The 141,183-nt window shown below is 48.7% G+C and overlaps 4 protein-coding genes and 2 pseudogenes across 21 annotated transcripts in view; 3 read left to right on the forward strand and 3 right to left on the reverse strand.

The window, feature by feature from the left end:
• Positions 1–6,996: 6,996 nt before the first annotated feature.
• On the forward strand, positions 6,997–33,477 carry SPG21 (SPG21 abhydrolase domain containing, maspardin). Of its 6 annotated transcripts, none has more exons than XM_080667425.1 (9): positions 6,997–7,267; positions 11,228–11,314; positions 14,583–14,744; positions 17,477–17,557; positions 18,692–18,837; positions 26,053–26,161; positions 28,675–28,782; positions 31,696–31,836; positions 32,756–33,477. In XM_080667425.1, exons 2-9 carry the CDS (start codon positions 11,252–11,254, stop codon positions 32,870–32,872), a joined length of 927 nt encoding a protein of 308 aa, XP_080523551.1. In that variant the 5' UTR covers positions 6,997–7,267; positions 11,228–11,251; the 3' UTR covers positions 32,873–33,477. The 6 variants fall into 6 exon arrangements, with proteins under 6 accessions (XP_080523551.1, XP_080523550.1, XP_080523554.1 ...); XM_080667424.1 differs by having other exon boundaries at positions 6,999–7,206; XM_080667428.1 differs by lacking the exon at positions 14,583–14,744 and having other exon boundaries at positions 7,005–7,267.
• Positions 33,478–36,382: 2,905 nt separating this feature from the next.
• ANKDD1A (ankyrin repeat and death domain containing 1A) lies at positions 36,383–69,807 on the reverse strand. Of its 11 annotated transcripts, XR_013961045.1 has the most exons (16): positions 68,044–68,216; positions 67,470–67,573; positions 66,485–66,583; positions 65,333–65,431; positions 61,089–61,193; positions 60,319–60,417; positions 55,380–55,478; positions 54,730–54,828; positions 53,336–53,434; positions 47,585–47,683; positions 46,168–46,266; positions 45,136–45,231; positions 42,550–42,754; positions 42,223–42,381; positions 39,663–39,794; positions 37,577–38,308 (listed from the first exon to the last, which is right to left on the reverse strand). XR_013961045.1 is itself a non-coding variant. In XM_080677442.1 (15 exons), exons 1-15 carry the CDS (start codon positions 69,774–69,776, stop codon positions 38,247–38,249), a joined length of 1,482 nt encoding a protein of 493 aa, XP_080533568.1. In that variant the 5' UTR covers positions 69,777–69,807; the 3' UTR covers positions 36,383–38,246. The 11 variants fall into 11 exon arrangements, 10 of the variants coding, with proteins under 10 accessions (XP_080533568.1, XP_080533559.1, XP_080533567.1 ...); XM_080677442.1 differs by lacking the exons at positions 42,223–42,381; positions 68,044–68,216 and adding an exon at positions 69,743–69,807 and having other exon boundaries at positions 36,383–38,308; positions 65,333–65,383; XM_080677433.1 differs by lacking the exons at positions 42,223–42,381; positions 68,044–68,216 and adding an exon at positions 69,743–69,807 and having other exon boundaries at positions 36,383–38,308.
• On the forward strand, positions 49,087–49,905 carry LOC308253998 (nascent polypeptide-associated complex subunit alpha-like; annotated as a pseudogene). The gene is made up of 2 exons: positions 49,087–49,117; positions 49,345–49,905. The product of its transcript is annotated as a nascent polypeptide-associated complex subunit alpha-like (transcript).
• A 2,626-nt stretch (positions 69,808–72,433) lies between the features above and the next one.
• LOC308239073 (transmembrane protein 230-like) lies at positions 72,434–73,030 on the reverse strand (annotated as a pseudogene). The gene is made up of 2 exons: positions 72,881–73,030; positions 72,434–72,649 (listed from the first exon to the last, which is right to left on the reverse strand). The product of its transcript is annotated as a transmembrane protein 230-like (transcript).
• A 34,400-nt stretch (positions 73,031–107,430) lies between these two features.
• Positions 107,431–130,039, reverse strand: PLEKHO2 (pleckstrin homology domain containing O2). The gene is made up of 6 exons (XM_080663841.1): positions 129,910–130,039; positions 124,048–124,197; positions 118,491–118,607; positions 114,127–114,231; positions 112,620–112,718; positions 107,431–110,370 (listed from the first exon to the last, which is right to left on the reverse strand). Exons 1-6 carry the CDS (start codon positions 129,919–129,921, stop codon positions 109,369–109,371), a joined length of 1,485 nt encoding a protein of 494 aa, XP_080519967.1. The 5' UTR covers positions 129,922–130,039; the 3' UTR covers positions 107,431–109,368.
• Positions 130,040–139,292: 9,253 nt separating this feature from the next.
• PIF1 (PIF1 5'-to-3' DNA helicase) overlaps positions 139,293–141,183 on the forward strand; it is a gene marked incomplete at its 3' end in the record, with an annotated part of 6,550 nt that continues 4,659 nt past the window's right edge. Inside the window, exons 1-3 of the mRNA XM_080679599.1 lie at positions 139,293–139,880; positions 140,726–140,858; positions 140,938–141,063. Coding sequence (XP_080535725.1) covers positions 139,323–139,880; positions 140,726–140,858; positions 140,938–141,063 — 817 coding nt within the window. The 5' untranslated portion in view covers positions 139,293–139,322. The remainder of the gene's footprint in view (positions 139,881–140,725; positions 140,859–140,937; positions 141,064–141,183) is intronic.

Below are 141,183 nucleotides of genomic sequence, written 5' to 3' on the forward strand. Positions count from 1 at the left end.
ACCGGGAGTTACTAATGTTCTTAAACTGGGTGGTGGGAGCATGACTGGCTTTTATCACTCTTTAAGCCATAAATTTGCTAGGCATTCTCTTCAATTATCTACTTACATATAAAGCTGGCTGGGAAAAAGCTAACAAATCATGGAAGATAAACAAATGGCATGTTAAACATGAGAAAGAACATAGTGTTTGGAAGAAACCAGAATTGATATGAACTATGATGATGGAGATGAGACTGAAAGAGCAAGACTAGAAGACCATGTTATGGAGGACTTTGAAAACAATTTGGACCTTTGTCTTGAATGCAAGAGACTTGATCAGGGAAGTCACATAACCAGATCTACATTTTGGGTAGGTAACTTTGGTCGTGGGGTGAAAGGCAGATTGGAAGTAAAAGATCTGTTGGGAAGTTGGAAATGTGAAGGTTTGGGCAACAGCTCCAATTATGGGGAAGGGGGGAAGGATTTAAAAGATTTCACTGTGGAAGTGAAAGAACTTGGTTATCACTTGGGAATTATATTCTTACGGAGAGTTTTGACTCCACCACTGATAGCTCTGTGATCTCTAACAGACACTGAACATTACTGAACTTTACTTTCCTCATTTGTGAAATGGGGCTGAAGATAACAAAACAAAAAACACTCCCAAAGTAGTTTTGAGAGTAATAGACTCTGTGAAAGTGCTTTTTTTTTTTTTTTTCAGTTAGTATGATTACTTACTTCCTGCTCCAGACATTAAGCACATACAATGAAATCCAGAGAGAATGAGCAGCAGTGCCCTCTGGGAGCTTATAGGTGTGTGGTAGTGGTGATTTCTGCAGAGGCTCTAAGGAAGTGCCCATTTGGACACTGCTAAGGGAGTGGGAAAGCCTTCCTGAGGACACAGCTCTGTTGATCACTTCTGATCTCTTACTACCTACTGGTTAATGGTCTCAGGTCTGCCACCCCACATTCTGAGTGGATCCCATCTGGTTGTTTAGCCAATTACCATTGCCCTTACCAGTCAGAATCTCTTAGGCAGACCACCTCTAATCCTTGGCTGTCTGAGTCAAGGCCCACCGCAGTCCAGTAATTTCACCTGCTCAGAAAATAGCCTAATGCTGAGTAGAGGACTGTGGGTGAGGCATGTGAGCTGGAAAGGAAGTTGGTCGGCATGGTTGGCATACTTTGGAGTATACGAAATACCTTTCATACATAAGGAATCTTGAGGCAAGAGTGCAAAGCTCATCCCATAGGGGACAGTTTCCCATTCAGGGAGCCTAGAGCCCATCCTGGGACTGGAGGATAAACACCAGGTTTAGAAATGCCATCTTCAAATTGGCAACACATTCTTTGAAAAAGTAAATGGTGCACATCCCAGATAGGCCTCAGGAAACTACATGACTCACTCTGTTCAAGCTCCTATAGACACCACAATCCAGTGTGACTGAGCAGGACTTCCATCTGAACAAAACACCTGGGGTACCTGTTTAATTTTTTTTAATATTTTAAAATTTTTATTGATGAGAGAAAAGAGAGAGAGAGAGAGAGAGAGAGAGAGAGAGAGAGAGAGAGGAGAGATCAATTTGTTGTTCCACTTATTTATGCATTCACTGGTTGACTTTTGTATGTGCCCTGACTGGGGATCAAACCCACAGCGTTGGCATATTGGGGTAATGCTCTAACCAACTGAGTTACCTGGCCAGGGTTGGGGTACCTGTTTAAAATGTAGATTCCTGGGTTCTACTCCAGGCCATGAATCAGAATCTCTGGATATGAGACTCTGCACTTTGTCACATTCAACAAATGATTTTTATGCCAGAGCAGCAACAGCTTTAAGTAGCTTGAGAGGTGCGCGTGGATCTGAGCCATATACCGGCCCCTAGGTCCAGGGTACGCTCAGGGAAGGTGGGACACAGTCCATTCTGTACTCTGGCTAAAAGGATGTATTTGCAAATACATTTCCTCTTTTGCAAGAAGCTTCTATTTTGGCTCTTGTCACTGAAAAAAAACATCAGGCTCAAAACAGAATTCAGTTACTCATTATTAGTGGGGTGACTCAGGACAAGTTACTTAAAATTTTTAAACTATGATTTCTCAGTTTAAAAACATGGGTAATACCTGACTTGAAGAATAGAAATTCATATGAAATATGCCCATGAAAGTGCCTGGCACATGGTAGACACTCATTAAGTGGAAGCTAATTTTGTCCCCACAGTCTAAACCTGCCATAATTCCTTCTCTGGGCCTGCAACATATTTCTCCTCTGGGTGGCAGCAGCTGCTTACTGAGGTACCTTTAGACCAACAGGAGGGAAAGAATTTTAGAGTGGGAAAGGATCTATGATTTAGTAACTCAAAATTTCATTTTAGAGGTGATGAAACAGGGATCCAGCAACAGTTGGCTAGTGATAATATTAAGATTAACACTAGGAGATTATAGATTTTGTTTAAAAGGATTTTACTCTTGGTTTGGTTTGGGAGACAAAAGAAATGTTTCTGAGCATAAAAAGTAGCTCTCAGAATGGCTGCCAAAAAGGATGCTTGTTGTTTTTATATTTTATATTTTAGGCAGTAAAACTTATTTTCACTCTTTTCCTTTATATTAATCAAACAATTTCAAGATAAAAATACATTATTTTGAGAGGCAGAGTCTTTGATTCAACAAATACGGTGTGAGCCCAGGCCCTGCCACTGAACAAGCCCAGGCTCGTTACCCCCTCTCTGAATCTGTTTCCTTTTCTATGAAATGAAAATTGTACCTACTTCGCAAGGGCTGCCATGAGGATTAGAAATAACATATGTAAATGCATCTAGCCAGGTCCGAGCACACAGTAAGTTCTCAATACCATTATTATTAGCTAACATTTTATGCGTTCTGGCTATGTTTGTGAGTACTCAACCTGAACTATCTCATTTTATCCCTACAATAACCCTCTGAGCCAGGTACTGTTATTTATCCTTGTTTTTCCAGAACATTACATTGCTCATAAGTGGTGGAGTTGACACCAGTCTATGGTCCTAATCCTGGACTAGCCTGCCTCTGTTAGCAAGTGTTTTTATCCGTGACCAGGGGATTTAATGTGTTAGGCTTTAGTGCTCAGAAACAAAGAAATGGGAGCACATTTTAATTTATACACAGGCCTTGTGCTAGACTATTTCAAAACAATTGTTGCGTTTTAGTTACTGTTCAACCACTGTCTTTATTACCTCTAAGGATTCATAGTTTTCTAGAACTCTACATATTTATTTTGCAGTATATTGGTTCAGCTCTTACATTGCAGGGTTCTATATCGCCGCTCTTCTTTAAAGGTAAGTGATCTCATGCTAGGTCGATGAGATGCTAGGTCGACAGATGGAACCTTTGCTTAGGAATTTTCATTTTGAAAAGTTAATAATGGACAAACATTAACTTATTCAATAAGTTAAAATACTTTTTTCATTGAAGAGGCTTTAAAAAAAATCCTGGCCGAAACCGGTTTGGCTCAGTGGATAGAGCATCGGCCTGCGGGCTGAGGGGTTCCGGGTTCGGTTCCGGTCAAGGGCATGTACCTTGGTTGCGGGCACGTCCCCGGTGGGGGGTGTGCAGGAGGCAGCTGATCGATGTTTCTCTCTCATGGATGTTTCTAGCTCTCTATCCCTCTCCCTTCCTCTCCGTAAAATATCAATAAAATATATTTAAAAAAAAAATCCTCACCAGAGGATATGTATGTTGATTTTAGAGGTAGAAGGGGAGGGGGCAAAGAGAGACAGAGAGAAAAATGTCGATCAGTCGCTACCCATATGCGCCTGACGGGGATTGAACCTGAAACCTAGGTATGTGCCCTGACCAGGAATCAAACCTGTAACCTTTTGATGTACCGGAAGCCTTCCAACCGACGGAGCCACCCAGCCTGGGCAAGAGGCATTTTTGTGATACTTTTTAAAAGTTTATTGGAAAGGGGGAGGCAGTAGTGGAGGATTACCAGAGAGAAGCAACTTTGAGGGAAGGCTATTGTAAAGAGTATATATCTCTCATAAATATATAAAATCTAAAATCTTAGAATTGGAAAGAACTTAGAGATCATTTAAATCTAACCTTTGACTCATTTACTCATTTTATAGAGAAGGAAATCACCCCCAGAGAGGGGAAGTGTCTTGTACAAGGATAGAACTCAGATTTCCTAACTCTCAAATGATAATAAATTATTAATTATAAATAACTATATATAACTTGTTTGATAGGATCTTTCAGTAGCAAGCTGCAGAAGAGTCATATTTGTGTCTGTCCTGGGCAGTTCCAGAATCCCCACTCCATGTCTGATCCCTATAATTTAGTGTGGTATGTATTTGACACAGACTTGGTCTGGCAGTGAGGAAACAACATTCATTTTCAGTCTTGGGGGTCAGCATAATTTGGTATATAACACTACAGTCAATTGTACCCTGAGAAGCTTTAAAAGGATGGTATTCCAAGAACTGGAATTAGTGTGAAAAATAAGTGTTTTGTTCCTCTTTCACTTTTTCACACATCCACAATTCTTGGGGGTAAAATAAGGGTAAAACACTCTGATGGGCCAAGGGAGGGAGGCATTTTAATGGTGGGAAGAGCATATATAAACGCCTAGAGGTTTGAGACTTCATAGAGTGTTCAGGACCCTTTGAGAGAGCCAGACCTACTCTAACCTGTGCACCTTGGACTTTAGCTTCAAAAGAGTGGGGGGCCTGGCTGGTGTGGCTCAGTGGTTGAGCATTGACCCATGAACCAGGAGGTCACGGTCCAATTCCCTGATCAGGGCACATGCCCAGGTTTCAGGCTTGATCCCCAGGATGGGGATTGTAGGGGGCGGCTCATAGATGATTCTCTTTCATCAATGTTTCTATCTCTCTCTCTCCCTCTCCCTTCCTCTCTGAAATCAATAAAAACTATTTTAAAAAAAGATAGTGGTGAACTATTGAAGGATTTAGAACAGGGTTTAGGGCAGAATTTAAAGCATGAATATAGTTGTTTTTAAGTATTTTTATCACACAATAACATCTGAATACCTTATATAAATTCAAATACCAAATCTAAAAGCCAAAGTTCTCCTTTACTACTCCTTACATCCCCAGTTTCTCCTCAGAGGTAACCACTGTTCCGTTTGTTGTGTATACATGCATTCAAGATATATCTAGGATTATTTTGCATGTGTGTTTTAAAACAAATATCCTGTCAAGAGATCAATTTGAGGGCTAGAGCATGGGTTTAGGCAATTCTGACAGCCAGCTGGCCATCTGTTTACTTTATTTGGTATTTGCAGGGTATTTTGTGAACATTCCAGTTTTTAAGTGAAATTCTCACATAGGGATTGGTGCTGTGGGAACCACCTGGCAGACCCCAGCCACGACAGCTGCAAACCCTCTCAGCCTTAAACACCAGGTCTGTCTGTACTGTGGCCTGCCCTGGATGAAAAGTTTGTGCTCTGCAGTTGTGCAACTGCAGGACAGCTGGGACTCACAGATATTAAATGTTCCTCATTCGGATTAGGGAACGGAAAATGCGCTTGCCATGCACTCTGAAGTAACTGAGGGTCCAAACATGACTGTGGGGTCCTTTTGTAAGGGAAACAAAACATTCTGAGTTTGACCTTTTACATCTTAAAAGAAGTATATATATAACAAAACATAACTACATAGTGAAGTGGTTTTTCATTATCAAGACAAGTTAAAAATTTTTATTACCAAAACTAACAGAATAAGGATTTCTAATATATTTGGGCATATATATTAAGGCTGTTACTAAAGTGAGGTCTGGGTATGGGATCTAAGGACTACAGTTTTGGAAATACATATGGATAGATGTATTTATTCTCTCTTTAATTCATTCAATATCCTTTTGGTACGTATTGTGAGCCTGATCATTTGCTAAGGTACTGGTTGAATCACTCTGTTTCTCCCCCCCCCCCGACCCCCCAGCTATTCCCTAAATTAAAGCTCCCCACACAGTTGGACAAATAATGTGATGAGCACCCATAATGGGTTTACATACAACCAATGATTTGCCAGTCCATTCAACTAATCCAAAGTTTAAAAATCTTCAGTGGGAACAATGCCCTGTACACCTATGTGGTGCTTATAATAAAAGACTCCTTCCTATGACTGACTTGAAATTCCCAAAGAGGGGATAGGGGCAGGAGTGTTGCGAATGTGTTACTATGCTCTTGGGCAATGTTTTTGGGATTCGTCCAAGTTCTACACTGGGACCCAAAGCTCCTGAGAAGGGCAGAGGTCATAACTGAGGATGCAATTTACTAGGATTCTCCCCTAACCTAAATCCCATAAACAGTTGCCTGGGATAAAGGTAAAATCAAAGGCGTTTACACAGAGTACAAGCTTTCCCTAAAGCAGATTAGGGAGAAGCACAGGACCTTGTGATAGGACCACTAAAAACTTCCAACAAAAAGACTTGAACGTTATTCAATCTTATTCTTTCAGCAAATATTTTACTCAAAAAGTCATGGCACCTGCAACATCTTGCTTAAGAAAAATGATTATACATATATCAATATTCTCTATTTAAGGGAAAGTGACGAAGGAGAAAGCCTTCAGAACATCAGCACAAACCTGGAAAGGGAAATGGGGAAGTTCCAGTGGAGGGCGTTTGTAGCTGTGCCAACGGAAAAAAAAAAAAAAAACAACAAAAAACTTGCCAAGAAAAGAAGGGATGCAAAGCCCTGCCCACCCAAACTCAAAGGGGTCCCCTCTAAGCGTTACTCGAGGAAGGGGAAACTGCTTCCTCCAAGAGGGCGCGAATTGAAGACAGAGGCAGGTCCCAGGGGGCTCGGCGACCCCTCCTTCCATTCCCATAACCTCTCCCACGTTAGACAGGTGACCCAGAGCCGACCCTGAGGCAACTGGGGCCTCCTCCCCGCGCCCGCCACCACAGCGGAGGTGGACGCTGGCTCCCACCCCTGGGGAAGAAGCCTGAGCGCGAGACTCTCTCACTGGGCCCGTCGCCATGGTGACCACCGGAGCCCCGCCCCTTCCTCACTACGTGGCCCCACCCCCTTCGAACCCGGAAGCGGGAGAGAGGCTGCCGATGCGCGGACGTTTCGGGAGGAGGGAGCGGGGCGGCCCAGGTTCGCTCGGCCGCGCGCCCCGCCCCTCGGAGGCCGGCGGTCCTGTGCGTCCCCACAGCCTGCTGCGCCTGCGGGTCCTGAGCGCTCCGGCCGCCGGCCCCGCGCGGGCCAAGGCACCTCCCCGGCCCGCTCCGGTACTGGAGGGAAGAGCCGCCTTGGGGAGGAGGGAAGAGGACGTGGGGGCGGCCACGGCTGGTGAGGGATGAGCAAGGCCCTGGGAAGCGGGGGTGTGGTGTGTGATGTGTATGGGGTTGCAGGTGAGTGTGTATGTATGTGTGTGAGCTGCTGTCCCAGTCGGTGTGACTTTGTGAGTGGGCCGATCCTTGTGACCATGCACGTGATCACATGTCCGTGTGTGTGTGTGTGTGTGTGTGTGTGTGTGTGTGTGTGTGTGTGTGTGAGAGAGAGAGAGAGAGACCGAGAGACAGGGAGACAGAGACTGAGCTCACGTCTGGGTTCATGGGGGTGGTCGATGTGCCTGTGACCCTGCCTTTGTGTGGCTGTCACCGGTGGGACTGGGAGAAGATGGGGGTCCGTGTGGAGGTCGTCTAGGGTGAGGGTGGGGCGCCTGATCAGGGCATACTCCTGTAATCCCCTCCTGGGGCTACGCTGCTGCAGCCCAGGAACATGTTTTCCAGTAAACTTTTAAGAACTCTGAGCGGAGACCAGTTATTTTGGAGATTGGGCCTCAGCCTGAAAGTGACAAATGACTTTGTCATTGCTGAGTAGGGCCAGGTGTGAGACTTGTCTAGAGTCTCTCACTTTTCCTCTTCTCGTTTTCCTGGGGAGTTGTGAGTTCTTGCTTCTCCACCTACAATGTTGCAGCTCCTGTTAGCACAAAGGAGTAACTTAATAGCTGTGTGCAATATTCCAAAAGCTTTTATACCAAGACAGAACAAGGTGAGGTGTCACAGAAGAAATGTCAAGTAGGCAACTTTTCCTCCCATGAGGTTTAGAAGATAATGAAAGAGATAAGTCTTCCCCTGAAGATATCTAAAAAAAAAAGATAGCTATTTTCTGATGTGGTAAGGCACGGGCAACTTGCTTTAAAAAGCCAATTGCTTCTCCTGGAGACTCTCAGGTTCAATATTTTGTTATTGTGGTGTTAATAATAATCATAGATTGTGCATATGTAGCTCAACTACAGATTGAGATAAAGGTTCAGAAAACCTCTGAGTAGTTAAGCTAGTTATGTGACAAACATTGGTAAAGGTGATTTCATTGACTGTAAACTGGCAGGTTCTGCAGAAACTGAGACATAAATGTTGGTAATTCTTGGTGCACACTCACAACTGGCAGTTTTATTGACAAGCAGCTCTAGGGAGGACCAGGTGGCCAAAGCATTCCTGGAGGAGGGGCTTCCTTGGGCAAGATCAAGGCTAATCTCTGCAGCCCTTTCCCTACCAGCATGACAGGTGCTTTCGTTTTTGTGAAGAATTGAATTGTGAGAGATCAGATCAGTGTTGAGCTCATGGTCTACATTCTTTCTTTTTTTAATACCAACCAGTTTGGTCACAATCTCGGTTAACCTTTTTTGCCATATACAGAATGTTCTTCTTGTGACTTGGAAAAGTATACCCCTTCAGTGAATGAAAGAGAGTTGGGAGAACAAACTTCCCTTTCATACTGCTCACAGCTGCTTTCCCTTTGCAGCAGTGAGCTTTTTTTCACTTAGATGTCAGTTGGTCATATGCAGCATTTGCTATCTGTCTTACCTTTCATGTACTGCCAAACTAGCACAAGTGTTAAAATCACTTGCCTCTACAAAAATTTAGTCACAGGACTCTCTCCAGCAAGATTAGTTATAAAATGTTATGATGCTGGGTGGTTGTGAATAATATTGAGGACTGTGGTAAGGAATATTTTTCTATTTATTGCTATGGGAAGAAGTGGATGACAGTCAATGTATGTGCCTGTGTAGAGTAGTTTGGTTAGTCCATTGCAGTTGATTGCAAACTATGAATAATTGTTTTATGTCAAGTTTGGTAAATCTAGAAGGAAGCTTTCTGCTTTTAATTAGCTAAGGTGTTTTATAAATGTATTGGGTAGATTTTTTAGTTTTTTATTTTTTGCTAAACATGTTTTTGATGTTTTCTTCTGTAAAATGGTAATTGTTTATAGTAATGCAATAATAAAAAAAGTCTCTGTTAGGAACTATTTAGGCGATATAGGAATATTTCAAGTCTGTCCAGGTTGAAAATATTCCAGAATTAACTATGTATGGTAGCTGCTTTCAATTAAAAGTGGTAAGCAGCTCAGAGAAAGGCTATAGTTCAAATGGCTAAGATTTTTAACATGTTAATATTTAAGAGAAAGTGGATATGCAAAGAATGATTTTCTTTATTTCAGTATGAATTAAAACTATATGTGTGTGCACAGTGATTTTCAGGATAGGACTGGCTAATGATTTTCTTGGTACTTTAGAGCAATTTATGATTTTAACAAATTTTTCTAAAAGTACCATCTTAGCATTGAGAGAAGAGACCATTATTATAATGTCAAGGTTGTAAATCAAATTTAATATTGGATCTCTACATTCACCATTTCCTTGGGGTTCAATTTAGTAATCCCTCAAGGTTAGAGATTAGCAGTTGAGACTGCTGAGTGCCCTGTGTGACTGAGGGAGATGTGGAGGTCCAAGGAGGAAGAGCTCCATTGGTTTTATTTATTTATTTTTAATATATTTTTTATTGATTTTAGAGAGGAAGGGAGAGGGGGAGAGAGATAAAAGCATCAATAATGAGAGAAAATCATTGATCAGCTGCCTCCTGCAAGCCCCACACTGGGGATCGAGCCAGCGACCCAGACATGTGCCCTGACCAGGAATTGAACTGTGACCTCCTGGTTCATAGGTCGACGCTGAACCACTGAGTCATGCCCACTGGGCGAGCTCCTTTGGTTTTAGAATCCCCTGCCCCTGCTCAGTCCAGAGAAGCCCCTCTAAAATGACAGCTCAGAGTCAGCCCAGAAATTAAATCCTAAGATCCCAAACTCATCCTAGCCCTCCTAGGAAATCTAGGCTTGCCCTGGGGTAGAACACAGGGTACATTGTAGGTATCTGAATCCTTCGAAACTAATGGGTGGAAGTTCCTTGTTTGGCAATAAGAATCTACAACAGGGAACTATAATTTCAGGTTTCTGTTATGACAACACACATGCCTGAGCAAAGAGACCAGCCTTTAAATGGAAGATGCTCAGCCAGTTCAACCCCCATAGTTGCCCAAGTTAGAAGGGACTCTAGGATTGCCTAGTTCAGTCTCCTTAGACATAGTCATTCATTTAGTCAACAGATAATGCCTGCTGTGTGCCAAGCACTGCTCTAGGTGTTGGAGATACCATGGTGAAACAGTCATAGGTGAGAAAACTAGCCCAAAGAGGGTCCGTGACTGTTCTGAGGTCACAGAACTATAAGAGCTAGAAATCACTAATCTCACTACAAAAGACCACACATTTTCTTGTAAAGGCACATGTTTTGTTTGGTTGCTAGTTCTAGTGCCTTCAAACCTACCCTCATGTATTATCATAGATCTTTGGAGGATATTAGATCATTTTTAATCACACTAATATGAATAGCAATTTTCCTGTATTTTGCATTAAGAACTACATGTGAGGTTCTGAAGTTATGTTCCACTACAGTTAGATTTATGGTATTTGGTGAATTGATCAGGAAGCAGGCTTACATTACCTCCTTTCTTTAGTGTGGACTGTCCCCTATAATTCTATCAGACAGGAATATCTTTATTTAGATGGATTAATAAGATATTGTCAAAAGATAGGGGATGGCACTGCACTTTGGAATCATTTAACTAGGACAGCAATCTGGTGTCAGAAAAGACTGTCCTGCATCTGGTCCTGACTCTGAATTAGCCATGGCATCTCTGTTTAGTCGTTTAAATTTTCTAGACCAGATTCCTCTTTTGAAAGAACCAGAGGTGTGAATAATTATCTCTCAAGGCCTCTTCCTGCTCTATGATTCTAGCATGTCACCAAATTGTTTTTTGTGCTTTAAGTATATATCAGCAAGTTAAAAATAGCTCATTTCCTCAGTTTTACCCTTTAAAGTATGCATTGTTGGTATAGCTAGACCAGACTGTACATTTAGTTCTCTTGTGAACATGAATTCTTGACATGAAACATCACATTCTTTTATTTCAGGGTTAACCTCCATTTCAGCTAATCATGGGAGAGATTAAGGTCTCTCCTGATTATAACTGGTTTAGAAGTACAGTTCCCCTTAAAAAGGTATGTATGGTTTTACTACACTTATTTCCAAAATCTTATATTGTTTTTGTATGTGATTTAGATGTTATGTCTTACAGTGTTTGAGAGTAAAGGTTATTGCCAAGTATCATGACTTTGGGTTTCAGAGCATAAAGTTTGCCCCTTCTCTGTCAAGTACAGTCAACTTTTGAGGCTCATTCAAGAGTAAAAGTGAATATAAATATACTCGTTATTTTATAATTACTTCTACATATTCAAGCAAGCAAGAATACGTGTACTTCTTAGTGTAGTTTAGTGGAAAGCTTACAGCAATAGCAACTATACAGTAAGGGCAATCAGATTCTATTATAAAGCATTTTTCTGTTCCAAAGATTTAAGATTTACATGGGTTACATTAGAGATCCTCTGTTAGCAATGATTTATTCACTCTGCCACGGTCATCTTCTGGAAACTTTATTTCCTGGGATGTCCAAAAGCACCAAACACTTATTTTGAAATTTTACTAATCACTCTGAGTCCCAGATTAATTCTAGATGTTTTGGGATCATATTAGACAAGGGCTGTTCACATCACAGAATAAAATCTTTGCTTATCTCCTTGCAAAAGTATTAAGAATACTATGACCTGACGATCATCTATGTCTCTGTTATTTTGTCAAGGTAGACAGCTGTGGAAGTATCATGCAAATTTGAATTAATAACAAAATTACTCTCCATATAAAAATTTGAGATACAGTTTTCCAAGTATAGACAGAATACCTGCTATATACCTGGCACTGTTGTAGGAAGTCCCTAGATATCTTATTTAATTTTTTTCAATAGTTTAACAAAGTGGGTAGTGGTGTGCCCATTTTATAGATGAGAAAACTGAGACTCACAGTGATTAGCTTGTTAAAGGTTGCCCACGTTAGAAGGGATTCTAGGATTGCCTAGTTCAGTGGTCGGCAAACTGCGGCTCACGAGCCACATGCAGCTCGCGAGCCGTGGTTTGCCGCTCTGTTGACTAATGAGTTTGCCGACCACTGGCCTAGTTCATTCTCCTTAGGACATAGTCACTCATTTAGTCAACAGATCATGCCTGCTATGTGCCAAGCACTGTTCTAGGCTAGTAGGGTTGGGATTAAAATCAAATTAGTCTGACTTCAGCCCTAACCGGTTTGGCTCAGTGGATAGAGCGTCGGCCTGCGGACTCAAGGGTCCCAGGTTCGATTCCGGTCAAGGGCATGTACCTGGGTTGCGGGCACATCCCCAGTAGGGAGTGTGCAAGAGGCAGCTGAATTGATGTTTCTCTCTCATCGATGTTTCTAACTCTCTATACCTCTCCTTTCCTCTCTGTAAAAAATCAATAAAATATATTAAAAAAAAAAAATTAGTCTGACTTCAGAGCTGGAAGTACTTGACTGATTACCAAAGGGAGCTCCCTTTCTTTTGCTCCCTGGGAAACCACTGCCCATGCCAAAAGGAGAAATGGCCTCTGGAGTCCCTCTACTTTGTCCCATCCCTCAGCTTAACTCATATGAGCTCCTCTTGATGGACTCACTTAACAAGCCGATCACCAGACCCAGAACAACCCAAACCTATCTAAATAGTCTAAGAAGCAGTTATAGGAAGTTGTTTTATTGATGTGATTTTCTGCAGTTGTCAGGTCAATTTGGCCCACAAAAGTCATGATAAATTTGCTTGATAAATTTTGTGGTGCTAGATTTTAAATTATCAAGCAGATATTGTGACTTCTAAAGGAATTCTGACAAAATTGCCATTCAAAGAACTCTGAGGAAGTTGAAGTGATAACCTTTGTATTTATGGCTTATAGTTAGAACATACTATGTCAATTATATCTCTGTAAAACTGGAGATGGGGCGGGGGAGAGAAATAAAAAAGAACATGCTATTTTTTGTTATTTGTCTTCCAAATTGGATTATTGAAATAATTTTCTAGAAAACTTTAGAGATCTTTTCTCATATGAATTTTATTACTACAAGATTGAGATTTACTGTGTGCACTGTCAAAGCCATTGATAGATTTTTATCACAATTTCAGCAAAAAGGCATGAAAAGCAAAAATGTGAGCAATAAAATACATAGGACATAAACATGCATGTGAGATACTGTTGTGACCACCTGTGGCCTGGGCACGTCCTAAAGGGGATTGTCAGGGCTCTCTGGACTTTGCCTTGTGCTGTTGTCTGCTCCCGGTAACGTCAGTGACCATGGTCAGTGTGCTGCCACCCAGAGTGACACCATGGGGTTCACAGCGCTGCCAGCTGGGAGATCTCCGAAAATTGGACCTGGAGGCTTTGAACTTTTTAATGTGAAAGTAGGGTGAATATTGATTTGCATTGGCAAAAGTTCAAACCATTAATGTGCTTTTCCAAATACCACCAAAAGTCAAAGAAAACAAAAACTAACACGCAGTGAATGATACTAATAGCTAACACTGATTGAACTCTGAGCATCTGCCAAACTCTGTGCTGAGCGCTTGAATAATCTCAGCTCATTTAAAGCTCATTGTTTTCCCCTGTTGGGTCAAGAACCATTAAATCAGGAGGGTTTCTGAAGACCTTCCTCCTTCCCACCCACTTTTTCCCCCCAAAAGCCAGTTTTTCCTGTACCCACTCCTCACACCCAACAGAATGATTTGAAACATTCTCCTGGGACAGTGACATCCACCCTGCCTATCCCTCCTCTCTGGCAGAAGTCTCGCCTTTGGAAGACTGTTCTAGATCAGGTTCCTGAAGCATCTCCTGAATGGTACCATCTCTATCTAGTTTCTCCCTAGAGCCTGAAGTCTTTCTCTCCCTTGCCTCCCCGGTTCACACTCTGACCCTGTGGATCCCAGTCAGTCCTCTGGGCCAGCACTGGAGAATGATTCTGCAAACTGCCCTCCTACACACACACACACACATACACACGCACACGCACATACACACGCACACGCACACATAAGGGGAAGAAACAAGATGCCATGTACAGAGTTTACTGTTTAGTGGTAAACAAAATAGACTTCATATAATCATAAATGGAAAGGAAAATTAAAAAGCTGGTAGAAAAAGCAGCTCTTTGGAGGAGTATAGAGCAGTTTTGTGGAATATTTCCTTAGCACCAAAGAAGGAAAAGGAGACCAAAGCAGTTTATTTTACGTACTACTCTGGCGTGACCCCTCCCCCCAGGTTACCTTTTAACAAACAAGGCAGTGGTATTAAAATTGTCAGCAAAATTATAGTGTGAAGTTAACAATACAAAAACCAAATCTGTAAGACTTTCCTTTATTTTTTATAACTTTCCCTCTAGATCATCGTGGATGATGATGACAGTAAGATATGGTCGCTGTATGATGCAGGTCCCAGAAATATTAGGTGTCCTCTCATATTTCTCCCCCCAGTCAGCGGAACTGCAGATGTATTTTTCCAGCAGATTTTGGCTCTGAGTGGATGGGGTTACCGGGTGATAGCTGTAAGTATTATTGATTCCGTATTCCAGTTCAGGTCCACATTTTGTGGGGGGTTTTGTGCTTCTATTTCTGATCAACTATAGTGAAGGGCACATTTTTTATTGAGGTAAGGTACTGTTTTCCTTTTTTAAAATGTGAGATGAAGCCTTTCGAAGGAAGGTGGTATAATACACAGACATACAGAGATGCAAAGGGGACAAACCTCCGTCGGAAGCTTTCTGCACTCCCAGCTTCTCTGTGCATTCTCTCCTGTCCCTCTTCTCACAAGTCTGATCAGTAGGAAGCATTGTTGTTGTTTGTAGATGAAGAAACTGAGATCCAGGCTATTTTAGTGATTACACAGCCAACAGGTGGTGGAGGGAGAACCAAGCTCAGTCTTCTGACTCCATTTCCCCTCCTCGTTTATTACACCACTGCTTTCAGGGGAGGTGAGCATGGAATACTAGGCAGCAAAGAGATCTAACATTGGGTGACTGGAAGCTTCTTGAGTCTTCTCTGTGAAAGGTTGGTGGGGAAGACATTTCTTGGCGTGCCTCAACTGTAGGGACAATGGAGGGTGGTCTCTAACTTCCAAGGAAGGGAGGCTCTTTTGCTTTGGAGCTGGCAGTTGTTTCTGGGACCTGGGATAGTAACATGTAAATGGTACTTCCCATGGGACGACAGTTGCTGTTATACATTTTATTTACTGTCTTAACGGAAAGAAAACGTGGGCCAGATCTCTTCTCTTGGAAGGCAACCAAAAATTCTACTGAGGGCACCACCAACTGGGGCCACACAAAACAAATGAATTCCTCTTCCTGCTGACAGCCCTTGTCTTTCCTGAGAAAACTAGTTATTATCAGCAGGCACTGCCTGCTGCCTTCCTCCCAGGTCTTTTCTTCCCTGGTCAACTCCTCCAGATTCCTGAACCATTCCTCATATGGCACGTTGGAGTCTCTGCAACATAACCTCTCTTGTTCTGGGATTTCAGTAATCCCTCTTTGGGGACAGCCGTCCATGAGAGCAGGGTGGTAACCGCCCTCATCCCAGCCCTCTGCAGCTTCACACAGGACAGCCTTCCTGTGGCCACTGTGGGTCAGCCAGGGAGGAGACTGAGCACCCCAAGCTCTGTCCCTCCAAAGAGCGCTGTCGACAGCTGGCTTTGTTTATCCCTCTAAACTGGCATTTTTGATATTTTGCCTTCTGGCTGGATGTTCCTTCTTGCCCTGAAGCTGCTTGATGTGGGGTTTCCCTATTTCATTAGCTAGGTAATCAATCAAGAAAAGGCCAGCAGTGTTTCAAAATTACTTTGTTCTTTGAACAGAATGCCTAATCCCATGAGGTTTTGAAACTTATTAGGTGTTTGTTAGTATCTAGCAGTTAAAATGCACAGATACCTTTTTCATTTAAATTTTTAAGTGAAATCTACAATTCACATGCAGTTGTAAGAAATAATACACAAGATATCCCTTTTACACTTTGCCCAGTATCTTCCAATGGTCACATTTCCCAAAACATCGTACAATATCACAGCCAGGGTATTGATATTAATATAATCCATCCATCTTATTTAGATTTTTCCAGTCTTACTTGTACTAAGTTATGTGTGCAGTAAGTTGTATACAATCTTTTCACCTGTCCAGAGCACAGATCTTTTTAAATTAAAGGTTTTAGCCCTGGCCAGGTGGCTCAGTTGGTTGGAGTGTCGTCCCATAGCTTTCGGGTTCAATCCTGTATGGGAGGCAGCCGATCAATGTCTCTCTTTCTCCTTTCCTCTTGTCCTCTCCCCCCGCGCCCCCCCCCCCCCGCAATGGTTCTCTCTCTCATTGATTTCTCTCTCTCTCTCCCTTCCTCCTCCCCCTTCCTCTCTCTCTCATCTCTCTTTTAGGGTATCATCTTACTCAAATTCTCAATTTTCTGCTAGGAAGAATCTGTTCTCCATGCTGTCTCGAAATAGCAGAATCTTATCCACAAATGGAATTTTAATAGTAAAAGTAACACAAATTTTTAAAGTACATCAAATCTGAAATGATCCCATAATTTACATGGCAGTATTTATTCTAATGATTTATTAATGACAAAATGCATGTAAGTACTTAAAACAACAAGCCTGTCCGATGGGTTTTACATATTATTAAAGAGAGGGAATTATTAGGTGACAAGCCTGAGTTCCCTAGAAAAGAGTTAGTGACTTGTATTTCTTTTTGTCCTCTCATCATCAGCATTAATAGATGGGTGACTTAGGGTCAAGCACCATACTTTTTTGGTCACAAAATAAAAAGTTCAAGAAATCATACAGACTAAGTCAATTTAAAAAAAGGAACAATTTTATTGAATGCTCCCTTAAAGAAATACTACACAAAAGAGAGGGAGCTCTCCTTAGATTTTGTTTCTAGTTCTCCTGAGCCATAACTCAGAATGAATTTAGATTTAAGGAGAAACAGTATTTCTTTACATGATGGATTCTGCTCTGTGCACCTTTGAACCTCAGAGTTTCTCAGCTATTTGGAAAGGAAATTGATGTGAGTTGAAATTGTTATTCACATAATATCACTAGAATGTGCTTACTTTTTATTCTTCTTAAAATTGGTCTGTTAGATAAAATGTGAATTTTGAAGTTTAGGAAAAGGTGAGAAACATTTTCACATATTTTGAATAAGGAGCAAAACTTGAGCAACTGAGAAATGCTATGAGAGTCCTAAATTTTTCAGATATATATGAGTTATAAAAATAATAAATTGTTTTATTATTTCAGTTGCAATATCCAGTTTATTGGGACCACCTTGAATTCTGTGATGGATTCAGAAAGCTTTTAGACCATTTACAATTGGATAAAGTGAGTACCATGAAACTAATTACTTACGTGTGACTTTAATGCAACATTTGCATTATAAAGCCTGGTGTTGTTTTTCTCTGATTTTTTAAATAAAAGCTCTTTTGAGATAAAAGTCACATATCATACAGTGTACCCCTTTTCAAGTCTATAATTCAAAGATTTTTAGCATATGTACAGATATCTGCAGTCATCATCACAGTCAATTTTAGAACACTTTTTTCACTCCAAAAAGAAACCCCATACTCAGCAGTCACTCCTCACCGACCCTCCCCCTAACCCTGGCAAGCTACTCTATTTTCTGTCTCTATGGATTTGCTGTTCTGGATGTTTTGTATAAGTGAAATCATACTATATGTGGTCTTTTCTGACTGGCTTCTTTAGGTTCATCCGTGTTGTAGCACGTATCACTACTTCATTTCTTTTTATTGTCAAATAATATCCCATTTATGAATATAGCACTTTTTGTTTATCCATTCGTTAGTTGGTGTACATTTGGATTGTTTCCAGAATATTTGGCTATTATAAATAATGCTGTACAACTTTTGGTGTGGACATGTTTTCAGAGTGGAATTACTGAATCATAGTGTTTGGGAGTTTTTTAAATATGTTTTAATTGATATTTAGAGAGAGGAAGAGAGAGGGATAGAAAGATAGAAACACTGATTAGAGAGAAACATCATCGATCAGCTGCCTCCTGCACACCCTCTGCAGACCCCCTACTGGGGATCGAGCCTGCAACCCTGGCATGTACTCTGACTGGAAATCGATCTGGTGAACTCTTGGTCCGTGGGTCTATGCCTAACCACTGAGAAACAACAGTTTGGGCCTGAATCATAGTTTTCTTAAACAGAAACTGCCAAGTGGTTTCATTTTCTAATGTAATCTGTGAAGAGTATTTCTTTAACTTGTATGATTTGTACGCACAGTTGTATTGTTTTTCGAGGGGTGCATAAATTGCATTTAAGTACAATATTTCCTAAAATTCTAACTGCAATAGATAGTTTAGTCTGTTGGCCAGTAGTGACATTCTCTTCTGCGGTTGGTGACAGTTAAAACAATGGGGTGTTGTTTTTTATATTTATGTTCAGGATTAATCATTGTTATAAGATCCTCCTTGTGCTTGTTTACAATTAGGTTCATCTTTTTGGGGCTTCCTTGGGAGGCTTTTTGGCTCAGAAATTTGCTGAATACACTCACAAATCTCCCAGAGTCCATTCCCTCATCCTCTGCAATTCCTTCAGTGACACCTCTATCTTTAATCAAACTTGGACTGCAAACAGGTAAGGACGTAAACATTTGGCCAAAATTGTTACTATTTTTGTTTAATAGAATTTTGGAAATGTTGGCTTTTGTGGATGTTCTTGGTGCACCAGGGAGGGAAGTCATTTCTACTTCTGTCTTCTGAAACTGCCCTGGCTTTTAAAATTAGAAATAGTCATCTTTGCAAAAGAAAAGAATTGAATGAACTCTGAATTCAACTATTTCATTTACTCTAAATTATTGTGTAGCTTTGTGTAATATGCATTCATAAGCTCTTACAGTTTCTCTTTGGTGCAAATGCAGCTATTTTTGTGTTCTACATGTTGCACTTATTATTTTATGTAAACACTAGAGGCCCGGTGCACGAAATTTGTGCATTTGAGAGGGAGGGTCCTTCAGCCCAGCCTGCGCCCTCTTGCAGTCTGGGAGCCCTTGGGGGATGTCTGACTGACAGTTGGTTGGACATCCTTAGCGCTGCTGAGGAGGCGGAAGAGGCTCAGGCCACCGCCGCTGCGCTCGCCAGCTGTGAGCCCAGCTTAGGGTTTCTGGCTGAGCAGCACTCCCCCTGTGGGAGTGCACTGACCACCAGGGGGCAGCTCCTGTGTTGAGTGTCTGCCCGCTGGTGGTCAGTGCGCATCATAGCGACTGATTGTTCCACCGTTCAGTCGATTTGCATATTAGCCTTTTATTATATATGATTCTATGTATTGACTGAAATGGTTTCTTTAGGCATTTGGCTTCTCCTAGTTTTTCATCGTATTCTATCGTAAATCTTTGTACAAATTACTTTTTTCCTTCCCTTTCTGGGTTACTTCCTTTAGATATGTTCCCCAAAATGGATAGAGTAGAGCAGGGGTGGGGAATGTCATTTGGTCTGGCCCTGCCAAGGCATTAGGGGTGAGTTAATTAAATATTTGACCAAACATAGCAGGCTAATTTTTAAGTTGATAATTTGTATGGCCTGCGAATGATGTTATAAATATACAAATGGCCCTCGGCAGAAAAAAGGTTCCCATTCCTGGAGTAGAGCATTTAGTCTGTCACCAGATGATCTGCAGGTCATGACACTTAATGTTCATCTGCTTTTCAGAAAGATGGGGATGGTGGACTGCTTTGTGGGGCAACCAGGGGTGTACCTGCTCCCTCTGAGCTATCCTCTCATTGATTTTGTCATTTTAATTATTCTGATAGGGATCTAATGGTACCTTAATACTAGCTTAATATGCATTTCTTTCATTGCTAACAAGGCTAAGCTCTACCCTAAAACATAGCCCAGTGACTGAACATGCCTGTCTAATCAGGTTGGTTTTCACATAATGTTATAGGTAAACGATGTTTTCATGGCTTTCACATCTACTTAAGATTGCACTCTGTTATTTTCCTGAAGTCATCTCAGTAGTTTACTCAGCCTTCATGCAACGATTTCTTGTATACATTAGCTACAGGTACTTCATATCCAGGTGATGTACTAAAAAGTTCATTGATTTTTTTAAAAAAATAAATCTTTATTCAGATTATTACAATTGTTTCTCCTTTTTCCCCCCATAGCTCCCCTCCACCCGGTTCCCACCCCACCTTCTGCCCTTACCACCCCCCACTGTCCTCATCCATAGGTGTATGATTTTTGTCCAGTCTCTTCCTGAACCCCCCATACCCCTTTCCCCCTGAGAATTATCAGTCCACTCCCTTTCCATGCCCCTGATTCTATTATATTCACCAGATTATTCTGTTCCTCAGGTTTTTAATTCACTTGATTTTTAGGTTCACTTGTTGATATGTATTTGTTGTTCATAATTTTTTTTTTAAATATATTTTATTGATTTTTTACAGAGGGGAAGGGAGAGGGATAGAGAGTTAGAAACATCGATGAGAGAGAAACATCGATCAGCTGTCTCCTGCACACCCCCTACTGGGGATGTGCCCACAACCAAGGTACATGCCCTTGACCGGAATCGAACCTGGGACCTTTCAGTCCGCAGGCTGACGCTCTATCCACTGAGCCAAACCGGTTTCGGCTGTTGTTCATAATTTTTATCTTTACTTTTTTCTTCTTCCTCTTCTTTAAGAATACCTTTCAGCATTTCATATAATTCTGGTTTGGTGGTGATGAACTCCTTTAGCTTTTTCTTATCTGTGAAGCTCTTTATCTGCCCTTCAATTCTGAATGATAGCTTTGCTGGGTAGAGTAATCTTGGTTGTAGGTTCTTGCTATTCATCACTTTGAAAATTTCTTGCCACTCCCATCTGGCCTGCATAGTTTCTGTTGAGAAATCAGCTGACAATCGTATGGATGCTCCCTTGTAGGTAATTAACTGTTTTTCTCTTGCTGCTTTTAAGATTCTCTCTTTGTCTTTTGCTCTTGGCATTTTAATTATGATGTGTCTTGGTGTGGTCCTCTTTGGATTCCTTTTGTTTGGGGTTCTGTGAGCTTCCTGGACTTGTAAGTCTATTTCTTTCACCAGGTGGGGGAAGTTTTCGGTCATTATTTCTTCAAATAGGTTTTCAGTATCTTGCTCTCTCTCTTCTTCTGGCACCCCCGTAATTCTGATGTTGGTACGCTTGAAGTTGTCCCAGAGGCTTCTTACACTATCTTCAACTGTTTGGATTTTTTTTCTTTTTGCTTTTTCGGTTGAGTGATTTTTGCTTCTTTGTATTTCAATTCTTTGACTTGATTCTTGTGTTCCTCTAGTCTGTTGTTGAAATAAAAAATATTGTTGTATAATATTTTTTATTTCAGTCAGTGTATGTTTAATTTCTAGTTGGTCCTTTTTCATATCCTCGAGGGTCTTGTTATATTTATCGGCCTTTTCTAGGATATTCTTGAAAAGCCTTATAACCGTGGTTTTGAATTCTATATCCAGTCGTTTGTTTTCCTTCATTTCTTTCGTTTGTGATCTGTTTCTTTGACGCCACATTTTCACTGCTTCCCTGGGTTGGTAGGGTAGATTTGTGTGCTAGGTTTCCTATATGGCCCAGTGGGTCGGCCTCCCCAGTTAACCTGAGGTGGACACTCTTGGTGCACCCCTTTGTGGACTGTGTGTACAGCCTTGTTGTAGTTAAGTCCTGATTGTTGTTGGTATCACTGGGAGGAATTGACCTCCAGGCCAGTTGGCTGTAAGGATCAGCTGTGTCTATGCTGGGAGAAGTTCGGTGCTGGAGACAGCCTTATAGGATTAGACTTGCCAAATTACAATAGCCTCTGTGCTCAGCTTGGATGGGGTGGAGTCTCAGGGCGGAGCAGACAGTCTTGGCTTCCAGTCAGCCTTGCCCTTGCGCGTGCGCGCGCCTGCAGACCTCTGCCTTCCCCGGCTCCCGAGTCTCCGCCCGAGAGTCCAGATTCCCCCCACAAGAGCGTGGGTCCCCAGGGGCTCGCCTGGAACTGGAGTTCAGTGCAGTCAGAACTGGGGCTCAGTGCAGTCAGGAGCTTCTGACTCCCTTCCACTAGGGAAAGCCTGTGGCAACCTCCGCAGCCTTTGTGCACACTGCTGCGCGCGCCTCCAGACCCCTGCCCGCCGGGGCTCCCCCGGGTCTCCCCCGGGTCTCCGAGTCTCCAGGTGCCTTTCTCTCTACCTGACAGTCCAGACTCCCCCTGTATGAGCCTGGGTCCACGGGGTTTCGCCCGGGACTGGGGTTCAGTGCAGTCAGAACTGGGGTTCAGTGCGGTCGGGGGCTTCCTTCCCCCTTCCGCCAGAGAAAGTCAGCCAAGCTCTGAGCCGCCCTTCCTCTCTGCGCGCACAAAGACCCTTTGCCGTACCTCCAATTCTCTGTGAGCTTTTCTCTTTCCTTCTAGTTGTAGAATTTTCACTCAGCCAGCTTTCCTGTGGTTCTGGATGGTGTCCGTTCTGTCTTTTAGTTGTAGTTTTGAAATCATTGTGCGAGGCAGCAGTTTAGGTGCTTACCTATACTGCCATCTTGGTTTCTCTCTCATTGATTATTTTTGATGATTTTTTAAAATCTTCATCTGAGTACAGTTTTTTTTTCTTTTTAAATTTTTATTTATTGATTTTTTTTCAGAGAGGAAGAGAGAGAGAAATAACGATGTGTTGTTCCACTTATTTATGCATTCATTGGTTGATTCTTGTATGTGCCCTGACCAGGATTGAACCTTGCCAGGGGTCTTTCCCTGCATCTAGAAGCGTTCAGGAATCTGGAGAAGGGGCTGCAGTAAATTAATAAAGAGACTGGACATGAAATATAAATTTGGAAGGTATTCTTGCCAGGAGCCAGAGGAGACTTAGCTATAGTAACCAAGTTCTCCAAATCTCTGGACCCCTCGCTTTTTATTAACACAAATTGCCCTAAAGCAAAGCAAATATACATATCAAAAGTAAGGCCTGTTAAACAATAAAGTATTGTCAGGTTTGGGGAACTGCTTTTGGCTGTTCAGCAGCAGGTAATAATATATGCAGATTTTCAGGTTTGAGGAAATGCCTTCAGCTATTTCAGCAGCAGGTAATATGATTCAGCCCTGCTGAATATAGAAGCCCATCAACCTTTTGAAGACTTCTTGCATTTATTATGACATGCTGGAATTAGCCTCCAGCAGAACCTGCAATCTTGGTGTACTGGGATGATGCTCTAAGCAACTGAGATACCCAGCCAGGGCCTGAGGACATACTTTTATTGATGAGAGAGAGAGAGAGAGAGAGAGAGAGAGAGAGAGAAACATTTGTGAGAGAGTAAAACCAATTGGTTGCCTCCTGCACGTGCCCACACCAGGGATCAAATACATAACCTGGGTGTGTACCCTGACTGGAATTTGAACCCAAGACCTTTCCATGCACAGGAGGAAACTCCAACCAACTGAGCCAACCGACCAGGGCTGGATAATTTTTAATGTTTCAATTGTCAGAAGCCATTTTGTATTTTTTGCATATTAGCTACTTAAAAAAAAAATATATATATATATATATATATAGATCTCAGAGAGAGGAAGGGAGGGAGAGAAAGATAGAAACATTAATAATGACAGAGAGCCTTAGCTGGCTTGGTTCAGTGGGTAGAGCATCGGCCTGAGGACTGAAGAGTGCTGGGTTCAATTCTGGTCAAGAGCACATGCCTGGGTAGTAGGCTCAATCCCCAAATCAATGATGTCTCTCTCTCTCCCTCTCCCTTCCTCTCTGAAATCAATAAAAATATATTTAAAAATAATAATAATGACAGAGAATTATCAATCGGCTGCTTCCTGCACTCCCTCTACTGAGGATCGAGCCTACAACCCTGGCAATTGACCCGATTAGGAGTTGAACCATGACCTCCTGCTTCATGGCTCGACACTCAACCATTGAACCACACTGGCTGGGCATATTAGCTACTTTTTAACAAATATCTGAGCATTTCCTATGTGCCATACACTGAGGTCAAAGAGGTGAGCATAGACAACAGGGTCTACTCCCCTTAATGCATACCTAGGCATCAGGCCTTTTTAGAAAATAAGAAAGCTTTGGGGGTGAGGTGGAGAACTTAGATAAGTAAAAGACAGCCGACTATCCTTGTGAGGGAAGCTCAGCTTCCAACAAGGCCAATCTACTGAGAATATGCATCAGAAGGTGATCTGCACCTTTTACAAGTCATTTTCACTGTAGGCTTAGAGAAATTAGTGTTTTACCCTATATAATAGCTCTTAGCATTTGTAATTAATAGAATATCATTAATATAATTAATATCAACCAATTATTATTAATAGCAACCAAAAACCACATAGAAATTCATAAAGATGGAATTGCCTTGAATTAGACCAGTGGAATCTACTAGTAGCAAACTTTGGGAGGAACAATAACTCTCATTTTGCTAATTTGAAATCTGTTTTGAAATATCCGTCAATCCAAAGATGATGTAAATGTGAAAGTTGATGTCTTAGGTTTTCCGTCTTCTATAAGACATAGGTTAGCACTGGAAATATGGTTTAGCAATTAGGAAAAAAAAAGTCTTGGAATCATTAGAATGTCAACCTTGGTAAAGTTATTTTGAAATATCTATATGTATAAAAGGCTAATATGCTAAGTATACGACCGATCAGCCAGTCGCTATGATGCACACTGGCCACCAGGGGGCAGACACTCAATGCAGGAGCTGCCATGATGCGCACTGGCACCGCGGACCTGGCACCTACAAAGCAACACTCAGCTTCCCCCAAGTGGGACACAGGCCCCACCACCACCCCAGAGCGACAGCCCACAAAATCGCAGCCGACACTGCTGAGACCCCATGGAACAAAATGTGGCCCACAGCCCAGCCCAGCCTGGAAACAGTCACTGTGGGCGCTGGGTAATGATGTCACATAGCAACGCCTGGCTTCTTCCCCCTAGCAATGGCTAGCCTCCTTGCAGTTTCTCCAGCCCAGGAACATGACTTGCTTTATAGCCAGGGGCCAACATTTCACACTTTAACCAAATGCCTGTGAAGCATTTTCCCATGCCTCATCTCATTTGATCCTCACAGAAGTCCTGGAATAGGTAGATAGGAGACTTTGTGGGATCCTATTTTCTTTTCATTAGCCAGAAAACAGAGATTTAGAAAGTTTAGAAACTTGACCCGACTGAAAAGAATTAAGAAATGGTGCACCTTGAAGATGACTTCAGGTTTTCTCACTGCACATAATATAGTCAAACACTGCTACAGTTAAATATTTTACCCTTTGTTCTCCCTGCGTGATCTACAATAATAATCTGCTTTGCGTTGATATTTACTGCTGTATTGCTAACAATTACCTGAAAGAGAAGTTGGGGTGCTTCACTAGGCTGGAAAAAGGTTAGCTAAATCAGAAAGCTGGTCTAATTAAGCAAGTTTATTCTATAGTTATAAAAGGCTAAGTTGACTCACGCATGCACGATACATATAAAGCTCTCCCTGGCGCCAATTGTACGTGTGTGTTTTGATCTGTCATTGTCGATTGTGAATTTGGTTGACACTTCTATTATAGAGAAAGGGCGAATAGCGATATTAAAATATTTCTTCTAATTTATTTCCTTTCAATGTGCACAGATCTATGCACCCGGCCTCTAGTCACTTACAATTATTTAAATCCTCAAAAGTTTAGTCATATTAAGCATAATTCTTTGGGAGCTTGGGAAAGTGTATATAGAAACAAGATGCTGAGCACTTTGAAAGAAGGGACTAGGTCTTTTTAGCTCTAGATCCTAAGTAGCTAATATAGCAACACTTCAGGGTTGAATAAATATTTGCTATTTATGTATAGTCTTGGAAGTTTAAATTATCAGGTCTTTGTTTTACAGCTTTTGGCTGATGCCATCATTTATGCTAAAAAAAATAGTTCTTGGAAACTTTTCATCTGGCCCAGTGGACCCTGTGATGGCTGATGCCATTGATTTCATGGTGGACAGGGTAAGGATTGTAGTATTGGGGTGGTGACAACTTATACTGGGAGTTTTCATGTTTCCTTGGTTCCTAAAGAAACATCTGTCTCATTGAGGATGTATTAGAGGTGCTTATTGAGTAGCCTTCCGTACTAAATTAATATATCCAAAAGATATTACTGCTGGTAATTCCTCAGAATCATTGTGGGGATCTTTTCAAAATACAGATTCCAGACCATCAAACTGAAATTCCTGGGCATGGGATCTGGGATTTCTGTATTTTTATTCCATTACCCACTCCTACCTTCTCAAGGTGAATCTGATGTAGCAGCTCTATAGGCTTGCATTTATTTATTTACTAGAGGCCTGATGCATGAAATTCATGCAAGGGGTTTGGCCCTCACAGCCCCGGCTTCCTCCTGAAGGTCCTCTGGAAGATCATCTGGAAGGTCATTCAGCTGTCCGGTCTAATTAGCATATTACACTTTTATTATAGACTAGAGGCCCAGTACACAAAATTCATGCATGGGGGGTGTATTCCTCAGCCTAGCCTGCACCCTCTCCAATCTGGGACCCCTCGAGGGATGTTCGGCTGCCTGTTTAGGCCCGATCCTGGAGGGCAGTTGGACATCCCTCTCACAATCCAGGACTGCTGGCTCCCACTCGCCTGCCTGCCTGCCTGATTGACCCTAACCGCTTCTGCCTGCCAGCCTGATCAGCCCCTAACCACTCCCCTGCCAGCCTGATCGATACCTAACTTCTCCCCTGCCAGCCCAATTGCCCGTAACTGCCCTCTCCTGCCGACCTGGTCACCCCTTACTTCCCTCCCCTGCTGACCTGGTTGCCCCTAACTGCCCTCCCTTGCTAACCTGGCCCCCCCCACCTGCCCTCCCCTGCAGGCCTGGTCCCCCCCACCTGCCCTCCCCTGCAGGCCTGGTTGCCCCCAACTGCCCTCCTCTGCCAGCCTGGTCACCCCTAACTGTCCTCCCCTCAGGCCTGATCGCCCCTAACTGCCCTCCCTTGCTGGCCTGGTCCCTCCCAACTGCCCTTCCCTGCTGGCCTGATCGCCCACAACTGCCCTCCCCTGCTGGCCATCTTGTGGCGGCCATCTTGTGTCCACATAGGGGCAGACATCTTTGACCACATGGGGGCAGCCATCTTGTGTGTTGGAGTGACGGTCAGTTTGCATATTACTCTTTTATTAGATAGGACTAGAGGCCCGGAGCACGAAATTCGTGCACTGTGCGGGGGGGGGGGGGTGACCCTCAACCCAGCCTGCACCCTCTCCAATCTGGGACATCTTCTCACAATCAGGGACTGCTGGCTCCCAACCGCTCACCTGCCTTCCAGCCTGATCACCCCCTAACCACTCCCCTGCCTGCCTGATCGATGCCTAACTGCTCCCCTGCTGGCCCGATTGCCCCCAACTGCCCTCCCCTGCTGGCCTGATTGCCCCCAACTGCCTTCCCCTGCTGGCTCTGTAACCCCCAACTGCCCTCCCCTGCCAGCCCGGTCACCCCCAACTGCCCTCCCCTGCTGGCCTGGTTGCCCCCAACTTCCCTCCCCTGCTGGCCTGGTTGCCCAAAACCACCCTCCCCTGCTGGCCATTTTGTGGCGGCCATCTTTGACCACATGGGGGTGGCCATCTTGTGTGAGGGTGTGGGAGTCAATTTGCATATTATCTCTTTATTATATAGGATTTTTAAATTTTTATTTATTGATTCTTTTAGAGAGAGAGAAGAAGGGAGAGAAACATCAATTTGTTGTTCTACTTATTTATGTATTCATTGGTTGATTCCTGTATGTGCCCTAACTGGGGATCAAACCTGCAACTTTGGCATATCCAGACGACGCTCTAACCAACTGAGCTACCCAGCCAGGACTAGTCTTGCATTTAGAAACTACTGGGCTAGTTAATATTTCTGAGGTCTTATCCAGCTCTAAGATCTCCTAAATGTTTATCTGTTGTCTTTTTTGTTGTTGTTAAACCTCATCTAAGGATATTTTTTCCATTGATTTTTTTAAAGAGTGGAAAGTAGCAGGGGAGGGAGGAGAGAGAGGAGAGAGAGAAACGTCGATGAGAGAGAAATGTCGATGTGAGATAGATATTGATAGGTTGCCTCCCATACGCACCCTGACCTGGGCCAGGGATCGAGCCTGCAACTGAGGTACATGCCCTGGACTGGAATCGAACCTAAAGCCCTTTAATCCGTGGGCCGCCATTTATCCACTGAGCCAAACTGGCTAGGGCTATCTGTTGTCTTTGAGCTACGGGAATTGGCTTGCTGCCCATGGGCATGGAGTTGAAAAAGCAGTTCAGGTGGAAGACTAGGAAAGGCCAGGTTCCCAGAACAGAAAAATGCCACCACTGGAGAGGCCTCGTTGATGGCTCTCAAATACATGTGTTTCCTTGTCAGTGACCTTCCTGGCCCCCTGACACATGATCCCTCTTTTATAAGCACAAATATTATCTGTGGATTTAATGGAAATGTGAAAAACAAAATTAATTCAAAAACTCTTTACCTGTGTTTCTTTCTGTAGCTGGAAAGTTTGGGTCAGAGTGAACTGGCTTCAAGACTTACCCTGAATTGTCAAAATTCTTATGTGGAACCTCATAAAATTCGGGACATCCCTGTAACCATCATGGATGTAAGCTTTCTTTTAAGTGAAATAGATGCTTTATCTTTTTAAATGTGTATGTCAAGATCCTCCTCATAATTATTTTATAATTTTCTCAATGTTCTTCAAAGGCAGCTTGGATTTTTTAAAAAATCTCTTCAGCTTCCTTAATTCCAAAACAATCTGTTTATTCTTTATCCTCTATTTTTCCTGGCAGGGATAACACAATCGAAATCAGAATAAATTTAAACAAACGTGGTAATTCTTACCCATTTTGGTATATTTATTTTTATTCTTATTAACAGATATTACACTTTAGCTATTATACATCTGGGCGTAAAGAGAAGGTGCCTCAGGAGGGCAGCAAATCAAGAATCCCATAAAGTCTAATTAGTGCAAAAATTTCTTATATTTTGCCGAAACCGGTTTGGCTCAGTGGATAGAGCGTCGGCCTGCAGACTGAAGGGTCCCGGGTTCGATTCCGGTCAAGGGCATATACCTTGGTTGCGGGCACATCCCCAGTGGAAGGTGTGCAGGAGGCAGCTGATCGATGGTTCTCTCCCATCGATGTTTCTAGCTCTCTATCCCTCTCCCTTCCTCTCTGTAAAAAATCAATAAAATATATTTAAAAAAAAAAAAAAAAAAAAAAAAAAAATTTCTTATATTTTTGAGTTATGGTAAATTATACATAATAAAATTGACCACTTTAACCATTTTTGAGTGTACAGTTCAGTGGCATTAAGTGTATTTACAGTGTTGTACAGCCATCACCATTATCTAGTTCTAGAACTTTTCATCATCCCAAACTGAAACTCAGTACCCAGTAAACAGTAATTCCCCATTGCTCCCTCCTCCTCGTCCCTGTAGCCAGGTTGTAGCATGTATTAGCATGTCATTCCTTTTTAAGGCTGAATAATATTCCATTGTAAGTGTATACCTCATTTTATTTATCCATTCACCTGTAGATGAACATTTGGGTTGTTTCCACCTTTTGGTTATTGTGAATAATGCTACTCTGAACATGGGTGTGCAAATGTCTGAGTCTGTACTTAAATTCTTTTGGGTATATACCTAGAAGTGGAATTGCTGAGGTCATATGGTAACTCTGTGTTTAGCTTTTTTTTTTTTTTCTTTTTTTTTTAAAATATATTTTATTGATTTTTTACAGAGAGGAAGGAAGAGGGATAGATAGTCAGAAACATCGATGAGAGAGAAACATCGATCAGCTGCCTCTTGCACACCTCCTACTGGGGATGTGCCCGCAACCAAGTTACATGCCCTTGACCGGAATCGAACCCGGGACCTTTCAGTCCGCAGGCTGACGCTCTATCCACTGAGCCAAACCGGTTTTGGCTGTGTTTAGCTTTTTGAGACACCACGATATCGTTGTCCACAGTGACTATACCATTTTACATTTCCACCAGCAATGCACCAAGGTTCCAGTTGTTCCATATCCTCACCGACACTTGTTATTTTCTGTTGTTTTGATATTGGCCATCCCTGTGGATATAAAGTGGTATTTTATTGTGGTTTTGGCTTATACTTTTTTTATATATATATTTTATTGATTTTTTACAGAGAGAAAGGGAGAGGGAGAGGGATAGAGAGTTAGAAACATTGATGAGAGAGAAACTGCCTCCTGCACACTCCCCACTGGGGATGTGCCCGCAACCAAGGTACATGCCCTTGACCGGAATTGAACCTGGGACCTTTCAGTCCGCAGGTTAACACTATCCACTGGGCCAAACTGGTTAGGGCTTGGCTTATTCTTTTTAAAAAATATCATATAACTATCTTGCCTCAAAAATAGATTTATTCTTAAATTCAAATAACAGGGTATTTTAAAAAGTTGATTTTTGTCAGAAAATTATTCATGATAAGCATGATAACTTGTTTTCATTTTCCACTGTAATCTCTACATTCTGACCTTCACCATGACACTGAGCAACCTTTAAGTACTCTCGGTGGAATGTCTGCTCCTCGCGGTGCATTTGATCTACTTGCTCATCTTTTAAAACTGCCCGCCACTTGGGTACATGGTCACTGAAAACTGTCTCTAAGCTTTAGCAACATGAGATGCATTTTTTTGTTTCTTTTAAATTACTTTTGAAAAACATTTTTGCATATGTGTATCAACATCGGTTTGTGTCGGCATTGAAAAATGTTTAGAATCATATGCCCCAAACTGCTAGCAATGGCCCCCCCTCCCCCCCCCCCAAGGACTTTTCCTCATACTTGTAAAATTTTTTTGGATTTTTTTTTTTTTTTTTTTTTTTTACTGAGCATATACTACTTATATAGTTGTTATTAACTAATAGTAAAATTTTAAAGTTCTTTGGGGTTTTACGATTTTTTAAAAATTAAACTGGCGCTGAAACCGGTTTGGCTCAGTGGATAGAGCGTCGGCCTGCGGACTGAAGGGTCCCGGGTTCAATTCCGGTCAAGGGCATGTACCTTGGCTGCGGGCACATCCCCAGTGGGGGGTATGCAGGAGGCAGCTGATCGATGTTTCTCTCTCATCAATGTTTCTAGCTTTCTATCCCTCTCCCTTCCTCTCTGTAAAAATATCAATAAAATATATAAAAAAAAAATTAAACTGGCATTTTTCAATAATGCCTGTTCACTATTAATATTCTATTAATTTAGTTAGCTATGTTTAAGGAAAAAGGAAATCATAGAAGAATTTCCTCCCCCTCCCTAACCCCCCCCCCCCCAAAAAAAATAAAGAGATTGCAGGAGACATTTGGCATCAAAATCTGTGGCTAATGTCTTACGTTGCATTGGAGTCGCTGGGGATCAGCAAGCAGAAGGAAGTGGCCCCTACTGCACCGGGGTTCAGCAGTGTCTCTTCATGGGGAAGAAATGCCTAGGGTGGCACTTTCCATGATGTGAAAAGAACATATTAAATTACCAGTAGGTTACAACCTTGTCTTTTTTCAAAAGGTATTTGACCAGAGTGCACTTTCAACCGAAGCTAAAGAAGAAATGTACAAACTGTATCCTAACGCCCGGAGGGCTCACCTTAAAACGGGAGGCAATTTCCCGTACCTGTGCAGAAGTGCAGAGGTGAATCTCTATGTACAGGTGCGTCCCAGCTTGGAACCCAGAGCACTTTGAACCCGACGTGTATGGTTTGAAACATAAAGCCTTTTTCTTTTTAATGTGGAGTAAGAGAACTATAGAATTCTCTGTAGGACTGAGGCATTGATTCAATAAAGCAAGTTTACATTAATAATTTATAGGATAATTTGAGCAGATATATTAGAGATCCCCAGGTGACTCTGCCCACCATCCCTCTTCTAAGAACAACAGGCCCACCCACCTCCACACACTGAAGCACCTTCTGGTAGGATGTGACCTTGCCGCCTGGACACGATGACGTCAGTCAGAGCAGGACACCAGAACTCCATGGGGTCAATCTGAGTTCCATGAAGTGACTTCTTCATCTATTTTTAATGCATTTTTAAAAAATTAACAAATTTCATCTATAAATACAGCACCTCTTCATCCTTTACCTAAATGGGTATTAGAATATCGGTGAGAAATGATTGTTTTTGACAATTTGGCAGAAAGTATTAAGAGTCTTTAAAAACAGCAACAGTCACGTCCTTTGATCTTGTCATCCCCTTGTGGAAATGGGTCCTAAGGAGAGGATCCTAAATACAGAAAAGCTTGATGCCCAGAGACATTCAGCATGGTGCTAGGCAGCACAGCCGAGACTGGGAAGGCCCTGCCTTGCAGCCGCAGAGGGAAGGGTGAACCCCTGCTCATGGAGCAGCATGCGCCACTTCAGATGTTTGTCAAGAGTTTGTAGGAACTTAGAGAGACTGGCTACATATTAAATGAGGAACAAAGATCCCAAACTGTGGTTTTTAAACATACTTTTTTGACATTTATGTCTTTTCCAATTTTTCTCTAATTAGTAGGTATTACTCTAATTTTAGAGGTACAAGACATTTACATACTATGGTGACGTTTAAATAATGTTTCTGCATTTCTACAGATACATTTGCTGCAATTCCATGGAACCAAATATGCGGCCATCGACCCATCGATGGTCAGTGCCGAGGAGCTCGAGGTGCAGAAAGGCAACCTCGGCCTCAGTCAGGAGGAGCAATAGCTGGCGCTTTTGCTGGTGATGACGAGTGACCCAGCATGTTCTTGTACCATCAGTGACATCAGTGCCCGCCAGTCAGCCTCTGCTCAGTTCATCAGGCTCACCGGTTATCACTGTTCGGAAGTAGGACTGATGGTCACCTTTGTGACAGGCGGCAGCTCTTCTAAGCCAGTGTAACTGTTCCCTCTTTGGTTTTTTAGCTTTTGAATTTGAAGAAGTACTTTTGAAGACTCCCATTTTAAGAATTGTGACAATTTTGCTACCAAAAGTCTTCACCATTGTGTACTTACGTGAATGTTTCTTTCAGAGGTTTGGATTTTGTGGGAGTTTTTCCTTGTCTTTATTTTTTCTTCTTTCCTTTCTTCCTTTTTATATCATTTGCTATAGATACTGCACATCCAGATTGTGTATCAGAAGGACATTGGTTGTTTCTGTGCTGTCTTGTTATAACTGTTACCAAAGTGCCAAGGTTGTCACCATACCGATTACTCTCCTGCAGAGCAACAACTTCCAATTCCAGTTATGCAAGTTGTTTTGAGGTTTAGCTGTTGTCTTTCTAGCTATTACAGTCATTTGGAATAAAAAATAAATTTCAGTGAGTGGCTTTTATGATTATTTTATCGGGCTACACAAACATAGGACTTTCTGAGAAGCAAGACCATGGTGTTTGCCAATTCAGGGTGACTTTAGGTAACTTACTTAATCTCTCTTAAGCACAGTTTGCTCATTGTAAAATAACAGTAGCTATCATTTATTGAGCTGCTACTCTGTACCAGGTACTTTTCAGACCTTCTTTTTCCCTCCTTAATGAAAAATTTTAAACACACATACAGTAGAGAAAATAATATAATGAACCATATCCCACTCACCTTGCTTCAAAAATTATCAAGTCATGGACAGTGCTGTCATCTCTTATCCCACCAGCCCTTCTTCCACACCTACTCCCGTCAGTGGATTACTTTAAAGCAATTTCTGATACCATATGATTTTATCTATAAGTATTTCCATAATGCCATTAACACATTTAACTGTTCACCAGAAATTCCTTCATATCATTAGTCAGTATTCCCATTCATGACTACCTCATAAACATCCTTTTATGGTTGACTTGTTCTAATTGGCTTCCATACAAAGTTCACACTTTGTATTTGATTGAAATGTCTCTTAAATCTCTTTTAAACTATAAGTCCCTCTGCCCTGTATTTTTTTCTTGCTATTTACTTGTTGAAGAAACAGGCTTGTTTGCCCTATAGAATTCACCACAGTCTGGATTTGGCTGATGGCAACTTCTTTAACTTCTCTGTCCCTGGTATTTCCCATAAACTGATAATTGCAGAGGCTTGAGCAAGTTTGAGCTCATTCTTTTTAGCAGGAATGCTTCACAGGTGGTGTGTGCTTCCTGTTGGGAACTTTAGGAGGTACATAATGTCTCTCTGTGTCTAAGTTCGTAAGATTGCTCCTTGTCAGCCTGATCCAGTCACTGGGAAATCCCCCCGATGGTTTAGCTGCCACTGCTGATCATCGCACACAAGCATCATTTCTTCAGGGGCTGCAGGACAGTGACAGTACTCCAATGTTGATGATTCCTTCTGAATTTGTTAACTGGAGTTCACTGATTAAACAAAAAACAACTATAACTTTGCCTCATTAACTATTTGGTTTCTCTGAGGTACAATTTAAACCAAAAAAAATCAGCATTCATGTTTCTTTCCCTTTAAGTTTTCAGAATACTGAGTTGGCCATAACTTTTCAGATTTTAAACTGATTTTACAGGCGCAGTCAGAGAGACTGGGAGAGGTGGAGAGACTTGCTGGGCGTCACACAGGAAGGAGGACTAGAATGCCACGTTGGGTCATACCTAAAGCCAGTGATCTGTCCACAGAGGTGCAGTGTCTTCTCTGAGTGCCATATGATTTGACAGCGGTCGTGAATCAGGGAAGCAGTTGGTAAGCCATAGAGGCAGAGCTTGCCATTTCTAACTTAGCATTGAGTCTTCCTTGAGGCTGCCGTAGTTTCACCGGGTGTGTCTTGACTTCCCAACAAACAGGGAGGGCCTGCGGGCAGGGCCAGTCTACACGTGGTCAGCAGCAGCCCCTCACCTGGTGCAGTAATGAACCAGGCTGCCCTCCACGCTCTTCAAGTTCTCTCTTGTAAGCCATGCCTCCCTGGCTCTCCCCGCTGACGATTGCCATTTCCAGCCCTGACTGATTTTGAGTGCTGGCCTTGAATGCTTATCCAGGCCTATCTATTAGGCCAGTCTTCTACAGGCACCCCCGACTCTCCTGGCTAAAGCTACACCCGTGTCCCCACTGCCCAAACCTGCCCCTTCTCTCCCAAACCCCATCATCCCAGTTCCCAACATCACTGCTCCTCAGATTTCCCAGCTAGAAACTCAGCCATCTCGGACCCCATCGCCACACCTCCATGCCTCAGGCCAAAGCAGATGCTGAGATGAAACATCGAGAGCAAGATGCTTATTAAAGATCAAAAGAAGGAAGATTGTGGAAGGAAGAGGGATTGGGCATCGTGACACAGGCTGACAGACGAGGGAGCTCCGGGGATACCAGTGCCCCCTGGAGTCTCTCAACGAGGGCTGAAAAGCCCACCCTCTGCACACCTGGCCCGTGGGCCTCCTGCCCCTCCCGCACATCTCCTCCCCTCCCATGCTTCCTGTGTTCCAGCCACACCGTTCCGCAGATAGACACGCCTCCACTCCTCCGTGCCATTGCATAGACTGCTCTTTGCTTGGAATGTGCTTTGCCCACTTCTATCTGTGAGCCTCTCACCTTCCTCCCTTTACCTTCTCCAAGGAGGAATAAATCCCATAGTTCCCTGCATAAACCCATTCAAGCACCAACCGCACTATATTACGTTATTGGTATCTGAGCCCCTCCGCCCGCCGCCCAGATCACAAGCTTCCAGAGGGCAGGAACGGGGCTCAGTGCAGCTCCCCGGCTCCCAGCCGACTGCCCAGCACGGAAGACACTCAGTCAATACTGACTGCTGATGGTGAGCTGAATGGTTGTGGTTACACAGAACCAATCCACAACAGCTTGTCTCATCTGAAATTTTGCCATAGATCTCCCAAACAAAAGAAATGAGTACTGAATTTGAGAGATGTTTCAACATTTTAATTTTATTTTAAGAACTTGCTATTTTTGTCTCAAAAAAATACAAAATTCATTGTGCAAAATCCATTCAGATAAATGACCTAAGTCCCATGTGGTACAAAATACCTTTCCCAAATGGAAGATGGAAGAGGAGGGTTTTCCATGCGGAGGACAAGGCGGCGGCCGGAGTGGGGGGGGGGGGGGGCGGGACGTGTGTGTGTGTGTGTGTGTGTGTGGTCACAGCATGGAGGCTGCCTGCTATGCTGGGATCTGATCCATGTGAGCTGTGTGGCCTCTGGCAAGACACACCTCTCATCACCAGGTTACTGCCTGTAAAATGGGCTGGTTTCAAAGCCTCTTTCTTTTCAAAACGTTTAGTTTGTGGGATTTTTTTGTTTCATTAATAGACTTAATTTTTAAAACAGTATAAAAAACAGCAGGTAGTATAGATTTCCCACATTCCCCTCGCCACGGCACAGTTTCCCCTGTATTAATCTGCACTAGTGTTAGCATGAGGTTTGCAGGTTTCTCTGTGGGGTAAATTCCTAGATGTGGGATTGCTGGGTGAAGGGGAAATGTTCCTGTAATTCTGGGAGATAATGCCACAGTGCCTTTCAGAGGATTGTACCATTGTGAACCCCCACCCGCCGTGTACCGTCACTGAAACCCCTTTCAGCTCCAACAGATTTTGTCCTATCTCCTTCCCAGAACTCAGGCCCAATGGCTAACTTCTTGAGGCGTTTTTCTAAGATGCGGGCTCCCCATTGACCATCACCAGCTGTGCCACGTGCAAAAGAGCTGGAATTAGAAAGAGTGGCAGGCAGAACTCCAACTTCCAGGCTCCCAGCGCCGATACTCTCCACCTGCTGTGAAACTGTGACGCTTCCTACGTCCCTTTTCCCTGGAGCCACACTCGGACTGGCGTGGCTGAGCTGCACAATAACCCGTGCTTGCCTGTCACCTGAAAGTGAAACTCCAGACCCGCTGTGCCGTCCAATATGGTTGCCCCTTACCACGGGTGCCTATTTAAATTTCAAATAATGAAAATTAAGTAAAATTTAAAACTCAGTTCCTCAGTCCCACTTGCCACATTGCAAGTGCTCAATAGCCACAGGTAAGCTAGTGGCAGATAAACTGCAGCGCACAGATTTCCATCATTGCAGAAAGCTGGGTTGAATAGAGAAAGCTGCTCCAGAGAGGTGAGTCTTCATATTGGGGCTATAAAAATGAGAATGTTGCCTGACCAGTGTGGCTTAGTGGTTGAGCGTCAACCTATGAACCAGGAGGTCATGATTAGATTCTGGTTAGGGCATGTGCCCGGGTTGTGGGCTCGATCCCCAGTAGGGGCCGTGCAGGAGGCAGCTGATCAATCATACTCTCTCATTGTTGATGTTTCTATCTCTTCCCCCTCTCCCTTTCTCTCTGAAATCAATAAAAATATATATTTTTTAAATGAAAATGACAACTAAATGCAAGGATTGATCCTGAACTGGATCCTGGTCCAGAAAAATGGCTCAACTGACTAAATTCGAATAAGGTATGAAGATAAGCTAACAGTATTGTATCTGTGTTCATTTCCTGGTTTGGGAAATTATGCTCTGGTTATGTAAGATGTTAATACTTAGGGAAGCTGTATTGTGAAGCGTATTTGGAAATTCTTTGTATTGTTTTTGCAACATTTTTTGTAGGTCTAAAATGATTTCAAAAACGTTTTAAAAATTTTTACAAGGGGAAAAAAAGGAGAGTGTGTGCCTCATGGAACTGTCAGCGTGTACAGATAAACCTGGGAACAGAAACAGCTATGGAGCAAGCACAGCATTCCTAAAAGCCAGTGGATGAGTTAAGGGTGGTCCATTTTGTAAGTGATGGATGGAGCCCTTCACCAGTTGGAGAGACGGGAATGCTGGGTTTGGCACCTGACCTCACCACCTGATTAGTTGCTCAGCTAGCCTGAGCCCGTGTCCTCTCTGACAAGACGTCTCTTGCACCTGTGAGGCTCTGAGATAGTGGAGATGAAAGTGAGCTGAGAGATGCGAAGGACCATACCTGTGGGAAGGGATTACCTGCAAAACCCAAGACAGGCCCCTGGGCCAATCACTGAAAGAAATTGCAAGCATTTGCCTGCTGGCCCTGCATGACGATGCATTTCTGTAAAAGCAGCTGGAGGTTTGTTAACGGTGATTTTTTTAAGCCCTTAAATGGCGGTCGTCTTCTGTTCAGTGGCCCCCACTCTGAGGTCCCAGCTCCTGAAGGTCCAGCCCCTCTGGTTACATGGCTGTACACCTCCTGGGGCTGCCCGGGCCGGCGTTTATTTTCCTCCTGATGCTTTCTGAAAAAGACGAGACTCCTATTGCCTCATGTTGCCTAAGGGCTGGTTTCAGGTTTTCACTGGCTGCCAGAATTTGTGTTAAAAGAATAAGCAACAGTAATATTTAACATTTTGGAAAAAGAAAAAAGTTATACCCAATTCCTCCACTCTGAAATGACTCTTCTCCTACCCTGCCTGTGGCAGCTGTGCAACGGCCAGCATGCCAGGGGCTTTCCTTTTCCCTCAGTAACATGCTCTCCATGTTGTTCCTGTTGCCACATGATTGACCAAGGTAGCCTTCACTGCTACTGGCGACTGCCTAACACCCCATCCCAGTGGTCGGCAAACTCATTAGTCAACAGAGCCAAATATCAACAGTACAACGATTGAAATTTCTTTTGAGAGCCAAATTTTTTAAACTTAAACTTCTTCTAACGCCACTTCTTCAAAATAGACTCGCCCAGGCCGTGGTATTTTGTGGAAGAGCCACACTCAAGGGGCCAAAGAGCCCCATGTGGCTCGCGAGCCGCAGTTTGCCGACCACTGCCCCATCCTGTGGTTTCCTGTAAAGCGCCATGCCAATCAACATTACAGTGTTTAAGGCTTTGTCATCAAGAGCTGGCCTTGGGTGGGGGTGGGGGCGATGGTAAGATATGTACACATATAATACCTTAATAAAAATATATATAAAAGGAAAAAAAGAGCTGGTCTTGTTTCTAATGGGGGATTAGTGCTGGAACCTATTGTCCCTCTTGCCTGATGGTCCCATGGGACGCCCTGAATACCAAGCCAGGCTTTTGGGACTGACAATTTTTTTTTTCTTTTCTTTTCTTTTCTTTTTTCATTACAAGCTCCATTTGTTTCATCCTTTTTGTTTAATAGGTGGAACTCAAAAGTTGGGATGGCATTGGAAATTTTGAACTCTGACTGGCTCAACTCATATTAAGCCAATTCTGGCCCGTATGTCTTAATGTTTGTAAAAGAAAAACAAAACAAAACAAAAAAAACTCTGCAGGCTGTTCCAGCTTTATTCCAAACTGGGGGGGAAATCAAGTATAGAAGGCTGGAGAGGAAGAGATTGTAGCATCCCTGGCTCTGGGGCTGTGAACACCATAGGGATCACCTGGGACAACGCCCTCCTTGCACAGGTGGGGAAACCAGGGCCAGGAGGCACTGTGATTTGCTCGAGGCCTCACCTGAGTTCCAGAAAGAGGCAGAGCCGGGACCAGGAATCTGGAAGGTTCAGAGCCAGCGCCACGGCACTGTGGTTTGAGCAGCCTTGGAAGGCTCTGCCGCATTCCAGTGGGGGCCACGCTGCTCTGACCCTGGGGCCGGGCGCTGCCCTGAGCAGGAGCCGGGCAGGGGACGCTCTTACCAGCCAGGTCCCTCCTGCCGATGGCCACGAGGCCCTCAAAGAGCACTTTGGTGGGGTTCTCACCCGCCGTGGTCACGCCATGCAGCCAGATGAGCAGCATCCGATGGCCATGCTCCTGGTAGCTCTTGGTGCCTGAGGACCATGAAGGAGAAAGAGAAAAGGAAAGGGAGTCAACCTGGCCCACTTAGCATGAGCCAGATCTAAGCACGTGTCTGTGCTGCCTGACCTGCCTCTGGAACACCAGCCCTCCTCTGCTCCAGAGGGGTTCAGCCCAGAGAAGGGGAGGGGAGGGGCAGAGCAGCCTCAGATAGGGTGCAGGTGGAGCTTTTGTGCTGGGGACCCTGAACCTCCCCAGCCCCAGGCTTTCTCCTGAGCAGCTACCACGCATGCTGTTGGTGTCACTCTGAAGAGAGAACTGGCACTCATTGTGGTACATGATGCACAAGGCGGCCGGCTTCATCTCTGGCTGCTCAGGACAATCTGTGCCTGGCACGCTAGGGGCCCTGCTCGATGAGAAGTCGGCTTAGTCAGAGTCCGAGCTGGCCAGGTTCTTTGCCGGCATCAGCGGTTCTCGACCGAACGTGCCCACTGGGCACACCTGGGCAGCTTTAGGAACTATTGACACCTAGGCTCCCCCCCACTCCCAGCTTCCCACAAGCGTGGTTCTGGGTACAGCCTAGGCACTGAGTGGTGCTACCGCTTCCCAGGTGATTCCAAGGTACAGCCATGTTTGGAAAGAAGTGTTCACGTCTTCAGTGCCGGTGGTGGCATTGACTTGTTTCAAACTCTGTGACTCAGTCTGCCCTCCCAGGCAGGGCGATGGCGGGGGCAGCCGTCGGGGCCAGGTCAGTCCTTTCGCTGTGTCTGACCTTTCTCCCCTTTGGGCCCTCAGCAGGCACTTCCTCAGGGTGCTGCCCTCGGTGCGGCAGTTTCATCCGACCCGTTTGTTCACCAGCCTCTGCCCCCCAGGGCCCCTCTATCGGCTATGAAAGCTCATGTCTGTGATAAAGTTTACTTTCGGATACCCTGCTCTATTCCACTAATTGGTTTGCATATTTATGTGTCAGGTGTCTATATTAGTTATTTTAACTTTATAAATGATTGAGTCTGGTTGGGTTAGATCCTCTTCACTACCCCACCCCCCAGAATATTCATTTATATGTTCCCTGTTTATTCTTTCAGTCAAGCTTCAAAAACTCCTATATTCATTTGATTAAAACTAGATCAGCCCTGACCAGTTTAGCTCAGTGGATAGAGCATCGGCCTGCGGACTGAAGGGTCCCAGGTTCGATTCTGGTCAAGGGCATGTACCTTGGTTGCAGGCATATCCCCCGGAGGGAGTGTGCAGGAGGCAGCTGATCGATGTTTCTCTCTCATCGATGTTTCAAAATCTATCCCTCTCCCTTCCTCTCTGTAAAAAATCAATAAAATATATTTTTTAAAAAACTAGATCGCCGAAACCGGTTTGGCTCTGTGGATAGAGCGTCGGCCTGCGGACTGAAGGGTCCCAGGTTCGATTCCGGTCAAGGGCATGTACCTTGGTTGCGGGCACATCCCCAGTTGGAGGTGTGCAGGAGGCAGCTGATCGATATTTCTCTCTCATCGATGTTTCTAGCTCTCTATCCCTTTCCCTTCCTCTCTGTAAAAAAATTAATAAAAAATATTAAAAAAAAAACTAGATCAAAGATATTATTTCCAGCCAGGAATACAAAATGTCATTCCATTTACCCAAGTTTTCTTTTATGGCTAAACTAATTTTTATTGTTTTATTAATATGTCATTCATATTTCTTTTTATAAACACACATTATTATAAAAGTAATATCTTTTTTAAAATGCCTCTATATGTTTGGCCCACTTATTGATGGTACATAGGAATACTCTGGTGTTTGTATATTTTATATATTTAGCCATTTCATGGAATTAAATTTTGTTTGTTTGTTTGTTACTCCTCACCCGAAGGTATTTTTTCCATTGATTCTTAGAGAGAGTGAAAGGGAGGGAGGGAGAAGAGAGGAAGAGATTGATGCGAGAGAGACACATCAATCGGTTGCCTCCTGCCCACGCCCCAACCCGGGCCAGGATCAGGCCTGCAATCCGGGTATGTGCCCTTGACTGAGAACCTTCAGTCTGTGGGCCAATGCTCTAACCACCAAGCCAAACTGAGGGCTGAATTAATTTTTTAATGTTTTAATTGATTTTTTAGAGAGAGAGGAAAGGAGAGGGAGAGGGCGACAGAAACACCCATCAGAGAGAAACATCAACATCGACTGGCTGCCTCCTGCTGGGGGGATCGAGCCTGAAACCTGGGCACGTGCCCTGACCAGGAATCCAACCAGCCACCTCTTGGTGCATAGGTCAATGCTCAACCACTGAGCCATACTGGCCGGGCTCATTGAATTATTTTATTCTAAGAGCTTTTCAGTTGGTTCTTCTGGACTTCCTGTGTATATAATTATAGCATCTGAACTTAATAAATCTCTCTCTTCCTTTCCAGTATTTGCACTCATTTCTAATTCTGTCTCATGCCTTAGTACCAGGGCCAAAATTTTCAAATATACGTTAGGTAATAGTGGTCACAGCAGCTCCTCTTCTTTTTACTGGGAGGGCCTTCAGTTTCCTGTATGAACCGTTTGTGTCAGCTCCAGCTAATTCATGAAGAATGTGAAGTTCACAGGACAATGGGGAGGGAAAAGCAGAAAGCATGCCGGTGCAAAGGCCTGGATGAGTGAAAAAAACACGCGGTGTGCTGGAAATGGCACGTGGCTTCATGTGGCGGAGCTGCGGGTTGCACAGGCTTTTTCCCCAGAAGCACAGAAAACAGAAGCTACCTCAAGTGCCCCACCCTCCACCTGCTGGCTGCTCTGGGGTGCCAAGGCGAGGGGTACCTGTCCACTGTTGCTCGATGGCATGGACATGGGCCTCAGTGAACTCCCAGGCGTATGCGAGCTTCTTCCACTCGTGGGGCCGCAGGTACCTGGAGGCCAGTCGCCACAGCACAGAGCGAAGCTGCTGAGTTTCCTGCCGATGGTCCTGCTTAAAGGTCAGACTCTTCCCAGAGCGGTCACTGGGGTCCCTGAGTGAGAGGTGGTCCTGTGGGTGAGATGCCAGAAGTGCAACAGGGATTTCTGGGGGGAAATCCCTGTCAGGCTCTCCCTCGTGATCCTGGGCTGGAACTGGGAAACGGTGTCATTACCAACCTGGGCTTACTGACTGCTACTCTGGTTTCTGCCTCCATTCCTTGCCTTGGCCTCTGAGACCCAAGCTGCTCACACTGTTCCTCCATCCAGAAGTCCTTCCTCACCTCTCTGTCCCTCAAGCCCATTGCCACAATTAAAAGGCCACCCAAATGTCACCTCTTTCAGGAAGGCTTCCCAACTCCTCTGTTTTCTCTGTTTTGATGTGGTGCAGGTGTCAGTAGGGTGACTCAGCAGTTGTGGCTAAAACCAAACAAGGCACTGGACTTGCCACGTCCCAACAAACAGTGAAGAGTGAGGTGGCAGAATTCTTTCTATGCAAAGCCAGTGATAAAATGAGAGGTTACAAAAGAATTACATAATAGCATAAACTAACCCACAAAGGCCTCTGCAAGCCCCTCTAAAGGAAGTGGATACAGAGTTCCGGTTGTTGAAAAGCTCATGGTGAGAAAGGTCACCCTGGTGTCTGCATGTTACTTCCTGGCCAACAGTGTCTGGCCAGTCACCTGTGAGGGGAGGACCTGGGAGCTTGGCTCCCACTCGGGTAGTAAGAAGCCATTTCTTAGAGCAGTGTTCTCAGCTGCCTCTCTGTGCATCGGATCATCTGGGAGCTTTAAGAACTATTATGCTTCATCCCTGTAAGGTCTGGGGCTGGGAAAGCAGGAACTTTACAAACTTTGCTTTCTAGCCTGCTTTAGCCTGCTTGAATAATGAGGAAAATAAACTTAAGCTGTCTGACCTTGTAGGCCAGAGACTAGATATGCCCATAATTTCAATGCCATGCCAGGTGCATTTTTAATTGGATAGAACTGTGTTGTTTTCAAGGCCAGCAGCGAGATAACCACTAAGTGCACATAGGGCTGGCTCTTTAATAAAAAGGGAAGTTCTACTTGTAACCTTGCTTAGAATTTGAATGCATTTTCTCTAAGCCCACCGGTGCAGCCCACCGGTGAATAAAGTGTGACTCCCCCCGCCTGTGCTCTCGGACCGCGGGACCTCACCCGAGAGCTTTCAATAAACGCGATTTTTCGCTTTTAACCTGCTTGTCTTGGTCAACTTATTGGTTTCGGTCGGATTAAGTCTTACATCTCTGATTAAACCTTACAATCCCCAGGCCAGAGATTCTGATTTGCATTGGCCTGGGGAGTAGAGGGGGGAATGCGTGATTCTAACTGCACCTCTGCCCTAGAGTTGAGAGCTTTAAAGGCTGATGTGGTTTAACATTAAGCACATAAACAAATCATTTCGTTATTAATATCCTGGGGTTACATTTAGGGGTTGTCTGTTGTAAAGGGGTTATAATGTTTATGAGACTCTTGCATGTCAGTGAAAAAGAATATCTCATGATTCCTAATGAAACTGGTTATCCACCAACTGATTTGGAATAGTGATTTTTTAATTTGAGAGGTGTAGAGAAGTTTACTAAGTTTGTAAACAATATTGGAATAATATTTGAATGAAATTCACCTTATTTATAGGTTTAACTTATTGGGTTTACTAGGATAATTTTTAAATTGAGGAGGCATTTGAAGTATGTGAAAAGAAAATCTATTATATTAAATGTACTCATTCACTTTAAAATTTTTACAATAGTTTAATTAACTAAATTCATACAGGAGCCAAACCCTAAACAAAAGGCTTCTTTGAAAGTGACTATTCAAATTTACTGGGATGTATAAATAGAATAACAAGATTTATAAAATAAACTTAAAATTTACAGAAAATTAGTTTTTTAAAGTTATAATAAATTTAGTATTACTTTTTAAAATGGAAGTAAATGTAAAAAATCATTTTCTGTACATAAACAACCCTCAAAGACACACACACAAAAAAAACCCCTGCCCCACCCCCACTTGCTGACAACTAGAACAGCAAATGCCTGGCCTTACATCAGCCACCCTTCTTTCCCAGTTCCACAGCAGACATCCCTAATCACTCCCAGCACACTTTCCTCCTGGGCTGAGGAAGTTGCCTGAATACAACACCCCAAGCAGTAATTCCAATCACCTGGAGATGGCAGTGATGTAGGACCAATCAGCCATCTCTTTACTCACAATGCACGCTTGCATCTATTCATCCCCCAACCAGGAGCCATAGCAGCGTCCTGTAGTCTCTCCACACTGGTGTGGGTGCTCCCCATCTCAGACCCTCACAAACAACCCTGGTGGGAGGTAAGGCAGGGATTATTACCGCCTTGGAAACTGAGGGGCCCCTGAATGGGTCAAAGCCAACTCTACCTGGAGCCCAGGTCGCTCCCTTTGCGCAGGGCCCCAGTACCTTCTCCCACTGGTAGAAGCGGTCAGCTTTTATGATCATGTCCACCAGGCTGATGTGGTTGCTGCGGGCGGCCACGGCCAGGGCGGTTTTCCCTTGCTGCAAGCAGAAGCAAGGAGGGAAGCCAGAGTTTCTACAGGACGGGTGTAAGGTGATCTCTAGCCAGGACTACAAACCCTGCCGCCCAAAGAAAGTGGTTTCTAGCCATCTACACTTCTTACTGGAGAGTAGGAAGGCTTTCTGGTCATGAGGAGGGAGGTGGAAAAGTCACAGGTAGAATAAGCAATAATAATAATTCCAGCCACCACCTCCTGTGTTCTCTAGAATTTAGAAAGCCTTGGTGCTTATGAAATGCAGCCTGCATAACACTTCTACATCACCTGTGAAATAGGTGGTACCAGCCCCATTTCTCAGATGAAACCAGAGTCCAGAGAAGGGGCTTGGACTCACTGAGTCAAGTTTGCCTACTTCCCCAGATGCTCCCAGCTCTTTGATCCAGGCCTCCCAATCAGGGCTGGCCTCAACCACCCTCAGGGATGGGAAGCTCCTCTTTGAGTTTGGCCAGCTGCCCGAAGGCCCAGCTCAAAGCAGGGAGCCCCTCCCAGGTCCAGCCTCAGAGCCTGGTCCTGCCCAACCCTCCTCACCCCATCCCAAGGGCCTTTTGCAAATAACCTTCCCCTCACAAGCCTCATACTAGGTCTTCACTCTTCTCAGACCTCCAGCCACTGAGGACATAGTCACCCCACCGGCATGATGTGCTGAAAAGCTTCCCCCTCCTCCACCGGTGACTCAAGGTACCCAGAGTCTGATGGGGCCATGAAACAGAGGACTACCACATCCTAGGCCTAGAGAACAGGAACAGGGAGGGCCAAGGGCTGAGGGCCCTCCAAGGAGGCCGGGGAAGGAAATGGAGCAGGAAGGCTTCCTGGAAGAAGCTGCATTCGAGGTGGTCTGTAAAGGAGGGGAGGCCCTGAACGCTCTGAAAGCAGGTGGCCATGAAAGCTTGAACGGGAGGCTGGCTGTGAGCAGAGGTACCTTCTCTCTCAGGTTTAAGTTAACGCCCGCAACCAGAAGCATCTCCGCTATGTCCTGCCGGGCGTGCTCTGCGGCCAGGTGGAGGGGCGTCTGCTGCCTCTGGAAGAGAAATCAAGGGGACAGGGAAATGGAAGAGCATGTAGAAGTGGCTGTGCTTAAAGCCAGGATAGGACCAAGGTGGGTTCACTCCCAGTTGGGCCTTAACGAAGTTTCTCTAAGAAGTTATGAGGAAGAGTAAGCTGGGTTTAATCGTAAGCATAATACCAGAGAAAAGTTGGTAAAAACAAAAAAATACTACTCACTAGCCCACCTAAGTCAACCTTCGTAATGATATTTCTTCTAGTCTTTTTTTTAAAATGCAGAATGTTCTTAGTTTGTTGGTTTTACATATTTGAGACCATCCTGAATATGCATACATTTTGCACCTATTTTTATACCTATCATAACACTTTACACATATTATCAACTCTAATAAACACCATTTTAAAAAATCTCACCCAAGGATATGTTTGATTTTAGAGAGAGGAAGGGGAAGAGAGAGAGATTGATGTGAGAGAGAAACATCCATCAGCTGCCTCTTATATGTGCCCTGACTGGGAAATGAACCCGCAACTTAGGTATGTGCCCTGACTGGGAACCGAACCCACAGCCTTTCAGTGTATGGGACAATGCTCCAAGGAACTGAGTCACACCAGCCACGGCAAACACTGTTTTTAATAGTTCTGTCATAGTCTATGTCAATACTGTAATTTACCTAACCACTTCTCTATTATGAAGTATTTGGCCCATTTTCAAACTGAAGACTGATAATGCTGCAATGAATATCTTTGTGCATGAGCTCTTAATATATTTCTTGAAGCTCAATTCTCAGATGTAAAAATAGTCACCATTGTAATGGTATATGCTATCTCCTGCCAAAATGCTTTCTTCCCCTAGTGGTGTGTATGTGCTGGCACCGAGGAATACATGGGTACGAGGTGGATTGAGGGAACAGGGGTTTAAAAGGGCTCCTGACTGGTCACAACTTCAGGACTTGGAGGCCTCGTGTTATTACACAAGACTGCCCTAGTCACCCCTGCCCCGGGATTCTCCCTGGAGGGAGTGGGGGGGAGTCAATGAAAGGAAAAGTTTGAATGTAGGAAGGTGTTAACTACAGAGTGTATATATATATATATATATATATATATATATATATATATATATATATATAAAATGGGAAAAACTTGAAAACAACCAAAATGTTCAAAATAATAGGGGAATGGTTAATAAAAATGATGCTACCACTACCGTCAACCAATCAAGCTATAAAAGCAATGCCTTAGCTTTGGGCCATCTGGTAGACTGCAGCCAAGCCCAGCCAGTCTGGGAGGGTGTGCAGAGGCTCTGTGGGAACCAAGTGGTTTCTGTAGCCACTTACATTGTCGGTGGCGTCCAGGTCACTGCCAGCATCGATGAGGAGCTGAACCAGGGTGGGGAAGTTGTGCCTCACAGCGAGATGCATTGGAGAGGCTCCCTGCTGGGGTGAGGGAGACACAAATCAATTGATGGGTCCCTCTCAGGACTGCCGAGCAGGAGGCGGGTGCTGGGGGATGAGGTAGGGAGGAGCATTGATAGTGCTTCTGGGTTGGTTGGGTGGCCTGAGGCATTTACAGTCCCATAGCCTGAATCCCTGGGGTCCACACACTGAACCTCAAGGTGGGTGGGGACCTGAAGACCCAAGTTTGAGACTTTGCTATGCCAGGACCTCACATTGTGACTTTGGGCAAGTCTTTTTCCTTCTTTGATACTCTTCATCTGGCAAGTGCTGTTTGCCAAGGTCCCTTCTAGCAACAATACCTTAATGTTCTCTGATATCCCATTTAACCCACACATGAACCTAGAGTGGTATTTTTATTGGTATTTTCATCTTACAAATGGAAACACTGAGGTTCAGAGAACTTATGGACCTTGCCAAAGGACACATAGCTAATAGATACCTTGTGTTACTGAACTTTCAACCCCTGGCGCCTCAGTAGATGCCTGTCACCTACTTATGCATGATATCAATGAATGAGAGAGCTGGATGTGACTGGAACAGAGATCTCACTCCAAGTCCAACACTTATCCAAGGCCTTGCTCAAGGCTAGAAGATTCCCTTCCCTATGGTCCCCTGTGACCCCTGACTGCATGACAAAGCGAAGATACTGTCACTGTATCCCCTTCTCTAGGTCACACACATCCTGTGCAATAGTACAAAGCCAGTAAAATTGGTAGTATAGATCTATACTGATTATGAAAATATACCCTCACATATTGAGTATAAAAAGGTTATAAAACAGAACACACACACACATACAGCAAGAATGCCCACTGTTGCCACTACTAGTTTAGGACAGGGAAAAAACGGTTTATAAATATTAAAAAAGATTTTCCCAGCCAGTGTGGCTCAGTAGTTGAGCATCAACCTATGAACCAGGAAGTCGCAGTTCGATTCCTGGTCAGGGCAATCGATGATTCTCATTAATGTTTCTATCTCTCTTTCCCTCTTCCTTCCTCTCTGAAATCAATAAAAAAAATATATTTTAAAAAAGATTTTAATGATATCATTATTTGTAGGCAACCTGGTTGTTTTAATCTAGACAGGTTAAAATAGTTATTACCCTTCCTCCCCAACCCAAAACGCTACTAGAATTAATTTAAAATAGAAGACAAAAACACTCAAGTAATTGTAATAAATGTAGCTCTCTGGTGGGTGGTGGTGATAATAAGGAAGGCTACGAATGTGTAGGGTCAGAGAGCATATGAGAAATCTCTACCTTCTGCTCAATTTTGCTGTGAACCTAAAACTGCTCTAAAAATAACGTCTATTAAGAGAACCAAACACACCCAGAATGATGAGGCAATGTCAAGGGACACAGGAGCCAACTGAAAGGGCTCCGGATGGTCAAAGCTGAAACATTTGAGCAACAAAGTAACATTGAATTATAAAAGGATCTAAAGAAATAACTCACAACCAAAGAACTTAAACTAGAAAAACGATTAATGGTTCAGAGTCAATAGTAATCTAAAACAATAACAAGGAATCACTTAACTATAGAAGAATATCTAATATTGGTGAAAGGTCACTCATAAATGACTGGAAGCTATGTGGTGTGATGTCTTGGGAAAGCAATTTAACAACTTGCACCAAATCATAAGATCTTGGTACAGAGCAGGGGTTGCCACAGCCCCAGGCTGAGACAGGGTGTGGAACAGAATCTGACGGCGATGAATCAGACCAGAGCTCGAGGAACAGGAGTCCCCACAGGCAAACCACTCAGCAAGCCTGGCCGGCAGCCGCTGAAATCGATGAAGAACCGGTCAGTAAACAGAGCCAGAGTGAAAAGAAGGCAAGGAAGGCTGGGTCCAAACTGCACCTTCAAGAGGTTACAGAGGTCATAAGGGTCATTATCCAGAAATCTAAGAATATCCTCTTTGTCATCACAAAACCAGATGTCTACAAGAGCCCAGCCTCAGATACCTACGTAGTTTGGGGGGAAGTCAAGATGGAGGATTGATCTCAGCAAGTCCTGCTAGCGGCTGCTGAGCAATTCAAAGCTCAAGGTGAAGCTGTCTCAGACATTCAAGAAAACACAGACTCCAACTGTCAAGAGGAGAATGAAGAGGAAGAGGCTGATGAAACCAGTGTGGGAGTTAAGGACATAGAATTGTTCATGTCACAAGCACATGTGTCGAGAGCAAAGTCAATCCAAGCCCTGAAGAACAATAGTAATAATATTGTAAATGCTATTCTGGAATTCACAACGTAACCATCTGAAATGAGGACTTGTTTGTTTGTTTGTTTGTTTGTTTGTTTTAAAAGGAGTGATTGCTGCTTGGTTTGAAATTTGTTCTGTTTCTATCACTAATAAGCCTTTTTGTGGGATTTAAAACAGGAATCATAAAAATGTTTTTACTACCTGACCTGGAAATCCTGCTTGGAGAATACATCTATAATGCAAAATAAATAAAAAGTTATGCCATAAAATGTTCATGAAATCATTCTTTATAGTTGCAAAGTCAACACCAACTTAAATATCCAACAGGTGAGGATCTGTTCAATGTAATGTGAATAGTGGACCACATCTGTCACGGTCAACACCTAAAAAATGTCTACCAGGGAAACTTTGCAGCAACATTGGGCACCTGGGCTCGGGAGACCCCACTGGACTGGAGTCAATTCTGGTGTCTTGATGGGGAAAAACAAATAAGCATTCTTCCTTGCAGAAGTCTGCCTTATTCTGGATTTATTCTAGAGGTGCTACTACTATGAGGAGAAACAGAGAGGGGATAAAGAAAAGTTATTGCTTTACTAGGGTGTCAGGATTAAGGATGCCCCTTTTCTCTAAATTCTAATGAATTGTGTTATACTGTTTTTACAATAATGTTTATTATATATTTTTAAAATAAATCTTTATTCAGATTATTACAATATTACAATTGTTTCTCGTTTTCCCCCCATAGCTCCCCTCCACCCAGTTCCCACCCCACCTTCTGCCCTTACCTCCCCCCCAATGTCCTCATCCATAGGTGTATGATTTTTGTCCAGTCTCTTCCTGAACCCCCCATACCCCTTTCCCCCTGAGAATTATCAGTCTACTCCCTTTCTATGCCCCTGATTCTATTATATTCACCAGATTATTCTGTTCCTCAGGTTTTTAATTCACTTGATTTTTAGGTTCGCTTGTTGATAGATATGTATTTGTTGTTCATAATTTTTATCTTTACTTTTTTCTTCTTCCTCTTCTTTAAGAATACCTTTCAGCATTTCATATAATACTGGTTTGGTGGTGATGAACTCCTTTAGCTTTTTCTTATCTGTGAAGCTCTTTATCTGCCCTTCAATTCTGAATGATAGCTTTGCTGGGTAGAGTAATCTTGGTTGTAGGTTCTTGCTATTCATCACATTGAAAATTTCTTGCCACTCCCATCTGGCCTGCATAGTTTCTGTTGAGAAATCAGCTGACAGTCGTATGGGTGCTCCCTTGTAGGTAATTAACTGTTTTTCTCTTGCTGCTTTTAAGATTCTCTCTTTGTCTTTTGCTCTTGGCATTTTAATTATGATGTGTCTTGGTGTGGTCCTCTTTGGATTCCTTTTGTTTGGGGTTCTGTGCGCTTCCTGAACTTGTAAGTCTATTTCTTTCACCAGGTGGGGGAAGTTTTCGGTCATTATTTCTTCAAATAGGTTTTCAGTATCTTGCTCTCTCTCTTCTTCTGGCACCCCCATAATTCTGATGTTGGTACGCTTGAAGTTGTCCCAGAGTCTTCTTACACTGTCTTCAACTTTTTGGATTTTTTTTTCTTTTTGCTTTTTCAGTTGAGTGTTTTTTGCTTCTTTGTATTTCAATTCTTCGACTTGATTCTTGCGTTCCTCTAGTCTGTTGTTGGGTCTCTGTATAATATTTTTTATTTCAGTCAGTGTATGTTTGATTTCTAGTTGGTCCTTTTTCATATCTTCGAGGGTCTCGTTATATTTATCGGCCTTTTCTAGGATATTCTTGAAAAGCCTTATAACCATGGTTTTGAATTCTATATCCAGTCGTTTGTTTTCCTCCATTTCTTTCATCTGTGATCTGTTTCTTTGACGCCACATTTTCACTGCTTCCCTGAGTTGGTAGGGTAGATTTGTGTGCTAGGTTTCCTCTATGGCCCAGTGGGTCGGCCTCCCCAGTTAACCTGAGGTGGACACTCTTGGTGCACCCCTTTGTGGACTGTGTGTACAGCCTTGTTGTAGTTAAGTCTTGATTGTTGTTGGTATCACTGGGAGGAATTGACCTCCACGCCAGTTGGCTGTAAGGATCAGCTGTGTCTACGCTGGGAGAAGTTCGGTGCTGGAGAAGTTCGGCTCGCCTGGAACTGGGGTTCAGTGCAGTCAGAACTGAGGCTCAGTGCAGTCAGGAGCCTCTGACTCCCTTCCACTAGGGAAAGCCTGTGGCAACCTCCGCAGCCTTTGTGCACACGGGCGTGCGCGCCTCCAGAACCCTGCCTGCCGGGGCTCCCCCGGGTCTCCCCTGGGTCTCCGAGTCTCCGGTGCCTTTCTCTCTACCTGACAGTCCAGACTCCCCCTGTATGAGCCTGGATCCACGGGGTTTCGCCCGGGACTGGGGTTCAGTGCAGTAAGAACTGGGGTTCAGTGCGGTTGGGGGCTTCCTTCCCCCTTCCGCCAGAGAAAGTCAGCCAGGCTCTCAGCCGCCCTTCCTCTCTGCGCGCACAAAGATCCTTTGCCGTACCTCCAATTCTCTGTGAGCTTTTCTCTTTCCTTCTAGTTGTAGAATTTTCACTCAGCCAGCTTTCCTGTGGTTCTGGATGGTGTCCATTCTGTCTTTTAGTTGTAGTTTTGAAATTGTTGTGCGAGGCAGCAGTTTAGGTGCTTACCTATGCTGCCATCTTGGTTTCTCCCAATGTTATATATTTTTAACATATTTCTATTTATTTCAGAGAGGAAGTGAGAGAGAGAAAGAGATAGAAACATTGATGATGAGAGAGAATCATTGATTGGCTGCCTTCTGCACACCCCCAGGGAGGATGAAGCCCAAAACCCAGGCCTGTGCCCTGACCAGAATTGAACCATGAACTCCTGGTTCATAGGTTGATGCTCAACCTCTGAGCCACACCAGCCAGGCTACAATAATTTTAAATAGAGTACTTATTTCAGCTATGTGAAATGACCTTTCTAATTTAAGCAATAGATAGTTCCTCGTTTGTGTAATGGGATTAATAATAGTACTTATCGATATGGAAACAGAGGCCCAGGGAGGTCAAAGCTGCTTGCCCAAGGTCATCCAGTTTGAGTGGCAGAGCCAGGCCTCAAAGCCAGGCTGTCTGACACCAAAGTCCAAGTCTTAACCACAGGGTTATACTGTTGCCTGTGGTACACTGCATGTGCCACAACGTGACAGGAAAAACGTGGACAACCAAGAGGCTAAATCTGTAATAAGATCATTCCTGACTCAATGGATACAAGAGAGGAGAACACGAGGAGATACTTCGCTTGGAAGGAAAGCAAGCTTGGTTTCTAATCGTGTCCCACAGAACCTTTTATGACTCTCCTACGTGCTGCCAGTTGGCCCCCATCCTAACCCCAATCAATGGAGTCATGGAAGACCTTGTGGTCACGGGGACCTCCTTCAGTCCAGGCCCCCACACTTACATGATCAGCCACGTTGGTGCAGCCCCCTGAGTGGATGAGGGCCCGGGCCACGTCCTCAGAGCCAGTGAGAGCTGCATAATGGAGGCAGCTCTGCTCTTTCTAGAAGAAAATAGAAATCAATGCAATGCCCTACGGACCCTTCATAGCAGGGTTTACAAAGCACTTAGGGATTCGTTATTCCATTTTCCTTATAACCCCTCCCCCTCCCCCACCCTCCTGGGACTGTTATCCCCTTTCAACTCTGAGGCTGAGGAAATCAATACTTGCCCAGGCCTGGTGATAGTAAAAGGAGCTCACTATGACCTCAGCCTTTCCTTGCCTCCTGTCACAAACTCCAGAACACAGGCCAAAGGCTGCACAGTTTCTTACCTGGTAGAGACACGCAGAGTACAGACTCTGAGGAGATGGTTTTCAAAGAAGGGGCCAAATAAGATTTGCCAGTACAGGGCAAACCCCAGTACAGTGCGCATCATAGCGAACTGCCTACTGGTCATGCTGCTTGTTCCAGTCATTCAGTCACAATGGTCGCTTAGGCTTTTATACATATAGATTAGTCATACTTGGAGTGGTTTAACATTGATATTATTAAACTTACATTTGCCATTTTGCTATTTATTTTCTTTTTCATTAATCCTCACCCCGGAATATCTTTCCCATTGATTTTCAGAGAGAGTAGAAGGGAGGGGGAAAGACAGAAAGAGAAACATCTATGTGAGAGAGACACATTGATTGGTTGCCTCCCCATTTCACAGTGGGGAAAAGAGGCTCAGAGAGGTTAAGTAACTTGCTCAGATCACAGCAGCTCAGCAGTGGAGAAGCCAAGACCAGAACCTGGGCCTGCTGCCTCACAGCCTCTGTGCACACAATGTGCTGGAATCACTGTGGCTATTACTGCTGGCGCAGTTACAACTCAGCAGCCCAGAGCAGCCATCCCAGCCCAGGGCATGTGTAGGAGGCAACCAACTGATGTGTCTCTCTCATATCGATGTTTTTTCCCCTCTCTTCAACTCTCTCTAAAAATTAATGGGCCCAGCTGGCATGGCTCAGTGGTTGAGCATTGATTTATGAGCCAGAGGTCACAGTTTGATTCCCAGTCAGGGCACATGCCCTAGTTGCGGGCTCGATTCCCAGTGTTGGGCATGCAGGGGGCAGCCAATCAATGATTCTCCCTCATCATTGATGTTTCTATCTCTCTCTCCCTCTCCCTTCCTCTCTGAAATCAATAAAAATATTTTAAATAAATAAATAAAAATATATGGAAAATAATATCCTTGGGTGAGGATTAACAAAAACCTCAGACATGCAATCCAACAAAGTAATTACTCGGTTATGCGTAAGATGAAGGAATAGAGCTATTTAAAAGTCCGCCGTCAGTCGTGGGGAGGCCTGGCTACCTGAGTGAGGGCATTCACGCTGCTCCCAGCTGCCAGGAGGAGCTGCACACAGTCCGGGTGGATTCCTTCAGCAGCCGTGTGCAGGGCGGTCAGACCCTCCTGAAACACACGGGAGAGGGGGAGAGATAGGGGAAGAGCAGGAGGCTGAGGCCAGGACCTGAGACCAGAGGACACCCTCCTGCCAGGCTCCAGGGCTCGGAGCTCTCCACTGCCCTGCTCCTCTGCTCCTAGGACAATGACCCCATTATCTGCGGTTCCCTAATCCCTGCCCTTGATTTTCTCACTTTGAGGGACAGGTGGTACACCCATCCCCTCCTCCACCCCTCTGCTCAGGCTCTCCTGCCCTCCAAGCAGCCTCACCCCGCTCTCTGTCCATTCCCTCCTATTCCAGGAAGCTGCCCCTGCCCATCCTGGTCACGAGACTTCTCCCTTCTGTGAGCACACACCCTGTGTAATCCCTCATGCCTGGTGCCCCACTAAGCCTGGAGTTTTGTGCTGTGGCTTAGCTTTTCCTGGCGGGCTGTTGGTTCAAGAACATATCCTCAGCTTCCAACTTTAGGGCCCCTGTGGGGGAAAACCACGGCCTGGGGGTTCCTTGAAGGCAGAGAGTGAGTGTCACCCATTTCTGCATCATCCAGGTGGCAACTCACCACATTCCTCTCCTCCAAGTCCAGCCCGATGTCTACGAGTTGCTGCAACACAGCCAGGTGGCCCCGGCCAGCGGCCAGGTGAAGAGCCGTGTTCCCATCCTGTAAGAAGGGGCTGGTAGAATCACACACCTTCCAGGCCCCGAGGGCCCGCTAGAGCCCCCCCTTATTTTACAGACATGGAAACTGAGGTACAGAGAGCGAGTGACATCCACAGGGTCACCGAGCAAGTCCATGCCACACTGCAGCCCTGAATGCTGGGCCAAAGCCATCCTGCTCCTGAGAACTGCCGAAAACTACAACCAGGGCACTTCCAAGGGCCACGTCCTGGTCTCTCTTTTTTTTTACCATTCAAGGCAGACACATACTTTTAAAAAAATAAATACATCCCTACTGTCTAAAAGCGGCCCCTCCCAGGGACTGCAGCCTACCCTCCCTCCTTCTGCTCAAGGCCAGGACTCCAGCCTCTGCAGCCTTGCCTTTTCCCAAGACATTATTAGCTTCTCGTGGAATATTGTGGCCCACCCTGACCACACACTTAAAACTGGGCTCCACCCCTGTCCTCCTGACCCTCATCCTGCTCCACTTTTCCTTCTTCCGCATGGCACCGCCGGCCTTCTCATACCTTTATGATTTACTTGTATGCCATGCTCATGGTTTATTGTCTGACTCTATTGGCAGAACGTAAGCACCACAGGGTGGGGATTTCTGTCCATTTTGTTCTCTGGTTTCCCCGAGTGCCTAGAATAGGACCTGGGCAGACGGCAAACTCTCAATAGACATTTGTTCAATCCTATATAATAAAGAGGTAATATGCAAATTGACCATCACTCCAACACACAAGATGGCCGCCCCATGTGGACACAAGATGGCCACCACAAGATGGCCGGCAGGGGAGGGCAGTTGTGGGTGATTAGGCCAGCAGAGGAGGGCAGTTGGGGGTGACCAGGCCAGTAGGGGAGGGCAGTTGTGGGCAATCAGGCCAGCAGGGGAGGGCAGTTGGGGGTGACCAGGCCAGTAGGGGAGGGCAGTTGTGGGCGATCAGGCCTGCAGGGGAGGGCAGTTTGGGGGGACCAGGCCAGCAGGGGAGGGCAGTTAGGGGTGACCATGCCAGCAGGGGAGAGCAGTTAGAGGTGACCAGGCCTGCAGGGGAGGGCAGTTAGGGGCAAACAGGCTGGCAGGGGAGCAGTTAGGTGTCAATCAGGCTGGCAGGGGAGTGGTTAGGGGTGATCAGGCTGGCAGGAAGAAGCGGTTAGGGGCAATCAGGCAGGCAGGCAGGCGAGCGGTTGGAAACCAGCAGTCCTGGATTGTGAGAGGGATGTCCAACTGCCCATTTAGGCCCGATCCCACAGATTGGGCCTAAACGGGCAGTCGGACATCCCTCGAGGGATCCCAGATTGGAGAGGGTGCAGGCTGGGCTGAGGGACACACACACACACACACACACACACACACACACACACACACTGTGCACGAATTTCGTGCACCAGGCCTCTAGTGAGTAAATAATGTGATGGGAGCTTCACATTTGCCTCCTGGAACTTGAGAGCCAGAGGACTGGTAGTTGCCTCACATGTGAGAAGTACAAAGGTGACAGTGACAGAACCAAGAGGCTCCATGTGGTGGGGCAGAAGGCACAGTGTTCTTTGTATTAGAAGTCCCATGAGGGCAGCCTGCTTGGGGTTATCCTTAAAGGGATCTTACTACGAAGGACAGCTGGAAGGAGGGTGAAGGGCCCCAGCAAAGAGGAGGACAGCTGGAAGCGGTCAGAGATAGGTATGTCCCTAAAGAGGAACCACAGATGGAAGACCAGGGCAAAGACCCCTGAGGGACCACAGAAGCATCCAGAAGGGAAGATGCAGCCTTGGCCATTCCTCACACCCCAAAGGCCCCTGGGACACATCTTGCTGAACCAGTCATAGGGGCCTCCTCACTCAGGCTCCTTCCTCGCGCTGGCCTGTCTCATTGCCTTCATGAGGGGTGGACATTCCCATGTAGGCACAGATCTTTAAAGAGCCCGATGAGGATGTGAACATATCCCAAAGCCAAAGCAGCACTTGAAAGAGTTGAAAACACGCCCCGCTCCCCCATCATAGATCCACATGCACATAAAACAGCTACACCTGTCTTATGGGAACAAAGGTGGAACATTTAAATTTCTTTTATGATGACAGTTATATTATATTATATTATATTAATAAACAAAAAGCAAGTTTTAAAAATCCCAACAGCTTTGTTTTGCTTCTCTCCCACCTCTCTGCAAATGTGCATTTAGCGGCCTCGTCAGCTCTCTGCAGCAAGGATCAGGCTGTGGGAATGTGGCCATAGGGTTAAGTCTCCTTGATCAAAGAAATGCAGACAAACTGACAAGGGCCCCCAGCTAGCAGGGCAGGGCTTTCTTCTTCCTTCTGGGGTATAAATGTCCACATCCTGCCCTTTGAAGCCACAGGTGGCGGGGACCCCTAAAAGGGCACTTGAATTCTGCCTGGGCAGGGCAGGGGGCTCAGAGGCAGGAGAGCCAGGCATGGAGGGCTTGGCCTGGGGCCCAGTGACCTCTGCCCTCTGCAGTGGGGATGCCCAACCTCTCCACCTCTGCGAGGCCCTATCAGCATCTCCTCAATGTACCCAGTGGAATTAATCACTTCCTCTGGATGCTCAAAGCCTCTCTACCATTACAGCACCTGTGACAACGTGTGATGTCATCGTTATGTCACTGTGTTGTCTGACAGGTGGGATAGCAGGAGTCAGACCTTCAGCAGCCCAGAGCCTTGAAAAGCTCTCTTTGATGCCCTCCCCAGATGAAATACAAAATGAAAATATTCCTCATCTTGTTACAGAAAACCGAAGAAGAACAAAGCAATACTTAGAGAGATGGAGTTACTTTTATTACGCGCGGGTCCAGAGGAAAATGTCTCTCAAATTCTGGGCCCCAACATGCAGGAATTTTCCCTATTTATATGTTTTTACCTTCTTTGTCTCCCAAATATGGGGTGTTTCCGGCCCCTTTTGCAAGTTCTTAAAGAGCCCGTATGTGCTGGGGCCTTGAGACCTCAACCAGAGGCCTGGCCTGGCGCCAGCACTGATAACCTTGTCTGGGAAGGTTTAATGGCCTCTCTGAAGTGGGAGTAGTCTTAGCAAGCAAGAATTTACAGAAGCCAAATAGCAGGGTTAAAATTTCAAACAGCAGTTTTTATATAAGATGGATGCTTCAATCTGAGCATACAGAACTTAACAGGGGTGTACAATTTTAAAGGCTTCTCTCTAGAATTTCTGATTGCAGGCTTCTGAGCAAGTTCATCAAAGCTGGGCTGGCATAACTCAGTGGTTGAGCATTGACCTCTGAACCAGGAGGTCACGGTTCTATTTCTGGTCAGAGCATATGCCTGGGGTTTGGGGCTGATCCCCAGCAGGGGGCGTGCAGGAGGCAGCCAATCAATGATTCTGTCTCATCATTGATGTTTCTATCTCTCTTTCCTCTCCCTTCCTCTCTCTGAAACCAACAAAAATACATATTTTTTAAAAGGCTGGGCTTTTCTCGTTCTCTGGTTTTGGTGCCCTTGCTCTCCTGGGCCCTGAGTGCAATCTTTTTGCCTCTGGAGTAATGTGTCCTGGCAGGGGCTGTCCTTTCCCCCTCTCTGTAATCCTGCTTCCTGGCTCAGTGCCTGGCACAGAACACAACCATTTCCAGCCATGTTTCCAAAATGAAGGGAAGCAGCCTCATCTGATTCTCAGGCCCCAACCCAGCCTTTTCATCCCAAGAGGATGAATGCAGACAGATGAATTCAGTGCAGACCTGAGGGCTCAGTGCCCCAGGAGGCAGCCTAGTGAGAGGAGGAGCACCGGGCTAGGCATCAGGATGCTGGCTCCAAACCCAGCTTGGCCTTTGCCTCGCTGTGTGACCCGGGCTAAAGTAGTCCCCTCCCTGGCTCTCAGTTTCCACATCTGTGAAGTGAGAAGGTTGATGAAGATGCCTTCCAGTTCTAAGACCCTGCAATGTATTTGTCTGTGAGCTCTCTGTCCCTAGCATAGAAATAGGACTCCTATTCTGACCAAGCATGTTAATCAGAGGATTAAAAACAGAGTTCATCTCTTTGTTAGAAGCATTGTTTAGAATCTGCTGCAACATACACTGAGTGGCCAGATTATTATGATCTCTGAATGCATATATATATTAGAGGCCCAGTGCATGAATTCGTGCATGGGTGGAGTCCGGCCAGCCTGGCCAGGGGGAGGGGACATGGGCGGTTGGCCAGCCTGCCTGCTGGTTGCACTCCTCGTCAAGGGGACAATGTGCATATTAGCCTTTTATTATATAGGATATACACTGAGTGGCCAGATTATTATGCGTTCAGAGATCATCATAATCTGGCCACTCGGTCTATTTGCCTAATCATTTGCAATGGTCCATTGATACGAGTCATTTGCAGGGTAGTCCTTCCAGTCCCCATCCCTCACTCCTCAGATTCGTGAAGTGCTCCCTCCTCAGTGTCTCACCCTACTTTTGCCATAATCACTGTAGCTTACCAAACCACAAAGAAAGCAAATGACCACAGGAGGGTGGCTACCATCCCCCTAACTCTTCCCACACCCCCAACAATAGATATTCCCAATGGAATCACAGTCTGCTCATACCCACTCCAGGTAGCACTGCCAGCCAATCCGATTTGCCATGCTGACTCCCCATATTAGATCATAGCTCTTTACTAGGATTGTGGCACTGAGTTCCTTGAGTAAGAAACTGTCTTGGGCATCTCTGTGCCCCTCACCTGTAGCACAGAGTTGGCCCATAGAGTGTGCTCAAAAAATGCCTGCTGGTGGACATCGTTCACTCTGGTCTTTGGGCTCCTGCCCCTCCAGCAAGTTAGAGTCAGAAGAAGGCCCAGATGAGCTGCCAGCACCTACCCCTCTGGAGCCCAGCACCCGGGACCTGCGGTCACAGTACCTTGTCTTTGACACTATGGTCACAGCCAGAGCCCACCAGGAAGTCCAGAGCCTCCAGCCGCCCGTGTGCAGCAGCCAGGTGAAATGCTGTCCTTCCCAGCTGACGGGAGGAGAAGAGAGTGAACTTTTATGCTCTGCCCACCCGGCCTCTATTTCCCCAACCACACTGGGCTTGCTGTGGCTTCTCCTGACCCAGACACTCTCCCCTCTCTTGGCCCCACACACCCAACTTCCCAACAAGATCCCACTGGGAGGGGTCCCTCTCCCACTGAAACCCTCCTGTGGCTCCCTGCTGCCTGCTGAATAAGGGACAGAGTCCTGAGGCTGGGGGTCGAGATCTTCACGAGGGACCCCAACCCCCTGGCCCTCGCTCTCAATACTCTGACCCACCTGAACTCACATGCAAAGGGCCCTTTTCCACCTCTAACTCTCTAGGATGCTCTCTCCTCCGTTTGGAACGGCCCCCTGCTTTCCAATCTTATTGACAGAATTCAGTTCATCTGCCAAATGCCACCTCCTCCAGGAAGCAGGAAGCAGTGGCTTCCCTCTGTAACATGTCTCGTCCTTATCAGAGCCTCTCTGATGGAACTAACCATCTTTCTGCTGTGTCTTGCTCATTTGTGCCCTAATGTCCCTTCTAGACCAGCAGCTCCCTGAGACGGGGCCCAGTCTGCACCAGCCAGAGCTCAAAGGACACATTTGAGGAATGGGCACGAGTGGCCGTAGGAGCCCCGGGCCCAATGGAAAGGACAGGCTTGATGCCACCCTCACCTTGTCAGCATGGTCCAGGGCCACGTCCTCCAGGTCTTCCATTATGAACGCCAGCACCGGCACGTGGCCTTTCTGGGCTGCGCAGTGCAGTAAGGTTAGGCCATCCTGAAACAAGCCCAGGGGGGTCCCTGCAGTCTGGAACGGAGACCCTTCTCACACACTGTGAGGAAGGAGGTCTCCATGCCCCACAAGCAAGGTTAGTGAGGGAGGTTTGCAAATGCTGTGTTTACAGCCCAGAGCCTCTACCCGGCCTTCCATTGCAGCGAGAGTGTTCAAAGCACTGCTTTTCAAATAGATTGCAGCAATCAACGGGTCGTAAAAATCAATAGAACGATGCTTTACATCTTGACAGTGGTTTGGGTTATACAGGAGTAGCATTTGTCAAATCTCAGAGAGTATAAATTTAAGATTTGTGTATTTCCTTGTATGTAAGGAAATTGAACCCTAGTTAATAATACATATGCTGAAGTATTTAAAGGAAGTACACTAATGTCTATAATTTATTTTTAAATGCATCCAAAATTTATAAAGAACTCTAAAAACTCATCAATGAGAAATTAAATAACACAATTACAAAATAATTTGGACATCAAAGTATATGGACTCTGCTCGTGAAAAGATATCTGACATCATTAGTTGTTATTGAAATGCAAATTAAAACCACAAAAAGTTTCCAACAATAGACTATGGAAAGGGGAAAATGCTAACAATCTTACAGTGGAGAAACCTGGCCGTCTCTACTTTAACTAACTGATGAAAAGTGATATTGTGGTTTATAATTAGAAATATATATTTGGTCTTTATCCCTCTTCCTTGAACAGAGCTCCTAAAACCTTTGAAATTTCCTAAGTGCTGAAAGGGATAAAGGTGTCTTTTATTTATTTATTTTTTTTTTAAATATATTTTATTTATTTTTTACAGAGAGGAAGGGAGAGAGAGTTAGAAGGATCGATGAGAGAGAAACACCAATCAGCTGCAGGAGTGCCCACAACCAAGGTACATGCCCTTGACTGGAATTGAACCTGGGACCCTTCAGTCCGCAGGCCGAGGCTCTATCCACTAAGCTAAACCGGTCAGGGCAAAGGTGTCTTTTATTATGTTAATGAGGTAACTGCAAAAGCCCCCAGGTAACATAGGTTGGGGCCTGGTTGCCTGGGGAACCAACCTCGATTAGAAGGTTGAAACTTTGTCTTAAGCCCCCCCCCCACCCGACCTCCCCCCCTCCCCGCCCCGCCCACATGCAGGAATGGAAAGGAACAAAGGTTGAGTCAAACACCAATGGCCACAGATTGCATCACTCATGTCTATGTAATGAAGCTCACAAAGACCCAAAAGGAGGGGGTTCGGAGAGCTTCCAGGTGGTGAACCACAACACATCCATGTGCTGGGCCCCAAACTCCACAAGGACAAGATGCTTCTTTGTTCGGGACCTGACCCTGTTATGGATGAAAAGGGGCCACATGCTAACGTGACAAGCTCAGGGAAGGTCTGCATGGTGACCTTGCAAACTCAGAGACCTAAAGTAACTACAAAGGGTGGTCTGAAATTAAAGCTTTTTAAAATAAAAGGCCTTTTATAATGGGTAGTCATGTCCTAGGCCTGTATCTTCACTGACAAATATCAACTTTGACCTTAACTGAGCCTACTGTCTTTTTGCATCTACGATAACATGATAACATACGTTTGGAATGTCAGGGTAACTGCCCTTTTTCCAGACCCCTTAGGGCACAACCAATGCACCAGGAGGCCACAGAGTCCCTCATTGTTACTGCTCTCCTGTTAATTGTTGACTGTGAACCAGCCTGTGCCCACCTATGTAAAAGAAGCATGTGTCTATCATTTTGCTTTTTATCCAATCCCAGAGGTTTCCCCACTTTGCTTTCTCCCACCTCCCTAATCTATCACCAATGGATTTCATGTAACCCACTTACATCTCCTCTTTTGATTGTAATGTATAAAACAAAGTGCAAAACTCCCATTCTGGGCAGCATTATCTCAACCCATTGAGATTCTGCTTCCTGGCAATGGTCACAGTTTGGCTCAAATAAACTCACAAAAATTCTTCACGGGTTTGAATGTTTCTTACGTTAACATTATGTGTCTCTTCATCTGGCTAGTGATTCATATCCTTTAATGTCCTTTGTAACAAACCAGTAACTAGTAAGTAAATGGGTTTCCTGTGTTCTGAGAGCTGCTCTAGCAAATTATTCAAACCCGGGGAGGGGCTCCTGGGGAGCCCAAATAACAGCCGGGACTTGGGATTGGCGTCTGGAGTGGGGCAGGCTTGCAGGACTCAGCCCTCAGCCTATGGAATGTGATGCTGTCTCCTGGTGGATAGGGTCAGAACTGAGTTAATTTGGTGGGAACCCTGGTCAGTGTCCGTGGAGAATTGAGTTAATTACTTGGTGGCATGGAGAAACCACACACATAGGAATTGGTGGCAGAACTGGATCAAAGTAACATTACCAGCGACAAATCATGGTGGTGTCATATGCGCCCTGATAGCAGGAGGTGAGAGGAGGAAACCAAGATGGCGGCATAGGTAAACACCTAAACTGCTGCCTCGCACAACAATTTCAAAACTACAACTAAAAGACAGAACGGACACCATCCAGAACCACAGGAAAGCTGGCTGAGTGAAAATTCTACAACTAGAAGGAAAGAGGAAAGCTCACAGAGAATTGGAGGTACGGCAAAGGGTCTTTGTGCGCGCAGAGAGGAAGGGCGGCTGAGAGCCTGGCTGACTTTCTCTGGCGGAAGGGGGAAGGAAGCAGGAGGTGAGAAAGGAACCTGACCTCTGTGGTCTCCTTCCCAAAATTCTGTCACCCCAATCTAATCATCAGACAAACCAACATGAAGGACTTTCTACGAAATACTAGTACTTGACCAGTACTTCTCAAAAGTGTCAAAGTTGTGAAAAACAAGGAAAGACTGAGAAATTGTCACAAGATTAGAGGAGACTAGGGAGACTAAGTGCACTGTAGAATATTAAGTTTTTTAAAAAACTGATGAAATTTGAATGCAGACTGTAGTTTAGTAAAACCTGAAATATCACCAATGACTGGCAAGGTAAGCTTTGGGCTGAGCAGACAGGGGTATGAATGGCCTCTGACCCAGTGCACAGCTCATCTAACAGTGAGATGAATATCTTTGGGGAGGACCTTGAACAGGGATTGAAAGTAAGACTGGGTGGACTGTTTGCAAAGATGGCTGCTACCACCCTTGGAAACACCCTACGTGGTGGGGCTGTACTCCTCTCCTCAGGGGGATCCAGTACTCTCCATCCCCCGAATCTAAGCTGGCCCTGTGATGGGCTTTCAGCCATAGAATGTGGTGGACACACTATCATGTGACTTTCCAGCCTTGGCCTCAAGAGACCATGCCACTTCCACCCCTGCATTCACCCATCATTGAGAGAAATGCTAAAATTTCGAGCAGAAGTTTGACAGACGTGAAATAAAATGTTCTTTTCCCCATCCGAATCCCTGGGCCCCTGAAGTCTAAGGACCCAGGTTGAGAACCCCTGGCTGACAGCATTTGGCCACGATGTTTCCATTTTCTTTAGAACCACTGTGCAGGGTTCCAGGCCCTCTAACTGGCTGGGCCCTCCTTCAAACCACAGCACACACCAGTGAGCCGTGAGGGACTGCCGGGCTCCCTGACCCTGCACCAGGTAATATATACACAGCACGGCAGGTGCTTCTCCCACTGCTCGGAGGCGGGAAAAGCACCAAAGGGGAAAACTGAGATTCAGAGGGGTAAAGTAACTTGCCCAAAGACCCCAGAGTTTGGTAACCAGTGCTTTCTCCTACCCCGCCTCCCTGAATACAAGGGAGGCAAGGTCCCCACCTCTCTCTCATTTAATCTTCCTACCACCCTCTGAGGGTGTTACTTGTATTCCTCTTCTGTGAATGAAGAGGTTGGTCAGACAACTGGGGGCTGTCATAGCATCTAGAGTGGTAAAGGATGAGGGGATCAGAAGAAAGAGGTGTTCAACGTTGATGGAAGAGACACCTCTGGCCCTTCTCCAAGCGCCAGTGGGAGCAGCGAGGGTCCCAGTTTCACAGGGTTGAGCTCAGCTGGGTTTTCAGGAGGCAAATTGGGGCAGGCAGAGGCATGTATGTGGGACCAAAGGGAGTAGCGATAGGGCAGGTGTCAGAGGTGGGGCACACCTGTGCAGTTGGGTCAGGGCACAGGGCGGGCAGGGGCAGTGGGGTCCAGCGGGCTGCCAGTTGAGGCCTTACCTTGTTCTCACAGTGGATCTTGGCCCCCGAGTTTACCAGGATCTGAAGAATCTGTAAGTGGCCAAACCAGGCAGACAGGAGAAGTGCATTCATCCCAAACTAGGGGAGAGGACACGGGAGGAGGGGAGGAGAATGAGGAGGTGTGGCTGCTTTGCAAAGTCACACAACCATAAGAAACCATAAGTGCCACCCCGGCCAAGGAGCTCCTAGCTTTAGGAATTTAAAGTCCAGGACATTTTTAAAAACAGAGGCTGATACACTATTGCAAACTTTCAGGGTAGGGGAGGTTGCTAAATAAAACAGCTGCCGTCAACTGTCACCATCATTTCATAAAGAGGGACCCTTTTAACACAAAAAAAATTGGAGGGAGCCAATCTCAGAATATACTCTTTCCAAATACAGGGTTTTTTTAAAAATATGTTTTTATTGATTTTTAGAGAGAGGAAGGGAGAGGGAGAGAGAGATAAGAAACATCAATCGACTGCCTCTTGCATGCCCCCTACTGGGGATCGAGTCCACAACCCGGGCATGTGCCGTGACCAGAAATTGAGACGGTGACCTCTTGTTACATGGGTCGAACGGTCAACCGAGCCACACCAGCCAGGGCAATATTTAAATTTAGACTCTTAAATGTATTCCTATCAAATGTCATCGTCAGATTCGGCCCTTTCCACAAACCTGTAGAGCTAATGTTGTAGACCCTGCTACTCTTCAGTGCTCAGCAATGTGCTTTTTGCCAGTTTGCTAGTCTTTGTGCAAATTGTTGGTTTAAGGATTAGACAGGACAGTGCCTTGTGGCTACCAAGAGAGACCTGCCTTCTGGTGACTTTACTAATCCAATCAGTTCTCTGTTTTACAGCCCATCACTCTCCTTGCCCACAGGATATCAGCAGGAACTGAAAAGGCTCTCTGAGCACTGAAAGGCCCTTGAAAATGGAGAGATGTTTATGACTGAACAAGGGGTAAATGAGACCACTGCAGTGTCAAAGCCCCCAAAGACTCAGGCTCCCTGCCCACTCTGCACCTGTGCATCTGCATATCAGCGGTAACCCTGGCAACGACAGCTGCTCATAGATCCAGAGTGAGCTTCCCCACCCTGAGACAGACAGACAGACTTGCACACACAGACACGCCTCCATAGGGGTTCCGTACCACATCCTCATCGTCCACAGCAGCCTCATGCTCCAGGAGCAGCCGCACAGCTTGCTCGTGCCCTGCACCTGCGGCCCAGTGCAGGGCCACCCTGTCCACCTGCCAGGAGTGAGAGGAATCCTGTGAGGCACTGGCTGGCTGCCTGGCCCACCTCCCACCCCTTCCCCACCACCCACCACCAGGCCAACTGGTCTACAGCATGGGAGGTCTTTGCTGGCTCTGGTGACCAGTGACTGGGGCCCCAGCCGCATCCTGGCCGCTCCCGCCTCCAAAGGGCAGCAGCTGAAATGCGTGTAGTAAAACACAACAACTAGATCCATCTGTCCCCCACCTGCAACTCTTCACAGCTCCCCACTGCTCTTGGGACAAACTGCATGGCCTGGCCCTGCCTACCACTGCTTCTCAGATATGCCAGCTTCCCCACTCTTCCCCTGCGGCCTATGGTTTTTCTCTGCCTCGTGCATGCTCAGCCTCTCTTGGTCTGGTCTCTCTTGGTCTCAAACCCCTGGACTTCTGACCTCAGGCATCACTCCACCTTTGTCCCTCCAGGTTCTGCTCCTATCTGCCTATCTGTCAGCCTCTGACTCCTGACCTTCCTTGGAGTCAGGTATGCCTTTCAGATAGGTCACAGTATCTATACTAATAAAAGCATAATATGCTAATTAGACCAGACAGCTGGACGACCTTCCAGACGTCCTTCCGGACAACCTTCCGGATGAAGTGTGGCTGCGAGGGCTGAGCCCCTTGCACATATTTCATGCATGGGGCTTCTAGTAACTTATAAGAGTGTAAGTTCTGGAGTTGCCCAAGTCTGGCTCAGAATCCTGACCCTGACCTCGGGTGAGGCCTCAGAGACCTTGAGACAATGTGGACAACCTGCAAATGCAAATGCAGATGCAGACTCCATAAACTCTCCCTCCTGGGGGGAGGCGTCCCCGCCACACTGTCCCCATCCCTCCGGAGCGGGAGGAGCCTGTTTACGCACGTGGTTTCTGGCCCTAATGTTGACTCTGCTTTTGATCAGCTCCTTCATCCTCCCGATGTTGTTCCTGCGGGCAGCCTCGTGGAGCTGCCTCTCCAGAGGAAGCACTGGGGGGAGAAGAAGGGAAGTGGGGTGAGAGTGGGGGTCCCCACACTGCATACCAAGGTGCAGTGAACAGCCCCTCCCTGGCCCTGAATGTTTCCTGGGCTGGGGTCTTCCAAAGGAATGGAGGGTGGAGGGGATGCCTCTCCTCCATTTCTATGTGGAGACTTCCCCAGACAGCTTGCGTTTCCTTCTAACTCATCACAGGTCCACATGGCCAGGACTCAGCCAAACCCTGAACATGGGAGACCATGGGCAAGACCATCCACAGAGCTAGGTGTGTGCCCCTCACCCATTAGAGGTGCCCCATCACCAGGCTTCATGTCTGCTCTCCCAGAGCTGCTCTTAAGAAGAGAATGGAATTCATTCCCCCTGGAGTCTATGCTGCCTTTTTCACAGCCCTGTATAGAAAGCAGCCAGGAGCTACTGAGTCCTGTGCTGCGTCAGGCCCTGCGGAGGCCAAGGGCATGCTCACCTGGCTTCTCTGTCTTCATCCTTGATAGCTCCATCCTCCCCATTCCGAAGGGCCTGCCCTTCCTGCAGTGAGGAGGCCCTTCTGGAAGAGCCCCGCTCAGATCTCAAACATCTCCAGGAAGCACTGGCTGTGGGAAACCGCCTATTTTCTTCACTAACAGAGAAGTGTGGACAAGGAGCCCTGAATGCTGGTGACGCTTGAGCCCTGGCAAAGGTCAGAGCTATGCACCCACTGTTTAGTGGAGACAATGGTAGCTGAAGCAACTTCCCCACCAGACAGTCATGTAATCCTTACTGATAAGATAGTCTGTCTGTTACTGGAAATTGCCTGCCTAAGGGCTATAGGTGTATCCCAAATTGAATAAATGGATGGCAAGGCCTGAGCCCAAGCGGAGTCCTTCCTCTTGGGTTGGGCTCCCGCCTGGCCCCCCAACTTCCAAATTATTATTTCTTGTCCCGTCTCTTTCATTTGCATGCGGCCCCTTCACCAGATCCCGAACCCTGAACCACACGGGACGTGGGTCTTCACACGGGCTCCCCAGCTTTTCCTTCCTTAACCTCTTGGCTGTAAACCACCACGATCCAGGTTTGGGAAAGCAGCTGGCACTGCAGGTGTGAGCTTAGAGAAGCTGGGGTTCTCGTACCCACTCTGCCACTTTCTAGCAGCAGGATCCTGGGCTAGTCGTCCCCCAGGGAGTCTCAGTTTCTTCAGCTGTAACATTGCAGGAGGGTCAGGAGAAAGTGAACTGAAGAGATCCCTTCCAGCTCTGACTCCCTTTCTCTTAGCTGAAGCCTAGGGGCTGTGGGCTGGTTTGTGTTGGCAAACAGCCAGGAGTCCAAATGGGAGCAAGCTGACCCTGCACAGCCCAGATCAAATTGAGTCTCCTCTCTTCCATGCACCTCAACCCATGCATCCTCTTTGTGGCCACATCAAATACACACTGCACTCTAATCCCTGAGCCTTGGCCCAGGCTGGGGCCTTTGCCCAGAACTCCATCCCACACTCCCCCATGCATCTTGCTGCACATTGTAAAGGTCCTGATCAGGTGATCTCCCTGTACCCTTTGAAATAACACCTTGATACAGCCCCTCCCCCACACCCATCCCCTTGATGGCACCATCACTCTCTCCCCTCTCCCAGCTGATGCCCACATGGTTGCTGCTACCTGGCCTTGAGACCCTGGCACTGGGCACACCCTAGTTCCTCTCCTCTGCGTTTCAGTTTCCCCATCTGATGTGGTCACCGCTCTTCATGCACCAGGGCATGCTGGGGGAGCTGGGGCCTTCAGCATGTCTACCGCTTACTGACTGTGACCTTGGGCCTCTTATTTAACCACCCTGTGCCACAGCTTTCCCTTCTGCAGAAATGGAGATAGCAATAGGTCCCACCCATAGGGCCGCCCTGAAGATCAAAGAGCGTGCCTGTCGCTCGGCTGGCACAGGAAGTAAGTACTCAGTAAAGGATGGCATTGCCAGCTTATTGCAGCTAATGTCTCCGGCTCGTGGCCAGTGTCCCTCGGCCCGATGCACGTTCCTATCGGCGCCACAAAGGAGCCCAAGACAGAGAAGGACACGTGGACCGAGCCAATCTCAGCCGGGGTCGCCCCCGCGGGAGTGTGGGGGTGCGGAGGGTGCGGGAGATGCTCTGGTCCTCTGCCCACCCCCGCCCCCGCCCCGGCCTCGCAGCGCCATGGACTCACGGCCGTTGGTCTCCCAGGGCAGGTCCTCCTCCATGCCGCCGCTTGCAGCCCCGCGCTCGGCCCTGCGCCAGCCCACCAGCCGCGCATCCCCAGAGCCGGGCGGGAGGGGAGGGGAGAGGAGGGGAAGGGGCGCGGAACCCGGGCGGGGAGCATCCAGGTGCAGGCGGCAGCCGCTCCCCTTGACCTTCCCTCCCCCCGCCTCGGCCCTTGGGGATGGTGTGAGCTCTGCTCTGCGGCCTCTCCGCGCCCCCCACCCCCACCCCACCCCCCGCTCTCCTCATCCCCCACCCCCTATCCCAGGCCAGGCTGCGGGTCCCTCCTTCGGCTCCCTGGACTTGGCCCACCACCCGAGTCGGGGAGAGGAGGGGCCCCTCCGGCTCCCCAGGTCCCCCTCGGCGTGTCTCCCTCCTCCCCTCCCCCTGGAGCTGTCTCAGCCTTCACGCCCAGAGGTGCGTGCAAGGCCTCCAGCAGGCCCCATCCTTGGGGACTTGGGCAGGCTCTTAAGACACCGAAGCCCCAGGAAGCCTATGAAAAGATGGTCAGATTTATTCATGATCAGAAAAATACAAGTTCAAATGAGAATGAGATTTCACTTGTGCCAATTAGACTGGCAAAAAACAAGAAAGCTGGATAATGCCAAATGGTGGGGAGTGAGGAGCTGTCCCAGCCAAGTCACTGCTGGTGGGAGTAGCCTGGGGCCACCGTTCTAAAACAGTCTGGCAACAATGAGGGGAATGATGCACAGCAAACTGTGACTCTAAAATCCAGCTCCTTCTCCTCCTCTTCACCTGTAAGCCCAGGGGCTGGAGGGAGGGTCTGCGAGTGGTCCGGCCTGGTGGTCCCTGGTGGCCCAGCAGTGACCTCTCCCAGGTCCCTGAAGAGGAGGTGAGGCCCCAGTGCGGGTGGCAGGCTTCTCCACACGATGGCCCCCCAGGCTTTTCATTGTTCTTATTTCATATCTTGATAAATTAGAGGGTTGTTTTTTGTTTTTGTTTTGTTTTTTAACAAAATAGAACTGATGTGCTTTGCACTCTGCCTAATTGATTTCATGCTCCTTTGCTACTTGAGCGGCATTCTCTTGGAAAGGTGGCATCCCAGCCCCAGCCCCGACCTGCTGAATCAGAACCTGCATTTATTCATTTTTTAATATATTTTTATTAATCTCAGAAAGGAAGGGAGAGGGGGAGAGAGAGAGAATCATTGATCAGCTGCCTCCTGCATGCCCCACACTGGGAATCAAGCCTGCAACCCAGGCATAGGTTCATAGGTCGACCCTCAACCACTGAGCCACACCGGTTTCAACAAGATCCCTGGTGATTCCTGTTTACATTAAAGTAGGAGACGCACTGCTCTAGGCTGTCCACGCCACTTCATCCAAGTCCTTTTTTTTACAGGCTTTTATTTCGGTATCTTCCATAAGCAGATCTAACCTCTTGCACGGTCTTCATTTATTGAGCACCAGCTGTGAAGCAGCCACTCACTGTGTCAGTCCTGTATTAGCATTATCTCATGCACTGTTCCCTCTTCCCCACCCCTACCCTGTGAGGTGAATGCTGTTATCAGCCTCTTTTTCTGGGAAAACAGCTGCTCACAGATAGTCACAAGACCTGAGGAGCCTCAGGCCTGAGGTCCCACAGCCAGTAAGTGGCCAATTCAAACACAGCACATAAGCTATCCTGCTCTCATTGAGGGCCAGGCGGGGATGCCTGCTTCTGTGCATCCCCTGCAGGAAGATGGGCACATGCCAGTGTCAGGACACAGTCTGTGATGGTCCTTGTCACCTTACAGTGGTGGGAACCTTCCCCTCAGAGTCCCAGGGCCACTCACTGAGAGTCGGGGGGTCTCTGCCCAGGGCTGCAGTGCATTCTGCCTGCTCTCCCTTCTGAGATGCCCTGGTTCTGGGCATCTCAAATTGGGGTGCCTATACTCTGGGGTACACAGTCATGGACAACGGGCACAGGAAACCATAGTCAAAACCTTAATTTTACATGATGCCCGAGGCAGGGAGGAAAAGTTGCATTATATATATATATATTTTTTATATATATATATTTTTTACTGATTTCAGAGAGGAAGGGAGAGGGAGAGAGAGATAGAAACATCAATGATGAGAGTTAATTATCGATCAGCTGCCTCCTGAATGCCCCCTACTGGGGATCGAGCCCACAGCCCAGGCATGTGCCCTGACCAGAATTGAACCCGGGACCCTTCAGTCCTCAGGCCTATGCTCTATCCACTGCGCCAAACCAGCTAGGGCGAAAAGTTGCATTTTTATTAGAACAACCATGTTGTTGTTGTTTTTGACATACTGCATTCTTCCATTTACCACAAGAACAAACGGACAATAAAGACTATTTAAAAGAAATGCCCAACTCTGAAAAGGGTGGTGGCAGCAGCACTTCCTACTGCAGAATCACCGCCCACTTTCTTCAGTTAGCATTGCTGTTCTCCCATGACACAGGTTCATGTGGAAAAGCTTGTCAGCTTTTGTCAGGGCCAGGTGGTGAAATACAGAGTCTGTCCTCATCAGCTAATTGTAAGCTCTGAGGATGGACCCATAAAACAGGGCCATTGTTTTGTTAAGCATCTGCAACCTGCGGAATTCCTTAGCCCTAAGCTACAGTTTCTGCTCAGTGTCTTAAAGCTGAGCTCAGACCCATCTGACTCTGCTCCTCAGGGCTGAGGTAGGTGCTAGTCATCAAAGTCTGGAATGTCATCGTGGAGTAACCCCGGTAGCCTTTGGGTGCATAGTAAGCAATGCGCAGGTGGTAAAACCCTGGCAGGAACACCAGCATGCCAATGATCAGTACAGAAATGGCCTGGTCTGCCCGCCCCCCCTTTATTGATATAGCCCGCCAGCAGAAGGGAGCCTATGGTAATGAGAAAGGTGTCAATCAAAAAAAGTACCGAACCCCTAACCAGTTTGGCTCAGTGGATAGAGTGTTGGCCTGCGTACTGAAGGGTCCTGGGTTCGGTTCCGGTCAAGGGCACGTACCTTGGTTGTGGGCACATTCCCAGTGGGAGGCAGCTGATCGATGTTACTCTCTCATCGATGTTTCAAACTCTATATCCCTCTCCCTTCCTCTCTGTAAAAAAATCAATAAAATGTATTTTTTAAAAATAAAATTAAAAAAGTACCGTAGCAAGCGCAATGGCCCTACATGGAATCTTAGGAGGGCTTTTCTTAAACTGGAGGTCGATGTAGCCATCCTCTGTGCTGGAGAGTCTTGAGTATTTCACTTTACTCCCGGGGATGCCAGTGGCCAGGTTGGTATGAGATGGCATCATTACACACTGACACAGAGACATTCCCTCACCGGGCGCCGTGCCAAATCATCCGCGCGCCCACAGCCCGCTCAACATTGGAAACAGATGCTCATGACACACCTCACCTAACTGCCACCTGCCCCACCCCACACAGACCGGTTCAAAAACAACCGTGGTTGTACGAGTAAGAGTATAGATGCAATACCCCGTGGGTCACTTTGGATAAGGCCACGGAGCTTTGGGTGTTCCCACTGCTCTATCCCTGTGAGTATTGGGAAGGAAATATTTGGGGAAGCCAAACATTGGCTCTGCCCTTTCTCTGTCCCTGCCAGGATGCAGAGTCCATTTCACCATGCATCTCTAGCCCTCACCACACTCTCACACACACACACACACACACACACACACACACACACACGCCATCTCCATGTCTTTCTCAAAGCAAATAGTACCCAGCTTCATATATATGCTGCCTCCACCCCTTTGGCATCAGGGGCTGTGGGGCTGAGGGACAAGAAGAACAAGTAATTCAGAGACCATCAGGTTTGACATGGATGGACAGAGGGCCTGAGAGCACAGTGCTGGGGCTTGGGGTAGAGGAGAGGGGATGGCTCCAGGACCGGTGTGAGTCTGTGTGACAGAGGGAAGTGATTGACCTTAACACTGATTAGGAATAAGGAGGAAATATGAAGTTGAGGAAAAACTTGCTTTGTGGAAAAATAAGGCCAATTACTGTCATGTATGAGCTCTACATATTAACTTTGTAGCTTAGTAATGCATATGATTTCAAATGTCTTTTATGTTCATCCTCAGGGAGGGGGAAAAAACAATAAAATTAAACTTGCAAAAGTTCCTCCAGCAGGACGGTATTTCCTCTGCCCTGCCTCAGAGCCTGTGCACTTGCTGCTCCGTTTTGCCTACCCCTTTCCATGGCTGGCTCCTTGTCACTTTTCAGGACTTGCCTAAGTGTCACTCTCCCAGTGTAATGGTGCCACCCGACCCTCACTGTCCCTCTCACAGCAGCCTTCTCCTCCCAAGCACAGTCACATTGTGTAATTCTGTGGCACTAATAACACTGGGTTCACCTGCTCCCACTCAGGACCCATTGCCCTGTCGTTTCATGCTCAAAAGAAGCACTAGTCTGGCTTCAAAGCCTTGAAAGTGAAAGCAGGTCATTGTTTTTAAAGTGTCAAGGAATTCAAGGAAATTCAGACACAGCAAAGCTTTCTAAAAACCGTATTTCAACATGTCTTTCCCCAAAGATCCAGTCATGTCAATAGGACCCCTACCTCTCCTCCCAAGTCTCCTCTGACTCTCATCTCCCTCCAATCAGACTCTTTCTCTGTGTGTGTGTGTAACCCCTAAATGTCCTCTGCCCAGCTTTGTGTTTTCATACAGAATCATTATTTCTGCTCACCCCTCTGTCACTGGAATCTCCTCCACCACCCCAATAGCTCTATGGCGTGCCCACAAGTCAGTCGCCTCCTTCAGAAGCTGTAAAAATTCAGTTTAATACTTTGGAAGATGCCACATGAATATCATGGATGAAAAAGAGGCACTGTAATAGATCTAACTGAAAGTGACCTCACAGGGTGATCTGATAAAAAATTCCCCACTTGGCAGGTCATGGTGGGCAATCACACCTCAGGCCTATAATAAAAGGTTATCTTTGCCTTAAGCAAGCCCTGTCCATTGTCTAGGTTAGCAATTTTCAAATGGTGTGCAGCAAGGATTTTTAAAAGATGCAATATCCGACTAATTTATTCAGGGGCACTGACCTCTTTTCCCTTAGATTGTCAAATAAAATAAAAAAATGACAACAGCCAACAAAACAATAGCCAGGCGGTGTGAATGAATCAAAAGTATACCTTTTTTTTTTTGTCAGATCATCAAAAAATCTATTTTTTGGTGTGTCGCAGAATTTTAGTAATTAGTTTACATGTGCTATGAAATGAAAAAGGTTGAACATCACTGGTCTAAGTTAACACATCTTTGAAATGCCTCTTTTTCAGATTCCTTGGAAGTTTAACCACCTTCAAGAGAGCACATAATCTTAACTATCCTGTAATCCAACCCCAGCCTTGCTTTCTCCCCACCTCCATGTAACCTTCCTTACTTCCCTCCTTAATTCCAAATACATTTTTTAAAAACCGCAAACTGTCATCCTGGGAAGCATTTTTCTCAGTCTGTTTCGATATGCTTCCAGGCTTATCCTCTGTTTAGCTCAAATAAACTAATAAACTCTTATTTTTTAAATTCTACAGGTTTGGACATTTCTTATGCTGACAACATTTATTTGTTTACTTACTGGGTTGTTATCCACCTCCCCCGCTTCCCTGTAAGCACTCTTGCTGACCATTAAACCACAGGGCGAGAAGGAAGGAGGGACGGACAGGGGACGGCCTCGCAATGGCACATGATTCCCCAAGTTGGTGGGAGCCCTGACGTGTAGGTTTGCGGTTCCAGGTGTCCCAGGCCACACTCGGGAGGAGTCCAGATACCCCTGGATTGTCCTTCTAGCTCTGACCTTGCTGGGTTTGGGGGCTGCTCCATATTTGTTTCAGATATTTTTGACGTTAATTTTGTCTTATAATTATGTAAAATATTTACTGGTACACATTTCAAAGTCAGGTCTCTGAAAGTTGTCATAGTTGCCACAGACCAGCAGCTCCCACCTGGTTCTCACTCTCCTTCACTCCATATCCAGCATTTATTCCCAACTGATGATCCAACAGTGGCCCCAGGCCCCCACAGATGCGCAGTGGCCAACCAGAGGCATTCTCTACGCTGAGGACACAGCGTCCCGCAGACCTCCCACAGCTTCCCGTGGTTCCATTTCAGCTGCTGGACATGCTTGGCTTCTCAGATTGACCGGTTAGTGACTCCGCTGATCACTGCCTTCCCCAGCTCCTTCGACAACTGTGCAAAGCGAATTATGGTAATAAAGCCCCTGTCCCACCATTCAAAGTGATTCTGCTCCCCGACTCTATCCCGACTGACACAATAACATTTTTGCTGTTGTTTACCCTTACATTGTTTGATTTGATCATATACGTGTATATATGATATAACATATATTTTTTTCTCCCTTTCCTATAGTAGCATACTATACATAATTTTTTTCACCTTGCCTTTTTTTGGTAACAGCTTTGTTGAGATACCACACAATTCACTCATTTAAGTGTACAAATCAATGGGTTTTAGTATTATTCAGAGCTGTATAGTCATCACCACTAAATTTTAGAACATTTTCATCATCCCCAAAAAAGAAAAGAAACCCCATACCCTTTAGCTTTCACTCCCTTGCCACCCACAGTCTTCCTATCCCCTCACGACCCCAGGCCACCACTAAGCTACTTTCTGTCTCTAAGATTTGCCTGTTCTGGACGCCTGCCTGGCTTTATGCACCAAGCAATCCACCTGGGATCTCTCCACAGCAGTATGTTGCTCGCTCTTTCTTTCTCTCTCTCTCTCTCTCTTTCTCTCTCTCTCGTTCCTTTTGTGGCCTAAGAGTCCTCCATTTGTGTTGCTTATTCACCCAGTTCCTACCGATGGACTTTTGCCCTGTTTCTAGTCTTTTGCCATTACAGTAGATTTACAATGAGTAGCCTCATCCATTTACCATTTGGTAGTTTTATTGATTTCAGAGAGGAAGGGAGAGGGAGAGAGACATAGAAACATCAATGATGAAGAGAATCACTGATTGGCTGCCTCCTGCACGCCCCCTACTGGGGATTGAAACTGCAACCTGGGCATGTGCCCTTGACCGGAATCAAACCAGGGACCCTTCAGTCCACAGGCTGACGCCACTGAGCCATTTGGTATTTTTTGCCAATGCAGAGCTATGGGGTCTATTCTTAGAGATGGGTTTCTGGGTCAAAGGGTAAGTGCACAAATGATTTTACTAGCTGTTGCCAAATCCCCTCTACATGTTCTACACTATTTTCAACCCCCATCAGCAAGCAGTGTATGAGAGAGCCTATTTCTCTCAGATTTTCCAACAGAATACACTCTCAAACTTGGAATTTTACCAATCTGATAGGTAAGAAATGTTAAGCTCGGTGTAATTTTAATTTGCATCCCTATCATTACAGGCAAAGTTGGTTATCTTTTTCTATGTTTATGAACCACTTTCATTTTTTTCTGAGAACAATCTGTTCTTATCTCTAGCTCACTTTCCTTTATGATTGTTGACCTTTTTCTTAACAGAGTTTTTTTGTTTTTTAAATTGATCTTAGAAATGGAGGAAGGGAAAGAGGGAGAGAGAAACATCAATGTGAGAGAGCTACACCCATCGGTTGCCTCCTGTAGGCGCCCCTACTGGGGATCGAACCCACAAACTAGGTAAGTGTCCTGACCAGAATTGAACCCTCGACCTTCTGGTGCACAGGATGTTGCTCCAGCCAACTGAGCCACACAAGCCAGGGCTTAAGAGAATTCCTTGTTTTATTAATAAAGTAATGTCTGTTGGTTATCAAAGAAAATTTAAAATGCAGGCAAGGAAAAAAGCAGCTATAACTCATCTACTCAAGAATGCCGCTGGGACTCACTTGCTATGCACTACGCTAGCCCCTTCCTAACAGAAGAAAAAGACACACACGGTTGTATACAGGTTTAACATGGTTCCACATCCACTTGCTTATGACTTAAGTGAAGTTGTTTTAATCCACTCGTTTATGACAAAGAGAAAAAATGGCTTTGATATAAGTATGAAGTGGTGCCAGGATGTCATCATTCTACATCTGTTGTCACTGATAAGCAATCTGTAACCCAGCAGCTGAGGGATTCCCCCGCAGACTTATCTGTAAGAAAGTGGGTAGAAGTAACCATGGCAATGGAACGTTCATACTATAAATACTGACAGTTTGTGAGGACTATTTGAGTTTTAACCTAAAAATTCCCCAAAGACCTTTGGGGCATTCTCTCCTGTCCTGGTCAGGCAAGAGGCCGTGGTAACAAGCCATAGGGCTGCCCACTGAGAGAGATCAGCTCACCTACCACAACTAGCATCTCACTCCCTAGCAACGTACTCTAGCAACAGAGAACTTTTACTTTAGGCACTGGCAGCTGGAAACCAACTCTGCTTGGTCTACCCAGTGCCTACTGGTAGAAAAAGGTACACCTCATATTAAATTTGGACTTTATCCCTTCATCTCCCCTTGCCTGGAACAAACAGTGTGATCAATTTGTCATTTGTTTGGAGTATGTTATTTTTGTATTTGGCTTATTAAGAGATATTATCCTGTGTGCTTTGGCTTATGAAATTATTAGAATTCCTACAGCAAACTTGTGCTTAAATAAATTGCTGGCAAAGACAACTCAGTCTCTGAGCATTGCTTTTGCTGCCCCCCAAACAAGCACACACATACACACACATGCAAACAGTGGTAAATAGTTGCTGGTCTTGTGCCAGCACTTGGGAGTCAGAGGCTGCACTTGTCTCTCTGCTTAGAGCATCAGCTCTGTGAGGGAAGAAGGCCTGGTGTGCCTAGAGGAGGGAACGGGGTGTGGGGGGCGGAAGGTTCTGGCCAAGTGGGTCAGGAGTGGCCAGTGGACAGCCCCTGGAGAGGTGCCTGTACTGAGTGGGCAATCTGATTGTTAGTGGGAAGGAGCATGACTCTGCAGAATTGTGCACCCAAAGGCGAGGGGAGGGAGATGGGGAACAACAGGACAAGCTGTGTGGCCCTGGACAAGTCTCTCTCTCTTTTTTTTCTTCTTAAATATATTTTTATTTATTTCAGAGAGGAAGGGGGAGGGAGAGAGAGAGAAAAACATCAATGATGAGAGAGAATCACTGATTGGCTGCCTCCTGCACGCCCCACACTGGGGATTGAGCCTGCAACCCGGGTATGTGCCCTGACCAGGAATTGAACCGTGACCTCCTGGTTCATAGGTCCATGCTCAACCACTGAGCCACACCAGCTGGGCTTTCCCTCTTTTCTTAAGGAAATAGGCCTGGATGGCTTTTAGGCCCCTTCCTATGAAAGAATTATACTAAGATGGGATGAATAATCCATTAGAAGAAGAAAGCATTGGTTAATGACCCAAAAGGGCAGGGCTGGATTATTTTCAGGCCTCTGGACACACCCTAAATTCACAAGCTTTCCCAGCACTTGTGTGCCCATGTCTTCCTGCATCTAATCCCAGCTCTGCCACCCTCTAGCTGTGTGACTCTGGGCAAATCACTAAATCTCAGTTTCTTCCCTCAATTTTTTAACAAGGTCATTTCAAAATGTCTAGGGCATTCCCCAGCATGCAGTGAATGCCCCATTATGGTGGTGATCATTACCCTTCTGCTCCCACCTGCCACAGGCACTACCCTGGGCCCAGTGCCAGGAAATCTAAGCTCCATTTTACAGAGGAGGCAGTGAATTTGAGAGGTAAATGACTCGACCAGGGACACGCTGCAAGCAGGTGAGAGTTGCAAGTGGAATCCAGATGTGCCTCTCTCCAAAGTGAACCCAGTGGTCCCCAAGGTGCTGCACCCGCTTTGTCCAGATTGGGGTCGTGCCACCGGTGAGACCCGAGGACATCTCTCAGACCAGCGTCCGCCGGGGCAACCCGACTCTAGGGGCCGACCCTCTTGCCGGGAAGGAAAGCGATTTGGGAGAAAGCCTCAAAAACAGCGCAAGCACGTACTCCGTGTGGAGGAGCCACACAGGAGGGTGGGCGCTGAGCCTCCTCCAGGAACTCTGCCCGGAGAGGGCGGGGCCGGTTTGGCCCGGCTGCAGTTCCTGTTATTGACATGCGGGGGAGCCAGAGCCGCGAAGAGCTGCCCTAAATACCGTAATTTCCGCGGGTGTGTGCGCACGTAGTCTGTGCCCACCATCGTCATGACCGTGACGTAAGCCAGAGGGGCGCGAAGAGGGAGGGGCCGGGGGGTACAGGCTGTAGTCTGACCTGAGGTTGGCTCGGCCGCCGGTGAGGAAGCAGGCACAACGCGGGGCAGCGGGTGCTCGCCTGCTCTTACTCTCTCGCAGTGGGCCCTCCATCCGGGATTCCTGCTGCTAGTTCCCCAAATTGCGGGTGGAGGTCCTAGAATGCCAGGCTAGGGGCTTGGTGCGTGAGGGCGGGGCGAGGGAGGAAGAGATGCAGCGGGGATATGAGCAAATGTGTGGTTAACTGCCTCCGGCCTTTCTAAACCAGAGGAAAAAGACAGAATATTCACACAGAAAGTTTGGGAATTGACTATGGGTTCCTGTTAGAGTAATGTACATTTTTTAAAAACTGCAGAACGGGGCAAATGCTTAACCCCCTCTCCCCTCCCCCCCCAAAAAAAATTATATAAAGGCCTAATTTCTAAGAGAGGTGTTGCCTGGAGAAGGGAGGGGATGACCTGACATTCTTGGCTTGGGAAGTGGAGCAGCTTTGTGTGGTCTGGGCCGAAAGCAGGGGCAGGGGCCAGTCCACGCGGGCACATGAGGTCCGGGCCCCGAGCCTCTGTAAGAAGGTTGCCTAGCCTAGGCAGTGTCCATAGGCAGTGCCCACCACTCAGAGTTCTGCCAACCCAGCCAGCATGGTTCAGGGTAGGAAGTGGAGGGAGGAAGTGGGGATGGGAGGAGTGGACAGAGGGGGAAATGATGGGGGAAGCACAGGAGCTGGAAAAGATTTTCATTCTTCAGGCCTGTTTCCTCATCTGTAAGGTGGAGATAATAATACTAAATAATAATAATAATAATAATAATAATAATAATAATAATAATAAATACCTAATGCAAAGGCTGTTGTGAGAATTCAATGAGCAGCTATTCTAAAAAGTGCTCTGCGATCCCAGTGCAAAGGCGAGGCAGGAAGCCTCCCCTGTGGAGGCCGCCCTGATTGCTCCAGATCCAAAATGCTGCTCTCTCCTGGGGCTCCCAGAACTCATGGTCCAGCCCTGGCCTCAGCGGGGATAACTGTTTGTTTTGCATCTACCACCCCCGGTACACTGCTGTCCCCACTCTCATGCCTGCCTGACCGTGAACATTTCAGGACAGTATGGTGGCTGATTCATCCTTGTATTCATTCAAAACAAGGCCTGATAATACTTGGCAAAATGATACTAAGTTCATCTGTTTAAAAAAAAAAAAAGTGCAGACTTTTAAAAAATGTACATATACTTTATGCTCAACAACTCCATTCCTAAGAATATACACCACAGCCCTAACCGGTTTGGCTCAGTGGATAGAGTGTCAGCCTGCGGACTCAAGGGTCCCGGGTTTGATTCCGGTCAAGGGCATGTACCTTGGTTGCAGGCACATCCCTAGTAGGGGGTGTGCAGGAGGCAGCTGATTGATGTTTCTCTCTCATCAATGTTTCTGGCTCTGTCTCCCTCTCCCTTCCTCTCTGTAAAAGAATCAATAAAATATATTTTAAAAAAAGAATATACACCACAGAAATAATAGCAGTGTTAAGGCAAAGATAAATATGCAAGGATGTTGGTTGCAGTATTGTTTGTAACTATAGCGAAGAACGGGAACCAACCCAAGAGTCCATCAAGAGAGGACTGTGAAATAAATTGAGCTGCAGCCATACAATGCAATGCTGAGCAGTGGTTAAAGAGAACCAAGTGGGTCTGTAAGTGCTGATGTAGGAAGAATCTCTAAAAGATAGCAAGATGCAGAACAAGAAGTACAGTATGAGTCCATTTCTTTAAAACATTCTCCCACCACTGCTTCAATCCTTTATTTGTCAAAGCTCCCTTCCCCGCCCCACCCAAGATGTCAGTCTGGCAGATCCTTTGCTACGCAGTTCCTTTAAGATATTAAAAGTCTGCTCTAGCCCAATTTAAATTCCAAGCTCTTAGCATTTTCAAAATACATATAGCACAGATGCTCGTCATTGTAACTCATTTATTCCTCACCACAGCCATCCAAAGTAGATACTGTGATTATCATCCCCATTTTGCATGTGAGGAAATAATGGTATAGAGAGAAGTTAAACATTTTTTCCAACGTCGCACAGGTCGCACATGGCAGAGCCAGAGTCTATGACTCCGGAATCTGTGCTCCTCACTCTGTTATGTCACCCTAGGCTTACAGAACCACAAATGGGACTTTTTCTTGTCTCAGGCTTTCAGCCGGCACAGTATATATGGTTAACGAGGTGTATGATAATTAATTTAGCCATTCTCCTAATGATGGGCAGGTAAATCATTTCCAGTCCTGTGCTCTCACAAACAATGCTGCAATGAATGTCTTTGTTCAGGTGTTTTTGTACACTTGTACAAACATTTCAGTAGGTTAGATTCATAGAATCCATGCAGTTGTTGTGTCAAAGGGTAAATTTAAATTTGGATAGCTATATACCTATGGTTGTATAATAAACTACTCCAAAACTTGGTGGTTAAAACCACCATTTTATTTTACTCATGATTTTGTGGGTCAAGAATTCAGGAAGGGCTCAGCTGGATGGTTCATCTTGGCTTCTCTTCCAGGCTGGAGTCATCACTCACAGGACCCAGCCTCAATGCTGCGTGACTTCTCTCTCTTCACGTGGTGTCATATCCTCCAGGGCTTCCCCACCTGGTTCAGGCTTCTCACAGCAGGATGATGTCAGGTAATTGCACTTCAGGTAAACTGGCAGTTGGCTTGCAAGAGGTAAGAAGTGGAACCTGCTGGGCGAGTTAAGAGATGCACATCTGGAACTAGGACATTATCATTTTTGCTGTATTTTTCTGGTCAGAGAACTAAAAAACCAGTTCAAATTCAAGGGAAGGGAACATAGACCTCACCTCTCTATTGAGAACAGTCGAAGAATGTTTGGCCACCTTTACCCCGCAACAATAGCCATTTCTAAATTGCCCTCCAAAATGTTGATCAATTTACATTCCCACTAACAATGTAAGAATCTTTCCCCATGCCCTCTGTGCACTGTAAAACACTGGTACCAGTGTGGCAGTTGAAAATAGTATTTCATTGTTATTTTGTTATGCATTTCTTTAATTATGAGGGAAGTTGAGCATCATTACATTTTAAATTTTTCTTTCCTTGTGATTGTCTTTGCTCATTTTAAAATTTGGTTCACCTTTTTAAATATTAATTTTTAAAGTGTGTATATTAAGGAGATTAGTCCTTTATGTGACAGTATGTTACAAATAGTTGTCCCAGTGCATGGTATTTTTGATAATTTTCTTCATTCAGATTTTTTGTTTTATATTTTTATTGATTTCAGAGAGGAAGGGGGAGGAAGAGAGAGGTAGAAACATCAATGATGAGAGAGAATCATTGATTGGCTGCCTCCTGCACACCCCACACTAGGGATCGAGCCTGCAAACCGGGCATGTGCCCTGACCAGGAATAAACCGTGACCTCCTGGTTCATAGGTGGATGCTCAACCACTGAGCCACGCTGGCTGGGCCATGTTTTTAGTTTTTTATGTGTTCACATTATCCATCTTTTTACTTTATGGCCTCTAGGTTTTGTGTGGTATGTCCCTTTCCTTTTTCAGAATTTTCCTACTGGTTTCAAATGTTTGGTGTGTTTTTTCCTCAGAGGAAGATTAATAGCATATTCTGAGGCTCCTTCCCCAGTCATGTTGGTGTTTGGGTTGAAATAGCTTTCAGTTGTTAGATCCCTTAGAGAAAACGCACAGGTTTACAATCGGAGGGCTGGGCTGGATGTCACCTATTTATATACATACATATTTTTATTGATTTCAGAGAGGAAGGGAGAGGGAGAGAAGGATAGGAACATCAATGATGAGAGAGAATCATTGATCAGCTGCCTCCTGCACACCCCACATTGGGGAGTGAGCCTGCAACCTGGGCATGTGCCTTGACCGGGAATCAAACTATGACCTCCTGGTTCAAAGGCGACACTCAACCACTGAGCCACGATGGCCGGGCTGGGTGTCACCTTTGAGTCTTCCCTTCTGTAGGACATTGAAGCTTATTGAGGGGTGGCGGTGCCATATCAGAAAGGCCCCTGCAGCACCCCAGGCACCTGTGGGGGAGGGAGCCCAAGAGCCCAGCGAGGGCAGCCCGTGAGCAGGCAGGCCCTGCACCGCCCTGCACAGCCCTCCAGGACTGGCCAAGGGAGGCTTAGAACACAGCCCCTGGCCTGCAACTCCGGGGCCTTCAGGGTGAGCTCGGGCTTCCTTGAAGGAAACACTCCTTGGAGGCCCAGGAGAGGGGCCAGACGTGCCCTCAAAGAGCTGATTCATGAGGTAGGAGATTTCACAGAGCAGCGCCTTGTTCAGAAGACCAAACGCAGTAAGGCCTTTGCCAACGACAATCCTACTGGTCGCAACCTCACAGCCGTGGGGAAGGGCAGGGATCTGCTCCAGGAGCCGCAGGTTTGGGGGGCTGCTCTGGGCACAGGCTTTCCTCCCCTCCCCAGCCAGGCTCTGCTGGCTCCTGTCCAATCCTGGAGGGCCAGACAACAGCAGCCACCCACTCCTTCCCCAGGCTGGGGCCCCAGGGTGGCTAGGGAGCTGAGTGGGCACTCATTTGTCCAGTATTTATGGAGTGTCTGCTATGTCCAGTCAGTGTTCTTGGGATACAGTAGAGAATAAAGGAAACTAAAATTCCTGTCTCTGGACCTTACAGACAATAAAAATAACCCTAGTGAGTAGGTAAATACGTGAGGAGATAAGTGCCAGGGGAAAAATGGGCCAGGAAAGAGGACTTGGGAACTGGGGGTGCGAGTGGCTAACGGCAGGGGAGATTCATTGGCCCTCCAGCCTGGTTCATCAATTCCGAGCCCATTCAGGAGAGCCAGGAAGGAGAGGGAGGTGTTTATGTCCCTGGTCCCTCCGTGCTGGTCCCTGCTCTTGTCAGGTGGCCTGTCCCACAAGTCTCTCCTTCCTGGTGCCAGCAGCCACTTCTTTTCCTCCCCCGCAGGCCTGGGAGTAGCAAAGGGTTTCCTTACATCCCATCCACACCTTTGCAAAAAGTCCTTGAATAATCCTAATTTGAGTGCTGTAGTCTGCTGGAAGGCTGAGAACTACGGTGACATCTGAGCAGGACTATCAGGCCCGGCACATATCCAAGGAATAGTTTCTGGGCTGAGGGAACTGCCAGTGCAAAGGCCTGGAGATGGGAGGGTAGGCCTGACCTGCTTAAAAGAGAGCAAGAAAGCCTAGTGGCTGCAGCCGAGGGAGGGAGGGCCGGGAGAGGTGTAGGAACTGTTACCAAAGGGGTGTGCTGAGAGGTGTGGGCGTGGCTTTTGCTCTAAGTGAAGTGGGGGCCACTGGAGGCTTCTGTCTGAGGAGTGACATAATCTTGAACACTAATTGAGGGTGGAAGCAGGGTGGCCACTGAGGGGGCTATTGCAATACCCCAGGTGAGAAACGGCAGTGGCTCAGCTGGCGGTGGGGAAGAAATGAGTCAACGGGACTTGCTAGGATTGGCCATGGGGTGTGAAAGGAGGCAAGGGTGCTTCGAGGATTCTGGCCTATTGGATTTAGCAGCGCCACGAGGCTTCTAGTGGGCTCTCCGCATCTACCCAGCCTGGCCCTCATATCCTGTCCCTCCGGGCGAGGCGTGTGTGTGTGTGTGTGTGTGTGTGTGTGTGTGTGTGTCCAGTCCCCGGCTGTACACTGCAGACCCACCTCTGCTCTGGCAGCTTAGAGGTCTGCCAGCCTCTGCAGGAGGCTCCTCAGGCACATCGTGGCCCCTTCTGCTCGGGGCCATCTATCTGCTGGTCCCTGGGTCAGGAGCCGTCAGCCCTGGCTGCTGGGCAGGGAGGCTAAGCCAGATCCCCAGAGGCAGCCCAGTGAGTTGACTGTTACCTTATCGGTGACCTGCTTTCTGGGGCGCTCCCAGACTTGTGCTTTCTCCAGCCCGGCCTCTGTGGCTTAGCCAGACCTGCATGTGACCTGCTTCCTCTTCTAGCATTCACTCAGCTAGCTTCCTCTCAGGCTCCTGCCCTCTGCGGGGCCTCCTCATGGCCCTCGGCAGCCTTTGCCCCCACCCCTGCTGGATACGGTCTTTTAGAATCCCAGTTTGGGGGGCCTCCTTCCACAGCATCCTGGTGGGGTCACTTGGCTGAACTCTCACTGCCCCAAGTTCCTGAATTCAGGCTGTGAGTGCCTTCTGGGCCAGCCAGGCCTGTCCGCCATGGATAACAATAACACAGTAGAACTTTCTGAGCCAGCTCCGTGCTGAGCTTCCCACAGGCCTGCTGGGTCCATCAAGTACAGAGGTGGGTTCTGGGGGGACCAGTTCGCCTGCACGTGACCTTGGGCAGTCACTTAACTTCTCCAAGCCTCCATTTCCTCAGCTGATCTCGTGGAGTCCCTCCCACACTGGAGGTCCTTGTAAGTAATTTCTAAATAAGTTACTGCATGCACTACCTTTAGCACAGTGCCTGGCCCTTAGTATGTGCTCAATAAAAGTCAGCTATTTAAAACATCACCATCTCCAGATGGAGACACTGAGGCTCAGAGAGGAGAGGAACTTATTCAAGGTAACAGAGCTGGAAAATGGTGAGGACAGGTTCCCCTGCGCCCTGACTCATCAGTCTACCCTCCCCCTTCTCCCCTTCCCCTGGGAGGCCAGCACAGGGTAGGTGTCAGCGCACAAATGAAGAAACCAGAAGTTTACACTCTCTTTTTTTAAGATGTGTTTTTATTGATTTCAGAGAGAGAAAGGGAGATGGACAGAGAGATAGAAACATCGATGATGAGAGAATCATTGATAGGCTGCCTCCTACACACCCCCTACCTGGGATCGAGCCCAAAACCTGGGCATGTGCCCTGACCAGGAATTGAACTGTGACCTCCTGGTTCATAGGTCAATGCTCAACCACTGAGCCACGCCCTGGGCCAGAAGTTTACACTCTTAGAACTTCAGAGGGAAGGAGGTCCCTGGGAGATATAGAGGTGAATTAAACAGTCTCAGCCCTCTAGGGAGGGGCCAGAGTTCAGCATCCCTCCCTACACAGAGGATCCAGGAAACCTCCATGGAAGGGTGACACCTGGGTTCTTGATACATGACTGGCTCGTTGGATCATACAAGAAATGGTCAGCGCACAATCTGAATTTTTAGAGACCCAAGTTTCAAACATTCGGTTCCTTTTTTTGAATAAAGCATCAAGAACCCCCAGAGAATCCAATGTTGTGGCACCTAAATGACCTCTCACAGCAGATGGGCCACAAAAATCCATGTTACTTTACATGTCCTGAGCTCAGCTTGGGGAAGTAGGATCTCCGTTATGCCGGGCACATTGTGCCAGCTGTCCCATTTTGTGGGTGTGTGCATGTTCACCCTCTCTCGGGCTATTAGGTCACCCTCTCTTGGGCTATTAGGTCACCCTCTCTTGGGCTATTAGGTGACTGTGGCTTGAGTGAGCACCATTACCCCTTCCAGCAAAGATCCTAAGCCCAGTACTGAGCACTAAGGTCAGGAGATGCCTTTCGAATCCTCAGAGATGAGAAAAGAGTCTCCTGCCTTGCACACTTCTGTCAGTACAAAGGGCAAGGCCTGGTCTAGGTGACCCCAAGTTTGAGCTAGGGTGTCCCATCCGGCTTCCTCAGCACGGCTTTGTGAAGGTGCAAACATTTTGCTGCAGACCTGCCCTTCACATTGACTTCTGCTGGGACTTTTGGTTTCGGTTTCGGAGAGCAGAAATGAGTCCTGCCCTTCCCCTCTGCTGCCCTCCACACTCTCCCTCCTCCCTTGTCTTTGTCGTCCCTTCCCTGGTGGGAAATGGCACCCTGGTCTCTGGCTCTGTGGGAAGGGGGAAGGGACAGAAGTGGGAATAGTTGCTCAGACCTCATTTCATTTTCAGGGCTGGTGGCCACTCCCAGGTGTGCAAATTGTGTACTGCACAATTCTAGGGGATGCGGTCACAGTGATGTCACCAACATTTGCATAGTTTCGGGTGCACTTTTCAGGCAGGTGGCAGTCAAGTGTCCTGAGAGGGGCATCTTCTTCTAAATTGTCTGAGTGCTTTGAGTGGGATGAAGGAGCTGAGTGCATTTTGGCTCTGATTCCCCAAAGCCCCAAGCCAGCTGGTGTCCCACAAGGCCCCCCCTCCACCCCCCGGGCCTTGCCCTCTAACCAGCCTCATTGCTCAACTTCTCAGCTGGGCTAGAGCCCCAGTGATTCTGATTCAAAAGAGGCTGGCCAATCACCTTTCAGGCCATTTGTGGCACCCCAAGTAAGTCTCTTTCTTTCTGGGCCTCAGCCTCCCTATCTGTAATATGTGGACAAAATTCTCTTTAAGGGGCTCTCCAGATTTACATCTGCGTCTATGCTGAGGGGCCTGGGAGGCAGACAAGTTGGGTGTGGCCTCAGGGTCCTGTTTACTCTGAAGGAAGGAGGTTATTGGTCCCCTGATTAAAAGCAGGGCTCAGAGGGGATTCTTTTGTTGAAGGAGGATGGTGAGGATCCCATGAGGTCACCCAGAGGGACTGCTATGGCCTGGGCAGGTCCCCTCACCTCTCTAACTTCAGTTTCCTCCCTCATGAAGTGGGGTGATAATACTCACCTTGCAGGGGGCTGTGAGGATTAAAAGGAATACTGTGTGCAAAGGCTGACACAGAGGAGGCTCAGAGAAAGGCAGGGGAAGGGGCCGGTGGGACTCAGGGGAGCTGGGCCTACAGCTCCACAGGAGGCTGGCCATGGAGCACAGCAGCCCTGTGACCGTGCCGGCACTGCTGACTCGTGTTCCAGGGCAGGAAACCTACCTCGTTTCCTCTGGTCTGACAGCCACCCGGGTCTTTCCTCCCACTGTGGGCTCCCCTCCCCGCTCTTTGCGTGGCCACACTTCCGGGAGGATGCCTAGGCTGGCAGAGGCCCCAAAGAGCCCAAATCCCTTAGTCTCACATACAATGCCCTCCCCTAATGCCCCCACTGCCCCTGCTGTTACCCAGTTACCTTGAGTTACTTGACACCCCCAAACAAACCATACATGGTCACAGTCCATGCTTTACCCGTGCTGCATCCCTTCTGGTCACATGCCCTTCCTTCTCCCCCCTCCCTTCCCCCAAGATAGCTAAATCCTGCTCATTGTTTAGGGCCGAGCTCAAATGTCACCTTCTCTGAGAAGGCCTTCCTTGTCCTTCCAGTAAAGAAAATAATCACCCTTCCTGTTGGCTCGGGCAGCCCAGGACTCACAGTTGTGAGGTCTGCAGAGCTGAGTCAGTCAAATCCCCATGAGCCTCAGTGCCCTTATCTATGAAATGGAGGCAAATCACCTGTACCTCAGGGGGCGGGTGTTGGAAGAATTCAATAAAAGGGGGGCACGTAAAGCCCCTAAACACAGTGAGGGCACACAGTTCGTGCCCGATAATCCCTGGTGGAAACCAGTTCTAGCTGGCCAAGCCTGCAGGGAGCTGGGAGGATGTGTCAGACACCCTTTCCATCCGCCTGTCCCACCTCTTTTCAGTGGGTCCTCAGGTTCCCGCCCAGAGACACTGCCAACCCACAGCTCATTGGAGCATCAATAATGATTGACAGGCGCTGAGCCCAGTGACTTAGTCCCTGGAGCAGGTGGTCCGCCCCACTGCCCTCTTTGGGTCCTGCCTCTACCTGAGGAAGGCAGAGGCCTGGAATGGATTGGGGGGATAGGTCTGATTTCCACGGGTAGCCTGTGTGGGTGGCCCGACCGTCCCACTGATGACTCAGGTCTACTCCCCACCCTTCCCCTTCAGGAAGAGGCTCTGTCATAATCGCAGTTGTGCTACATAAAAATAGCTTCAGTTCACAGATACATGACCACCAGGCCTTTTCGCTGAGGGAAGAGGAAGGCCATTTCCCCACTCGCATCCCCTCGGCCTTGCTTCAAAAACTGATCCCCTTGGGTGGGGTCTTAACACTTCTCGGTGGATGGCTTCAGCAGCTGCTTCCTCCCGGCTTTGGTGCAGAGGATTTTTGCTGCTTTGCAATCAGCTTCTCACATTTTCTCATTTGTCCCTCACACCAGGGGTGTGGGGCTGAGCAGCGGAGGTTCTTGTACCCATTTTGCAGGTGCGGAAATCCAAACCAAGAGAGGGGAGGGGAGTTGCCCAAGATCACGTGGTAAGTGGATGATGGCACCTAACTCCTGATGCAGTGTTCTCTCTGCTCCAGTGTATGCCTCCTCCTTGGAAAATACTGTGGCCACAGCCAGAGCATAAAGCAAAAGGAGAGGAGAGAAAGCCTAGACAGAGCACAGATTTGAGGAGCAAGACATTCATGTAACAAACATTTGTCAAGCTCCTACTATGTGCCAGGGACCATCCTAGGCACTAGGAATATAGAAGGGAGCAAAAAAGAGGCCTACTTCCTGCCCCCGTAGAGCTTACAGTTTAATAGAATGAGAGCTAACTTTTATTGAGCCTGTTCTTTGCACCAGATGCTTTACATGGAATTTATTTAATTCTTACCAACATCCCCATGAGGTAGCATATTGGACATTTGTCACTCCTGTTGGCCACCCAGCATTTGAAACCCCTTCCTAGGTGTGGGGTATTCTCCCCTCATGAAGAGGAGCCCAGCTTCCATTATTGAGGCTCAGTATGCCAGATACACCCTTTCCCAGCCTCCCTTGCAGCTAAGGATGGGCATGTGACCAGACTTGGCCAATCAGCATGACCACCCCGACCTGCTGTTGAAGCAGTGATTGTACCGATCCACCAGGGCGGTCAGTTAAGGCAGTCACAGCAGGACCCTCATCGGGCGTCCAGCTGCACCCGCAGCCATTTGTAGGGGCAGGGGCCCTCGTTCACTGCAGTGTCTGTGCCCAAGGGTGGCAGCTAGTGCTGTCCTCCAGCTTTGCAGAGATGGAGTATTTCTCCATAGCTGATTTAAAAAGTGTGTGTGTGTGTGGGGGGGGCTTTCTCTGCTGCTTTCCTCCGGAGAAAGTGGGTGGGGTGGGCAGCACCCGGAAATGACAGGGAGTCTGGGGTGGAGGTTAGGCTTTCTCTGAGGCCTTTCCGCCTGAACCCAGTGGCCTGGGCTAGGGTAGAGGTGGGCGCTGGGTGGCCTCAGAAGTCTGCACCTCGTGGCTGCATAGTCATCCTTGCCCTTATCTATTCTCAGGTTGTCTCTCTTCTCCTACCCACCCTCCTCTCTCTCCCACTGCTCCAGGCCTGGTCTAGCCCCATAAGCCCTTCCTCAATACCTGTAACAGCTCTTCCTGGTCCCTCCTCCTCAGCCTGGTCTCCTTGCATCCAGTCCCTACCATCCTTCATCCTGGAATCAGAGTGAGCCTCCGCATATAGTACTAATGGATTCACACCCCTCCTTAAGCACCTTCCAGGACATCCTGGCACCCAAATACCTTTGCCTGACACTCAACCTCTCTGACCTGCATGTCAGTCCTCCAGCCCCATCCCAGATCTCTGACCACACACCCCTCTGGTCAGTCACCCCCTGCTCCATTGCCACCATGCCCTTCCCTAACAGTTACACCTTCTTGCACTACTTTTGTTCATGCTGTTGCCTCTGCTAGGAAATCTCTTCCTGGCCTCCTCTGCTTTTCTCTCTAAAAACTCTCATTCATTCTTAAAGCAGCTTCAAATGCCAACTTGTCCACGAAGCTTCCCTCAAGCCTAGACTTCCAGTAATACTACTGTTCCCTTTATTCTGTCCATGAGAAGTTTGGTGGCATTTTTATGGGCGTGTGAGGTGCTGCTGCCTGGAGCAGTTACTGTGGCATGAAGAAAGGCATGCCTGTGGGACTATGAGTCTGGGCTCTTGGTCAAACAGACCCAAGATCAAATTTAGACTTCGCCGTTTACATGCTGGGCCATTGTGGACAAGTCAGTTAACCTCTCCAAGGCCCCATTTCTTCAGCCTCACTGGGTCCCCGTGACTAATTGGTGGTTTCCCTGTCAGCCTGCCCTGCTACTATGAGCAGCCCTCTAGGCCAGACTGATGGGCATCTGCCATGGGGCCCAGCCTGGGGTGTGGGCCTTTACTACCCATAGAAGCGCTGCCTGGTAACCTTGTCTGAGCTCCTCCCCTTCAAATCCACCCTCCACTATGGAAATAAAAGGCAGGTCAGAAGGTACAAGATGGGATCCTCTCCTGCCACAAGGAGAAGTACACAGGTGTGTCCCATCTGTGTGCCTAAATGCTGACTAGTACAGGCGAATGGCTCTGCATGTATGCACACAGCTGTGTACACATTCGGGGGGAGGTGAGTGTGTGCATGTTGGGGCTAATGTGCTTGTTTGCCTGTGTATATGTGTGCAGCTGCTATGGTTGTCAACTCAGAGCAAAAGTGCCCACACTTCCTGTTAAGCATCAATTAGAGCCCTAGCCGGTTGCTCAGTGGTTAGAGTATCAGCCTGTGGGCTGGAGAGTCTCGGGTTCAGTTCCAGTCAAGGGCATGTACCTCGGTTGCAGGCTTGATCTCCAGCCCTGATAGGCATATGCAGGAGGCAACCAATCAATGTGTCTCTCTCACATTGAAGTTTGTCTCTGGCTCTCCCCATCCCTTCCACTCTCTCTAAAAATCAATGGAAAAATATCCTCGGGTGAGGATTAACACACACGCACACGCGCGCACACACACACACACACACACACACACACACAAATCCATTCGAGCGTATTTTATAGGGGCTCCACACCTCCCTGGGAGCATCATCAGAGCTGGGAGGAGAGGTGGAAAGGCAGGGCAGGAAGGAAGGCAGCAGAGGGCAGGTTCTAGTGAGAGTCTCACTCTGCTTCCAAGTCATTGCATAACCCCAAACACGTTAGGGCCCAGTTTCCCTTTCTGTGAAAGCAGGATGGGGGATTAGACTAGGACAGGTGATCTCTGAACCCTCCCACCCCTCATATTTGGAGACTCAGAATAGTGTCCTGAGTTCACTTCTCAGAAGGAGGCACCCGGCACAGTCCAGATACCCCACCAGACATGCCTCCCCACCCACCTCCCCATGTTAATCTAATCCTTCCCAGACCATCCTCAAAAGCCCATGGACTCTTCCTTGCGGTTGTATGGGGGAGGGGTCAGAGAGGAAGTTTCCAGTGCAGAAGGGTTTAGTGGCAGCCAGTCTCCCACCCTCATCAACAACTTCCTCTCCAACCCCAATCCCACCCCACCACGCTCCCTCCCAGTTCCCACATCCTCAAACCAGAAGAGAAACAAATTAGTTGCTCAATAGGACAAGGCAGGAGTCCCTGCCCCTTCCACCCACACCATCTGCATGGGGGAGGAAGTGAGGGAGAGGCTGGGTTCACAGTCAAAGCTGGCCCCTCATTTTACAGATGGGAAAACCCGTGTGCAGACAGAGCCAGTGACTTGCTCCAGGCACAGTGAGACGGTGACAGTGCCAGGACTGACCCCAGCTTCCCGGGAGCCTTTCCACATCCTCAGGCGCCCCCACCCCGTGAGGAGGGTCCCTAACTAATTCTCATTTCCACTGAGGGTGGAACACAAGTACAGGAGCTGACATGGCAGCACGGGGTGGACGCCAGGAAGCACTTTCCTGGGATTGGTAGACTCCAGGACAAGTGTCAAAGGAACACACCTCTTCCCAGGCAAACCCTCAGTGTGGGATACCCTGGAAGGCAGTAGCTCCTTGTGGTTAGGAAAACAGTGGAGAGAGCAGGCTTCCTGCCTGTTATCCTGCGGGGAAGTGGGTGGGACTCCAGGGGGGGAAAGCCACCAGGGCCAGGCCCCTGTGCTCAGCACTCTCACCCGTGCCCAGGCAGCTACGGGAAGGAGGATTTTACAGATGAAGAAACTGAAACCCAGAGAGGTTGAGTGACTTTCCCAAGGTCACACAGTTAGGAAGTAATAGGACCTATGTCGTATGATCCCCAAATCTTTTCTTTCCACTAGTTTCCCAAAACATGGACTATGAGATGAATCTAAAAACATGGTCCGTGCCCTGGCCCGTGTGGCTCAGTTGGTTGGAGCATCGTCCTATACACCAAAAAGTTGTGGGTTTAATTCCCAGTCAGAGCACATACCCACGTTGCAGGTTGCATCCCTGGTCAGGGTGGTTTCACTCTAAGATCACTGTCTCTCTCTCCCTCTCTCCCTTCCTCTCTCTTTAAAAATCAATAAAAGGATGTCCTCAGGTGAAGATTAAAAAATTTTAAATTAGCCCGATCAGCGTGGCTCAGTGGTTGAGCATCGACCTATGAACCAGGAGGTCGTGGTTCGATTCTCGGTCAGGGCACATGCCCAGGTTGCGGGCTCAATCCCCAGCAAGGGGTGTGCAGGAGGCAGCTGATCAATGATTCTCTCTCATCATTGATGTTTCTATCTCACTCTCACTCTCCTTTCCTCTCTGAAAAAAATAAAAGAAAAAACATTTTTTAAATTAAAAACATGGCCTGTAAGGTGAGTTTAGATGATATGGGGGTGAACTGTTTCTGTTTTTTTTAAACAATATATTGATCCAAATGTAAATCAGGTAAAAATAAATCAGCTCATCAAAACTTGTGGTTTTAGAGGTATTATTGCTCGGGACTAGGCTAAGGATTGAAAGGGGTTTATTGAAAGAAAAATACTGAATGGGTAATAGTAGCAAATGTCTGGAAAGCGACTCATGAATGGCTGGAGCTTTAGAAGCAATGCTTGAAACCTCCTGGTCAGAAGCAGTGACTATGGGCCTCTGCTGGCCAACACAGGGTGACTCCTAAGGGCCCCCACCCCCATTCCTTCATGGGTGCTGCTCTGGCTCTGGTGTGTGTGAAGGGCAAGTTCATCCTGAGTAATGTGGGCCCTGGGGAGACTCAGATGGAGGAGAGCTGTTGGCTTCTGGGGTGGGCGGAGGGCAGGAGGCAGAGCAGGCCTGGAGGGGCTCAGAGTGTGTGACCAAGCCCCCAGGCCCTGGAGGCAGCTCTGAGGGGCCCAAGCACTGCACGTGGCCTGCCCTGCCCTGCCCTGCCCTGCCTGGGTGCTCCTTCCCCTCTCAGTTTTAGCTCCTCATTTTGGGTCCTGGTTCCTGCTCTCCTCCGTCCCTCTCAGTTTCAGCCTTGCTCATTTTCTGAGGAGCCATCCAGGCAAGAGGGAGACTGGACTCCCTGAGGAGGCAACTCCACTCCTGGGCCCTCCCTCCTGTCTCCAGGCCTGGCCTAGGGAGCCAGTGCAGCTGAGCATCAGGCCTGGCAGCCGGCCGCGCCTGAACCCCGGGGACTGAGGGAGGACGCAGAGCCCAGCGAGGGCCTGGCCCACTGACCCTTCAGTCTGGGGTTCAGCCCCACAGGGACAGGCCATCAGGAGGTCGAGTGCCTTAATCCCAGGACATCAGGAGGTCGAGTGCCTTACTCCCAGGCCAGACACCTCTTCCCTGTCAGTAGGAAGCCCTGTGGTAGTGGGATATGTGTGTGTGTGTCGGGGGGGTGGGGTGGGGTGGGGGTGGGGGTTGGGGGATTGGGGGGGGGCGGGGGGGGCTGGGGCGGTTCTGCTCTCCTTCAATCCCTTTATCATACTGCCTAACCTGCCTTCATTACTCATGGCGGTTCACTAGCTCAGGATTTGAATACTGAATGATCGTCAATAAACATTTTTAGGATATTTCTTCCCAAAGCTCTGCACTGAATGCTCTTCACAAAGGATTCTATTGAATCATCACAGCAACACTTGGGGGGGATCCTGTTATTATTTCCATGTAACAGATGATAAGTTGAATCTCAGAGAAGTGAACTGTCTTGCTCCAGGCCAAACACAGAGCAGGGCAGGGCAGAGCCTGACCCTGTGGGTTTCTCCCCTCCCCAAGAAGCAGGGAGAAACCACTGCAAAAGAAGCAAGACTCCATCCCCAATTTAAATACAAAGGCCACTGGGGAAAGTCACCGGGAAGCTTTGTCACTTGCTTAAACCTGGGTGTGAGTGAGTTGGTGATCGCTGTGACTTTGGACTGTCACCGTTTTCTCATGTAGTCCATGCCAACAAGAGCACGTAGAATTATGCCCATTTTGCAGGAATGAGTCCCACAAGGCCCTAACCAGCTCTAAGACCAGCCCCTCTGTTGGGACTGCCACTCCATCCACACCACCATCCCCTCTCTCAGAGCACATTTTCATGGGAGAGAGGGGAGCCAGTTGAGGAACCAGGACTCCAGCGAGGGCAGGTGATCCGGGGAAGAAGTGGGCTGTGAGGAGAGAACGGAGACTGGAGGTCATTCCCCCGCCATCCTGACTCTGAGCCTCTTCCTAAAAGCAAGACAACGGTCCTGCCTCCTCTTCCCACAGCCCCCACCGCCAGCCTCTTTTCTAGCTAAGAACTCCGCTCCTTAGCCACCGCTCCTAGGACACTGCCTCATTACGGAGAGTGTACGTGCGTAGGAAGAAAAGCATGCAAGGGACTCCGGGTTGTTCTTCTGTTAAGTCGAACAATTCAAATGCCTGTTGGGGAAAGATTTTTATGCTACTAGACGGAAGTGTTCAACTGGAGAGCAGTAGGTTGCTCACTGTTCAGTGACGGTGGGGAGTGGAATTTCACCCCATTGAGTAAAATAACCAGATCAGCATTCACCTTTCTGATGTAACTGGAAAATAGTTCTTTAAAAAAGCAGGATTCATTTTTAAAATATGGGTATCTCACTAAATATGGCAGGGCGGGCCCACCTCAGGGGCTTTTCAGCTTGTGTATGTCCAGAGCCCCTTCTCAGAACCATGTTCTTAAATACAAATGAAATGACATAGGCTTATCAAGGAAACTAACTCTATTAAAATGTCGTTATCCAAAACAAATGTGGTTTTAAAAAACAAATTTTGATATAGTAATAGTGACTAACGCAAGCAACATTAAGATCTGCAATAGGCCTAACAGCAACTGTAATTTTGAAATAGGGGTGAGCGTAAACTGTATTTTGAAACATCTGAGAAAAGTGTAATGGGATTTGAAAATATTTATCATTCTCCCAGTGACACCATCAGAAGGTCCTGCTAATTTGATGTGATTTGTGACCACATCAGTGAAGAGAAAAAAATTCAGGTTGAAGCCAGTAAAAATAAAGATGTAGTATTTTCTCTTCCAAATTTTCAGACCCCTTGAAGTCTATCCTGAGATCTTTGAGGGTTCCATGGTCCCCAGATTAAAAAGAACTAGTTTTTTGTTTTGTTTTTAATATATGTTTATTGATTTCAGAGAGGAAGGGAGAGGGAGAGATAGAAACATCAATGATGAGAGACAATCATTGACCGGCTGCCTCCTGCACGCCCCCTACTGGGGATCGAGCCTGCAACCCAGGCATGTGCCCTTGACCGAAATCGAACCTGGGACCTTTCTGTCCGCAGGCAGATGCTCTATCAGTTATTTTATTTTATAGCACATATATGTAATGGTATCAAATGTAGTTATTAAAATCTGCTTAAATTTACAAATAAATAAAGTGCCTGGCAGGTATTAGGTCTCAGTAAGCGGGGAGCGGGGGTGGGGGGTTCTGCTGTGGCTGCTCCCTAGTCTTCTTTCTTGGCAAGCATCGGCAGGAGAGCTATCGAATTAGGGGTGGGGATGTTTTGACTGGCCCTCAATCCTGGGAGGAGGGCAACTCCACAGCTCAGCTCTAGGGAGCCCCAGCCTCCCGGGCACCCCAAGGCCTCCCTCACGCAGACCCTGAGCAGCCTGCATCCGGGAATCCCCTGGAAGCCCTTGGCTCCTGCTTCCCCTCTTGATTCATTCGTGGTCACACGAGGAGCACAGTCACGAGCCAGCATGACTGGGTCAGTGTGGACAGGCTCACAGGACACTTGGCCAGGAGTCAGGCAGCAGACATCGGCAGTGAACTGGGAGGCCCTCGGGGCCCAGAGAGCAGGCGCAAGCCCAGAGGAGAGGTCCCCTCCGGCTCTGCAGGGTTCGGGACAGGCCCCACCAGAACTCTGCAGAGCTCACCCCGACTCCTCCTTCGTGGCCTCCTCCCCACTGCCAGGTGACCCTTCCTCCTGCTCAAACTGTCAGCGCCTCAGGAATCCAGGATCTCTCTCTAGCCACGTTCTGCCTTCCAACTCCCCTGCTTCAGACAGAACTTCCCCTCATCCCTTCCATCCATCAAAGTGTACTTCTTCTATGTCCCATCAGCCTCCAAGTTCTATGTCCCATCAGCCTCCAAGTTCTATGTCCCATCAGTTCTCCAAGGCAATTGCATGTAATCTGAGGTACATGGGACTTGGAGTTAAAGACCTGTATAGGAGTATTGGCTCTGATAGGCCATAAAGTCCTCTGCCTCTCTGAGCCTCGTTCAACATCTTCATCTATTGCATGGACACGTTTAAATTGCTGCCCTACCTTTCATCGTTGTTATGAGAATCAAAACCATTTTCAGATGTGCAAGTCACTTTATAAACTATAAAGGACTTTCATAGCTATAATATGGGATTCATGGTTGACAAGTAGTTTGATATGTATTTTCTTTTATTATATTTTTATTTATTTCAGAGAGGAAGGGAGAGGGAGAGGATGATAGAAACAATAATGATGTTAATCATTGATGGGCTGCCTCCTGCATGCCCCCCACTGGGAATCGAGTCTGCAACCTGGGCATGTGCCCTGACCAGGAATCAAACCGTGACCTCCTGGTTCATAGGTTGATGCTCAACACCTGAGCCACGCTGGCCAGGCTAGTTTGATGTGTTTTAATGTATCAGGGTCCTTCTGCAGAAATGACACAAAGGAGTGACTTTGGTGATGGTGTTTCAGGCAGTGTGGGGATCCACATAACCAGAGGACCCTGCCACATATTCCCCACCTCCCACCTTATATCCCAAGGAAGACATGCCCTTGTAGGCAGTGTGGTCTTGAATCCCGGTAGGAGTTTGAAAACTCCATAGGAATGACCCCCCACTGAACCAAACACAGGAAATTGACCAAGAGGTGTTGGGTTTGAAACAGATTTGCTTCTGCTTTAGATGTGAGTCACCCAGTTTGTCTCAATCACAGCTGAGCAAAAGGGGGAGGGGAGGGAGTGTCTGTTTTTGAGAAGGAAAAGCAGGAGAGTCACTCTATTCCAGGAGCAGAGCCAGGGGCTGGGGAGGGCAGGTCACACCATGTGTTAGCTTCAGGGCCTGGAATGTGACCTGCTAGGAATGATGCAGGGCTGAGCACCAGAAGGCCTTCTCTGTCACACCCTAGCTATGTGCCTGTGGCTAGGCCACTGGTTATCTCTGGGGCTACATTTTCTGTCTATAAAAGGCCTGTGATCATCCCTAACTCAGCGGATCCTCTGAGGGTTCATGTGCTCACGAGACACAGACTTGCAGCTGGGTTACAGGGTGAGTGCCCACCCCTCCACCTCCCATTGTGCCCAACCCCTGTGCTGCCACCCAGCACAGCATTGGTCTGGGCCTCCTATGTGTCTGTCTCTTCACTGGGCTGATTGCTGCAAGAGAGAGCAGTGCCTGTGAGCATTCACTGTGCCCATGGCTGAATGGAAGGAGGAGGCGATGCACCTGAAATTATTATCCCACAACTCATATTGCATCAGGACCAGAAGCCCAGGAAGGGCCCTCCCTACCTGTGAGGCTATGATCACCAGTCTGCATTTGTGTTGTTTTTAGATATTCCGTTTGGCTTTCTCCTCTGGGGTCACAGAAAACCTCCCCCAGCCAGCAGGTGCCCCAGTGTCTGGGAGTGTCTCAGCAGGGCCCTCTCTTTTTCATCGGAGGAAGATAACCTGGTTCAAAGCCCAGCTCTGATACTTACTAGCTATAACCTTGGGCAAGTCAGTATCACTCTGGACCTCAGTTTCCTCATTTGTAAAATGGGAATAATAACTCAACCTACTGCTAGGTAAATGTATATTCTGCTTGACAAGAAAATGTCAACTTGTTTTTTAAAGTAGTTGTGGGAATATATAACTTTCTATATATAACTTTCTATCCGTGTGTGTGTATGTATGTATGTATGTATATATATATATATATATATATATATATATATATATATATATATATATATTTAAGAGATCTCATGGTCTACATGACAACACCTTGGTATTGTCAAACTTTTGCCAGTCAAATGCGCTTCAGGAATCCAGGATCACCAGCCAAGGGGGGTGGCTGGTGGGCAAAGACATGCCCATATCTTAAGCTGCTTCACTGGGAGTCCAGCCTAGGAAGCTGCACTTCTGAGACCAACATCAAAAAGTGAATAAAACAAAGAGAAGTGAATGTCAAAATGGCATTCACTTAGCCCTGGCCAGTTGCTCAATGGTTAGAGCATAGGCCCAAACACCAAAGGGTCTCAGGTTTGATTCCTAGTCAAGGGCATGTGCCTGGGTTGCATGAGAGAGAGAGAAACATCAATTGGTTGCCTCCTACATGTGTAACCTGCAACCCCAGTGTCTGCCCTTGACCAGGAACTGAACTGGGGCCCATGCTCCAACCACTGAGCCAAGTCAGCCAGGGCTTAATTTTTATTTTTATTATTTTTTTAATGATACTGCTTAGGCCAGGGCTGTATTTCAAGAAGTCCAGCCCTTTGAGGATGCCCTCCCCCTGTCCCCCCACGCCAGGCTGTCAGGACACTTCCCATCACTCTGTTTCCTGATTCCAGACATCAGCAGAGCTGGCTGGACAGAAGAAAAATAGCCTTTGGGTGTCTGGGGCTCTTCCCAACAACGGTGCAAATGAAAGGCCTGGGACTGGTTTCCATGTAGGGGTGGAGCCTGGGAGAGGGCTGGGAAGAATGTTGCCCAGGGATTCCACCCAGCTGATGCCGGCAGCACATTCTTGGGTGACCTTGGGCCAGTTCTTTCCCTGATCTCTTCATCTGTAAAACGCGGATCACTGAGGCTCCTCCCACCATAGTTTTTCTGTGATGAAATCTAGAGTGGCAGCTCTGGGGAGGGCTTTCTGATAAGAGTAAAAAAGGCTTTCCTGAAAAATGAAATGTTAACACAATGACAATACGAACCCGCTGTTTGCTGCTTCCGGAGTGCCTCCCCTGAGCCAGGCACTGTCCAGACCCTTCACATGCGTGACCCTATTTAATGCCTGTGGGTATTATTCTTCTCACTTAACAGATAAAGTGACCGAGGATCTGAGAAGTTAGGCAACTTATCAGCGGTCACAGGGCCGGAAGGTCTGTGCTACAAATCCAACCTATCACCTAGTCCTGTTGAAGAACTAGGATATTGGAGAATGCCGGAAACTCCAGGGCCCCTCTGAGCCTTTAGAAATGGGTTAGAAGGCAGGAGTTCATCCTTCCAGAGCTCACGGGGACCCTGCCTCCCAGAGCCACTGCAGGGACTGGCCCTGGCGGGGCCCCAGGTGCAGACCTAATGGGCAATTCTGAAAACAGTACCTTTCAGGGGTCTTTCATAGCAGACAAGAGCAAGGAGCTGCTTGGCCTGGGGAGACCTTTGCTCACCCACAGCAGGGACCCCAGACAGTTCAGAAGGGTTTGGGGGCTGTTCTTCTCCATAGCCCTCCCCAGAGGCAGAGCTGTTCACACACTCCTCATCCCACTGACAGGCACGATCTTACCCACATCATGTCCTGGGGACTTTGGTGACCCACAGGCCTCAGCCTCAGTCTGGCCTGGCACTGGCCACAGCTGGGGCAAGCCAGCTTCCTTTTAGACCCTAAGCCACGAGCCGGAAAGGAAATGAAGGTGGGCGGGGCCCAGAAACGCTGACTCAGCTGAAAGGCTGCCTGGGAGGAAGGAAGCACAGAAAGGCCTGGTCCAAGGCTGTGGGCAAAGCCGTCCTGGCGTCTCTGTGGATTCAGGGCCACGGGGCCTCACCTTGGCCACCCAGCCTCCGCTTCTGGCCAGGAGGCTGGAGGCAGGGTTCCGATTGGGCCACATTGTAAGTGGGGGACTGAACGCGAGCCCGGCCCTGGCTGCCCAGATGATGGGCTTCTTTCCTCACCAGCAGCCAAGGGGGGTGGCTGGTGGGCAAAGACATGCCCACATCTTAAGCCGCTTCGCTGGGAGTCCAGCCTAGGAAGCTGCACTCTGAGACCAGCATCAAAAAGTGAATAATACAAAGAGAAACAAACAAAGCCTCTTTGCTTGTGTACAAGGGCAGGAGCTCTTCAAGCTGATGAAACCCCAGCCTCTCAGTCTGAGCTGCTGAACTCCCCTGCCATGTGGTCTCTAGGGACAGGTGTCTTACATGCCTGCATGCAACTTGTCCACTCACTCTGCACGCTCCCCTGGTTGCAGTAATGGGACTATGCCTTGTTCCCCTAGGCCAGGGTTTCTGTCTCAGCGCTGATGTTTCGGGCTGGTGGTGTGGAGGACCGTCCTGTGCACTGTAGGATGTTTAGCAGCAGCCCTGGCCTCCGCCCAGCAGCACCCCTCCCAGTTGTGATAAACAAAAATATCTCCAGACATTACCAAATGTCCCCCGGAGGGCAACATGGCCCCTGGTGGAGAACCGCTCTAGATCCAACATATAAAACGCAGCTCCGCCATGCTCATGGTTTCAATCACCCACCCTCTAGATGCCCGGGACCTTCCGATTTTCCCAAGCCAAGTTCTGGCAATTCACCAGAACCCCCACACAGTTGCTATCCTTTCCCAACCTGCCTCTCCCCTGGTCCTCCCCATCTCAGGAAAGGGCGCCTCCACACCCCCAGCATCCTGTAAGTCGTCTCTGATTTCCCTTCCTCCCACTCCATACTCTCACATCCACAAGACCCAAAAATCTCCTGTTCTGCTTCCTAAAAAAAAAAAAAAAAAAAAAATGTACTCCTCCACTCCACAGCCAAGGTCACTGTCTCAGCTTAGGCCCTCACCACTCCACATGGGGTCCATTGCAACCCCCTCCTAACTGGTCTCACTGCCTCCCGTCTCCACCCCACAGCCTGCTCTGCCCTCTTTAAAGCCTCTCATAAATCCCCTGTCCCCGCTGATCAATGGTTCTCATCTACCCCCAGCCGCTGCTACCTCACCTCCCAGCCCCCCACCCTCCCTCAGCACCTCCTCCGACAGGATATGACACAGGAATTTGTCACAGCTCCAGTAACACGCTGCTCTTTTTGGCGCATGCTATTCCCTCTGTCTCAAACGCCCTCCCCAAATCCTCTGCTTGACAAGCTCTTACTCCTCCTTCAAGGCCCAGTCAAAGGTCACCTTCTCCATGAGGCCCTTGCCTGATCCCCCAGCAAAGGCAGCCTGCTGGTCCACGCTCTGTGCTGTTGTGGAACTTACCCATCTAACTCAGGGCTCATCCCAAGTTCAGGGGTCTGTTTCCCCGACTCCTGTGGGCAGCTGCCAGTTGGGAAGGGATCCCATTTTACTGTACTTGAAACCCACAGTACCTAAGGTAATGTTGGCACCGAGTAGGTGCCCAGCACCCAGTATTGTTACGCATTTACTAAGCCTCTTCCATGTGCCTGGCCCTGAGCTAGATGCTTTACCTAAACTCTCTCATTTTCTCTTCAAAATCACCCTGCCCTCAGGAGACACGCCGGACATTCGGAGAGGCTGCGGAGCTTGTGCACAGCAGTGTGGAAGCCTGATTGTCCATCTGCCACACCTGGTTCTCCCTCGGGACCTGGCCTCACCTCTCGCCCCAGACATGGTCTCCAGGGAACCACCAATCCCCAGAGCTAACCTGACCTGGGTGTGGAAGAGCCCTTGTCCTTTTATTTAGCTAACAAGTTGGAATTTTTTAAAAATTGATGTTTCCTTTTTTAAAAATTATTATTGATTTCAGAGGGGAAGGGAGAGGGAGAGAGAGAAACATCAGTGATGAGAGAGAATCACTGATCAGCTACCTCCTGCACACCCCACACTGGGGATTGAGCCCGCAACCTGGGCCTGTGTCCTAAACGGGATTCAAACCGTGACTCCTGGTTCACGGGTTGACGCTCAAACACTGAGCCACACTGGCCGGGCAAGTTGGGATTTCTTAAAAAGAAACTTTTAATAGGAAACCAAGGAAAAGCCCCCAAACTTATTTATACATATATAATTTATATCACACACACACACACACACACACACACACACACATATAACTTGTATATATAACATATATATGTAATGTTTTTTAATTTTACAATACAGATGGGCAAGTTGGCGTCTTCCCTCTGAGCTGTTACTTCCTCCTCTCTAAATCCTGGAGGGACTAGATGGGCTTAAAGATCCTTATCAGTGCTGATATCCTGTGAGTCCATGATTAGTTTCTCAGATGGAGAGTGGGTTGGTGAATTTTGCTGGTGATGGCAATTTACTAGGGACACAGCAATGGGAGGAGGAGGATAGGGTAACAGACCGGTTGACCAGCCCCACCCATGCCTCCATCCCTTTATGATTTGACCCTAGATGTCCAAAGGGAGAAGGGCGACTTGTCTAAGAGCCTCCTCCTGCCTCCTCATCGGGCCCTTAGATGGTCTGAGGGCGGAGCTGGAGCTAGATAGGCCACGGCTTGGAGTCCAGCCTGTGTGTTTCCTGCTGGAAGGGTCCTCTCCCCTCTCCAGGCCTCAGTTTATGCATCTTCCCTTCTTCGGGCTACCCGCTCTGGCCTCCCAGGCTCTGGCTCCTCCTCCCCTCTATTAGTGAGACCCACTGGAAAGCCCCGATCTGCGCGCAGCACAGACACAGGAAGGGGAGAGAGGAGGCTCATGGGCGAGTTCCTGTGGAGGCCCGAGTGCTCAGCTGTAGCCTTTGGAGCCTGTCATTTCCCTTCCCCGCCCACCCAGCTGGGCTTGAGAAGTTTCATCACAGCTCAGTTGTTGTCCTTATAAGGGAAGGGCCTCCAGAGCCTCTCTCTTGGGCCACAGCTGGCTGGTAGAGAGCCAGCCAGCCTCGGGGGATCCTCCAGGCGCCAGGAGAGGTGGGGCTCCCCCAAGCCTGCCAGAAGTCACCTGAGCTGAGTGTCCATCTGAAGTCACAGACTCTCCAGAGAAAAAGCAGAAAGCAGTTGATGGTGGCCCCAGGCCAGGACCCTAGTGGGGCAAGTCTCAGATCCCAATACTAACTTGTGGTCTCCTAGACAAATTGTTTAAGCCTCAGTTTCCTAGTCTGTAAATGGAGTGAACATAAATATATCTTCTTCACGAGGCCACATGGTGACAATGGGAGACCAACATAGGCCTGCCAAATAGTAGGTGCTCTGTGGGGCCAGGCTTGCTGGAGTTTATTAACCATTTTCTATGAGGCAGGCCATGGGCTAAGAGCAACCGTGTGAAGAAAGGAGAATTAGCCCATTTTACAGACAGGAAAAACTGAGGCACAGTTTGCCTAAGGTAACTCTTCACGGCTGGGGCTTGAATCTAGACATGTCTGCCTCCAAATCTAAAATCATGGTTTTTCTACTTATACCCAGCAATTTCCTCCAGAAATGTTGTCCCTTTAATAAAATTATGAGAACAGGGAAGAATTCCCACCACTACCTCTCTATCATCTATGTTCCCCCACAGACCCTCCTCATAACACAGAGAAACCTCCATTGAGTGGGTTTATGTGGCCTTTTTGGACAGCCCTGTCTCATGTCTCATGCAGTGAGGAGAGGCCGAAAGACAGGACTTGGAGGAGGACACAAAACATGGTGGCTCCAGAAAGACACAGGGAGCTTCCAAGTCTCAGGCTCAAGTAGGGGCAGAGAGGGGCAATCTGGGTGCCCCTCCCCGACCAGCCCCTGCTCAGTCTGGGGTTCTGTCTGAAGGTGGCCACCTTGTGATGTGCAGAACCGTGGACTGTAACTGCCCAGAGGACTTCGGGCCACTGAGATAACACAGCATGTGTTCAAAAGGAAGGCCTTCCCTGCACAGGCCCCCAGGATCAGAGAGAAAGCAAGTTTTCACCATATCCTTTCTTGCCCTGTGTCTGGCCACTGACACCTTCCCAGCAGCTGTCCCCTTTAAGGCAGTCCACCAGAGGGGGCCTTCTTTCTGGGCCAGGGTGAGAGGAACACCCCATCAATAAAGGGACTCCTCTCCCTCACCTTGGCCATGAACGTGAAATGGTTTGCTTAGGGGTCTCTCAGCTTCTGCAGGCCGCTCTCTCAGTATGGCTGTCACGTCAGGCCAGGGCAGGGGAATTCAGGAGGGACATGGGGGTCATAGCTATAGGCGATAGGCCCGGATCAGGTGCTTCCTGTTATGTTGGCCACCGGGACTGTCCAGCAGCCCTCAGAAGAGCAAGGGAGGCAGCCTTTGGGGAGCACAGTGGTGCTTTCCCACACAGGGGAGTGGGGAGCATTGCCATTCACTTTTCGTGGGTAAGGAAACTGAGACCCCCGAGTCTGAGACTCACCAAAGTCCCTGGGTGGAACATGAACTTTAGCAGCTTGACTTGGAGCCAAAGAACACTCAGTGAAGTCCTGGGGTCCTGCTGAGATGTATTAGGTGTACCATTGGCATACGGTGGGGCCCAGGCTCACCCCTAACCAGAACGAGGTTCCCAGTTAAAATAGCAGTTGGAATCATTTTGAACCATCATAGGAAACACCTGTGCAGACAAGAATTCTCAATGGAGGCTAAATCTACGGGGTATATTTGATGAGATGCAACATATTCGTGCATGGTCTTAAAATGTCTCCCAGATTGTTTATTAGTTACAAGAGAAAAGTTTTAACTCTCCAGTAGAGAAATCAGACACCTGACCAGGTGATCAAAATTAACATCATCAATGAAGGGCAGATGGATGCGTGTGTCTGCAGACGTGATGCCCTGAGAAGGACTTAGGAGCACCCGTGCAGTTTTCTGAATCCATAACCTCAATCTAATTATGAGGAAACTCAGACAAACCCAAAGTGAGGAATATTCTATTAAATAGGGAGCGGGGGGCGGGGGTCTGACCAGGTGGCTCAGATTGCAGGTTCAATTCCCAGTCAGGGTACATATGGGGAGGCAACCAATGGATGTTTCTCTCCACCAGTGTTTCTCTCTCTCTCTCTTCCTTCCTCGCTCTAAAATAATAGAAAGCATATCCTCTGGTGAGGATTTAAAAAAAAAAAAAACAATAAGGGGAGGAACTGTATTCTTCAAAAATGTCCATGTCATGAAAGATAAAAGCTGTGGAAACATTTCAGATTAAAGGAGACTAAAGAGACATGTATGCAATAGCAATATCCAACCCTACACTAGAGGAAAAATATGATAAAGGACATTATTGGGTCATATGACAAAATTGTAATAGGAATAGTCACTATTATACTGGTGTTAAGTTTTTTGAAATTGGTAACTATACTATGGTTACATAGGAGAATAGACTTATTTTTAGGAAATACACACTGAAGTATTCAGGGGTAAAGGGCCATGATAATTCCCCAATGATTCAGAGAAAAATTGTGTGTTCATATGTTAGAGTGAAAGCCTCAAAAGATAAGCCAATAAGCCAACCAGGGTATGAGTGTAATGGTGTTCTATATGCTACTCTTACTCCTGCAACCTTCCTGTTTGAAATTTCCAAATAAAGCTTTTAAAAATTGAAAAGCATTGTTCCTATGACAGCCCCAGCCTGTGTAAATGCGTGGTGACATAGCAAAGGTGGAGCTCTGTGGAGGGCAACGCCCCCGCCCGGCCTATAGAAGGATGCCCTAGGACGGGGTTTGGAGGACCGGCGAGGCCACCGACCAACCTCCTACCCTGCTTCCTTGAGGTCAGCCCTGGAGATGGCCCCACACCAACAAACAGGCTTGCGGCAGAAAAGTTCCATAAAAAGGGATTTATTGCCAAACTTCAAGAAAGGCGCTTCATAAGCAGAAGACATGGAATGCCATCCTCCTTCCAGAGGCAGGAAGGCAGCCCCTGCCTATTTCCCATCCTCCCTCCCCTGGAAGCTGGCTCCCCCCTTGGAGCCCAGGCTGCCCAGGTCTGGGGGCCCTATAGGAGCCAATGGCATTAGGCTACTAAGGTTGCCCCAGAGCTACTCCCTCATCCTGGTCACTTATCAGAGGGGGAAGGGAAGCTCTTGTCCCTGAAAGCAGGTGATGGGCTAAAGCCCAGCAGCCCTCACAGGAGGGCTATTCCCCAAAGCAAGACCACAGGGGCCACATGGTTGCGGGTACTTGATGGCGTTCTTGCTCTCACACTGGAGATAGACGGACAGGCAGAATGTGGCATGGGAGCCTAGTTTTCCCAAAGAGTGTGGTTTGGGGAGATCCATGGGGGCTCATGAGCCACGGCATTGCTGCTCACACCCATGCCTGCCCAGTACAGGCTACAGAGTAGACCTCTATCTGCCCTCCTGATCCCTGGCTACTGCCCTCAAGAACAGGTAGAAGTACAGGAAAGAAGGCATCGGCCTGCACTGGCAGGCCTCAGTGGGCACTACTGGTGGCAGGGGGTGGGCAGTGGGCAGAAAGGCCAGAGCACACAGCTGTGGCCCTCCCCCTCCTCTCTTTCAGTAAACGAAAGTGCACATGCAGAACCCCCTGAGCAAGACTGTCAGGAGCTGCTCCCACTCCCACGGGCCCCAGGGAGAATGGCTGCAGCCCTCAGGGCTCTGCACCTACAGGCTCTGCCCTCAGTCCGGCTGCTACAGCAGGATGAAGACCAGATGTGCTCCTGGAGCCAGGGAGAGGCTCTGGAGAGGCCCAGGTGCTGGCCCGGGCCAGGAGAAAATGCTCCTTCCACGAGGAAGCTCAGGAAGCGCAGCCCATCTAGGGCCTGAGCCAGAGGGGTGAGGGGAGGTGGGAGAGGATGTGGTTTCAGGCCCCAACATAACCCCTCAGCGTAAGAATAAATGACTGGGATATTGGACCTGTTTGGTTGTGGAGGAACCACAGAGACCCAGATATAAATCCCATCTGGGGAGGCACAGAAGTCGGGGCGACTTCTCTTCTGAAGGCTGATTTAGAATGAATCGCATACAGGATTTTCTGGCATTGACATCGGACCATTCTGTAGTTCACCTGTAGAGGAATGTGTGGGGCTAAACACAGCTGGTCCAGAGGCAGGGACTAGACTAGGAGACCTTTCAGGTTCCTCCTCCACCCTGGAGTCCTCCTGTCACACTCACCAGGGAAGGCCTGCAGAATAGGAAGGCCCAGAGAGGGGCCACACAGCAAGTGGCTTTCTCACACCTGCCTCCGACCTGCCTTCAGGGGCTTTCAGCTGAGGGATGAACCTACAGCCTAGAAGACCCAAGGCGTCAGCAGCTACTGGGAAGAGGTGGGCAGGAGGGTTGGTTACGACTTGAAGCTGCCTTTGCCAGGAGGCTGTCTGTCTGCCTGGGAATATCTGGACATAGAGGCTGTGGGGGGCTCAGCTGTGCTCTATTCAGAAGTCAGGACTGTAAACTACCGGGGGTGAGAAGCAGAGATGATGCCACCCCCAGAGCCCCCGGTGCTGTGCCAAAGCCCTGGGGCAGATCGGAACAACCATGCAAGCACAGAGGTCCTGAGTGTGTGCTCCCAGCCTGAGCCAGGGCCCGGAGGCCAGGCCAGTTAGCCCGACAGTGGCCCTGGGTGACACCTGCACCACTGGCCAAGGCAAGGCAGGAAGGGTACCAGGAGCCTCTGCAGGTCCTGGCCAAACACTGACATGTCCGATGGCCCTTCAACAGCTTGAGCAGAAGCACATTTCTCGGCAGGGCTGGGCTCCGGTGAACTAGGCCAGCCAGGAGGGACCGTGCCCCGGCCTGGCAGGCCCTAGGGTGCACTTCTCCTGTAGAGGGTCACCAGCTCCTTCCGCTTTTCCCGCAGCCCAGGTGCTTCCTGGCTTAGGTCTCCCAGATCTCGGATTTCCTGCAGGACCTGGGTGGCCTGCCTCAGCTGCTCCACGGCCTCGCTGAGCAGTGTCTCGGCACTCACCGGGGCCGGGTCGCTGGCCAGCATCTTGTTCAGCAGTTTCTCTGTCTGTTCTGAGGCCACCTGCACCTCCAGCTGGGCCCGGTACAGCCGTTGCTGTGGACGCCGGGGGCCTTCCCCAAGCAGGTCCCCCATGGAGGAGCGGCGGGGATAGATCTGAGGTGGCAGGTCCCAGGGGAACACTGTAGAAGCTGTTTCGTTCTTTGGGGGAATTCCTGGAGTGCCAGCAGCCTGGGATGCCTCGACAGGCTCAGGACTGTCGTCCACGCCATTCACTGAAATCTGTGCTGAGCCTGGGGCAGAGGTGTCAGAGGCCCCGGGACTCTGGGCTGGCCCTGAAGCCTCCACCTCACTCATGGAGGCTCTCAGTTTCTCCGATAAGACCTTGGGTGGGGGTGTAGGGGGCTTCACACCCTCCTTGGTCGAAGCCTCAGAAGTCTCAGAACAGGGCCCCTGGGGTGGTTCCGCACTCTCAGGCACAGGGGGCACCTCGGGGCTGGAGTTGTCCCAGCTCACCTTCAGTTTTTCAGGCAGGACCCTGGGGAGCTGCTCAGAGGAACTGTCCTCCCCCACTGCAGTCTCTGAGTCTTCTTGGCTCTCAGGCTGCGCTTCAGAGCTTGCTGAGACAGGGGTGGGGGCTCTCTCCCCGATAGGGGTTTCCACTCTGTCACCAAGGACTGTCACCTCGGGAGCTGGGGAAGGCTTGGTAGGAGGCATGAGGGGCCGGAGTGCCTCCCGGGGCTGGGCTGCACTGACATCATTGCCGGGGGTAAGCACTGGCGGCCTGCTGTCCAGAGCATCGAGGTCCAGGCGTGAAAGTCCATCAGAAGCTGCGTTGGCTACCTGGTGGGGGCAGCATATGGACATCATCATGGACGACTGGCCTTTGGGTCTGATGTGCCCGCCCACAAGGGGACTACAGCCCTCCCATCCAGGCTGCCCAGGTCCCAGGCCCCTCTCCACGCCCTCTGATGAACCCTCTGCTCTCTCACTTGTAGAATTCCCTGTGTCAGAATCACAGGCCAGAGGTCAGAGCCAGCTGTCCCCTCAGTGCCCCAGCCGGCTTCTTCCAGCCAAGGAAAGAGGCCGCTCTGTTTAGTAGCCGTTGTACTGGCCTGGGCAGCAGGGCACATGGTTCCAGCCCTGTTTCTGAACCTTCCTGGCTGTTTGGCCTGGAGAGTGTTCCCTCTCTGCAACCACCCACCCAGTAGGTGCCAGGACCAGGACTCAATATAAGTCCCCAGCATTGTCTGCACTCACTCACTTCTGCTTCCCCTTCCTGGAGACCTCTGTCCAGGCTGCCAGCCCCACAACAAGCCCTCTGGCCCAGATCTCTCCAGCCCTCGCCTGCCCAGCTGCTCGGCAGCTTGTGCCCACTCTCCTCACATGGTCAGATGTGGCCCCAGGCACAGGCAGCCCTAGACCACAGCTGACTGCCAGAGGGGAACAGCTGCGCCAAGCAGACAGCTGCCACCAACTTGGCCCCAGGGCTCCGCAGGGACACCCAGCAGCCACACCTGGTCCTGGGGACCTTCCCAGGGAGCCTCAGAGGCCCTAGAGCAGGGCTGGGCAGCAGGCCTCTCCCTGGTCCCTCAGGTGGTGGGGTCCAGGTGGGGACCCTCACTCCCCTTTACATGCACACAGGTGAACTGGAGATACACACGTTCAGTCACTGGGATGAGAGTCCCTCCCTGAAGTCTTCTCAAAGGGTCTCCCCTCCAGCTGGCCCTCCCTGCACCTCCTAGATCTCCCGCCTCGGGTATGCCTTGCCCTCTGGTTACTACAGTCCTTCCCTCTGCAGCTTTCCCCTCAGCTGACAGACATGAACAGGCTGCCTCACCTCAAAGCAAACTTCTCCGATGACCTTGGCCCTTCCCTTCCCCCTCTTTCTTCCTCTGGTCCCCCACTCCAGCACCCTTAGCTCTACACCCCATGACAGCCCCAAGCTGACCTTTCTGAGTGAATATGCTGTAAGCATTACCACCTGCCTGTCCCTCATCCTGCCCTTGTGACTTGCGGCTGCCAACCTGGCTGATGACCTAGGGGTCCTGTGCCCTTCTCTCCCTGGATGTGCCACTCACCTCTCTGGCCTCCTCTTCCTTGGCTCTTTACTGCCCCCCATTCGCAAATGTAGCATGTGCTGAGGTTCTTTCCTGACCTCCAAGGTCTCTACCACCCCACCATCCACCCCCTTCAGCAACGATGGTCTGAAAGGGGCTCCTCAGTCACCCCTCCCCTTGCCCATATCTTCTCCCAAATTCTCTGTGCCCAGGCTCCAGGCGTGGAGGCTCAGCCTCCAGGCGTGGAGGCTCCTCTGACAACCCTCCTTCCCTGTCTAGGGCGTCTCCCCCGGCCTGTAGTCAATCACAAGCCGGCTGACTCTTGCTTCCCAGTCTCTCTCCCACTGGCCCCTCCCTTTCCAACCCCTCTGGGAGCCTGGAGCCCCCACTGCTCCTCTTCCTCCTGGTCCCCTACCTTTCCTTCCCTCAATCCAAACCCTGCTACCCTGGGCCTCAAATTGACCTCTGGAACACACCCTCCCACCCATCCTGTCCTCAGTTCCGGCACTCAAGGTCTTCCCAATTTCCTCCCCCTGACCCCACCTTCCCTGAAAGATGTACCAAAGGGACTTGGCACGTTTTGCACTCTCCTGCCTCATGCCTCAGCTCACACCATTCCCTCCACTGGGCACCTCCCTCACACCACATCTGCCAATTGAAACCCTTCCCGTCCTTCTAGGGCTGCTCAAGTGCCAGGGGGTCCTCTGTACAAAAACTAAACACAGCTCTGCTTGCATGTCTTTCTCCAGCTGGGAGCTGAGCTCTGAGAGGCACAGACCACTTGGGGTCTGTTTCCCTCAGGCACCAACTCTGGCTGAGGCCGGTGTGTGGACTCACAGCGCAGTAGGCACATCTACATGCTGAGCACGACTAACACATGTGCCTGCACTCAGACCCCGCACACTGCTCAGGAAGCCCCAGCTCCAGGAGTCCTCAGGAAAAAGGGGGCCCGAGCCTGGCTGCCATCCTAAGGAGCTGGGGTCCCAGGCTCAGCTGACCTCCCGTCTGTCCAAGCTGGGGACAAAGTCTTACCTCCTTCAGGTGGATTCTCGTAGGTGGCCGGCGCTGCTGGCCCCCACGCACTCGGTTCCGAGTCACATGCTCCAGCGCACAGCTCTTGTCCACCTTTATCTGGGAAGGAGAAGGAACCAGGTCAGTCCCCACCAGGCCTTGGGGAGAGAAGGAAATGCCCAGGTGTTAACTCAGAGTCAGAGCCTGTACCCACATCCTCACTCACAGGGTCGAGAGCCCCATTGCTGCCTCTCTTTGAAGCATCTCCCCATGTCCGACCTCTGCTCCCCGTTTCTGCACTGCTTTTGTCATCTCGCTGCAGGCTGGGGCTCTCCCTCTCTTTGTGGCTGCCCTCTTTGGGCTCAGTCTTCCTGCCCTAATATGGGCTGTCAGCCCTTGCCCCTCAGTCTACTGCAAATATGTAAGTGGCCCCGAGGCTGCGTTTGGGCTTAGCTGGGGGAGGGCGAGGAGTTAGCCCATGATACCCTGGAATCTGCTTCCAGAATAGGCCTTGCCCTGGCCCCAGCTGCTCCCCCAGGACCCTCGGGTCAGAGCATCTAGAGGCAGCATCTCCTTTCTGAGGGTAAGGAAAAGGGATGAGGAGTATCCTGGGAAGACACAGAGTAAGATTCACATAGGAAATCTAGACTCTGAATCCCGGAGCAGCCTGTCCCTTTGACGGGGGTGGGGGTAAGGGGGGGGGCTGAGACTGTCCAGCCCCCAGGTCAGGCTCAGGCTTAGGCCACCTGGGGGTCCAACTGTCTCTGTTTCTCAGAGGAGGAGCTGATCCCACTCCACCAAGACTGGGCTGAGGCCCAGACCATGCCCCCATCACCCCGCCCCACAAAAGGGGAATATTTTCCAAGCTAGTGAAGCTCTGAGCATGCCAGTCCCACTGAGACATGAACTAGGAGCCGAGCCCCAAGTCAGGGGCCTTGGGAAGATTTGCTCCCCTCAGGTCTCAGACTTCTGCAATCCAAGGGCCACCCCAGGCAGCCTCCAGGACCATTTTAGCCCAAATAGCTAAAACCCCACGATGTCAAAGATAATCCTCCCTAGGAGATCTGGTCTAGGGGACACCTTGCCTGTCCCAAGCCTGACTGTGGCCACCGTCACCACTACAGCACAGGGGGTGGGTAGCCACTGCGGGCAGACACCTGGCTTACACTTCACGGCCAAACTGAAAAGTGAGCTTTCTGGCTTTCAGCTCAGCCCCCAAACCTCTCTGGCGGGGCCCACCGGCTGTTGGGCTACAAGCCTGTAAATTCTACCCCACCACTTACCCATGTTTTCATTTTAACAAGTCACTTAATTTCCTTACACCTCAGTTTCTTCATCTGTAAAGTGGGAATGCTACCACCTGCTTTGAGGGGTGCTGTGAGGATTAAATGAGGTAACAATAGCCTGGCCAATTTGTAGCAGTGACATAACCAAGGGGTTGTCTGAGGTGAGGTTGGGCAGGGTCCTCTCTGAGCTCACACAGGGGAAAGGGGACACAGAGCTGTCTGTCCGCAGGACTTCACCACACCTCATCGAAAGCCTTGTTCTTGCCTCGGCTGATCCCTTCATTGAGGGCTTTGATCCAGGATTCCTTCTCCTCCCCACTGGGTGCTTGGAACTTGATGTTGCTGACCTGCAGGGGGCATGGGTGGGATAGATGGCAGATGTTAAACCTGGCTCACATTTGGGGTCTTAAGGAAGCTCTCCACCCCAAATCCCAAGGTGGGCTGTGGCACAGCTGGCTAGGAGCAAACCACTCTGGGGCTTCAGGGGAAGGGAGTGGACAGGTCCAGCCGAGAAAGGGCTCGCTCCCTGCGTGCAGCTGACAGACTTAGATTGGAATCAGCCTTGCCCTGGGGAGGGAGCTCAGGTCTGGCCCCTGCCAGCTGCCTGACCTCTGGGCTTGTTTTCTCTGAAGTAGGAGTAGTCCTAGTCTCCTGGGACTGAGGTGACAGAGGTGACAGGCATGAGGGGTGTCCATGGTGAAGGCCCACTGGAACCAGAACCATCTTCAGCTCCCCAGGGGGCCCCACAGGCAGTCCTGGCCACAAATAAAAAAAATCCCAGGGTCTCCTTTCTGGCCTTGAATCGTAGACTATAAGAAAGGGCATTGGGGTCCTTTCCAACCTCCTCATTCTACAGATGAGGAAACAGAGGCTCACCAGATGGGATGAAATTGGACCACGGTGGCCTAAAGTAATCCTAATGACTCCTGACTCCAGACCCTATGCCACCCACCCCACAGGTCCCTTTCCATCTTGGGCAGGAGCTCCAAGCTCCTATATTAGATCAGAGGGCAACTCAGAGAGCCCCCGGCCCCCCGCCTGCCAGGCCCCAAGGTCAGATAGAAAATGATGGAAGGTGTGAGGCATGCAAACTGAGAGGCTGCTTTGCATGGTGGACATAGCAGTGGAGTCTCTGAACTAGACAAACCACCACTGATAGCTAGCTGACCTTGAGCCTCAGTTTCCTCATCTGTAAAGGGAGACCACCACCATGATCTGCCTATGGAGCTGTGAGGGTCACTGACATTTGAAGTGTTAAATCTGGAGTTGGGCATAGAGTGCTCAGTAGTAGAATTATCACCATGGTCTTCCTTCTGGACAAAACAGCCCCAGTTTCCTCATCTGGAAAAAATGCTGAGGGAATTCAACCTGACTAAAGCCAGGGGCCGGCACACAGTAGGTACTCAGTAAATAGTTACTGAATGAATGAGCCAATAAATGAATGAACTAGCCCAAGGTTCCTTCCCTTACCCCATTTTTGGGCCATTGCCCACTCTCTGACCTCAAGATGCCCTAGTTCTTTGTTGGGCGGGTCGCCAGCCTGTCCATCTACCTCCCCCCCTCCCCCGGTGTTAGCGCCTTCCTCCCCACCACTCTCCCAGTTATGTAACACTGAAGTCCCCCTGGCCCCTCAGCATCCTCATTATATAACTTCCTCCTGGCTGCTTCCCGCTTCTCTTCATACCAGGCCCTGGGTCCCACCCGCCTCCCCATGCCAGGCACAGCCAAATGCTCATTTGCATGACCAGGGTAAATTCGATCCTGGCAGCAGATCTGCAGTTAAGCCAGAAACCCTAGGGCACCTTGGCAACTGCCTCTTAGCCCAGCCATTAGGGCTGCCGGGAGCTCAGGGAGGAACAGCATTGCATCCAGGCTCTGCAAGGTCCCACCCAACCCTGGGATGGGGCTGTGAAAAGGTGGACCAGGGCCAGTTCCTCTGAGCCAGCTGCTGTTCCTGCTTGCAGGCCCTGATTGGTGGGCCCCTGCCTGGTGCAGAACTTAACATCCCAGAGAGCTTGGGAGGCATGTACTTGAATACAGCAATAAATGCAGCAAGCGTGGGGCGAAAAAGACCACTGGCCTGGGAGTCAAGATCAGAGTTCTAGTCTCACCAACCTGTAATGGCACCCTGCACATGTCTTTTCACTTGGGGCCTCAATGGGACAAATACAGAACCACTGAACCCAACCCAAACTGTGGCCTTCCCCATTGGCCAGCCCACCTGAGGCAGGCTGTGGGGAGGAGGGTATAGGCCAAAGGGCCACCCTAGGAGAAGGAATACAAGGTGAAATGGGACCCAGCCCCACCCTCAGGAACCCAGTGATTCTGGTTGAATGAGCCAGGCATCCCACAGGGTGATCAGAACAGGGATAAGCAGAATACCAAGAAGCTGCTCCTCCTGCCCCACCCCCACCCCATGTCCTGAAGAGCCCCAGGCTACACAGGTCTCTGCCCAAGTCCTTCCAAGAAGCCCCAAGAGCAAAGGACTTTAGGAGCTAACAGGTCTGGCCACAGAATAGACCCACACTGGCCTGAGAAAGGGGGAGGACAAAATGGCAGAGGGGCAAAAAGTGGGAGGGGAAGAGGAGGCAGGAAAAGGAAAGGGCCAAGCTGGCTGGGACCAGCAGGCAGCAAGGCCCAGCAGCGGCCACCCTGCTTCCTGGCAGCATCTGCCTGTGACCTCATGGCAGGGGCGTGGGGATGGAGAAATGGGGGGAGAGGGGCATGCAAGACACTGGAGTCTTTGTTTATTTGATTAGAAGGAAAAAGAGGCGGCCTCAGGACCAGACAGCCGGGGTCATGTGACCTCCCAGGCAGCGGGCAGCGTCACTGAGGATGGGGAACACCCAGGGCGATAGGAAAGGAGGGTGAGAGGATGCGGGGGATGTGGTACTCTGGGTGGTCCCCCGTGTGCCCTCTGGAGCGCTCCCACTCTGTGTGAGCTCCTGGGGTGGCGAGTGTCAGGGGCCCTTGAATTGGAATCAGGGTGTACTGTCCTCCCACTGCTCTGCAGCCCCCACCAGTTGCTCTACAGCGCACTCCCTACTGATCACCCTGTTCCCAGAGTCACCCTGAGCCAACCTGAACTCTGAAGAAATGAGGAATGGGAGGGAGGTGTTGGCCGAAGCAGATGAGAAGGTAGATACACAAACAGGCTTCTCCGAAGGTGATGTCCCACCCTGCACTGGGCCTGGCCCACCTATCCCACCACCAGCTGATCCTCAGAACAGGAGAAAGGAGGGGCCAATACTGGCAGAGGACAGAAGCCAGGTCCCCTCTGCTCCACGTCCACATAAGCTCACTAAGAGACACGCAAAGACCCAAACAGACCGTGGCCAGGTAAACGCAAAGAGGTGCACACACGTGCACTGGACACACAGGTGCAGACCTTCATGCATAATGAACTCCATGTCTCTCAAAACACACATACACAAATAGAGCGCCCACCAGCGAGAAAGCAGGCCTCCCCAACAGAAAAGGGGCTCCTGGCCCAAGAGACCAAAATATGGTTCTCCTCTTCTCAAAGAGCCGTAAGTAGCAGATGCCACGTGAAACCTGGGCCCAGCCCCATGAACCCTCATGACACTATAAACCTGCCCCTCACCCCCTGGGCACACCCCCAATCCCAGGGTCAGAGCCCTGCCTACAGCGGCTTCTGTGCCCTCACCCAGGCAGAGCAGGGCCAAGGATTCGTGAGTAGAACAGCATGGCCTCCAAGGCCGAGAGCCACCAAGGACTGGGCTCCTGGCCTGAGAGCTGGGGAAGAAACAGAAAGGCCTCTAGCAGGCCCAGACCAGACCCGCTCCCCAACCTTCGCCCCCATCGGTGACTCAGTCCCACTCTGGGAGGCTCCACATGATGTGCAGAGGTCGGGAGAGGCGTGACCCAGTGCAGAAGGGGGAGATCTGGCCAGAGGTACTGTACACGCCAACCTCAATCTGACTCCCTCCTGACATCTGTGAAACGACGCCAGCGTCACTCACCCGAACTGCCTGCCAGAGACATGTGGTGCAAACAGCAAACCTCATCTGTACACACAGCATGTCCCAGAGAGAGAACCTCTCAGGCAGGAGACTTTCTCCAGCATTAGCCAGAAGGAAAGTGCAAGGGGAGGGAAGCTGGGAGGCTGCATGCCTCCAAGGACTGAGTCCAGGGGAGAGGGCCCACCCAGGAAGGCCTGGGATAAAGGGGAGGCCACTCCTTCTCCTCTGGCCCAGACTATGTCACAGTGTCAGAGGTCTGGTGGGATGAAGGCCTCATCCCCAGCTTCCCTGCCTCAGCCCTGGGCCTCCTGTGTCCAGGGTGTGGGAGAAAGCCAAGTGCCCCACCTCCCAAAGGCTACTTTCCAACCGCAGCCTGGGAGGAGGCCCCAGAGCCTGGAAGGGAAGAGGGGAGCAGAGCGCTCAGCAGAGCTCTACGGCATCTCCTATCAACCCGGGGCGGGGAAGACTCCAGGACAAAACGAGCACAAGGTCCCTCAGGCACACTCCACAGAGAATGCGCGGGCTGCATCCGGGGCCCAGCCGCCTTAGAAAGCCTCCAGGGATGACCTTCCCAAGCAGAGCCCAGCCTGGAGGAGGGTCAGGCCCAGCAGGCACAGCCCTACCTTGTTCCCTGGGGATCGCAGTAGGATAAATCGGTGTTTCCGCTTGAGGAGGGCACGGAGGTCCTGGCACTTCTCATAGCTGCCCAGCTCCACTGTCTCCACACACTTCTGCTCATCCTGTGGAGGGATAGAGGGGACATGAAATGGTGAGAGCAGGACACACCAGACCCTCAGACACCCAGGCCCCTGGTTCCAACCAATGAGGACATCACTTGGTCAGAGGGGGACCCCAGCCTGCCAATCAATCACCAAAATGAGATATTAGGTCCCCGGCATTCAGTCTGTGCTGGCTGGAGGGACACGCTCAAGGCTCACAATGCACATGAGAGATAGGGCTCACCATCCGGAGATGGGGAACAGGCTGACTCAAATGTTCCTAAGGCAGTAGGAGGAAACCCGGGAAGCTGGAGAGGCTCAGAAAGGGTGCCTGGGGGTCCGTGCAGGCCCAGAGACCAGGCAGAGATGTGCAGAAAAGGTAGCCTGGAAGAGGGAGCAAGTTGTCACAAAATGAAAAAAGAAAGAAAAAGGCTTTCCAGGCAGAGCCACAGAGGGAAGCGTGAACAAGGCATGCTTGGGGCGACATCCCTGCCTTCACCACAGTGACCCTGAGTTGATTCTCTACTGGCATCTTCCTCCACTGACCCTTGGCTCAGGGACAATGGAGAGTGCAATGGTTCCTTTAAGAGCACCCCACCCCTAGGCTGTCATCCTGAGGCCCCATCAACAGAAGGGCCAGTGGCCAGGACAGTGGTCAGCCTCTTCTAGGCCACTCCTGGACACTGGCTAGACTCCCTTCTTGCCCACCAGGCCTGGCACCTGAGTGTTTTCTCCACCAGGTGCCTCTCAGCAAGCTGCCTGGGACAAGCTACTCCCTCAATGGTGATCAATTGGTTGCTATTCCAGAAGACTTAGCTGGAACAACTTCCTGGATGTGGCACAGTCTCACCCTGGAGACTCCAGGGAAATAGAAACAGTCCTGGATCAGCGGGGGTAGGGGAGGCACTGGCCTAGGAACTGGCCAAGTGGAGCTGCTGTTGGACGTCACACGGAGCCAGCAAGAGCACCCACCCAGACCTCTCAGTGCTCTGCAGTTTTGGGTGGAATATCTGGGAAGCAGTGATTCAAATATTTGCAGAGGAAATGCCCTAATTTCCCTCCATGAATCTGCCTATACTGTTTCCGAGGGTTCCACATGCACAGATTCCACCAACCACGAATCAGAAACATTTGCGGGGGGCGGGGGGGGAGTTATGTTGTTGCTGACATGTGCTATGTAGTTAGGCCTACCATGGTTGCTTCTTGACTGAACATGTATAGACATTTCTTTATCGCCATTATGCCCTAAACCAGTGGTCAGCAAACCGCGGCTCGCGAGCCACATGGAACCGACACCCCCACTTCTTCTAACGCCACTTCTTCAAATAGACTCGCCCAGGCCGAAAACCGACTTCTGCACATGGGCCACGAAGTTTCAATCGCACTGTACGTTCACGCCAGCACGTGGTATTCTGTGGAAGAGCCACACTCAAGGGGCCAAAGAGCCGCATGTGGCTCGCAAGCCCGGTTTGCTGACCACTGCCCTAAACAACTAATTACATAGTATTTACATTGTATTGGATATTATAAGTAGCTAGAGATCATTTAAAGTATACGAAAGGATATGTGTAGGTTATATGCAAATACTATTCCATTTATATAAAGGACTTGAGCAACCATGGATTTTGGTATCCACGAGGGTCCTGGAACCAACCCCCTGCCTCATTTTATAGAGGAAGAGAATGAGGTTTGGAGGTGAACTGATTTGCCCTAGGAGCACAGACCCAAACATAAGGAGCCAGAGCCAAACTCAACCTCACACCCTCTGACTCTAGGCCAGAGCTCTTCCCAGCACAGCGCACTCCTCCCTGCCAGGGGCAGAGGCAGGCATGGGCAGTGCCTTAGCAACAGGTTGCTCTGCACCAGTGGTCCTCCAAGTGTGGTAGCTGGTCCAGCAGCAGCAGCAGCATAACCTGAGAACTTGTTAGAAATGCAAATTCTCTGGTTCCATTCCTAATGAATCATCATCTTAGGGGAAATCTGAGTTTTAACAGCCCTCCAGCTGATTCTAATGTATACAAAAGTTTGAGAACCTCTGTTTCTCAACCTTGGTGGCCCTAGGACCTTTAAAAATCCCAGTGCCACCCGCCTGGCGTGGCTCAGTGGTTGAGCATCGACCTAAGCACCAGGAGGTCATGGTTCAATTCCTGGTCAGAGCACATGCCCAGGTTGCAGGCTCGATCCCCAGTATGGGGCGTGCAGGAGGCAGCCGATCAATGATTCTCTCTCATCACTGATGTTTCTATCTCCCTCCCTTTCTCTCTGAAATCAATTTAAAAAAAAATTTTTTTTTTCCAAATCCCAATCTCCTGCCCTGGCCATGTGGTTCAGTTGATTGGAGCATCATCCTATACACCAAAAAAGGTCACAGGTTCGAGTCCCCAGTTAGGGCACATGCCTGGGTTGTGGGTTTGATCCCCGATCAGGGCATGCACAAGAGGCAACCAACGGATGTTTCTCTCTCACGTCAATAATTTCTCTCTCTCAAATCAATGGGAACATATCCTCGGGTAGGGATTAAAAAAAAATCCCAATGCCCAGGCAACATCCCAGATCAATTACATCAGGATCCCTGGGGGATGGAGCCCAGACATGAAACTTTTCAAAGCGGATGACTGTACAGCTGAAGTGGATAACCACTGGTGTACCCTCCCTTCAGCCCCTTAGGGAAAGGGGAGCATATGGCCAGGCAGCTTGATTTTCCCCATCCAGATCCAATCAGGTATCTTTCCCATTTTTGCCTGTGCACATCTCTTTCCAACCTCTAGTCTCTATTCCCTTCCACATTTCTCCACTCAACACAGGGACAGCACAATCCACCGGGTCCACCCCATGAGCCCAAGCTTTGGTGCTCCCTTGCTTCTTTGAGGTCCCCCATCCACAAAGCACCTGCCAGGTGCACGCACTCAACTAGATGCTAGAGACACTCTGCCATGGGAAGAACAGTCCTAACTTCCTACTGGGCCATCACTCTCTACCCTATGCTGCCTATGTCTGCTCTCCTTTCTGTTCTCCCTATAATACCCCACAAAGGAGCAGCTCAAGAGCAACATATATAGGACCAGCTGCTGGACTGAATGCCTGACTCAGAGTGAGACCTCAGGAAGTCCTCACCTGCTGGGCATCCAGAGGAAGGGGGCTGCCTGGAAAAGGACCCCCAGTTGCAGAAGGTGCCGGTCACCTGCCCCATGTGCACATGCTTCCCCCAGCTGGGCAACTACTGACGCTAAAACAAAGGTGCTTCATCTCCACACCCAGCTCCCCACGGCTGTCTGACCTGGGTCTCCTCTCCACCCGAATCGCTGAATCATCTGGCTCTTCTGCAGCTCAGAAAAATGGATAACCCAGCAGGCGCAGGGCGGGGGCAGCATTTTTGGAATGTCAGCCTCACTGACAGCAAAGAGACAACCAAGAGCCATTTGAATTAGCCCAGTTCCTTACACCAAGAAAGAGGAATTGAACTAATAAGCATTTCTCAATTCCTGCTCCTGGGCCAAGCTCCCCACCCCTGAGAGGGCTAAGTTCCTGACGCTTCATTGAGGTTTTTGACAGTGATTATTTTAAAAGGGTGATTTAGGTTTTTCATGTTTAGGGGATGCAAGATCCTTCCTGCTTCCCAGCTGTGGCCAGATGTGGAGGGGCAGCCTAGGACAAGTCTGGCAGTGCCTGACAGGCTGGCAGCTGGGGACCCATCACTCAACTCTTAGGCAGCTGGGACTGGAGGAAGCTTTGACAACACCCTTTATAAAAACATCCCACTGCTGCCGCCACAGTGCCTCCTCATTTGGTGAGAGCAGCGGTATAAAGCACCTTGGGGGCTGTCTGAACGATTCATCCAGCTGCTTTTCTGACACCCCAACTCCATGAGCCTGGGCCTCGGGAAAGACAGGCAAAGTGCTTCTCAAGGGTAGCTCCTTTAATCACGGAGATCTGGGCGCCCAATCTTTCTTGGCCTGGGACAATTATGAATTTGCCAAGATACCCCGAGGCACGCTGAGAGAGGCTGAGGAGGAACAGGCAGGATGCCCTTTCGCTGCCAGGCCGTTCTCCCCATGTATTCCACCTGTGGGAGGCATACAGTGATAGCCCATTTTCAGTGGATGGGCCCTCTATAGCCCCAACCCCAGGACACACACATCGTAAGTAAAAGCCCTTTCCTCCTCCGGTCGTCACCAAGAGGTTTTTCAACTCTTAACACCAATTTTAGCATCCTTGTTGTCCAGGTTCCAAGCCTGCTGAAATGAGATGGGGCGCAAGCCTGCAGTGGGAAAATGTGAGGACTATGCAAGGCACAAGGACAGCAGAAGTGGCAAAGCAGCAAGTGTTAGCTCGATGTTAAAGGAGAAGGAAAAGACAAGAAGTACAGTCTGATTATAAGTGACTCAGAGCCACAAGGAAAGACTCAATTTAGGCTGGTGCCTTCTTCTGAAGAAGGCAGAGAATATTCAATATACTTTAGAAAATGTCCACCCAAAATAGGTTGTAGAGTTTACTTGCTGGCATCAGTGAGTGGAAAGAGCACTGGATTAGGTTCTAGACCTGGCTCCTTCCTTCACTGAGATGCTGAGCAGTCATCTGGCCATCCTCAGCCTCAGGATCCATCTCTGTAGACCAGGGGTTCTCAACCTTTCTAATTTCGATGGTCTTAGGCGACCCTGCTAGTGGTTCTCAACCCTTCTAATGCCGCGACCCTTTAATACAGTTCCTCATGTTGTGGTGACCCCCAATCATAAAATAATTTTCGTTGCTACTTCATAACTGTAATTTTGCTACTGTTAATGAATTGTAATGTAAATATCTGTGTTTTCCGATGGTCTTAGGCTCTACAGGTTCACGACCCACAAGTTGAGAACCGCTAGCAGGGTCGCCTAAGACCATCGGAAAACACAGATATTTACATTACAATTTATTAACAGTAGCAAAATTACAGTTATGAAGTAGCAATGAAAATAATTTTATGGTTGGGGGTCACCACAGCATGAGGAACTGTATTAAAGGGTCGTGGCATTAGAAAGGTTGAGAACCACTGCTGTAGACGATGACATGATGACTGCACTCATGGGACTGTCGAGTGTCATATGAGAGCTCTAAACACGCATGAGCGGTAAGTATTATTTCCATTATCATTGATAAATGGAGCAAGCTTCAGTTTTCTGGAACATTCACAAATGTGGAACCTACCCCAGGGCCAGGGAGTGGCAGTGTAGGCATGCCACTGAGAAGACACACTCATCCTTATGCACATACACTTCAAACAGCCCCTCATCCAGGAGCCCTAGACTAGCATCTGGAGCTACCGACCCGTGCCGCGGAGACCCAGAGAAGATCAGGTACTCGTCCAGGGTGGCACAGCATGGCAAAAATGGAACAGATCTTCCAGTCCCGGTTCTGGGTTCCCCCTGTTGCCCTCACTTTGTCCCCCGCCCCAGCACCCCAACCTCAGGTCCAGGCAGGTGCTCACCTCATTCTCGTAGACCAGTAGCTGGGCCTGGCAGAGGAGCAGATAGCGGTCTTTCCAGAGCCCTAAGAAGCCCCCACTGCTCTTCTTGATCCAGCCAGCCTTGTCCGCTGTCCGTGCTCGCTGGGGCTTCTCGCCCCCCTCCTTCACACCCTGGAAGATAGCAACAGACATACCATTGAGGGTTGCCACATGGGGGCACACAGTCCACAGGCCAAACTAGGGACATGTCCCTCTGCTGGGTACCTAGTGATATCCTCCCATGTGAGCTTCCCCACAACCCCCAAGGCAAATATTCTTAACCCAGCCTTAGAAATAACAGTAATAACAGCAGTAACAACAACAATATTAGCAGCAGCCCCCTTGTACTGAGCCACCATTTTCACACATTATCTCATCTAGTCCATACAACTACCCTCCAAGGCAGTGGCACCATTATCTACATGTCACAGCAAACTCAGAGGGATAACTTGCCAGAGTCACACAGCTAGAGTCACAAATTCTGCCTCCCATGTGTTCATTCAACCAGCCAACAAATGCTGTCCTGAGCACCGGCAATGTCACGGATGCTGGAGCAGGCAGAGAGGAATAAAAATAATGGATCTCTGCCCTCAGAGAGCTGGCAATTTAGGAAAGGAGGAGCTGAACAAATAAACAGTAGACATAAACACATCAAGTGTGAAATGCTACGAAGGAAATAGTGAAGGGGTTGGCAGGTGAGAGAGGACAGTGCAGGCCTCCCAGAGGAGAGGACATGCAAGCAGAATCAGAAGGATGAGAGGAGGGAAGCAGGCAGAGTGGTAAGCTGCCTCCTGACCCTCCCCTTCAACTAGTAAAGAACACCCTTGGAAGCCTCCTGCTTCTGCCCCAAAACAGGAGGCTCCTCTGTGCTCCTCCCCACCCGAGTTCAGGACTTTGGGGCAGCCACCCCATCTGGTGAGGGCTCCAAGGGATTTGCCTTGGACCAGAGTCCTTCTCTAAGATATGGCAGCCACGCTGGGGCCTCCAGGCCAGTCACTGACATCTTGTGCCCCTCAACCACCTGCTTGGTTACCTGGGTGCCAGGTGTATGAGTAGTGTGTGGGGTCACCTCCTACCAGGTGGGGTCAGATTCACCTCTGGTCCCCAGCACCCAGTACTGTTCCTTTACACATAATGGATGCTCGAGAAATATCTGTGAAATGAAAATAAAAATACATGCAACTTGCTAACCACTTTGCTTCAGTGACTGGTATGCACAGTAGTGAGTGTGAAGGGGAGGGTGGGGGGGAGGGGATCAAGAGCGTGTCAGAATATAGAGGGTGCTAGAAGGAAATTAGCACTAATTTTTGACTACTTTGTAATTTACATAAAGCTCAAAAAAGTGGCCCCAGTTAAAAGCAACTTCTCCCCAGGGGATACCCTGTGGCCACAGCTGCCTTTGGAAGGACAAGCCCAGGCAGATGGAAGTGTGGTGAGTTGCCAGGGGCTGGGTAGGGCACAGCCTCCCTGCTTTCGATCATGGCAGGGGAGCCCTAAACTGGTTCTCACTGAACTACACCCACCGCTCTGAACTACAGTTGGGGACTGAGCATTGAAGCCCAAGTCACACAGACCAAAGGCAAGTCACTTGGTCTCTCGAAGCCTCCGTTTTAGCTGTGAAATGGAGATAGATATGAATTCAGAAATGGCAAAGATGATCATTCCACGAGGGCAGTGGTTTTGTTTTGTTTACTGCTATGTCCTCATGCCCAGACAACGTCTGGGACACAGCAGTGCCCAATCAGTGTTTGCTGGGTAAAGACATGGCACACAAAGCAGTGCCTAGGAGACCCAGGTAGTAAATGGCAGTTGTTATTATTATTGTTGTCACTGCCACTCCCTCTGCCTCTCAGGACCTCTCTCCCTGGGCCTGGTTCAGAATCTGGAACAAGGCCCTTTCTGGGCTTAGCTCCTAGCCATTAATGCCCCTGGCGCTCCTTGGAATGTGAGGTACACCTCAGGGTCTCTCCCTAACTTTTGGATGACAAGAAAAATGGGGAAGTTGGATGGTCCCAAATGGTCTTCCCGGATGGACAAATGAGGAAGTGGAAGGCTTGCCTGCAGGTCAGTATGAGCCACCTGACCAGAGAGAGGACTTCAGGGCCCTTTACAAGATGAGAGAGGCTCTTGTATCCTATCACCCACCCAACTCCCTCTCCCCGCCTCCCCACAGACCCCATGTTCAGCCCCATGAGCTTTGTGACCCTTAGGGGCCTCATCCCCCTAGGGCTGGAAGGGATGAAATGGGAAACGGGAAACCCCACCCCCACATTTCAATCAGCAACTGCAGCATTGTTAGCTCCTTCCTAGGCCTGCAGGCTACAGGTCTCTCACACCAGGCAGTAGGGACAGTGGGACCTGAAGCTGCTGCCTGGATGTCCCACCCCTAAGCTCCAAGCTCCCCTCCTGCTTTTCAGGGCCCACCACCGCCCCTTTTTAAGCCCCTCCACTTGTGACCACCCCTGCCTGCCTCACCTACTGATATTGTGAAAACTTCCTGCCAGCTGGAAGCTCCCAGGGTGCAAAGCTAGAAACTTGTGCCTTGACCACAGTCCTCTCTGGTTGTAGCAGAGCAGTGCCCAGGGAACACCATGGCTGGATTAAGTAGAGAAGCCAGTCCAGGGCCTAAGGGATGGGTGGGGCCAGGATGAGGCAAGAAGGCACTTTGGGATTGAGGGGAGTGACGAGTGAGGGGCTGGAGGCATGAACCAAAGCCCAGGGAAGGGTCTCCTTATCAGGAATCAACCACCGACACACCAACAGCTTCCCCAAGGGAGACCTGCTTGCCTGCCACCCTTCACCCAACTCCTCTCCCTGCCCCTCAGACATTCATTCCCCCACCAGGGGCCTGGCTATGCCCCAATAAGTTTTCATAAGTAGCCCCTCCCCTTGGCAGGACTCACAGGGAGGTTTTATCTTGCTCAGCCCAGTTTCTCAAGCCTCCTCTCCTCTTGTTGACCAGCTGACCACTGTGCTTCCTGTTTCACTCTCTCCTCTCCCATCGATCCTCACTCAGGACCTCCCCTGCCCACGGTGGGCAGCTTCTGAGGCACCCCTACGCACCAGCCTGGCTCCCCTTTGCCTGAGGTGGGAAGGTCTCTGTGTCATTCATTAAAAAGAAAAAGATGCCAGGTCACCCTGACCCTGTGCACAGGAGGGAGCGGGTGGAAAGCCACAACAATGGCCAAAACAGAGAGACGGAGACCAGCAGAGAACTTGTTGACACCTCACATCACTGGGAACTTACGATGACGATCTTTGCTCTTTGACTAAACCCAGTGATGCTCTGATCAAACTCTGCTAAGAACCCACCAGGTCAGAGCCCTGCCAGGAAGTTCCAGTCTGACGGGGGGCAACACAGACCCTGCTTGAGGCCCTGTTGGGAGGGACATAGCACCTACCTGGAGGGATACTTCAGTCCTAGCTCTCTAATGGGACAAGGAAGGGCTTGAGGTTAGTTTAGGAAGCCCTTGCAGAAGGCAGGGTTTTGATAGGCCTGTGGAGAGGGAAGGAGACACACACCTTGGCCCAGAGAAGGAAAGATACAAAGGGTATCAAAGGCCCTACAGTCTCAGCTCCTTCACTACAGAATGAGAAAGTACAGCCTAGAAAGGACCAGAGGTTAGCTCAAGGTAACAAAACCAGTCCTGGGACTGGACACTGCCCTGTCTCTCTCTAGATGGGAAAGGGCAACTGAGCAGCCTGGAGGCCAAGCCAGGAAAAGGCATGACTTAGAGGACAAGGGGTAGAACCCCAGGGCAGAGCGGGAAAGCCCGAGTCCAGGGTTTGCAACCTTACACCAGTGTTAGGAACACCTCACATTGATATTTGCAACTTTCAAAGCTTCTGCACATATCACTGCATATCTGGATCTCCCACCTCTCTCATTTTATAGACGGGGAAGTGAGGCCCTGGGAACACAAGTGGACAGATGTCTGGTGCCCAGACCTGCATTCACCAAGCCTCAGCCTGACAGAGGAGGTCACTGAGGCTGAAGGGCCTTGGCACCCAGGTGGCTGGGACATGGGGAGGAAGCTCAAAGCTGGGGAGGGGCTGAAAGCAGCCATGTGTGAGTGAGATGATGAGGCCAGCCCGGGGTCATGAAGGGCAGCAGGTGACTATGGTCTAAGAGGGGTTTTAGAGAAACAAAGGTGGGACATTGGGGCCTAAGGAAACAAGAATAAGTGACTAGGAGAAGAAATGAAAAGAAAAGAATTAGGGATGCCAAAGGGGAAGTAGGGGACAGGGAACCCCTGGCTGTGTGGGGGAGAGGTAAGCAAGACCTTAGTTAACCCAGCTGTTTGGGAGCTTTTGGTGCTGTCAGTAAGTGGCAAAGTTAGAAACTCAGAACCAGAGGGAGTGCAGGGCTGGGCTGGCCACGAGACAAACCATGGCCCAGGAGGCCCCAAGATAACTTCCCTTAATTGGGGGCCAGAGCAGATCAGAAGATGGAGTAATCCTGTCCCACATCCTCTGGGAGAAGAGGTGGGGCCGCAGCCAGACAACCCAGTCCTCACAGCAGGAGCCTGGGGCTGGGGAGGGCAGCCCTACCTCTGTAAGCAAGAAACCAAAGCAAATCACAGTGCAGTGACTTGGCCCCTACTTCCACCCACTCTAAGAGAAGGGGCCACAATCACACTCTCTGGATCTGGGAGGAGGCCCTCAGGCCCAATATTTTATAGAAGAGGAAACACAAGCTGAGAGGGGAAGTGACTTATCTACCCCCCATAGGAACAAAGCGCCTGGCCTGGAGGGAACCCTGACACCCCAGCTGCCCCTGGGCAGTGGCCGAAAGGAAATGGGCACTGATGGGGACCAGGCAGCCTGGTTCACTCAGGCAGGGCTCCCCAGGTGGCCAGGGTTGCCTCCCCACTCACCCAAGCACAGACATACACCCTTCCCCTTGGCTGAGAGGGTCAGAAGCTGACACACACACACACACACACACACACACACACACACACACACAGCCAGAGGACAAGAAGCAAATCCTCTAGACTCAGCCGGCCCCTCCTCTAATGTATTCATTCCACAAGCACACATTAAATGCTTGCAGTGTGTTTGGGTGATGGGGCTGTTGGGAGAACAGTGTTTGCAAGTAAAGGGCAAGAGTCACAGAGTGCCTGACCCCTCCCCAGACCAAGAGGGTCCTGAGGGGGAAGAGAGAGGCTCACAGGGGCACTGCTGGTCCAGCTGCCCAGCTCCTTCCGGGAACTAGCCCCCCAGGGGTGTGGGGAAGGCAGGGGCTAGGATTAGCCCCTATTGGGCCAACTCTAGGGTAGGTGGGAAGGTAGGGTAAAGGGGACACACGGGACTTATACTGGGGAGAAAAAAAGCAACTTCTCCAGTCCTCGGGCCACCAGAGATGGTCACAGCCTCAAGATTCCCTCAGAGAGGCGCTCCAGGACCCACAGACCCTCCCCAACACAACACACACACACACACACACACACACACACACACACACACACCACAATACACACAGTCTGCCCCCTCAAGATCCGACCTGGCTGGCAAGGAGAGTCAGCGGTGACCAGCGTTCGAGCCCAGCACCCCAGGCCGCTTTCAGCAGAGCCTCAGTCTCCCCGTCAATCCAATGGGAACAATAACATGCCCCCCGTTGGTGAGCGAAGCCAAAGAGATAGTAAAGGAGGATGGGTCGTTGAAGCGCCGGACGCGATCCCTCTCGCCGCCCCAGCCCGGCTCTGCCCGCCGGGGGGTGGGGAGGAGTGCCGGCGTCCTCAGACCGCGGGAGAGGGGCTGGAACAGGGCCTGAGCCCGGGACCCCAACCGCCGTGAGCGGCTCGAGACCCCAGCCCAGGCCCCCGCCTGGCCGGCCCTCACCTCCTCCTCCATGGCGAGTCCGCTGGGTCCACCGATCGGCCGCTGTGCGCTCACTCCCCGCGCCGCGCGGGCTCCACCACCTCCATCCGCGGCGGCCGGGCGGCGGCTAGCAGCGCTCTGTCCCGCCGGCCGCCCGGGGCCCAAGAAACTTCGGGGGGGCGGGGCCGGGGGCGGGGAGAGGCTTCCGGGGGCTGGGGGCGGGGCCTCAGCAGGGGAATAGCGGGTCCCGAGGCCCGGGTTGGGGCAGGCGCGGCGGGCGGGCGGGGCGGCGGGAGGGGCCTGGGCGGGGTGGGCGGGGTCTGGGGACCGGGAACCCGAGCGGGAGGAAGAGGGAGGGACGGGGCGGGGAGAGGCTTTGCCGACCCGCGGAGGGAGAGGGGCTGGTGGGTATGAAGGGTGCGGGGGACCCGGAGGAGAGGGGGGGGTTTCCGGCTGGAGCGGGAGGAGCGGGAGGGGGAGCGGGCGGGGCCCGAGGGCGGGGCCGGGTGGGGCAGGACCGAGCGAGCTCCTAAGGCGCTGGTGGTTTGCGCCTTTGAGGTCTCCCCACCCGAGTGGCTGGGGTGGCCGAGCGCCCTGGGCGGCCCGGAGATGAGGCCACCGAGAGGCTCCTCTTTTTTCCTCCCCGACGCCAGGGCAGTGGCGACGACCTGGTTCTCTTCTCCCTGGAACCTCCTGGCAGGTCGGGGCCTGGAACTTGAGTCCCATCCGGGGAGTAATATAACCGGAAGACCTGGGGCTGGGTCTGGGCTGGGCTCCGGAGTCCCCTTGGGGGAGGGGTTCTGCCCCTGGCTCTCAGGGTTCCCCCCAATGCCCTGTTCTCCAGTTGGGCTTTGCTCGGAACTGTACCCTTCTCTGGTTCCAATATCTGAGGGCCACCCCATCCCCCACCCTCATTCAGCGGTAATCTTGCATCCTTGACAACCTTGCTAGGGAGTGAAATGTAGGGACCAGCTGAGAATGGTGTTAGTTACACCGTGCACCCTCATTTTACACTTAGAGAAATAGAGACCCAGAGAGAAAAAGTGGCTACATCCATCCTCCAGCACAGCCTCCCCTCCCCCCCTCCACCCCACCCCTTCCCCTTAGCTCTCAGTTGCCCCCATGTCTCAGCGCTAAGAATTAAGTGCCTGTGGGATCAATGGTGACCTCCTTTGGCTCTGGCTGCCATAGCAGCAACTGCACCAGTTGACTGAGCTCTCCTTTCACTGCCTTCTGCTGGCCCTCAGGCTCCCAAGCATTTCCAGCCCTACATGGAAAGAGGCAGCTTGGGGACCTAGAGCCAAAGGCCAAGATGGAGGCACACTTTTCCCTCATGCCTGGGCCTGGGTGTCTTTATCTAAAGGGATAAAGAAAATCCAGCTCAGAGATCTGAGAAAATCCGTGTGTATGACAATCTCTTGCAGCCCATGCCTGAGGTTTTATTTCCTCAATCTGTAGAGTTGTGCCGCTGTTGCATCCCATGCCCGAGGACTCAGAAGATCTGTATCTGGAAACTCAGATTCCATCTTTAGGAGAAATGATACCCCGGGGAATTCATGTTGTTGCTCAGCAGCAGCTCCTGGTGGAGGTGGGGTGAGGTGGGTTTTGATATCCAGCCAGCTCTGCCACTGTGAGGAATGAGACACTGATAACCACTTAGCCTCATCCAGCGCAGGCTGGCCGTCTGGTTGTTGCCACCACACCACATGCGTTCATTCAACACAGATATCCTATTTGCCTTGATTGCTTGCCAGGTCCTACACTAACAGCTGGAAGATAATGGCAAGACTCAGGGTCCCTGTCCTCCATCAGGAGAGAAAGGCATGTAAACAGAAAAGAAAACTGTATTAAATGTGAGGGTGAGTCCTAGCTGGTTTGGCTCAGTGGATAGAGCGTTGGCCTGCGGACTGAATGGTCCCAGGTTCGATTCAGGTCAAGGACATGTACCTTGGTTGCGGGCACATCCCCAGTACGGGGTGTGCAGGAGGCAGCTGATCGATGTTTCTCTCTCATCGATGTTTCTAACTCTCCCTCTCCCTTCCTCTCTGTAAAAAATCAATAAAATATATTTTAAAAAAATAAAATAAAAATAAATGTGAGGGTGAATGAGGAGAGGAAGGACACCCAACCAGGACAGGTATTCTAGGCAGAGGGGACAGTGTGAGCAATGGCATAGAGGTTTGAAATAGTGTGTGAGTGTGTGTGTGTGTGAGTGTGTGTGTGAGTGTGTGTGTGGTAAGGGGGCCAGGCTGGAGAAGCAGACAAAGCTCAGTATAGAGAGGGCCTTGAAGCCTGTGTTGAGAAGACTACATTTTAACATCAGGGAATGGGAAGTCATTGAAAGTTTTGAACTATGAAAGTGATAGAGTCTGCTTTGCATGTGCATCATTTATTTTAAAATATATATATAAGTATATTTTTATTGATTTCAGAGAGGAAGGGAGAGGGAGAGAGAGATAGAAACATCAGTGATGAGAATCATTGATTGATTGATCAGCTGCCTCCTGCACACCCCCTGCTGGGGATTGAGCCTGCAACCCTGGCATGTGCTTTTCACTGGAATCAAACGGGACCCTTCAGTCCGCAGGCTCTATATACTGTGCCAAACCAGCTAGGGCTACATGTGCACCATTTCATCAACAAAGTTTATTGGGTGCTTTAAGTTGGGGTGCTTTCCAGTACTTCATCCTGGCTTTTATCTATTCATTCAAAGAATTTAGGGAGCCTCTTATCTGCTTACCGTACTAAACTCTTCACATGTATCTCATTTAATCCTCACACAAGTAGATATCCATCCATGAAATAAATACAACTGTTAACCTCATTTTACAGATTAAGAATTCAAGCTTGGACCTATTTAAGGTCACTTGACTGGTAAGTGGTGGTGCAAGGATTCAAACCTCATCTGACTCCAGAGTCTGTGCTTTCTACTAAATGACCTGTTTTGGCAGCGTTGTGTGACCAGGCTACACAAGATCTAGGCCCTGTCTTGGAGAGCTGATATACCAGTAGGAGGATACTGAGAAGACTCTGATGAAGGAGTACACAGTGTGTGGTGAGAGCTGGTTCCCAGAGGGAGGGGCTGGAGTGACTGATTGTATTTAGTAGGGTTAGTTGTGGAAGTTAAGAGAAGAGGATTTTAAGGAAAGAGGATCAACCAGAGGTTCAATAAAATAAGTGTCCGCAGCCCTGGCTAGTTTAGCTCAGTGGATAAAGTGTCGACCCACAGACTGAAGTTTTGAGGGTTCGATTCTGGTCAAGAGCACATACCTCAGTTGCAGGCTGGATCCTGGCCCTGGTCAAGGTGTGTGTGGGAAGCAACCAATCAATGTGTTTCTCTCACATCGATGTTTCTCTCCCTCTGTCTCTCCCCCTCCCTTCCACTCTCTCTAGAAAATCAATGGAAAAATATCCCTGGGGTGAGGATTAACAAAATAATAATGTATACACAGCCCTGACTGGTGTGGCTCAGTCAGTTGGAACTTTGTCCTGTACACCAAAAGGTCACTGGTTCAATTTCTGGTCAGGGCACATACACAGATTTCGGATTTGTTCCTGCTCAGGTGTGCATTGGGGTGCCTACGGGAGGCAACCAATTGATGTTTCTCTCTCTCCCTCTCCCCTCCTCTCTCTCTCGAAAATTCAATTTTAAAAAACACATAAGCCAGTCCTAGTCGGTTTGGCTCAGTGGATAGATCATCCGCCTGCAGACTGAAGGGTCCTGGGTTTAATTTCCATCAAGGGCACATGCCGGGGTTGCTGGCTTGATCCCCACTAGGTGGTGTGCAGGAGGCAGCAGATCAATGATTCTCTCTCACCATTAATGTTTCTCTCTCTCCCTCTCCCTCTCCGTCTCCCTTCCTCTCTGAAATCAATCAATCAATCAATATACATATATATAAAAACAACAACAAACAAAAAACATGTCTATAAGGGAAAAAAAGTGTCTGCTGCCCAGTGCTCTGGAAGGGGGAAGACCACCCTTCCAGCTTCTCTACGCCGTAGACTGTCCTTGTAATACAGGAGGGCAAAAGCTTGGAGAGAAAGGACCATGAGATGGAGGGGAAGGGCTCTTTTAAGTATCAAATGAGATAACATCGAAAATGCATTTTGTAAACTGCCCAGTCCTGTGTTAATGCCATTGTTGTTTTTAGTAATGACCTGGGGATTGGACTGAGACCACCGGTGAGAGAGCGCAGATAAGACGTAAGGAAAGAGTTCTAGAGAAGGAAGTTTCATAATGAAGAAAACCCGTTCCTCCTGAGAGTCTGCGTCCAAACCAGGTTTCGGGTGAAGCAAGGGGACCCCAGCGCAGTGTTGCGCTCCACTCGCACTCACTCACCAAGGCGGCAGCAGGCAGAGAACCAGGCGGACGCCAGGGCTGCCCAAGGCCAAGGGAGGAAGTCCGGCCCCAGAGCTGAGGCTTCCCTCTGGCTCCGCCTCCTTCCTCCGCCGACCAATCAGGATTCAGCTGCAGCTGCACTGAATGGGCGGGGAGGAGGCCGGAGCTGAGGACCGTTAATTCGCCGCGAGTCGGCATCCAGTTATTCATTCGCTTCCTTTCCCTACAAGGATCTACTGTTGCTGCTCTTAAAAATACATGAGTGGGCCTAACCGGTTTGGCTCAGTGGGTAGAGCGTGGGCCTGCGGACTCAAGGGTCCCAGGTTGGATTCCGGTCAAGGGCATGTACCTTGGTTGCGGGCACATTCCCAGTACGGGGTGTGCAGGAGGCAGCAGATTGATGTTTCTAACTCTCTCTCCCTCTCCCTACCTCTCTGTAAAAAAAATCAATAAAGATATATTTTTTAAAAATGAGTGGGCACATAACCACTTTTGAAAAAGCTCTTGCAGTTTCATATGAAACTAAGTATACACTATCCTATGACCCAGCAATTTCTTACCTAAGTATTTATGCAAAAGAAAGTACAAATCCACAGAAAACCCAAATATCCATCAGCAGGAAAGTGGATAAACTAGTGTATCCGCACAATGGAATACTATTAAGCAACAAAAAGGAACCACGCTGCAACATGAATGAATCTCAATATTATTATGCTCAGTGAAAGAAACCTGTGCACAAGAGAATAAATATTGTATAATTCTATGTATAAGAAGTTCTATAAAAAGCTAAAATAAGCCCAGCTGGCATGGCTCAGTGGTTGAGCATTGACCTATGAATCAGGAGGTCACGGTTCGATTCCTAGTCGGGGCACATGCCTGGGTTTCGGGCTCGATCCCCAGTGTGGGGCGTGCAAGAGGCGGCCAATCAATGATTCTCTCTCCCTCTGATGTTTCTATCTCTCCCTCTCCCTTCCTCTCTGAAATCAATAAAAATATATATATATTTTAAAAAGCTAAAATAATCTATGGTGAAAACAAAATCAGAACAGGGTTGCCTGAGGACTGCGGGCAGGGACTGACTGCAAAGGAGCCTGAAGGAACTTTCAAGGTGATGGTAATGTTCTTAGAGCTTTGTGCAATGGAGGAAATGTCCTGGATCTGTGCTGTTCAACAGGGTAGCCACTGGCCACCTGTGGCTATGGAGCACTTGGAGTGTGACCAGTGCAAATAAAAACTGCATTTTAAATTTCATTTAATTTTAATTATTTTTAAAATATATTTTAGTGGTTTCAGAGAGGAAGGGAGAGGGGGAGAGAGAGAGAAACACCAATGATGATAGAGAATCATTGATCCGCTGCCTCCTGTACACCCCACACTGGGGATCAAGCCCACAACCAGGGCATGTGCCCTGACCTAGAATCAAACCATGACCTCCTGGTTCATAGGTCGATGCTCAACCACTGAGCCACACTGACTGGGCTAATTTTAATTACTTTAAATTTAAAATTAGCCACATGTGGCTAGTGGATTCCCTATTGAACAACACAGTTCTATTTCCTCTAAGGGTTTGGGTCTCACAGGCATATCCATCTGTCAAAACTCCTCTCACAATAAGCCTAAGATGTGTGCATTTCACTGTATGTAAAGTTTATATTAAAGGATAAACATAAACTCTAATTAATGCTATGTGTGTTGAAGTGTTTAGATGTGAAATGTGTTGTTATCTACAACTTTGAAATGGGTAACAAAAATGTATTGATAAATGGAGGGATGGCTAAATTGCTAGACATGTGATACAACAAATACAGCAAAATATTAATTGTAGAATCTTGGTGGTAGGTTAATGGGTGTTCACTGTAACCTTTCTGTGTATGTTGGATATTTTCAGAATAAAATGTTGGGGCTAAGAGGAGAAAGGATTGGGAAGTTATTGTCTAATTGGGTACAAAGTTTCGTTTGGAATGATGAAAATTTTCTGGAAATAAGATAGTGATGGTGGTTACCTAATGGCAATTAATTGTAACTTAAAATAATCATATGGTAAATTTTATGTTACATATCTTTTACAATTTAAAAAAAAGTTTGAAAGCCAAAAGAAAAAAAATATTGGGAGAAAATCCATGTGAAAGTTTCTGTGCTTCCCTAGGGGCAGTCGGGGTTCTGCACAAAGGGAAGGGCGAAAGGAGCAGGCTGTGTGAGTGACTGTGCTAGTTCCACTTGGAGTAGAAGTCAGTGGGAAGAGAACACAGTCTTTGGAAACAGACCTATTTTCGTAATCCTAGATCTTTCACTTTCTAATTGAATAACTATATTTGTTCCGACCCGACTGCGTCCCACCTCTGGGTAGCTTGATTCTGCCTCCCTTTCAAGAAAACTTGTGCTGGAGTTGCTGAGGGAACCAATAAAATGTTTACTATTTAAAAAACCTATTTGTTTCTTAATGCTATTGTTACTGTAACAAATGTAGTAGCTTAGAACAACACAGATTTATTATCTTGTAGTTCTGGAAGTTTGAAATGTGTCTTACTGAGCTAACATCAAGCACTGCACTCTTCCTTCTGGAGACTGTAGGGGGGACCCACTTCCTTGTCTTTTCCAGCTTCTAGAAACCTTCTGTGTTCTTTGGCTTGGCTTATGGCCTTTTCTCCCATCTTCAAAACCAACAGTAACATCTTCAAATCTCTCTTTCACACACCACCCACCCCCTCTGCTTCCTGCATCACATCTCCTTCTCTGACTCTCCTGTCTCCCTCTTTCCCTTATAAGAACCCTTGTGATTCCATTGGGCCTATCCGGAAAATCCAAGATAATCTCCCCATTTCAAGATCCTTAATTTATTACATCTGCAATGTCCCTTTTGCCATGTAAGGTATCATATTCACAAGTTCTGGGGATTAAGGCTGGACATGGTGGGGGAACAATTTTTCTGCCTACTACAGTGACTTTGAAATTTTATGTTACTCCTATGTCAAGACTACACTGAAGCCCTGGCTGGCGTGACTCAGTTTGTTGAGCATGCACCAGGAGGTCACAGGTTTGATTCCCGGCCAAGGGGCACAATGCCCAGGTTGCCAGCTGGATACCCAGTAGGGGGCATTCAGGAGGCAACATGGATGTTTCTCTCTTCCTCTCTAAAAATAAACTATTTCAATAACTTTTAAAAAAGACTACACTGAAGAGGAAACATTTCTCATTATTTTTTCCTAATAGCTTTGAGATATAGTTCACATACCATATAATTTACCCATTTAAAGCAAATAATTCAAATGGTTTTCAGTAGTCACAGAGTTGTGCAATCATCACATTTTCATCTTTCATCATTTTTATGTTTGTGGAAACAAAGGCTTGAGATATTATGGAACTTGCTTAGGGTAACATCTAATGGCAAGGCTGGGCATTGCAGTGGCTGTCAGGAGCTGATGTTCTAGTCCAGGCCTGGATTCCATGAAGACCAATCACCTGGGAGCAGTGTGGTGTAGTAGTAAAACACGCAGGTGCTTAGGCCAGGTTAGACTTGGTTTCAAGGCTTTGTTTCTGCTATCTACAAGCTATGTGATCTTTGGTAAACCTCGTGGAGCTTTGGTTTCCTTATTTGCAAAATGAGGACAATAAAATGAAGAGGGGAGAGGGGACAGTACTCACCTGTAAGATCCCTTCCAGCTATGTAATTCCAAGTGTCAATGAGGAGGGGCAGGGGTGTAATTAAAAATAAATCCTGGGCAACAAGAGAATGAAAAAGTATTCCCTGAGACTAACTCACATGCTTTCATCGCCCAGGTCTCAAAAGTTCCTCACTGATGGGCCTCAGCTGGGTGGGAAAGACAATGAGTAAAAGGACCCTTAAAAAGGCAAAGAGGAGTCGGAAGAGTTGAGAGGCGGGGCAGGCCTTGGGGTGGTCTGTCCAGGAGTGAGCAATGATCCTGCGAGTGGAAACAGAGGTGGGAGGATCCGTCCCAGCTCTCCCCAACGCCAAGTTCAGCCGCTCTGTAAGGGCTAGGGAGGGGGAGTGTGTTCGGTGGATGGCTCTGAAAATAAATCTTCAGAGCAGGGTTGGGTGACACCGCACCACCTACGGCGCTACTGCAGTCCCCCGCCCACCCCCGCCACGCCCACTGGTCCACGCGACTTGGTATGCTCCACGCTCCGCCACCACAGTAAGCGTCCTTCCTCCAGCGTGCGATTGGTACAGCCCGAGCTAGGGCAGGGGGCGGAGGGTGAGAGACACGCCCCTGTCTCTGAATGGCTGGAGAATTTAAAGATCCGGCCAGTGATAGGATGATTCTCTACTGCTAGTATTTGAAAGTTATAGAGCCCGAGCTTCGCCGGCAGGTCCGCTCGGTTCAGCTAGTTCGTCCGAGTTCCGGCGCAAGTGAGTGTCCACCCGATCTCAGAGTTGGGAGGAAGAGAACCTGCTTCTTTAATGGGTCCCTGCCGGGAGGGTGCAAACGAGACGGTCAGATGGAGGGAACACACATTCCAGGGTCACCCCGCGATTTCCCTAGCCAAATACTCTACCCCTTCCCACCTTGCACATGGGAAGCGCCAGGGCTTCGGAATCACACTAGCCCGGACTCCTACCAGGCGTGTGGCCTCTCCCAGCCTGTTCCCACTTTTGTCCACGGGGAATAGTGATACCTGCTCGGCTGCGTATGAACCAGTGAACGCAGCAGCAGCTGACATGATGAGCGGCAGCGCCCTTGCTCATCTCCCCACGTGAGATTCCCCTGCGTCCCGGGGAGAGGACTCGATTCCCGTGCCGTCCCTCGGTCTCTGAAGCTGTCTTCTTTTCTGTTCAGGGTCCCCCTTCTTCTGCGGGCCTTGCCAGACAGTCGAGGCTCCCCAAACCCGGGTGCGTTTGACGCTGTCCACCCGCCGCTCTGGAAATGGTTGTGTAGGATGTAATTTCTAAATGAATTTCCTAAATTGCCCCAGGGTCCTTTTACCATCACTGTAACCTCTTTGTGTTACCAGAGAGGGGTAGGATCCTATGTGGCCTTGACCGGGCTCCCCGTCACGGCCTCTATACCACCTGTTGTGTCCTTGAGTGATTCCTGTGCTCCGATCCCTTTGCAGACCTGCAGAGGCGGTTGCGATGCTGTCCGGTTCCCTGGAGGCGGCCGCGGAATGCGAGGACGCGGAGCTGCGGTGCCGCGTGGCTGTGGAGGAGCTGAGCCCCGGAGGGCAGCCGCGAAGGCGCAAGGCCGTGCGCACCGCGGAGCTGAGTCTGGGTCGTAACGAGCGCCGCGAGCTGATGCTGCGGCTGCAGGCGCCGGGGCCCGCGGAGCGGCCCCGCTGCTTCCCCCTGCGCGCGGCGCGCCTCTTCACGCGCTTCGCCGCTTCAGGACGCAGCACCCTGCGGCTCCCCGCCGACGGCTCGCCCCGAGCGGGCGCGGTGCAGCTGCTGCTCTCGGACTGCGCCCCGGACCGCCTGCGCCGCTTCCTGCGCCTGCTGCGACTCAAACTGGCCACGGCGCCAGGTCCCGGGCCGTCCTCCGCCCGCACGCAGTTGCTCGGCCCGCGGCCCCGCGACTTCTTCACCATCAGCCCCGTGCAGCCCGAAGAGCTGCGGCGCGCAGCGGCCACCCGAGGCCAGGACATGACGCCGGTGGAGCGGCCCACGGAGTCGCGGGTGGGGGCTGAGCCCAACACCGTGAGGACAGGAAAGGGGGTATGCCTTGGGGACTGGGTGTGCCGCCGAGTTGGAAGGGACCAAGGAGACCCAAGTTTGGGGGTGGTGGTGGTGGTGGTATTTTAGGGGGCTGCTGGTTATCGCAGAGGAGATACCCATCGGACGTCTGAGTAGAACCGAAATGCAGGAATTGTGCGAGTGTTCCTCATAGTGCAATCTCTGAGACCCGGTAAGCCGCAATAGGAAAAGGGTGGCCCAGGTCACATTAAAAGAGAAAGCAGAGATGGAAGCCTGGAAAGGAAACTTCAAAAGATAAAGAGGAGAGGGGCGTTTGGAAAAAACTAAGTGGTCAGCAGTATAAGGGGAGCCCCCCGATCAGATGGGGGTAGGGACAAAGTCTGGTGGTTTTGACAGTTTTTGATCTCAGACCATAGGGGTTGTGAGTAAGGGGGTGGGAAGATGGAGGTGGGGGAGAAGAGAACCTGGCTAGGCAGGTGTTCACCTAGGTTGGGTGTTTTGAGGTGAGAAACAGGTTTGTTGCAGTGAGAAGTGAGAAAGAAGGATGGGAGAGAGGACCAGGAGACTTACAGAACCCCGGGAGGAGGCTAAGGACCCAGACCCTGGTCTTCAGGGCACCAGGAGTCAGTGGAGACCCAGCCTCAATCCCTTCCTCAAGGGGAGACCTGGACCCCAGAAGTCACTGGCAAGATCTCCAGGTGAACCAAGGCTGCCCAAGGGCTCCGAGGAATGGAGCCAGCAGAGACACAGGGCTCTCAGCCTAGCATTGCACCTGGGCCAAGAAGGTGGTGGAGGGGGGCAATGCCTAGAGTTTGGGGGGAGGCTCTGAGACAGCCCTGTCCCCCCAGGAAGCCCCAAGGTGGCCCCTGCCTGTGAAGAAGCTGAATTTGGCCCCCGCCAAACCACAGCTTTCTGAGGAGCAGGCTGCAGTGCTGAGGGTCGTCCTGAAAGGCCAGAGCATTTTCTTCACTGGGAGTGCAGGTAGTGAGGGGCAGAGTCGGGGGAGAATGGTGGCGGGTGGGATGGAGGAGAGGTGGTCTTGACTTTGCCCTCTGCCCAGGGACAGGGAAGTCTTACTTGCTGAAGCGTATCCTGGGCTCACTGCCTCCCACAGGCACTGTGACCACTGCCAGCACGGGGGTGGCAGCCTGCCACATCGGGGGTACCACCCTCCATGCCTTTGCAGGTAAGTGAGCGAGCGCTCCTGGGGCTATCGCTTGGAGCAAGCCAGGCCTGTGGGAAGGGAGGAAGGGGAAGTCAGGGTTGAGACAGGGCTGGGGTCTCAGCCCAAGCTGAATAATGTCAC

Source organism: Plecotus auritus, assembly GCF_963455305.1.
Source record: "Plecotus auritus genome assembly, chromosome: 1".
Classification (NCBI taxonomy): domain Eukaryota; kingdom Metazoa; phylum Chordata; class Mammalia; order Chiroptera; family Vespertilionidae; genus Plecotus; species Plecotus auritus.

Bases quoted from the DNA above. Each gene is read 5' to 3' on its own strand.
- SPG21 (XM_080667425.1), top strand. From the start codon at position 11,252: ATGGGAGAGATTAAGGTCTCTCCTGATTATAACTGGTTTAGAAGTACA. The intron at 14,745-17,476 runs GTAAGTATTATT...TTATTATTTCAG, and splicing joins GGGGTTACCGGGTGATAGCT to TTGCAATATCCAGTTTATTG. The intron at 18,838-26,052 runs GTAAGGACGTAA...TTTGTTTTACAG, and splicing joins CAAACTTGGACTGCAAACAG to CTTTTGGCTGATGCCATCAT.
- ANKDD1A (XM_080677436.1), bottom strand. From the start codon at position 68,086: ATGGGGAGGATGGAGCTATCAAGGATGAAGACAGAGAAGCCAG. The intron at 55,479-60,318 runs GTACTGTGACCG...CCCTTCTTACAG, and splicing joins ACCATAGTGTCAAAGACAAG to GATGGGAACACGGCTCTTCA. The intron at 42,755-45,135 runs GTACTGGGGCCC...TCTCACCCACAG, and splicing joins GCTTCTACCAGTGGGAGAAG to GACCACCTCTCACTCAGGGA.
- PLEKHO2 (XM_080663841.1), bottom strand. The intron at 118,608-124,047 runs GTGAGCACCTGC...ATCCCTCCACAG, and splicing joins TACTGGTCTACGAGAATGAG to GATGAGCAGAAGTGTGTGGA. The intron at 112,719-114,126 runs GTGTGGTGAAGT...TCTCCTTCCCAG, and splicing joins AGAACAAGGCTTTCGATGAG to ATAAAGGTGGACAAGAGCTG.